This window comes from Falco punctatus (genome assembly GCF_963210335.1).
Source record: "Falco punctatus genome assembly, chromosome: 9".
In the NCBI taxonomy this organism is placed as follows: domain Eukaryota; kingdom Metazoa; phylum Chordata; class Aves; order Falconiformes; family Falconidae; genus Falco; species Falco punctatus.
Genome location: NC_137589.1, coordinates 17,000,561 through 17,144,739, shown reverse-complemented (window position 1 = coordinate 17,144,739; position 144,179 = coordinate 17,000,561). Strand labels below are relative to the sequence as shown.

At 41.5% G+C, this 144,179-nt stretch overlaps 3 protein-coding genes across 7 annotated transcripts in view; 1 reads left to right on the top strand and 2 right to left on the bottom strand.

Moving 5' to 3' along the window:
- Positions 1–47,589: 47,589 nt before the first annotated feature.
- LOC308069805 (solute carrier family 22 member 15-like) lies at positions 47,590–72,202 on the bottom strand. Of its 3 annotated transcripts, XM_080402762.1 has the most exons (12): positions 72,085–72,202; positions 70,480–70,626; positions 66,559–66,691; positions 65,727–65,891; positions 63,984–64,113; positions 62,026–62,247; positions 60,223–60,363; positions 58,381–58,466; positions 54,060–54,168; positions 50,279–50,351; positions 49,615–49,778; positions 47,590–48,586 (listed from the first exon to the last, which is right to left on the bottom strand). In XM_080402762.1, exons 1-12 carry the CDS (start codon positions 72,172–72,174, stop codon positions 48,574–48,576), a joined length of 1,473 nt encoding a protein of 490 aa, XP_080258888.1. In that variant the 5' UTR covers positions 72,175–72,202; the 3' UTR covers positions 47,590–48,573. The 3 variants fall into 3 exon arrangements, with proteins under 3 accessions (XP_080258888.1, XP_080258889.1, XP_080258890.1); XM_080402763.1 differs by lacking the exon at positions 65,727–65,891; XM_080402764.1 differs by lacking the exons at positions 70,480–70,626; positions 72,085–72,202 and adding an exon at positions 68,672–70,468.
- A 2,392-nt stretch (positions 72,203–74,594) lies between these two features.
- Positions 74,595–117,254, bottom strand: REEP3 (receptor accessory protein 3). Of its 2 annotated transcripts, XM_080402773.1 has the most exons (8): positions 117,111–117,193; positions 96,255–96,327; positions 91,733–91,809; positions 91,043–91,163; positions 89,634–89,747; positions 82,085–82,232; positions 79,415–79,566; positions 74,595–78,619 (listed from the first exon to the last, which is right to left on the bottom strand). In XM_080402773.1, exons 1-8 carry the CDS (start codon positions 117,140–117,142, stop codon positions 78,563–78,565), a joined length of 774 nt encoding a protein of 257 aa, XP_080258899.1. In that variant the 5' UTR covers positions 117,143–117,193; the 3' UTR covers positions 74,595–78,562. The 2 variants fall into 2 exon arrangements, with proteins under 2 accessions (XP_080258899.1, XP_080258900.1); XM_080402774.1 differs by lacking the exon at positions 96,255–96,327 and having other exon boundaries at positions 117,111–117,254.
- A 19,215-nt stretch (positions 117,255–136,469) lies between these two features.
- JMJD1C (jumonji domain containing 1C) overlaps positions 136,470–144,179 on the top strand; it is a 165,127-nt gene continuing 157,417 nt past the window's right edge. For both annotated transcript variants that reach the window (XR_013930519.1, XM_080402746.1), the window contains exon 1: positions 136,470–136,766. Coding sequence is in view for 1 of the 2 variants with exons in the window: in XM_080402746.1 (XP_080258872.1) it covers positions 136,620–136,766 (147 nt within the window). In the remaining variant the exon portion in view is untranslated. The remainder of the gene's footprint in view (positions 136,767–144,179) is intronic.

Below are 144,179 nucleotides of genomic sequence, written 5' to 3'. Positions count from 1 at the left end.
AGGGCAAAGACTCATTACTAAGATTGTATATTGCTGGGACCTTGGCGGGAGGAATGTGATAGGCAGTCTGGGCTTTGGCTGGAGTTAAACATGCCCATCAGTGATTCAGATCATTTTGTCCGATAAGCAGTCATGGGTATCTGCTGAAAAGAGACACTGCAGTTTGTGTTTGTTGTGTTGTTTTCAGTACAGTGACCTAACATCAATGCATTGCGGACAGTTAATATATTTAGAGATTTGCAGAATGATTAAATTTAATCTTTTCAATGCCCCAATTCTAGCTAGAAAGGCATGTGTGGGAGCAACCAGCTTTTTCAAAAAATACCATGGATTGTGTTATTAAGGTTTAAGTGCAGATTTTAGTTATTGGAAGTGGATTTATTTTGCTAGAGAAAGGGGGATTTCTCTGCTTGGCTACCAATAGAGTGTGTGCCCTTGAAAGATTAATGTTTGCCTGAGGAATTTTTACATTCCTCAGCTAGAGGCTTTGCTGTCACACCACTGCTTCTGAAGTTCACTCGCCGCAGTCAACTCGAGGGCTTTCAGTACACGGCATGTAGTACAGCTGGTGCCCCCACACTCCCACAAGCTGCACAGGATCCCGGTCTCCATCAAGGTCATCCTCACCCAGCCACCACTGAGCAATGCAACCTGTCTGAGAGTCATGGTGTGTGCTATGGCCCTGCAATATTCCTCCCTGATATCAAGTGTCCCTGTTGAAATTTAGCTGGTGACTAGAGTGGTAAATTATATTACCTGGATAACACTATTGCTAAAACACTAATTAAAAGGACTGTTTATCTTGGGAAAGTAAAATATATTAAAAAAAATATATATACACATACACACACACACATACTACAGCAAAAGTACTAGTGCTGGATGACGAGCACCTGTCTTCTATCTAGGCTTTGTGGAAAAAGTGGACAAATATTTTTAGTTAGCAATTGAGAGAGATCAACCTACCAAGATTGCAATAATTAGCAAGTTCCTAAAAATACTCCAACATGAGTAATAATCCCTAATCGTGTGATCTGAAGGATCTTACGAACCACCTGGTTCAGATGAAGAAACCACGGAGGCTGAGCTAGGCAGCCTACTCAAAGTCACCCAGTAACTGCAGCCTGGTGCTGAATACCCAGGAGGCCGATTTCCTCTGAAGTTTATTGTCTTCTCTATGTTTTCTGCTTGAACACTTAGTTAGCAAAAGGGTATTTACTCCTCACCAGAAACACACATGATTTCTCAGCAACTTGCATCACTGCATGTTTTTACTGTTTATTTCAGTCGTGTAAGTTACAAAAGCCATTGCTCTTGGCAAGTCAATAAAAAAAGCTCCCATAGTTCACAGGTTCAGCCCCCGTGTTTGTCAAATCTATTAGAAGATAGATTCTGTCATTTACAGCACTTTTCATCTTGTGTAGCCCTAAACACCAGCAGCTGGATTGAGATTGCCTTTTCAGAGTTCACAAGGGACTGTTACTGCTGTCAGATCTAAGCAAGACTTAAAAACTATTTCTCAAATCAAGATTTATTGGAGGGCTAGCATCTGGTGACAAATGCTGAAGGAATAACAAAATCCTTTGTATTGTGGCGTTTCTTGACCTGTCTGTTTATTCATGTTCATCTTTCCTCATAACTCAAAAGCACAGCTCCATGCTTCTGATGCACCCTTATGGAAACAAACAGAATGCTTCTGCTGCTTCTGTTTGTCCACATCAAAAAAATCAGCTCATTAAAATAGTAGTGTGGAAGCTGCCAATAACTGCATTCCATTGCTTTCACTGCTTTCCCTATTCAGACTTAACAAATATCTACCAGTTCCACAAAAGGACTGACATGTCTTCCAGGAGTTAAAAGGTAACATACTTCGAAATTTTCTTCATTTTGTATTTAAAAGCTCTGACTTCTGTCATGGGCAGGGACACTATGCAAGAGGGCATAACTACTGCCATTTCAGTGCAACTTCAAAATGTGAGTGAGGGACCCTGGTCTGTCATGCATTCTGGAAGTTTACTGTTGCTAGCAATGTGAGGTTTTGGCTGAATCTTTTCTAGCCCCAGCATGCTGAAAAAAAAACTGCAGGAGAGTCTTTTCTGGCTGCCCTTATTCAGGCAAAATTCCCAGCGCATTTAAGAGGTTTCTGCAAGATTGCATGCTTGGAGTCCAAGAAGTTGAAAAGTAGTTTCCCCTACACACATTCAGACATTTGTGCCTGGTTTCCAGTGGGCAAGAATTTAGCCTAATGGGACACCAGCACCGAGGAACCAGAGCACTGTAGAGGAGTAGTCCTCTGTGTAGCCTACCCTCCTCCTAACAGGACTGCTTGCTACCTTGTCACCTGAGCCACAGCCGGAGCAGCCATTTCCACCCTCCTAGACTCCAATGACTGAATTTAGAAGACAAAGCTAAATCCAATCTTCTCAAACCAGCTAATAGGATTGCTGTGCTCCACCAATCTTGAAGTCCCTCTTGTTCTGTGAATATCTTACTGGGGATAATTCATCAAAATAATACCCTAGATCCAATCACAATTAATTCCTTTGTATAACGCAGGCACATAGTGAAAGCTTCCATTATGTCTGTGTTCTTACATCAATATCAGCCAGAATTGTATCACTGCAGCACTTCAGTTCTGACTAGCGCACTGCTAACTGTGACTCTTAATTGGCTGCAATATTGCTGCTTTCCAGGTTTCCAATTTGTATGGGAATCAAATTTGTATTTGTATCGCTGTGTTAGGCATAATATTCCTCTATCAATCTCTTCAGCGATACAGTCACAGACTCCATTCTGTTACAGATGCAAGTATCACAATATTTTAAAAAACAAACAAACAAACTCCAAACGTTAATCAAAACTGGAATTCCCACCTGTTCTATGTGGACGGCTATCACCCATAATCACATTTCTGTGAGCATCTCCCAGAGTAATTTATTGGCTGGAACCTTCTTAGAAGCAGATAATTCTAAAGTAAGCCACATATAATACTTAAGGAAACAAAACTTATATTGCAACCAGAACCTGATTCAAGAAAATAATATTATTCCCCATCAGGAACTGAAAAGATCTGAGACGTATCAGTAGAAACCAACACAACCTGAATTTTAAAACCTTCTTACAAGTTATTTTCAGGCAACCTATTCCACAAAGACTTGAAGATATATCTAATTTATGCCCCAAAATTAATCCTCTTGTTTTCATGAGATGATATTGTGGCACAAGAGCCCTCTCTTGGGCCAGCATTCCACACAGTTTGCAGGGGGACTCACTGTAAAGCTAAGCACTAGTACAAGTTTTTGCAAAACCAATTCCTCACACTGAGGAATCAGATGTGTGTTTTGAGGCAGCAGAATTATACACTGGACTCCCTGGATGCACGTACACAAAATGCAGTATAAGAAGTTCTCAGTCCTGATCTTTCTGAGAAATAAGCAGATCTCAACTCAGAAGACTGAGATCTGACTGCTTAACTGCATAGTGGTATAAGCAAGTCTTCCTCAACACACTTATAAATCCCTAATAATAAAGGAGTTGAATTATTTGTAGTAATTATTGAGAAATTCATTATGAGCTAGAAAATAAGGGGCCTCATTGGCCCCTACCAGGAAATTTGTCACAGAAAGAAATAAATTCATCAAAAATTATCCCATATGAATTAATCTGGATAGCCCTGGTAAATATATAACCTCTTCCCAATTTTATTAGCTGCTGCCCAGCTCTCGCACACAAAATGCCAGTGATTGCACATGCAATAAATATTAATGGTTCATAAATTAAATAGCATTATTCCTCTTGACATAACACCATTTTGCAAGGCCCCATGGAAAAGGTAAAGGTGGTTTGCTGAGCAAGCTCTGATAGAAGAAAAATATGCCTTTGGTTTTCCTTTTAAAAGCATTTGTCAGGATTTATAGGGTATATCCAGAAGGCAATTAAGGCGACATTTTACAGAAAGCTACCATATGCCCTCAAATAACAAAGAGCAATAAAAAGAAAGTGTGATCTGTGAAAACAATTTGATTTATAGAATTACATTTATAAAATGTAGATACTTTCAGTCTAAACAATTTGTATAGGAAGAGCTTACGTATATAGATAACCCAGACTCTTCATAAGGAGTAAGCTGCATTGTTCGTATTATAGCAGTGCATTGCTAACAAGGCTTCATTTTTGAATGATAAAAGCAAGGTGGGCTCTGTGCCCTCGATTACCACTTCCTAGAAGACATCAGCACCAGAGCATAGACGCAAGAACAAGGCAGTGCACTGGGGTGTCTGCTGCCACACGGGCATTAATACTAAAGGGAATCTCAAGGCTAGCAGCGTAGTAGGCACCCAAGTTGAGCTGCTCTGCTGGAGTTACAAGGAACTTTGCCCACCCCTAGCAGGAAACATAAGAAAAGGTGAAGCAGGAGGGTGAGAAAGGTTGGCATCACCTTCAGGGCAGAAATGAGAGTTAACAGCTTCATAGCCTCATGGGGCAGGCCTGGAAGGGTCTTAAAAAGCGAAGAACGACAGCATATAAAGGCTGAAAGCAAGCCAGTGGAGAGATACAAGAGTGATGAAATGCTTAAATTAACAAGACAAGAAATTAATCTCAGTAGAAGCATTTTAAACAAATATAAATGAAGTGTGAGGGTTCTCCTAGGTAACTCCAAACATGAGGTGATGAAACCTGAGCCAGAATTTTAATTCTGCAGACACAGAGATGATGCTGCTCAGAACAAAATGTCAAAGTAGGATGTGAGAACAAGGGACACACTGAAATAACACTCAAATTGCAGGCTGGGCCATGGCAAAGACACAGTGTGGTCTTGTCTTCAGTGCCTGGGGAAGAAAAAAAAATGAGAGAGAAAGGGACCTTTAGCAAGGAAAGGGCAAAAGACTGAATTTTGTTAAAACTGAATTTCCCCAGAAAGTTGTCCAAAGCACTACAAACTTAGCTTGCATTTGCTCAGTGTGAATAGATCCTTGAATCTGAGTCCACATATGAGACTTCCAGAGACAGCACATCACAGGAAAATAAAGGAAACTTAGTTAGATCTCCAGCAAAGGTCTGTCACTGCTGAAGGTGCTTCTGTTCAGAAATAAGGATAAACTGAAAGTATCTACCATAAGACACCAGAAAGCAGTTCATTAAGCTTCAGGGTGAAAGACAACAGATGGAGCGAGGGTAATGGTCTGAAGGGTGGCTGGTTTATTTTAAGGTATAGAACACTACAGTGAGATCATATTTTCTGTGGAGGAGCCTGAAATTATACTAGTTCAGAAAAAAGGGTATAGAAGGAAGGCTAACTGAGAGGCCCAAGGGACAGGGGAACATATAAAATGTGCTGGTGAGTTTTTTAGTCACTCAAAAAGTAAGTTTAGAGTTGCTAAAGTAAAAAGAACAGACATTTCTGATGGTACAGGTAGACTGGAACTTAGCAATTCAGTCAAGGGAAATGCTGAGGTCTCTGCAACATTCTCTGTTGTCAGGAAGGACCAAACTACATCCCAGTGGAAGGACCAAGCCACCAGCAAGTAAGTTTAATGCAGACAGTTCATAAGCTGTCCATTCCTAATTTGAGATGGGACTTGATCTGGTTTTGAGAAGGCTATGGTTTGAATTAATATGGAGTAATGCCGATGTAGAGATACTGCTTCTTTCTCTCTCTTTAGTACATACGTAATACAGAATGGCATTTGCTTTGTCTCACAAATATTGATTCACTATAGACAAGCTGAGTTGAGGATCAGCACACTTGGGAATGGGTAAGGAAAACCTATTTCTCACCTTGCAGAAACAGAGGGGGACATTAGGTGCAGAAAACAGAGTGACAGAGAACACACAGAGGTATAGAGCTCAAGAACACCTCGTACCCAAGCTGAACTCAAAAACACATGCTCTACACTAGCAGATACTTATGGAGGACACAACACATTTTCCCCATTATTTGAAAGACTTCTGGTTGCTCTGGTGACTGGAGATCAAGGCCTCATCCTTTCCTAGGGTGTTAAAGAGAGGGCCTCAGCTGAGAAAGTATCTTAGGAGACACTAAGAAGGAGAAAGATCTTGTGCATGTATTAGTGCAAAACTGAAGGATATTCACACCTTGATTCTTCATGAAGCTATTTCTTCTGCTCACTCAATTTCTTTATAGCATTTCAGAAACCTCTAGGACTGAAAAAAAAAATACTGCCAGATTTGATTAAGAGAAAAATTAAGTAACCCTAAATGCTAGTTATTTGGACTTTGTTTAGTTTCAGGTACTTGACAGTAAGTAACAAAGCTCTCCTGGGGACTGTTTCTGCAGTTTTACCATGATCCCAAACTGAGCTCCAATGCTGGTACTTTGGCAGTTAATTCCTTTATAAATAGAATATTTCTGTGTGAATTCACCACCTGGGTCAAAACAGTCACATATTCAGCATCCAAAGAATCCCATGTGCCCTGTCACTTTTTATGATCAGCAGAAAATACAATCTCTACATTAAAAGTAAAGGATATAAAAGTGCAGAACACCTGCTTGCTACAACCACAACAACTGCCTGGCTCTGAACTGATGAAATGTGGCAATATTCAGTAATTTATAGAGCAACAAAGACAAAACAGTAGGAGGTTGCACCTTCATGACCAACAAGCCAATAAAACAAAAAAGAGAGGGAATGTGATTTGAGGTAGTCAGACCAAAAGTGGCACAGATATTTCTGCTTCCTGCAGTAAATAAAACATGCTGTGTCAGCTGGGAAAAAAGCACTCCAGCAATGCTGTCCATCTTAAAAGAACAGTAGCAGTGAGGGAAGGTCATCCTCCACAGCTGCAGCGTATTTAATGCGGAGTTTGTTCCTCAGAAGGAGCCAGTACCGAGACAGACAGGGTCCAGCTAGCCACAGGAGCTGCTCCCAACAACAGTCTTGCAGGCAGCTCAAGGGCAGAGCTTGCAGCTGGACTCATGAGAGACAAACTTCAAACGACTATTTCAGAAAATTACAGGAAGTTATTTCCTCATATCACAGCACCATATTTCTAGGCTATGGACTGAAAAAGAAAGAATCAAGTTTTTCTAATGTGTCCATGTTACCCTGGTGATTTCAATGCCTTTACCTCTGCACATGTCCTGCAAATGGAAGCAATTTTTTTTCCCCATACTAAGCATTGCTGTTTTTACATCTAGAAATGCTTTCCATCCCACAGCCAGGAGAAAAGGTAATGACTTCAGGGACTTTCACCAATATACAAAAGCTGGACAACAAGTCACTACCGGTTTTGTTTAAGGATTTCAACACCAGTGCATGCAATTTCAGCATAAAGAAAACACCAATTCATACAGCAAATACCTTATGGTTTCTTGCAGCCAACAGAAGAGAGCTTGAGCCATGTGGCCTGTCCCACCACATCAGCCAGAAAAGTGCTTATTTCTCACAGCCAAGGAATAACAAATCATCAGAGAGCAACAAGCTGGCATCTTAAACTGTCCAGCTTTTCCTGCAGCAGGACCCCACCGCTCTGCACATGGAATGTATTGTCCAAACTACAAAGGGTTCACACATACTAATCTTTACTTTATCTAGCCAGTGATTTGCAGGCAGTGGAAAACAAACAAGCAAACAAATAATGAGATCACAAATTTCCTGAAGCTATGAGAAAAGTAGGTATTGTTTGTATAGTAATTACCCTAGTTCAATTACAGTAAGAATAGTCTTAAAAGAAAAGTTGGTCTCTTTCCTCTAGGGGCAAAAATGAGTAAGAAACTATAATTATCTTCCGTACTTATTTCCATGAGAGTTGAAGTATTTCCTGTAGAGGATGAAAAAGACAGTACTTAGTGTGAAAATAAGACATTTATTTTCAAGAGATATGGGAAATTCTACACACTACACCTCTCAAACCTTCTGTTCATTCCCCCTAATGTTCAATAATTTTTATCTGAAAGTACTACTTCTTCTTAGATAGACTATCAACTGCTCTCCAGTCACATTATTATACACCAGGCGTGTTAATATATACCTGCAGTCATTCTGCTGAGGTCCATGTTCTAAAAGTGGTCTTGATTATTTTTCCATACTATCTTAGTGTAGTTTCACAGATGACACTGATAGTCCCCATTTACACAGTGAGAATAAATCCCTAAGATCATAACACTAGCATTTCGAAACCTGCAGATGACTTTCCAAAGAAATTGCACAAATAAATCACCTGAAAGCAATAACAGTATAGGAAAATTCTACAGCTCTAGACAATGTGCAATCAGCCAACGCACACTGTATATATTCCTTTGCCTTTATCACGTCTGACAAGCCTACAGTTTGAGACTGACAACGGAGACTGCCTGTTCATCAGGAACAGGGCAGAATTTATAGAAATACCTCTTGAAAGGAAGCACTCCAGATGGAGCACCAAATCTCCATGTCAGCTCCAGAGTGGTAATAATTTGTGCTCTATTTTCCTATAAAGCAACCTTTTCTTATAAGAATATTCAAAGAGCTTTTGGAGCCCTGTGTAAATGCTTCAGCTATAGTACTTCAACTAAAATGACATAGTGCAACTATGAGGATAACAAGCACAGATGATTCAGGATGTAGCAAAGCATATAGATGTGTCTTTTGCCTCCAAATTACCATGCTAAAAATTGTTTAGGTCAACTGGATGGCTGCCTAGCAAAATTTGCTGCTGAAAAAGTCCAGTTTCTAATTCAGAGGAGCCAGATTCTGAGCACATGTCCATTGACATGTGATTGAGAAAATATTAACTATAACAGTGAGGGAAATGTCAGGGGTTTATTGAATCCAAGGTACAAGAAATCACTGCCATTGTCAATGGCACAAACCCACCATTTTTACCATTGCTGCCAGCTGTGGGAGTAAAAATTCAGCAGCTCTGCTGAGAGGCCAAGGACTGTGCAGCACTTTTCATATTCACTGCAGTGATACCTCCCACGCGTTATCTATACACCATAAAAGAACTCACAGCTCTAATGTGTGTTATAGTTCCAACTGTTGCAGGCAACTGCTTTCTCAACAGGTGATGCAGAAGTACATCGCTGCTGCTGTATTTCACTGTTGCATCTTTAGGAGGCTATCAGAAGGTCTGTCCTGCCTTTGCATGCCAATACTGCCATGTGTGGGGTCTTCCTGAATCTGGGTCTTTCAGGTAGACTCCACAACTGCAAATGGCAAAAGGGTTTTACCTGGCAACAAATCTACCGCTCACAGCAGTAAGGCAATAGAAACCCATGGAAACCTCTCTCTGCAGAGGAGCTGACTCTTGGGAAACAGCTCAGCGCCCTGGTTATTTCTTTGTGGGGTTCTCCATGGCACAGGTAACAGGTCTTAAATACATGTGGGAGCACAAGCTTTGCCAGAAGCAGTGGCAAGCTGAGAGATGGCAGGGAAGAACACAACTCTGTTAGCTTTGCACCACAAGGACTTTCTGTGGCAAGTCTTTCCCTGCTGCCTTGACAAGAAGCGGCAAGCTCTGCTTTGTCAAACTTGAACAGATGCTGAGAGAAGAATAAATACACATGCTTTGGGTCAAACCCTGAGAACTCACCATAGTAGGAGCAGTACAGGGGAATGAAGTAGTCTGTCAGTAAAGAAAATAGCATACTGGGCAACCCAAAGGACCATTTAAAAAGACCCAAACCCAAACCATTTGCAGACACCCTGCAGGCAAGGTCAGATGGCATTTGCAGGCAGCAGGAAGAAACAGCCTCTGCAGCTGCAACCATTCAAGCAGAGGCAAAGAACCACCCTGGGGGCCACAGCATCACCACTCACATCTACCCACCATGGCCCCTGAGAACAGTTGCCCCAAACACTGTATCTTTATGGCTACTGACAGATGGCAAAGCAGGAAATTATTGGCCTTGGGACCTGAGCTCAGACTGATGCATGAAAAACACCTACAGAAAATCACCTTATACAGCTGGAATTGGAATCAATAACTTATCAAGACTACAGAGAAGAAGGGGAAAAAATCCCAGTTCTCTCTGGCCTGGTGGTTCTGCTTACTAACTAGGGCTATTCTGAAGCAGTCAATATTTTTGCAGAGTGGATGTAATTCATGCACGAGTACAATATGGATTGAGGGTGGCTGAGGAGGAAGGGAGCTAACAGAACAAAACCTGTGACTGGACAGTATTTGGATTTGGAGGAGTTCTAAAGCATCTCCATCAAGTGACACAATTTCTTTCTCTGTGGCAACTCAGAAAAAAAATGGTGGCACAAGGTCACCATTAATTCTACTCCCAAGGGGAAAAAGAAGTGTTGTCATCATCACTGGTAGGTGAGGAGAGACTAGAAAAATATTAAATCCTGCCTTTGTGTGTTGCAATTGTTATTACAGCTTCCCAATATGTCATATGATTTTCATAAACAAGTATTACATGGTGTCTGTTTTTAGAAGAAATTTTCTGGCATGCTTCAAAAGCACAAAATTCACAGAGAATTGTTTTTTAAAGGAGTTAATAGTGTCTAGAAAACTGCTTCATTTACAGTCTAAAGGAAAAACATAAATACCTTATCAACCCTCAAACTGCATGCAATTTGATGTACCAGTATCAAGTTAAAAATGAATAAATCCATGCCTAAAGGAACCAACTCTCACTTTCACTTTAGTTGAGGGTCATTTACGTGAGTTGTGTGTATTTATCCAGATGAGAAGAGTATAATACACAATTGCACGGGAAAAAAAACAATCTATTTTTGTAATTCTATCGAGTTTTCATATTGTCATGCAGACAAATTGGTTCTATATTCCTGAGCCCTACTGCATTATGCCAGGCGAGAAAGGTACATCCCTGCTTCACTAAGTTGTGGGGGAGTAGACTCAGTGGGATGGAAGGGGAAAAAAAAAAAGCCAAACATAAATTGATGAAAACAATCAATTCTTAGCTGAAGTTGTGGGTGGGCTCCAAGATGTTTTGGTAACTCACTTGCACAATATACTGCTGCAACATGTGAAAAAAGAAATGACACGGGAGTACTGCACATACCACGGTTTTAACCTCGTGTAAACCGAGTCACACATTTTGACCACTGTGTTCCTCTGGATGGAGGATGCAGTGAGTGAGCCGGGGTGCCCCATCAAGCCACCAGCAGCAGGCTGACACCCTGGTGGGATGGCAGGCAGCACACCCCCAGGCTCCTCCATGTGCAACCCCCATGACAGCAGCACAGGGAGGTGCCACCCTTCCTCCCCAGCACAAAACTAAGGGGGACACTGCTGAGGCTCTGCACACCCACAGTCTAGCTCAGGTGCCCACTCTTCTCCATGCCTCTCCAATGCCCAAACTGTAGCTGGCAGTGGCCCAGGGCTGGCCCTAGAAGTCCAGCTGCCAGAACAGGCCCTTGGCTCACCCTGCCTCTGCCCACCTAGGGAACTTCCTCCCTATGCAAGCAAATGCATTCACTGAAAATATGAACCCATCTCCCTGCCTGCACTGGATGCTCCAAGTTAGTCCTGGAGAGGTCAAAAAGCCCTCAAAAACCCACCTCCTGCCCAGACATTAACACAGACTCTCTTGTGCACACCCTTTGATAATTTTCTACAGTGAACAGTGGAACATACATTGCAGAATGCAAAGATGAAATAAAAGAAAACAGTATTTCTCTAATGGTGAAAAAGTGGGCAGCCAAAGGCTGTTTTCCCCCATCATTTAATACAGCCTGAAGGAAAACAGTGTCACAGTGTTAGATTACATTTCAACGACAAGATGCACTAGGTGTCCTTGAAGCATGTGTCACCAGCAGTTGCTTTCATTCCATCTCAGCATAGTGGTGGTGCCTGGCTATTTTACATGAAATCACAGCAAGTTTAACCAATGGCAAGTACTGGCTTCTGTGAAGAGCCCGAGAAGCAAGAGGTATATGACAAGAAGAAATTCCTACTAACAGCAACTATGGTGTTAGAAATACATCAGTGGTACACAGAGAAGCCTCATTTTCTAGCATTCAAGTACTTCACAATCGCTAATGTTTTTAACCTCTGCATTCTGGAAGGGTGGAAATACAGGTAAAGGAAGTACCATTTCTCCCATTTTAGAGAGATGCATTCTCCAAATGCATCTACTTGTGTGTAATCGCCATTGAAATTCTTTGCACATTTGGGCCTAAATTGCTCTACAAGGTCATGTCGGGCATGATGGCTTTGCTGCAGTCTTTTCTCAGACCCTAACTCTTCTTTCCTCCGAGAGCCTACCAGCAAGGAAGCAGCTTTTAAGGCAAATCAGAGACCTTCTGACACCCTTATTCATGCAAGGGGCCCCCCTCTCTGCTCAGCTGGACCAGTTAGAAGGAATTTATCTACCTACTAAGTTCAGGTTCAAGGTCCCTTAGCATGTTATTTCTTACATTGTGATAGGCATTTGACTCCACATCCTGAGTATTCAAAGACAGCTAGGTGAATCTGACAACACCAAAATTCACCTCTGAGCTCAGAGCAGTATTATCACACTACTAGGATTCATTCTGGGGACCACTACACATACTGAGAAAAAAAGGGACTATGCAAGAGAGCAGAGCGCTCCCAACCTTCTCATCTCAGTGAACTTCAGCTATTAGCGAAGAGTAGCCCAACACTGACAGAGAGGAAGCAGTACAATAGAAAAGCATGCAAACACAAAACACTGTTCCAGAGTTTCTATGATAGTCTTATTCGGCCCTGTGGAAAATATGCATATCTCTATCACATTGCTAAGCTCGTGAAGTTTTCTTTGACATTTGAAACCTATAACAATCTGACTCAATTTAATACATTATTTCTAAGTATTTCTAAGCACATACATGTGGCACTTCTTTCAAAGTAATTTTCTTCTATTATTATCAGCATAACTTGTTATGTGTGTAACAAAGTCTCTGCATCAGCCCAGTCTAAATCTTACAATAACAGGATTGTAAATTAGGTCTTTCATATCAAATGCATCTTCAGCAGACTCAAGTAAATGAGGAACAAAAGTTTAACACCATCTGAAAACAAGTGCATTTGTCAGCTGCTGTTTTTCAAATGAGCTGCCCAGTACTCTCATTCTTGGAAAAGTAGAGATAGAGCCAGAGAAATTAACTGTATCCCAAGAGCTTAAGACTGAATGCTAAAAACAAACAAACAAACAAACAAACAAACAAAAACTCACTTTGTGTTTCTTCAGATTCAAGAAAGCAGCAGTGAAAATTATTAAAGGCTTGTTTGAGGAAACTTTTTGCCACTGACAATTGCATAGAAGACAGTTCAAAACAGTGAAAATTATTACCGTAATAAAAATGAAGACATATATATGGTGCACTTCGTTAACAACAAAAGTTTGTAATTACACCACCGTTGTTGCTCTTAGCAAATATCAGCTCTAGTCTCACCAAAAGAACTCTTGTTGCTCCCACTGATTTGAACATGGCTACTCACATGAATTTATCTATTTATCTATCCTAAGGTCATATAATTTTGGAAAAACAAACAAAAAAACCCAAACATGGAAGCCCACCCTCCATGTGCAGGATCACAGAGCCAGATCAGAGCCACAGGGCATCCCACTCAGCAGAGCACCTCTGCCCCTGTGCTTCCTGGGCTGCCCCTGAGCCAGCTCAACTTCCCAGCCTTGCTGTGCTCTGTGGCAGCACGCCAGCCTTCAGCAAGTATTGAACAGGACCCAAGTATTCACTATCTTTTGGGTTCAGCTCATCTTCTATAAAATGAAGCTTTTTGTTGTGGGAAATTTTCAGCTGGATCAGGCCTACAAAGTATTACTGCAGAAAAGCCGAGCAACCAAAGGGGAAAAACAACAAAATACCCACACCAGCCAAACCACTATGTATTCAGTGAGAGTACTGCATGTATATACCGTTGCTTCTGGGAGGGGTGCTCGCAGAGAAGCAGAGGAGACAGTCATCCGTGTTTGGCTGCAGGTTCCTCTGTTGTGAGCACCTCACCACATGCAACGTGTGCATAAAAATGCATGGTGTGAAAGGAAAACCTTGCATAACAATGTAGTGGCCTGGCTGATACAGCTTAACGATTGGCCGTGAAACCAAACCAAACAAAAAAAGCCATGCCTGTACTTGAGAAATGCCTGTTTGTCAACTTAATTCTTATCATAGAGTCAGATCAGTCAACTGCAAACACAGTTACAGATCTCTGTAATAAAATATTAATAGTTCTTGTATACTGCTTCCACAAGGTAATGTAGGAAAAAAATGGATGTTGCTTACAGATTTCCACATTTTCTTTTTTGTTACTGCTGAAAGCTTATGTCTGAGAAAGCCAGTTTACTGCAGCATTATTCCTTTTTTTTTCCCGGGCAGTATTTTTCCTTTAAACCTTAGAGAATAATTAAAATTCCTCTCACAGGACAATGGTAAATAAGATTAGGGTATGCATTTCAAATGTAGCATACTAATGGCATTTTTGGACTCCATAATAAATCATCTCTATTCACTGCAAGCAGTAGAGTAAATGGACAAAATCTCTGAAATATAAATACCTACATACAAGTCCCATACTTTCACTCTAACCTTATCTCTGGCTTGCCCAGACACCTTGGTATTGTAGATACAATATTAGCTTTTTTTATACATAACACAACAAACCAGTAATCTCATTAACTGCAAATACTGTAGGAATGCAGCAGGGTGCTGATACGTACAAAACCATTTCAGCCTTTGCCAAGGCCAGTTGTCAGCCATAAGCAGCCAAACGGACATTGCTCTATCTGAATCACTTTATCATTTGATTTTACACTTTCCATTTAGCACTGAACTGATAGAAGGGAAACATTTAAGTGTTCAGTATGAGGACCACTTATTTCAATATACTGAAGCTGCTTTGTTTTTGTACCTAACCTTTGGGTAATCTCATCTCTCCCATAGGTTTCTGACATTTATGTTTGTCCCGAGTAGCTGCAGTTTACCCTACTGCAAACAGTAAGATCATGACCGGGTATTTCCATTATCTGATAGGTTTTCTCTCAGCTTGCTTTTCTTCTTCCTTCCACATAACATTAGCACAAACTATTGCTGTGTTTTCCATTTCCCCTGTGCCATATCACACCGACTTTATTGAAACAACTACAAATTTTGTTTCCTGGTTTGGGGAAAAATCAGTTCTCCTGGTTCAACTTCCAGTTCAGGTAAATCACAGCCTCTGTTAAACCCTGAAGAGCGTGAAATGGCCAGGCCATGCTATACCTGACAAACCCTGCCCTCGTTTGCAAGATATCCTGCTGGTTTTGCACATTAGACATTTCTTGACATTTCTTTTTTCTAGGAAGTCTTTTTGGCTAAACAAGAATAACAAATGAGTTTGTTTTCCAGTTTTCACAACTAGTAGAAATGAAAAAGGGAATAAAAGATTAAGGAATACAGAGGGTGGGTGCATTTATATTTCAGAAAATGGCATAGATAAAATAGAACCTTTTTCTTCCAACAGACATTCCCCAAATCCCCTTTAAGTTTAATTTTCTGCTGTACTTCCCAGATAAGCATTCGATACTATGTGATTTTAGCTCATGCAATCAATGTATATCAGAAAATTGTTATCCTCTAAATGGTATTCTTTCTTTCTTCAGTAACTTCAGGCTAGAGCAGGTACTCCTCACAGGGGTGACAGTTTGGGAGCTTCACAAGGATGAAATGTTTACTATGGGCTTTCGTTACTTCACAGTCTTTACTATTGACTTTCATGTTCCAGTGGCAATGGAAAGGCTGTCACTTTGGGCCCAGCCCTCAGAAGACTTGAGCTTATTTACAGCAGAATGAGTGGGGCATGCCAGCTGATTTGTGCCTTATTTTTGTGTTCATAGGAAGGCTCCTTTTCTGCACCAGAAGCACCACCAGCATCACAACAGCCATCACAGCCCAAAGGCAGGCGCAGACCCCAATGGGGCTGGCATTAGTGCTGGCTCAGCTCCCTAAAGCTAGTGCCAAGTAGGCAGCTGGAAGCTGCGAAGTTCAGTCAGAAATTTTGATGGAAGTTGCCAAAAAGATAACTAAAAGCTGCTGCAGCTTTTCTTACATCAGGGACTCAGAAGTTCCACTTACAGAAAGCTTAGAAGTGAGATCAGCAATTCAGGGAGCTGGAGAATTTGGTAATATGACAGCTGAGTTATTGTGATTGTAACAGCAACACCATCTGAGGCTACAACCACTTCCTAGGTCATCGCAGCTATTCAGGATGTGTCTGGTCTGAAGGATCTTGTTTAGAAATAGCTGTTAACTCTTTTTGGAAAGATTTCTATGGCAAGGCAGCAAAGTTTGTGATGCAATGATATTAACAAAGCTCACTCACACAAAAATCCAGTAACAAATGAGAGAAATAAATGCACACTCATTTCCCAAAGTACAGCATACATTAAGTCCTCCCCTAATGGATGAGCACCAAAGTGGGTGCCTGAATCATTCCAGTGCCTTTCCAGCACAAAGTATGGTTGTATACAGGACTTGGTCACAATTTTCTGTTCAGTACTTGGAAAAAGCAGTGAGCTTCTTTGAAGGGGAGTCAATCCATTAATTAATAATGGGAGACAAACTAAAATATGATAATGTTAAAACAATATGAGAAGGAAGGTGTTACTGTTCACCTAGACACAGGCAGCTTCCACACAAGCACGGAATTAAACACACGAGCAGGCTGGGGTGACAGCCACATAAGTACACCCTCACCCCACTGCCCACTACACTGCACCTCTGGGGGTGTCCCCACCACACAGCCCAAAACACTGTGCCTCCACAGATGCCCACAAATTAGTTCAGACACAGCAAACCCCACAATCTCTTTGTGAGGCAATTCAGCATTTCTTTTTGACCCCAAAACAACCTGACATTATTCTTGAAGCTTTCCAGCTCTCCAGAAGCTTTTTAAAAAGATACACCACAAACAACAAAAAACCCTCCAGATTCCCTCAATCACCCACAGCTTCCCCAGTTTGTAACCCAGCTTTATTCATCATCTAGCTACATACAGCATGTTTTGCCAGCTATAATCCATTTAACTACAAAATATGGGTCCAAGCCACTTCCATTTTTTTCCCCACAGAGGAAAACCTTCTTATTTAACCCACTTCACAGCTTATCCTTCTGACAACATAGCCACACTGCTTATCAGAAGGAGCAGAAAAGACAGGAATGAAAAAAACATAGGCAGAAACAACTCTTTTTAAAAACAAATGCCTGCATTTCAGAAATTTCAAATGTTATCATTCTCTTATTGCAAGGCATCCTGCTCACCTCCTTCTCCATGTAAGTGTGAGCACCAGCAAGGGTACAGGTCTCAGAGGTATTGCACACAGTTCTGCTTTATAGCTGTCGTTTCTGATGAAAATCTGCATGTGTATCCCACTCAAGCAAGGCTGGATCTCTCTCCAGGACTGCCGTCAGTCCGCATAAGGCCTCCACATAAAACAAAAAGAAAAAAAAAAAGAGAGAAAAAAAAAAAAAAAAAAAGAAGAAATGCTGCAGCTCTTTATGTTCATCTGGCTCAGCAATGAACATCTAAATATAAAATGTTTATTGTCACTTAAGGTGAGTTCTGTGTCCCAAGCCAATGCATTGGCATCCTGCAAAGCCAGGCATATATTTGCAGTTGTTGCCATCCAATATTTTGCATTGTCATGAACAAGATTTAGTGGTTACACTCTGTATCTATTACCTATTCAAATTATTCTTCCAGCATGTGAATGAAACACTGGAAGAGGAAGATGAATGCCCATACAAACTGCAGTAAGAAAAGAATTATTCAAATGAACATTGTTCTAACAAAATTTTTAATGGAAATAAGTAGCACCTTGACTCCCAGTGATGTTTCACCCCTCTCTGCTAAGCCCAGAACTGGATGACATTACTCCAAACTTGTTATGCCAGTAAATAAAATATTTCCATCCTTAACATTGTCCTGTTTGAGTCTTGATGTAAATTTTACACATGAAAGTATTTTTAAGAAAATCCTACAAATTGGTTTCTCTGACCTAAACAGCAATAGCAAAAAAAAAAATGGTATCACCAAGCTGATCTTGATAACTTTTTTCCCCATAAAATGCTTTCTGCAAACCAGGCATTCTTCCATATTTATTTCCAAACGTTTCTTCCATCTTTCAGACTTAAGGGAAAGAAATTCAACACTTTCGAGCATGATTCCAAGTGCCATGAAGAATTATTGCTCTGGGGAAGAAAGAGGGCTTTCCAGGACTTTCCCCTCAAATTTTATTTATTTAATTTTTTTAATCTGGTGCCTAGGACATGGACTTCTTTCCATAGACTATTTCTAAAGTGCTTGGGAAAGTCCTATCATCAGGACACTGCAGCAGTGTTCAGATCGTTCTGCACTGGATAGCCAGTATCACCAAAAACTTCCTGAGAATTTTTGAAGAAAAAAATCTCTATTTTGATTTCAAAAGACACCACTGTCAGGAGCAATTAACATTGTCTAATACCTCCTTTTATACCAGGCAATTTAAAGTCCCTGTCACAACTACAAACCAGTCTGTAATTATCTCTCATTTTTCTCATTCTCTTCTCTTGCTTCTGGGAGGGAGACATCCAGCTGTAGCTTTGTAATTTCCCCCTTAGCATGACACCGCATTTCTTTGTTACAGCCAGCTCCGGGAAGTCATTTGGCAGCACAGTTAATGTCCAGCCTGTAAAGGACCAGTCCAAGTCTCCCTGCCAAAAGACACTGTAAGGACATCATGCTGCCATGGTCCGTCCCCACCATACAAGGCAGAAAAACAAGCCAAAAACATTTTACTATTTGGAGTCCCTCTGAAGACAGGGAAGGGGTTCAAAACCCTTCAGAGGGTTCAAAGGGGTGCAAAGTTCATTGTGTGAAGGTGCAGGTACAAAGGGCCCCCACACATGAGGGGACGACAGTCCCTTGGTACAAGCCCTTTGGCACAAATGTCCTTCATAGCACTGGGGTGGAAGGGAACAATCATCAGTCAAGCACATCCCTCTGTGGATCCTTTGAACTGTACCCTGATCCCTCCTATGTATCTGAACTGCTCATCTGGATTTCTGCAGCAGCTGTTTACACCCTACCTTGGCCTCCTCCCAGCCAAGCTCCCCAGCCTTTGCAGGGCTGGCTGGCAGAAAGTGCCACAGGACCTCCTGCCATTTTCCAAAGCAATAATCCCCATAAAATGTAATGGATCCCAGAGGTGTGGAGTGGGGTTGGGAAGATGTAAACAAAACCCAAAGAAACAACAACAACAAACAACAACAAGAACTTGCCAGCATGAACAAGTGAAAAAACATCCTTTGGATTACCAGATCTTCTCTGCCTCCCTTAGCCAGTTCTGACTCTCCAGAACTACCCTAAAACAAACTGAAGAAAAAAAGAAGTGGGGGGGCAGGGGGACCAATATTCAGCCTCTGGTGAATAAGACAGGGAATTAATTATAGGGTAGCAGATCCTTCACAGATGAAGCCTGCCTGCTCTCTGCTCTAATTTTATTGTGCAGCATCTGCCTGCTGCTCCTGGCCTGGCAGTAGCTGCCGCTGTGCTGCTACTGTACCACTACCTGTCATGGGAGAAGGGCGGCAGCCTCTTGCAGGGCTTGGAGGGACAGTCTCACATGTAAGGACAGTAATTCCCTTTCTCAGTTACTAATTGAAGTTGGTATTGCAGTTTTCCTCTCTGACCTCTGGATTCTTGCAGCACGAGCATTACTGTAAGGATCTCACAGCATTGTAATCTGAACATTATGGGGTCTTACTTCCTATAATTTGCTCCCAGGGCAGCCCACTGACAGTCCTCCTGGTGCAGCAAATGCCATATACATCTGTGGTAGCAGATCCCCCCCAAGTGAATGGAGAAGCTGGGGGATGGATCAGCCTGGTTTGGTGAGAGACCCTGCTAAATATCGCTAAGTGCTCCTCCTCCCCCTACCTCTGCTTCTGCCGTTGTGAGCCTGTTCCAGAAAACCTCCAGGCCACAGGGCTCACAAACCCTGGCCCTGGCTGCAGCCCTGTCCCGGGCAGTTGCAGGAACACCTCAGATAAATATGTGTGCACACACGTGCCATCCTCAGGCACTGGGGCCACCAAGGTCCCCAAATGCAGTGGTGCTCCCTCTTGGGTGCTAGGTAAAAGGGTGCTTTAAGGGGATTCCAGCCAGTTTTGCAAAAAGGAAACAGCCTAGAAAATGGCCTAAACATTTATATAAATACCATCAACCATGGAGAAGGGGTGCATAGCTATATACAGAGAGATTTTAATCTTCAACTTTTCCAAAAGATATAAAACACAGAAAACAAAAAACAGCCCAAACAATTAGCTGAGGGGTGAGCTTTCAACTCCTCTGATTTTACAATACCACCTAAAAATAACACGCAACCCCCATACCCTGATGATCATCATGAAGAAAAATTTCATTTATTTTAGATGCCTCCTCAGTACTAAGCTCCAGATAGTTCAGAAACTCAGGTTAAAAATAGATAGAATTCCACTTTTTGTTCTGAAACAAGTGCAATCATTAAACTACTGTTAATAATATGTCATTGGCAAGTAGTTGCCCTCGCAAGACTACCTGACACCTAATCTATTACCATCAGCTTATATTCAGCTACAAATGAAATGCAACAGCATTTAAAGCTGTATAGAGCTCTTTCAGCTGGATAAAAAAGCATGAATGAAAATCACATACAAATTTTCTTTGCTTATCTCTCAGTTTGGCTCATACCTCAAGGTCTGCATACATTTGAGGGAGTGATTTTTACATTCCTACAGTCTTCTCAGAGTTTAAGCTTTAAGTTAACAAGAAAAGATAGATCTCTGATACCAACACTGCAAGATGCCACTGTATCATCAGTGGCATCAACAGTAATGCCATTTTAATCAACGATGTTCCCATTCAAGGAAGCACATTTCTGAACTTCAGCCAAATCATGCAAGAGAAAATTGCATTCATACTCCCTGGTACTGCTGCTTCTCAGTAATCCATTATTGCACTGAAGCAGGTCAAAAACCCTTTCTCAAAGGCATTTCTTCTATCAAATCTTCAGAGGAAGGGCAGAAGGGGCAAAAAGGAGCACAACTCTTCAACCCATAGTCCCACCAAGGGTGCTTTATTCACAAGTAGGGACACTCACTGAGCTCAGGACATCAGTGAAACAGTACAGCAGTGTAAAACACTCCCAGCAGGAAAGCTGCCTTGCCTCCCCTGAAACATGAAGCCAGACCTGCCTAAAGCTGAAAACAAGGCTGTGGAAACTATTTTTTGCAAACCCCAGAGAGTCTCTGCAGAGGGAAAGCTCCTCTCTAGCTGCTGGCACAGGTGCGTACCCGGGACAGAGAGCAGAAATCACAATTTTGCATCTCAGACAGGGACACAAGAAGCCACTCCCTGCCTGTTACTGATATTTAGCACAATGCTGAGATGATGAAGAGTCAGACAATGTCTGAAAGACTGAATCATCTCTGATAATCAGTAAAAGGCTTCACCTGCACCCTAGGACCAACAAGCAGTTGGCAGTGAAAAACTTCATAATCCCGAGCCTTTACCTCCAGTTCAAATATTTCATTTACAAACAGGTAAGCATTCAGTATCTTTGGAAAAGAGGCAATCCACAACCTGAAAGAAATACAGCATGGCTTCTTCTGACTTTTTGTATATTTTATATTTAATACATTCTTATCAGCCTACAATATGTGTATGATTTTGGTTCGGTAATTAGGTTTCTTCTTACAGTTGCACTTGGGAAGGCAATCTTTTCTGGAAGCTGTCTTTTCTGCCATTGAACAATTAAAGGGGTATTTTTGGCAGGACATTTTTCTCTCTTCCATTATCTTGGGTTTTGTTTTGGTTCATTTTTCTTTATATCTAACCTCTTGTTTCCAGGTTTTGCACCCACCTGTATTTGCACTGTGCTCAGTCAACACTAAAGCCCAGATATCCCATCTTTGCAGTCTTAGCGAGCTTTATGGGTTCTGAAAAACATGTAGCTGAATTTCTCACTAGTCTTTCAACAGGACCTTAACCCTCAGCACCTCTAAAAGATTCCTGTGTGCCATGTACACATCAACTGAACAGCACTCCGCAAAGCATTGTTAAATCTTTCAAGTTTCAGAAAGTACATACAAATTTCATACCATATTTGAGAACAGAAAATTAGTTCAGTAGTAGAGACAAAACAGAGAATAACTAGCCATATGACAGGATTGATGGAGGGTTACAGCAGAATACTAATTGCACCAAAGTCAAAATCTCAGTGAAAACAAAGGTAAAGCTCTTTTTGGACTTAGCAAGTGTGTCATCAAAACAGAGTTCTCAAGCCAAGTCTCTAAACCTCAAAAATGCTTTGGGGAAATGCTTGGGGTTTTCCCCCCCTCTGAATGTTGCTTCTTTAACTTGCAATTGTGTCTCATTTTTAGGTTTCCCGTTTACCACAGGCTCACAAGCCTAAGAGATGCTAATGCTCTGACACACTTAGGTTTGCCCTGGAGCTGTGGCATTAGCGCCAAACGCCACAATGCCAGTAAAAAGTCTTGAGAGTTGGCAGAACTAATAAGCAGTGGAGATCCCTTAAATGACCTTTTTCCAGCCACCCTGAACTCCACACAGAGAATGAACCAGGGTTATTGCAGAAGCTTTTGCATTTCTCTCCTAATAGTAGGAGCCATGTTGTATAGGGGAGTTGTTTCCAGGTCTCACAAATTCAGTGTGGTGCTGCAGTGCCATACTCACTTTAAATTCAGGTTCCTTAGGCCACATGCGTAAAATGAAATCACAGCCTCATTTAGAACTAGATACATCTCCGGAACCTCTGGTCCATAAAGAGCTTGAAAACACAGGAAACGTGTACTTGCCAGGTCCCCTAAGTACTTTGGAAAAACTGCATATTACAGTGTGGTCTTTTCTTGTTTGGTTAGGGTTTATTTTAAGAGCACTGCTGTACGTTTGCAAAGGTTTAAGGCCAAAGTACTGTACAGAGCACACAATTTCTTTCTGAAGCAGTAGTCCAGTGTAAAGAACAAGAGAGAAAGCCAAGACTCTGCATTTTGCTGGGTGTGCTGGCAAAGAACTGTGTTCCCAACATAAAATCAATCCCTACATCCTACCTTTAAAGCCACTTCCACTAAGGTCAGTCCAGGGGATTAAAATCTCAGTTAAGGTATGTTCTTACAGCATGAGTTTGCCTCTAAGATGTCCTAGCTAAGCCCATCCTAGGCACCACTCCATACTTATGTAAGCCACTGACTGTTACCTGCTGTGCCCAATGGACATGCCCTGACTCATAAGGGACTTACGCACACACCTGCAGCAAGGAGACTGCCTCAGATCCAGCCACACTCATTTAACTTGACAGCTACATCTTCAGCTCTAGGTAAGTGTTCCTCAGGGCTGGTATTTCAGGCAAGAACAGTTCCTTGGCATGTCTTTACTCTGGAGAAAAGCATTTTTGTTTGGGTTTCTGCTTTCTCATTTTCCAAACACTAATGTACTCTACTTAAAGCTGTTGTTTTTACAATCACATTGTTTACTGCCCATATCCGAATCCTGCAGTTTAGGATTGCTGGGACAAGCCTAGCTGCTGGTGCGTGGCCCTAGAGATGGCATACCCCACAGGGGCACACCTGCTCATCCAGGACACACAGCCCAGGTTCACATGGGCTCATACCACCCATACACACAATTTGTTCCACTCTGTTGCATTCTCCTCAAATTGGTGTAAGTTTAAACAGCTCTAAGATGCTTTTAGCCATCAAATAATAGAGGCTATGAGCTCCTTGCTAGCAACCACAGCAAGAGCTGTGCCTACTACTTGAAGTCAAATTTCTGTCTCCAGCAGGGGTTCCCCAACTTGCTCTGCTCTGCTGCATCCTTTCCAAATAGCTATAAATTCAGGTTATTGTTAAGACACTCAAAGCTTTCAAGTAGCAAATCTGAGCTCTGCTCCTCTCTGACATTCACACCAAGCACCACACAGGAACATGTAAGGCAGTTTACTGCAGGACTTCCCAAAATCACTTTACTCAGGTACCCTAACAAAACCAGGAAGCACAAGAGCAACTTTTACGGTTAGCTTCCTCCAGAGACAAAAGTGCACATGGTGTTTCTAATAATCAAAAGTTGCAAAGGCAACAGTTGCCTGACTCACTGCTCTTTGAAATGGAAGAGATGACTGGAGAGGAGTGCTTGCCCTTACCTGCACTTTAAACAAAGTTGTTACGTGAGCAACTAAATACAGCAGCTGAGTTTATGAGAACTCAGCCCTATCATGTAGAGGTGGCACAGGGATCTGTTCAGGTGTTACAGATTCAATTCACTGACATTCAATCTAGGCCATGAAGCAGCCTGGAAATGGCCTAAAACACACACTTGAGTTCAAACTTAATCTGGATGGACGGGGGAGTTTGTGGTTGGTGCAGATACCTCGTGTATTACTCAAACACTCCTGTGATGCCAGCACTGAGCATGCACATCACACACAACATGGAGGAGAGTAGCCATGCACAGTGTGGGCTGCTTAGACCTAAGCACGGACACCAGAGGGTCACAGAAATCAAGGAAACACAGCAGCCACTTCGCCACAAGCCAGAAGCATAGTCAAACATAGACATGCATGGGAGAAGAGCAGAGCAGGTGATCCTCCCTCCATACTATCAAGCCTACATTAGTACACAGTTTTAGCAAGCCTGATACTGACTTATTGACAATTTTGGATAGCTAACCAGGCACCTTGCTTTACCAGTAAGCAGCCTTCAAAATTCAAAGTGTTTCCCCAAGCAGCCTTCTTTTACCATTTCCTAGCTTTTTTATCATGACTTTGCAATGTCAAAATGTGTTTATATATACTTAAATACATCATATATAAAGTGCAGTAACCGGACCACTTCACTTTTATCCCCAGCGATCCACAGAAAAAGAAACAAGGATTGAGGTGCTTTTTTAAAAAAAAATACATTAACATTGTTCTATTATGCTACAAGAAATAATAAAAAAAAAAACAATACAACACTTATTCCTAATCTTCCATGCAAATCCTTGCCTGATTGCCTGTTGTCTGCATGATCCCAAAGGGAACATAAAAGCAGAGCAGTAAAGAGGACTAGAGAAAGAGCAATGCCGGTGGGATGAGAGAGGGTTTGCCAGGTCATCCTTCACTCATCATACCATTTGCTGATTTTTCAGTTAACAGCTCTTGCCATTGTCCTATTCAAGTTTTTAACCTTTTTTTACCCCTTTGGCTTTTTCAAGCAACCATGGACGTTTCATTGCCTGGGCCCAGCGCTGCACCATCCACAACAGGGCTACTCTGCACCTAGTGGTAGGCTGGAAGGATTTAGGTTTGAACAGCGAAACGCTGCAAAGGCTTTCCTTAAGCACTTGTAGTTCTCAAGGTCTCATTCTCTATGCTACAGCCATCAGCCAGCTGGGAAGCAGTGCCTTATACTCTCCCTCCGCTTTCTCAGCTGTTTTATGTAAGCGGATTAAGAGGATGTAGGAGTGGTTCCTTCCTGGCCCCTATTAAACCCTGACAGAGGAATATTGCAAAGTCTCTGCAGCCTCGCAGCCCCTGGTCTGCCTGTCTGGTTTGTTGTCTGGAAGCCCTTTTGCAGCAGGGAGCCAGCAGCACAGACAGACACAGACTGCAGACTGAGAAATGTGGCTGTCTTCTCCCCTTTGATTCACATTGATCTTTATTTTGCTGCCAGAGACCTGGCAAACTCAATCTCCTGTGTTGCAGCTGCCATCTGCAGGTACCCAAGCTCCTCACTGGGGAACTGCCTCTCTCGGGCGTGGAAATGGTGATGCGTCTCACAGAAAGGCTTTTCCTCCCCTTCCACCTTGCTCACTGTTTTTCTACCTCCCATGTGTTCATCCCTTCTCCCTTCCTGGCTGCTCTACATTCTCCATATGCTCGCACCACCAACATCTATATTCTTCCTCACCTTCACATATGTCCATCTGCCAATACGATAGAGTTGCAGTCTAAGCTTTCAGCTACCACCAAGCATCAGAAATAAATGTAAACCCTCATCCTTCCTTTAGCTCTCACCCACCCTCAACAGCATCAAGGAAACCAGCCACCAATGTTGCCCTCTTTAAATTTTATTGGGATGCTACTACTTAACACGAAACCACCAGGAAAGATCAAAATCCCCTGAATTAACAGGTGATTCCCTCCTGTCCTCAGTGTTTAGAGCCACCTTCAAACCCCATCATTTGTAGCTGCTCCCTAGTGTTGGCATCCCAGTCAGAGTAAAAAGCAGTAATTTCAAGGGGTACTTCACTGGCAGCCTCAAAAGCCTCCAAGACTGTCCCACGCCTGAGGCCAAACAGGAGGGGACACCCAGACATCCAGCTCTCACATCCTGCCTACCCCCTAAACCACTTCCTAATTAAAGATCAATCCCTCTCCCTGTACCAGCATGTTAAAGGTGCAGAGCTCTGTCCTCTCGTTGCCTTCCTTAAGCAGAGCATTTTTTAAATTACCTACCTACCTTTGGAAGTAAAGTGCCTGTTTAACAAGGCACACACACCATGTTATCTTTTATCATCTTGTCAGCAAGCTGAGAGTAAAAACTGCAAAACATGATTCTGTTAGAAGGAAGAGCTCATTGTCAGAGCCAAAAATGTATTCAATTACCTTCTCTCCCTACCATAAAGCCCTACTAATGAAACATGCAGACCCCAAAGGGAAAAGTAGGTTCCTTAGCGTATCATAAAAGCAAACAGGCAAGTACTGGTCTTATTTCACTTCTAACCATCCTCCTTCACAACTGGACACGTTTCATGTGTTTGTTACATGAACCTCCACCTCCCCCTCCCCAAACAAGTGTTGAAGCATGAGACAGTTTACAAACCTGCAGTGACAAATATTCTCATTTTCTGCCTCATCACTGTACCATGCACCTCATGACAGCTCTTCTCGTAATAAATAACTCAGAAACATGGTAGATGGCAATTAAACTCTTATCTCAGTTTGCGTATGGGAGTACCTTTGCTCAACTTCTGGCTTTCAATTATATTAGAGCAAAGACTTTTGTTTTAAGAATTGGCAAAGAATAAAAATTAACACTTTGAAGTGCTTGTTTTTTCAGATGTACCCAAAATATTATCATGACTTGTTTTCAGTCCTTCTGTCCACTGCTTAAAACACATCACTTTAGAGAAGGTAACAGAGCTATTTTGTATTTGTATTAACACCTATTTGTGCAGGTTGGAATTTTCCAGGCTATCAAAAAAATATTTTAACTCTTGAAAACAAAGTTGTGTGATCCTTGATTACCATGAATATTCAACAGAGGCAATGTAAAACCATGCTCAGCAGTAGCGCTGCTGCTTCTACCTTACTCTTTGCATAATTCAAGACTTTCTTCTGATAGCAAATCAAGGCACTGTGTGGGCACCAAAACAAACCTGATATAGCTTGTGAGAGCTAGAAAATCATTACCTAATCTAACAAAACAGCAGGCAATATTCCTCTTCCTCCTCCATTACCTTAAGTATGTAAGGTAAGAGTCATGCTGAACACAACTACCAGGTAAGCAGGGTATTAGAAGAAATGTGCTCTCCCTACCATGTCCCCTGGAGCATCTCATGGATGAGCACTTCTGCTCATCCATATGAGGATCCAGCAGGGTATTAAAAAGAAACAAGGAAAAAAGACAAAACCAGAAAAGATCCCAAAAATCAGCACAGGAAAGGGAGACCAACACAGCTTCAACACCACCCTCACTGAGGGAAACACACCAGCCATATCAACTTGTATGCCTTGCCACTGAACAGGATGCAAGCACCAAGGGGTGGGGGGACTCCCTGATGGGAAAAAGGGAAGGGAGATCAAAGAGGGAAATAAATGAATAAATAAATAAATATATGTTCCCTTAAAACTTCTATGCGGTGCAGAGCTTTCACCTTTCTTTCTCATTTGAACACACGCAAGTAGTCAAATAGCCTCATCCCTGTCAGGAGGTACACACTGTGTGCGTGCTGCATCTCCTTCCTCCTGGGGCTCACCAGCAACTTGGTGAGACACAGGGATGCTGAAACAGATGGATACGACGAGCAGAAGTGCAAATGTCACTATGAACATTTGAATTAAAACTGTAAAGGTGGCATATTAAAGAGTTAAGAGAAATGACATTTTAAAGCAGGTCAAGTTTTGCAAATGGGTGCATTTTTTTTCCATCATCATAACATTCATACACCCACATCTGAATCCTCTAGAAGGCTTCACAGCTCCATGGACGCTGCTCACAAACTGCAGGGAAGCCCTGCAATGATGGGAGCTAACTTCCACCCTCCTGGAGAAGCACTAGCCAAGAGGAAAATTCATTCTTGGATTCCCACACAAGGTCATCAAATCCAGCACAAATAAATGGCCGCCTCATTACAAAAGCCCTGCTGAACCCAGGCTTCCCAGAGTGCAGTACCTCTCACTTCACAGTCCTCACCATGCAAGTCACTGCAGCCACAGCCAGCAGGTGGGCACCAGACAAGTGTCATCGTACATCCACATCAGGTGAGCCAAGCAAAGTCTGAATTAATACTGAGAGAGTTTTAAATAACAATGCTGTACAAAGCTATACTATAGCCAAACCCAACTATGCTGGTTTTTCACCCAGAAACTTCATCTCTCCCTTTGTGAGCATAAGCCAAGTGCAGCTCAGCCCCTAGGTGTAGCTCTCCAGTGATGCCAGGAGCCACCGCTGGAACCTGACCACCTGCACCCACACCCACCATGTCTCCTCTGCTAACGCAGCACCCGCACACAGCAGCTTGTTCACTGAATGTCCCCAGCATAGCTGTTATGACAGGTTTATTCCAGTTTAATATTAAAGCCTAGAAGACTATTTGCATAATTAAACATTGATCTGTTCTCCCTCTCTGCATGTGCCTCTCATTCATGTGAGATACATTAACTCAGTATCTGCCTCAGGACAGAGGTCCTGCAGACATGACGTGGTACCTGTCCCCTATGGAAAATTCTGTCCGTCTTTACAAAAACACACAAAATTTTTAAAACATAAAACCAAGATGAAGGCCAGGGGCATCTTCCTTTCTACACCAGGGAACAAAAGGACATGGGGATTAGCCTCCAGGCTGGCACAAAAAAGGGGATATAATTTTTAGGCTTTGCTACTGCAATGCCCATAATCTTCAGCTGTGGATATTTCCACAAATCAGCATACCCCAGAGTAAGTAACAAAAATAAAAATACCAAGCAAGAGGTATATTACAGAGCTGGTTTTCAAAATGTATTGTAAGCTACTAACAGTGGCCATCACTGAACCCACTCTTTCTTCAAATGGTATTTCAGAAAGTATAATGCTCAAGCAATCTAAAGTATTTTTTTATTATTATTTTTAAGAAACTAGAGGAACCTGCTTGACAAAACAGAAAAGAGACCCTATGACCTGTAACACAAATATTGGGCTACTGCTAGTCAGCATGCTGTCCCACAGCACACTGTCCTTTCTCGGCTAAGTCTCAACAGGAACCTCACGGGGTGAGCAGTTGTTTTGTCCCCTGGAAAAGCAAGACAGCACTAGTCTGGGAAGATAACCAACAGCTCCATGGAAAGGCAACTGATCACAAATGAGATTGCAAAATCACGGGGTAAGCCTATACAGCTTTGCATAGCCAGGGATGGGACAGACATGGACTCTCATCTAAAGAAGAATCAGCCTTAGTTTCTCCTTTGGGAGAGAAATGACACCACTGAAATTAGTGACAGAGCAGTTCCAGCTGCTCCTGGTAAAAGGGAAGAAGCAATTACAGCCCACCACTGATGGTGTAGGGGAAATATTCTAAAAGTAATATTAAGGTTAATATCTGTATGATAGTCCTGTTGCCCAGGCAAAATTTTTGCTTTTGTCACTGTGTTACTAAAGTAATTCAAATGGAGGGACACATGCACAGGATCTGTGCTGAGAGGACTCAGCATTTGATGGAGGGAAATTAATAAAATATATATATATCATACATATGGATGCTCAGGGGAGACAAAACCAAGCAAATCTCCATAACCAAATCAGCTGACAAGGAAAAACTCAGGGGATCACTTGTGGCAACACTGGCATCTGGACAAATTTTTCCATGCCAAAAGAGAGTCATCCCAAAGCTGCCAAAGTTTGCAAATATCCACATCCTCAGAGGGGCATTGCCACCCCACTGTGGCAGCACCTGGCCTCAGCCCAACTGAAAAGCAGCAGCAGTTTTCTCCAGCTGCCTGACCTGCCCAGGTTTCACTCTCACCCATGAGCAAAGAATATTGCCTTTAGAGAACAAGCTGCCCCAAACTGGGGCTGAAGGGGTCCCCAACTGCTTTCCCTACCCTTTGCAGAACAATGTGATGGGAAGAGGACTTCTGCTCATGCCAGGAAGGGGCTGGGACAGCTGCCAGGCAAGGCGGGAGGCTCTCCATGGGAAACTGCAACAGGCAATGCCAGCCATGCCACTTTGGGGAAATTTCCTCAGTGTATGAGATGTAAGTTGGAAATAAGCAATTTCTCTATGTAAACTACATAAAAGCATCCCACAGAATTCATGAAAATACCCGAGCGTGCAAATTAATTGCTTGCACGGGAGGCAACCAGTAGATAAACAGCCAACATTAATATTTTGAGTTCCCATTTCCATCTTCTGCTACCATAAATTATTTTCACATTTAAATAACAAACTTGTATTTAAGCTAATCAGGGTTTAACAGTTGAGACACAATTAAAAAATATCAGGAGAATCATATTTTTGCTGCTAGCACTGATTATTCTATATTTTCAAAAATTGTAATTGGAGGATTTAAACCTTTTTCCCCCTAGCTATCACAGCAGAAAATTGCATTGGGTTTTTTTTTTCTTCTAAAGTCACTTTATCTGAAATTTTTGCTGGGACCTACTAGAATATCTTTTGTCTGCATCAGGTCTTTTACTTTCCTTATAGGAATATATACTGAGATCGTGGCAAGTAGTTGAGGGTTTTGTTCTGCCTAATATTTGTAAAACCCGTTTTACCTTTTGTTTTGGTCCCTTCCTTAAAGGTCAGCAAGCATCACACCTAATCTGACTTGTAATTATGCTGGTAAACGTGGCTGAATAGGTAAATGCCAACACATTTAAGTATATAACATTCAATGCACTGTTTTCTGTTCCTAATGTACTAGATAACAAGAAAAGCAGAACAAGAGCACTTCTCTAGTGCTGATTTGTAAGCCAAGATGAAATGGAATTATTTGTGTGTCTTTCAGCCAGTTGAAAAGGTCCCTTCCTCCACAAAACACTCTGACTACTCCTCCCTGCTCTTATTCAGGAGCTGCAGGACAGAAAAAAACAGCTGTTCTGCATGAGAAAGGAAAGAACCAAAGGTGCAACAGGTCAGCTCATAATGTAATATACCTCACATAGCAGCTTCAAGGGCCCACTTGAATTTTGGCAGCCATCTGTTATATTGATGAGATTACCTGGTGACAGTAAAATTCAAAGGATGCATATTTCAGAAGCTTCCATGGATGGAGAGAGCCAGGCAAGCCAGTGAAGTAACCAGCATCACATCCAGACAGTGTCATGCACAGCCTCGTCCAAGGACAGGCTCACCCCCTCCCAGGGGGGAACAGCAACAAATCCATAAATTTAATGAGTTAAGATAAATAAACCAAGGAGGAACAGAAGAGCATGTATGCAGGGAGCACGATGAGGCTGCAGGGAGTCTCCCCCAGCACCGGCGTGAGGCTGGGCAGGAAATGAGAGCCATCACCAAAACAAAGGGAAAGCCACCGAGAGCTCCAGTTTGGAGGCTATCAGCACGAAAAGCCCTGCTGGCTTCTGTTCATGGGAAAAAGCAACCCCTAGCAAGCATCTTGCCCACTTCCCTCCTCATCCTGCTCAGACACAGCCCTCCTGTTGACAGAGCTGCCACAGCATCTCTGCTAGTCCGGGTTCAAAAATCATATGTTGACTTCTCCATGTTCAGCCTATTCACAGTCTGGTTTTCCCACATCACTCCCGGAATTTCCATAAGGGCCTGCTGTCCCTGGGGTGCCTTCCTCTGTACGTTCATACAGGGCTGGACCGCTGAAGCCCAGGCTGACAGCAGCTACAAGGTTGCATTCCTCATCCAAGCTTCTGCGTACTATTTTCTCAGCAGGAGGGCAGTGGAATATAATTTCCGTACTTTAAAAAAAAATCAGGCAAAAAGCAGACAAACCTAACTTCTTCTGTAATGCTTCTTCACTATCTGTGTCTGTAATCAAAATATAATTTTTCAGCAGCATCTGCATTTCTCCTGTGAGAATGGAGCATAAAAGCAATCCAAAGCCCTAACAAAAGGAACCACGGGTTTCCATGTAAAAACAAATAGCTCTCATCCCACTAAACCCCACAGCTACTGCAAATCACTTGATACAATATTTAATACAAATACCAGACTCCAGTCCCTGACTGAGTCAGGATAAAGAGCTACTTAAAAAAATAACCACCATATATATTGCCCCACACATCAATATTAAGTGAAATGAAATAACAAAAGAAAATCATAATTTTCCAACCACAACTCTTGTCAGAACCCAGCCTAAGAAAATTGTCAGCCAGTACTTGACTAATACTCACATTAATTTTATTGAGCCCACTGAAGACTGCTGTGAGACTGTTAATATACCGCACTACTGCCACATGCCAGGATAGAAATAGCTAAATCAGATCAAGACTGGTACATTGTAAGAAATTAAAATCTCCTGTCAATCTAGGAAAGAACACAATACTTTTCCCCATGAATATATCACATGCACATAGCAGGCAGAGTAGGACCAGAGGTGCATTAACTTCAACTTTAAATAGCCACTTTCTGTGGTATCCTTTGCGTTGGCATGGTACCACCACCCTCCCTGCCACTGCCAACGTTTGCTCAGTACAGATACAGAAACACTGCAAACCCTGATGGGCTCTAAGGGGTGGCCAAACCACAACAAAGGCTACCAGAGTTTGCCACTGGTCCTCAACATCAGCCCACAGACCTATACATGCTATGGAGCCACATTCATAACTTCCTAGATCACTTTCAAAAAGAAGATTGCTGCTTTCAGGGGAGGCTCTGGAAAGCTCCACCCCAACCTGCTTGGGCTGCCCAGGACCTGCTTGGGCTGCCCGGGTCCTGCTCGCCACTGCTGAAGCAGAAGCAGCTGAGGAGAAAACAGTGACCTGCTGCACACCTCACCCAACTCTCATCGCCTGTGGCACCAGCTGCGATAGCGTTTCACATAGCAGTGGCACCTCTCACACTTCGCTCTTTTTCCAGCTGAGTTACACAGTTTGGAATACTTCATAAATACAGACACACTTTGCATTTAATTTACTATATGCAAGAAGTTTTGCCAAAAGGCCGTGTGTTATACAGCATGTCTCCAGGTATGACATTGACTGGGATTCTCCACCAAGAGCTTGGTCACGAGGGAAATAAGCCTTGTTAACCTGTGTGCCAAGACTGGAACTGTGCAATTTCCTATACCATTTCCAAACCTGGTGTATATCAGTTCCCCATGAAGCATCATTAAAACATATTTACACAGTCTCTATTCAGCTACATGTGCACTACATCTGACTTATATTTTGTGCAAAGTATGCACATGCCAAATGTGATATTTACACATTATTTAAGTTTTCACATATCCCTAAGAGCTGAACAAATTAATACTTTGATTAACTTAGCTGTTGTTCATATGCGATTATTTTCCAAAATTAATGCATTATTTAAATTTATTCAATAAAATAGCTTCGGGGGTGTTTCTTCTCTGGGTTGATTATAAGCTCTGAAGATCAAACATTCATAATTTGAGCTGTGTGGCTTTGATTATAATTGTTAAGGTAAATCACAGGACACTCCAGCTCTCCCTGGATTGGACAAGTACAGGCATGCTCCTGCTCACCAGCCAAATTTGGCACTCAGGGCAGGCAACACAACCTTGACATTTGCTTTCATCAGACTTTCAGCCAAATAAATTTAGACAAATGTTTGTGATAAGGGAATAGGAAGTGTTCATGAGTGCAGCTTGAGCTAATTCTCTTTAAACTGCGATTGAATACGTGCACAGAACATCTCTCTCCCTCCTGAGCCACCTCCCCAGGATCCTCCCCAATAGCAGCATACTGACAGTAAAACCCTACACGCGCAGTCTGAGTTTTCCCATTGCTCAAGAACAGTTATTAAAATGCATCTTGTTCTTTGTTTAATTTATAATATGCTCTCTTTTCTACATGCCCTAAATAATTGCTTTTTAATAGGTAATACAGTTCTACATCATACTGTATGTTAGTATTTCCCATCGGGAGGCTGGGACACGCTCTCTAACAGTGCTGGCTCCCGTACAGAGATTCACTCACTGATGCTCCTGCTCTGACCAGGAGCAAGTGTGCAGATATATGGCTTGTAATCAACACGTAGTGCCAAGGAAAAAGCACAAGGGGGAAAACAACACTGGAGTGCTTCATGCCAGGGAAGGGTTTCAAAACATGGATGAGTCCTTCACAGTCCAAACTATCCCTTGTCTTTCTAGTGTACATCTGAAAAACTACCAACAAAAGCAATTAGCTCTAGAGAGGTATTTAATTCCCAGCAATACATGTAAGTACTTTGCTATTGCTTTTTAATTGGAAAACATGCTACCAAGAATGTTTACTGCAGATTTTGAACTGACCCTGCCAGTATCAGAATGAGTCCCTCTGTGATTTTCACTTACTATGGTACAACTTCATCAGTAATAACAATTAGTACTTTTTAAAAACAATCTTCTTTACTCAGCCTTACCTCAGCACTCAGCCTTAGGCATTTTGGTAAGTTTCACCAGCTTATTCATAAGCCAGTGCAGTGCAACTTAAAAAACAAACTCATGCACACCCTAGGATCCCAGTATGTATACAGCACATGGACATGCATCTGTTTATACAGTGAGCTATCTGAACCACAGAAGTCCACCTTTATTTCAGCACATTGTCTCTCTCAAGTTCCCCATGGCATGCAATAAACATAAGTACATTCTTTATTCTGACTGAACCAGAGAAATAAATGTGTGTATCCTAAATGAGAAAGCACTAGATGACAGATAACTCCTAAGTTAAAAATAAATAGAGCATGGGAGACAACAGTCTGTTCAATATTTCTTTGCTAATCCTTGAATTAAGGTCTTCTCAGTAACTAGAAACCAAACTGAGATTGATAACATCTCATGTATTTAAGTTCACAAAGATCTGTTCAAGGTTTTTCTGTGTAACACACGGGACATAGAGCAATACACCCACTTCTTAAATTCAAATGGACAAGATTTTGATTGGGACAAACATAAATAATATACCATTTCAGTTACTTACCCAGTTGGAACACAGTAAATAAAAGCAGGACTCAGTGAGAATTTACAGAACAGTGCCAATGCTGCAAAACAACCACCAGAAACCCACCCCAGGGGAAAGCAGTGCAGGGCATCCCAAAGGGAGCAGGAAGTGTCATTACTGTCATGGAACACATTATACCTAAAAGGAGCTGACAAGTCCTTAAAAATATGGAATTTTGGCTTTAAGAGAAGGTTTCTTGCAGAGATTCAAATTTTTGCCATATGCCAAGCTTCTGTGGAGAAAGGAAATATAATACATTTTTTTCTGTAAAACTTAGCCCCTACTGCCACCTGCAGTTCCCGTAAAATGCAGTCAGTCCCTGATTAAGCGGTTCCATTTCCAAGCAGAAGCTGCTGCACACCCCCGGGTGCCATCTCAAACCAGGCAACAGTAAGGATCCTCTTTTCCACAGTTAATATTTAACTGCTTTGCACTTTTTGAACGAGAGCAGGCTACATCCTGCTCTCACTCACACACACATACACTCCCACCCACCAAAACATACGAAAATGCCACCAAACTCAGCAGGGATACAGCCTAGAGACCTGACAGGTTAAAGCTCTGGCCTTACAGTGTTTGCTGTCCCTTGTGTAAGCAAATTGTGCATATTCACATATGCAAACCCTGATAGCCAACAGCATCTGTGCGCTTCTCAATTTGTTTCTCTGGCCTTACCAGTCTGGCATGAATTTTGGCAGGGCCATTGTCTCTTCTGTTGCACCCCAGGAGCCACATTGTGTTCCTTGTGTCTCTCCCCTGCCAGAGCCAAAGCAATGCCAGCCCCAAACCACCTGTTGCAAACAAACAAATAAATAAAATTCAAAAGAACCAAAAATACTTTAAAAAAATCACTAATATACAGGTAAGTGATCCAGTCATTGCTTCAGGGGAGACAATTTAATATCTAAGTGTGTATATGGGCTCCTGTATGGTACAATTTGCATTTTGATTCACGACCACATACTGGAGAGCACAAGAGGTCCTAGCAGTGGTCAGTACCAGAACCTCTGCTGCTAAACCCCACCACAGTTAAATTTTAGGGCCTACCCACCCACTCTCTCACACGCCTTCCTCAGCAAGGCAGGGGAGAAAACACAGTGAAAAAGCTTGTGGGTCAAGATATAGACAAAGATAAATACAGACAGGGAGATTCCTTACCAGTTACCATCACAGATGAAACAGATTCAATTTGGGAAAAATTAATTTATTTTCTTACCAATTAAATCAGATTTGGATAGTGAAAAACAAAGATAAGTTACTCTCCCTTGCCCCTTCTTCCCCACCTCAGCCTCCTTCCTTCAATCTCAGCTCCTCTGCCTCTCCCTGCTCCTGGCAGTGTTTCCCACACCATCACCTCTGTCCCCCCCCCAAGGTGCCACCTGTGGGCCTGAGGGGCTTAGCGAGGCCTGGCCATGGGCCACCAGAAACAGCCATGCCCAGCCCATGGCAGCCCCCCCCTCTCTTCACAGAGACCACTCAGCCCTCCTGCCACCCCTGGATGCAGGCACCCCATGCATTCCAAAAGGCAAAAAAAGGGAGTAAAGGACACACGTGCAGTCTTCAGATGCTCTCTTGGGCACATGACCACATATCTCATTATTTTAGGAGTAATTACAAAGCAGCGTTGATTGCATGCATAGGCGGCATTATCCCCTTTGAGACACTGAGGGCAAAATCACCCTCTGGCTCAGTGCAGAAGAGGACAAGGCCAAACTGCCTCACAGCCCATTCCTGCTCACCTTCACCACCTTTTTTTTTTTTTTTTTTTTTTCTTCCCATCTCTCCTCTCTCTGCATGGTCAAATCTGTCAATATTCACAACTGAACAAAAACTGTCTCAAGATTCTTTTCATTAACCACATAATTAAAGCAGACAGCAAGGCTTCACAAACCTGCTTGTGCATAAACACCCATTCTATGGCAATTTACTTTGTGTTCTCAAGTAATTTTCTTTCATCTTTTACTTAGCCCTTTCCTCAGTCATTAAGTGGCTTCACTGACGTTTCTTCAAGGTTTTCATGCATTTACTCCAACCTTTTTTTTTTTTTTTCTCATTCTCCCCCATTGTTTTAGCAGGCTGTGGGCAAGCATAATCCACCACTAAGCTGGTCCCAGAAACCTGAAGGCAAACATCTCACCCAGAAGACAGCAGTGAGCGCCAGCATCTGCACCTCACCACCAAAGCTCAGCAAAACAAAGAGGCAGCTTTCCCAGGAGGGAGGAAGGGGACTGCACACTGTAAATGAGCAAGATTAAAAACACTAATCCAGGTGTCACACACAAAGACATCTGCAAGTTATCGTGACTGTGCATCACCCATCAGGTGAAACCACAAGCCAAGAACAGGAAGGAAACCAGAGTGAAGCAGGGGCAGGGATTTCGTTTTGAAAGCACTAAAATGAAGCTCAAAGAGCTCAAGCCTGTTTCAACAGGACCTTCTTCAAAAGCCACATTTTGAGATGTTCCTTTTTTTTCCCTCTATCCCATCACACAGTCTTTTCATGGTTCCATTGCATATAATATGCAATTATGGTTCAGTGGAAAAAAAGCAGAGACCAAAACCACCAGGGACATTTATTAATTATAACTCCAAATAACTGCAGCCTGCCTGTGAAGGCAGCAGCCATGTCCAGAGCAGAGGTGAGGCATTGCTGCCAGCACAGCTGAGCTGCCACCCCAACAGGACAGGACCAGCAACTCAGGGGGATCACAGAGGCCAGACAGGAAGGTCTCCTCTACCTAGAGCAGGCAATTTATTCCAGACTGGAAAAACAGTCTCCCTGGATGGATTTTAAAAATTCCTACACGAAAATGTGGCTGGCTGAGGGAGTGTGTTTGTCTGTGGAGTTTTTAGCACAGAAAAACCCTACAAATGAAAAGCATCTAAACCTGCTACCATACACATACCAATACATTGACATAAATAGAGAACTTCAATATTACTAACATCTACAGCTAATAAGCTAACTAAATGAAAACAACCGCCCTTACATCTCAGCGTGGTAATGGGTCATGGCTCATGCTCAGGCTGAGGACCCACCAGAGATGGAGCCCTCATCCATGTTACTGCCAAAGAAGCAGAAATCACCTGATGTTTTTTTCAAAGCCAGTCAAATTTCCTCATGGCCGTCCCAAAGCCAGACACCACCATCCTTCTCCCTTCCTAGTTCTGCTTGGATGTGGTCAGAGGTGGGCTACAGCACCAGTGGTGGTCCGAAGGACAGAAGGACTTTTACATCCCTTTTCATTTTTCAAGAACAAAGTATCAGTGATAGATTACTTAAGTCATAGGGATTCATTTTGTTTGCCATTGCAGTTCCATTAAAAGTCTATGCATTTTAATGCTCTTCAACAAAGCCTCCAAATTATAGATTCAAATTAATAAGCACAAAGAGAAAACCCACCTTTCTGCCTTATTGCTGCTGTTTCCCCAAACTCGTTCAATTACCTTAAGTTTTTATGTAACAAATGCAAGATGAAGAGACTATCACCGCTCACCATTAGCCTCCTGAAGCATAAATACATTAGCTAATGGCTGTTTGCAAGCTGCAATGGTCAATTAAATATACAGAAAACATCATCTGAGTGACAGTACAGCATCCCATCTTAATCCCATCAAGGCACTGGCAAACAAGCTCATCATAGTTTGCTTCCAGCCCTGCCATCCTCTTAAAATCAGAAAAAACAGGTGAATTTTCCCCAGCCCCTTTGAACTGAAAAGCTAACACTGTTTAGAGCACAAGTGGATTGATTAACTTTCAAGAGCACTTAAGTAAAGACCAGACACTTAGTCAATATGATTTTGCTCTTTCAGCCTTCTTGTCAGAGAGAAGTATAAAACTGCCTTTTAGGCACCGTATAAAATTTTATTTTCATCCTCTTTATTTCATTGTAATTTGTTGCTCTTGAAAAGACAAAGAAAAAAGATTAAATTTTTTAATGCCATTCCCAGATCTTCATGGCTAGTACAGCAACAAGCATGGGGCTACCAGGAGCACATCAGCAGGTGCCAGAGAAGCCCCCGTGCTTCACGCACAGTGCACTGCATGGGCCCCATTGCAGATACTGCAGGTGTCACAGGCAGCCACCCAGACACTTGTCCTGTGCCCAGGCTGACAAAGCCTGCTAGCACTAACCAGAGCTTATCTCAGGGTCGTTTGCCAGCCTGAAGACAGACATTTTCCCTGCAGCCTTTCCGTATGAAATCTTAGTATGTGGCTGTCCCCCAGGGCTGTTACTTTTTTGTTGTTGCTATTTTGGTTTTGCTTAGGGTTACTTGCTAACAACAATATAAACATGCCAGGGGAGCACTAACGATCCTCTTCCCATTTTCCCACTTTCCCCCATAACAGTACTAAGTCTGGGATGACACAGTACCCATCCAGGCACTTTGATCTCCCAGCCATTGCCACATGCATCATTGGTTTCTTTGAGCAACTAACTGTCCCCGGAATAAGTCATTTGAACAGAAACTGTTTCTCTCGCAACCAGTAGGGAAATGGACATGAGCCCAGCAAAGGCAGGGGGCAACAGCAAAGCCTGCTCCACCCAAGGGCCAGCTCTGAATTACCCACAACATGGGAGGAAAGATCCTTTCTGCCCAAACGAGAGGCCTTGCTGGGCTGGATGCTCACCCAGCAAAACCACACTGCTCCTCAATGCTGTGTTTGATAGCCCAGGTGATTGTCTTGAGCAGGACAAGACAATTCAATGCAAAATTCAGTGCAAAATTTCATTTTGAAGCATGACAGGAAAAATAAGGCAAGCTCATTTCACACAGTGCTCTCCTGGTTTAGGAAAACCCTGGACAGTTATAAATCCATTGAAGTTTTAGTACTTCCAGTATATCCTACTGGCACTAGATGACTGCACAAAGATAAATTTCAGTTAGAGAAAGCACTGTTCTCCCTTTCTGGTATATACTTGTGCATACAAAAAGAGAGAACAAAAGTAGACACCTGTGTCAGGTGTGAATGTCAGACTTGAAACAAAAAAAGCATTATTTAAAGTTATTTAGAAGTTATTTATTGATGTTCCTTTGATTTCATTACTAATGATTAGGCTAATGCTCAGTGATGACTAGGGAGGAAAGGGCATGATTTCTTACCCGAGTTGCCTGATACTACTGTGGGTTTCCAGTTGTTGCCTGATACTATTGTAAATTTTCAATTGCATGACTGTGAAATCCTATGCAAAGAGGGACCGAACATAGTCCAGTAGATTCATGTGGGTACCAATGATACACGCAGAAAACATCCTCTGGTAAGAAAGCATCATATTCCCATGAACGCTCAGCCATGCAAGAATTAACTCAATAAAGTTTACCAACAACTCTGTGCTCTGCAAATCTCGTACAGATAGTGATGAGCAAATTCCTTAGGACAGAACTGATGATCATGGTGTGCACATTGCCACTGCAAATACAGATGTTTAAGCAGGAAAGATCTCCTTTCTACAATGTGCAAACCACCTGGTCACTTCAAATTAGAAGGCAGCCTTGACGTAACTGTCTCTGTAACAATCACCTACAGCCAGCATTTGCTTGAATAGTTTCTATTCTAAAGCACAGAAAATACAACCATTTTATTTATTAAATAGGTAACGTTACAGGAAATCCTGAAAAATTGAAGTCACCCGCTGGGTCCTCGGCAAAGGAGATTCAGTGCTTGGGGATGAGACGCCTACTCACAGCCCGGGCTCGCGCTGGCCACTGTGGGCACCCCCAGTCCTGCCCGGTGCCCATGGGTGCTGGGAGAGGTGGCTGCTTCGCCTTTCCCACACGAAGCCATGGCCAGCCCCTCCCACACTAACACCCATCTCCTCAGGGCCTCTTTCTCGACAGTTCAAATTAAATCGAGTCTTAACACAAACCAGAGATGAAAACAGCCCTTATTATGAGCACGGTGCAGTGCACAGCTTTCCTAATAGAAGTATTATCCATAATTAAATGACATGTGTGTCCATCAGGATAAGAATTAAACCTAACGCAAAGGACTACTGCAGAGGCTCTGAACGTGACAAAACTACCAGGCACTAATCAAAAGGACAGTAACTGACAAAGAAACCAAGCCCAAGCACCGAAGACTTAATCCATGCCATGTTTTTTAACTTATGAAGACGGCACAAGCGTTTATGCTACCCTGGGACAACCAACAGCAGAATACCTCAGCCAAGGAAAGCGGGGGAGGCCAGGCCGGGTGACAGGAGCGTCCCTCTCCCGCCCTCACCCGCGCGGTGCCTGCTGGGAGGACGCCCCGCCGCGCTCCGCGGCGCCATCTTGTGGGCAGGCGGCGCAGCTCAAGTAGCGCCGCTGCCGCCGAGGGGCCCCGGCGGGGTGACACACAGGGACGGCGCAGGGGGGACGCGGCCCGCCGGCCTCTGTGGGAGGGCCGGCTGGCCGCAAGAAAGCAAGCAAGGCAAAGAGAGCTTGAAGACGTGTTGTAACTTAGGCACCACAGTAACTGAATTCATCAGTTCTAGTTTACTTCAGAGTACTGGCTTCAAACAGGGCCTTGGCAGGTGCATTGATAAACGCTAGCTGTCAAGGGGATGAGAGCTCTCCCCGTGAATCTGGCCCACGGCCATCAGCTGGTGCTGCACACCTCACGCCTGCTTCTCATCTCATCCTGAGGAGAACTATCTATCCCCCATCTCCAGCAAATCCACCACAGGCTCCTGGACTCCCAGGAGAGCCCTGGGAACCCTTCTCAGAGGCGCTCAGTCCGCCAGCGCACACCCTGCTTCCTCACCACATGCCTCCTCTGAAGCAGGTAGGTGCGAAGGTCGACCTGGAGCACCCGAGGAACACTGATCTTATTGTAACAAAAAACTCTGCTTCTGCTTTAGTAGCAGAAGAATTTAAATGGCAAAGAACCAGCTTTACCAATGCACACAAGACTTACATGTTTCAGTTGCAAATTCTGAGCAGGCTCTGCTCCCCACCACCACCACCCCTTTTTTACAGTTATTAACTGATCTGTTAAGTTCACTATTGCACTACAACTTTTCCACAGTAGATTTCTGGCTTAAAAAAACAGCAAGCTGTCAAAACCTATATACTAACCTACAAGTGTAAGGTAGTCTCTTACCAGAAGCAATTTTTAAAAATCACATAGATCTTGCATGATGCATACCATAAACCCACTACAAGTGTAATTATATATAATTAGTTGCGTGTTTGTAAACCCAACAGTTTAATCATGTTTAATTAACCACACTGTAATTGGAACATTTGATAGTTAAATGTTGTCTTGCTAAACTGATGAACACCTGGAACACACAATTAGTTCCACCACCAATAAATTAACTTTAACTAAAATCTGTCATTAGTAATTATGTTCCTTCCTTCCTGGTAGACCACTAGGATTAAAGATAATAAATAGCCAAATCAGATCCATAGCAATTTGTTAAGACCATGCCTGCAGGAGCTCTCCTGCTGCCAGCTTTACTTTTGTGTGATACATTCTTCAACAGAGATGACTAACTGCTGCATAAGTAATTGGTTTTCCTTGCTATTCCATTTCCAAAACTCATTTTTACCATTGTTGGGTATTTTGGGGTTTTAGATATTTTTGGTTGCATTTTGGTTTGTTGGTTGTGGGGGTTTTGGTGGGGTTGGGTTGGGGTTTTTTTTTTTTGGGGGGGGGGGGCAGGATTTTGATTGGGGAGGTTGTTTTTTGGTTTTATTTTTTTTAATTGGCAGGTCATAGCACAAGTAAAACTGCACCCGCCGAGTGAGTTTCTTTATGCAAGTACTTTGAGCCATTGGCTTACCCATTTCAAGGCGCACAGACACGTAAAAAATGAGAGGCCCTGGAAAAGTGTCCACTCACAGAAATTACTGGAACATTTGCAAAAGAAGATAAACCAGACAATACAAAATATATACCACTAAACTGCAGGGTGTTACCTGTAGGTCAAGCATTCCTATTTGCTGTCATTATACATGATCATTGGTATCTCCAGTGGAACTATGAGACAGCAAATCTAAACCAGTAAGAGGAAACAAACATACTGCATTGACAGACTGCTTAACTGTCGTATCATAGCCTTGATATCAAGAGATGAGGAGGCCTTAAAAAAGAATTAGACATTTGTATGACCAATAGCATACATTATCTTAAGGATTTAATAATGGTTTGAAACAGAAACCTGGTGGGGAGAACTGGGTGTAACATTGCCACCGCTCAGCTTCTTGCAAATGTTCAGAGCCAGCTCTCACAGAATATTGACACCTGACCAACCATGAGATATAGGATGGTGAAAAGAAACAAATTTCTTCCAACCCGGACACATCTGGATTAACTCCATGTTGTATACACAGGTCCTAGCTTCCGTAGGTGTGCCAGCAATATACTGCAGTCTCTTCCTTTGAATATTGGTACAGAGAAATGAGAATTGGGCCCTGCATCACTGTGGATGGGTACAGTAGGGAAAAAAGCACAGAGGAATATAGGAAATTACATGAGTGAGTCTGTGACAAGCAAGAAATGAGGTGATGCAGATGCAGAAGCTCTTTGAAAGAGAGTTAAGAAAACGTGATCACCAGTTTTTGCGGGAAGCTTTCATGACAAGGACACAAATACAGCCAGCTGAATGTTGGCAGTACTGCTCCCTGATAGACAAAAGCCCAGCACAGAAATTTTCAGCCCAGGTGACTGAAGCTGTTGAAAAAGCTAGTCAGCCAGTCTATTCAGCTTTACCTGTCATTAGCACGACTAGGTTGCTATTACATGCGAAGAGGTCACTTAAGCAGTGTTTCACATGCTCCTTTCTTAGTGAAAAGCCATCAGCCTGCACAGCTTCCAGTCTTTGGACCACTGTAGGAACCCACACTGTCAAACCAGTCCAGGCAGAGCCGTGCTGTGTTTTCAAAAGCTATCAAAATTGCTGCAACGTGTTGGTTTTCTGGTTTATTCATCCCAATACCAGCTTGTTTCCTCAACCAGGAGGCCACTCAAAGGAAAAAGAGCGTATCTAGTAAGTACTGTAACTACTTAAGATCAATTTAAAAGCAGCCCAGCATAATTCAGGATCGTGTCACAAGTATGCAGGAGCTGGAAACAGTCTGATTCCCAAATCTCCTCTGTTACTCTTCAGCTGCACTCCCTTTCCCTCACGAACATTTCCAGCTACTGTGGTCAACCACCCTCAGGTGGGCACAAACAGTACTTCCACTGCACATTACAGCCCACACACTTCTTCAGGTTTGGAAGTCTTTGTACAATGAAATTCTGCTACTACAAGAAAAGATCATCCCAGATTTACATATAGTTTACCTGTAGCTGTACATCTGTCTACTATTTTCACAAATTTAACTCTAATGGAATGATTGCATCTATCAAAAATCATCTCTAGGAAATTTTACATCTCCTGTAACAAGTGATACAACAAAAGATGACCTTTCCAATGAACCGCTGATAACTGACTGCAAGGAAAAAATTAGATCTCTTGCATGCTGTAATACAGGATACAGTTATTTGCCTCAAGCAAACTAAAAATTGAATGGCAGAACCAGCTGGTTACAGATGGTAGTGTGAAAAGTTCACCTCCTCCTTTCTCTGCTGCTTAGCTGCAAGAGTATTAGTCAACAAAGCAAAGGATTATTTGTACTTCACTTTGCTCAGATTAAAAAGGATAAATTCTAAAAATGAATCCATTCATTTTTTTAAAAATGAAGCCTTCACTTCAAGCAATAACATACAGTGCTCCAACAAAGGAGGAAAGAGCTTTGATGAAACATCAAATGGGATAATGAAAAAGATCACTGAGATGAGTGTGACATGAATACCGGGCAAAGTTTACTTCCCAGAAAAAAGAACTCAAGCCCTGCCTTTATACCTGACCTGATTTTTAACATGGTGTGGGGGTGTATATCACAGGCTGATGACAAAATAAAACAGAGGGTATTTGTCAGCCAGGAAGATTCAGCTGAACCCCTGTTGTTTCTCCATGCCAAGTCAGCCACAAGGATGGCCTCAGAACAACAAAATGTGAAAGAAAACACAAAAGAAAGCATAACTTGGAGTAGCAATGGAAAAACATTTCTGGGTATTTACAACTGATATTCTTCCTCTGACAAGGGGAAAACTGGGGTGGCTTAAGAAAACCTAACCAAGAACTAAAGAACAAATACTGCCTAATAACAGGGAAATATAGCATTAGAACTTGGTGGTATAAATCAATGTTCAAGCTTTGCCTCTGCTCAGCACTCTTGGCACCTAAGACAGGAAAAAAACCCCCAGCAATCCTTAGAGTAAAATACAGTAAGATTAAACGTAAAACACAGAAAGGAGTGAAAAAACTGAAATCAGTTCAGACTTCCTTTGCAGGCAATCTGTGAGTATCACAGATATATTTAAGGACAGTGCAAAGCAGCCAACTTTTTTTGGTTTTTTTGTTGGGGTTTTTGGGTTGGTTTTGTGTGTTTTTTATCTTGGAGATTTGCAGGTGAAACATGATAATATCCAGAAAGCAGTAGGATTTTCTCAAATGCTTAAGTAATACAACTTCAAATCAGTTTAAAAACAGATAAAGGTAATTTCACACCGAAGTGCTGAAGCACTGAAGATATTGTTGTAACACAGAAACAGATGAATACTGCAGATGCAACATTATAATCAAATTTCTACACACAAATAAAGCACAGGGGAAGAGCCAGAAGTGATATTTAAGGATGGCGATTGTGACCTTGTGTGTATAATTAAGTCACTTAAATTAACTCAGCTCCCTTTGTTCTTTTTACAGAGAAATGGAAGGGAATAGTTAAGTCCTACACTGAGTAAAGAATTTATTAGGGCATTCCTCCCCAAAACTGCCTTGTCTTCATCAAAAATAATGAGAAAGAGCAGCTCTAAGTGAAGAATTTCTAACTCTACAAAGTTAAAAGCTTTAAGGGAAGATACCTCCTCAAAAAATGCAGTTATGTGACCAAAACCAATGCTTTTTCTGACTTGCTATGACATATACGGTAATGAATGACACTGTTTCTTAAGACCTTATAAGATATAATGCATTGATTACATTAGTCCAACTGACAATATTTCTAATAAAGCTGTAAATAATTATTTCTAAACACATAACTGGAAAAACGCTTCTTTCTTCCAAATAGCATCTTTTTACCCAGCAATAACAAAATGCAGCAAGGATATCTAAATAAGTCAAACAAGGTGTTAAACTAATTTGAAAAGATAAGCAAAAATGGAACTCTATGTTTCCATCTGTATTCTCTTCTGGATCTTGGAGACATAGTACCAAACCAGCTTCCACAAAGGCCTATACTCATAAAAAGAGCTACAGGTACCATGAGTCATGCCAGGGCCGCTGAAAAGATCATTAACTACTTTTCAAGACACACGGCTTTCTGGTCATCAATCCACAAAATTACAGAAGCCATCCCAGGCAAAGAATTTATTAATTCCAAATCAAATAAAGCAAAAAGAAGCATGTTCAAAATTTAAATTATCTTTGTTTCCTGTTTTTCACAATGTGGAATAAAAAGCAGAGGAAAAATGCTCTAATACAGCCTGATACATGTGGCAGGAGGCAGAAATAGACCACATAATGGTACCTTTACAATCCTCCTGTTCCAGAGTCTTGTGTCTGCTTTGGAAATACAACTTTATACCATTCTATTTCTTACTAAATTTTATTTCTTGTAATAAAAAAATTGAAGTCAACAGTAACAAAACTTGGTCTTTACCATATCCCTGCTGACCCAATTATCCTTTGAAGAGGTATAATCAGTCACTATGGTTATAAATGTTAATGCAAGGGAAGGCATTAATAGTATTCAGAAAAAAAAACATCACTAATTTAATTCTAATCCTCATGAAAGTTAAACATTAAAAAAATCATGAATAAATGATCAGAAGATGAAAGTTTGCAGCATATTCTATAGGCTGTTTGTCATCAAGCTTCAGCCCCAGAGGTTAAGTAAATGCACATGCAATCCACTGGTATGTCAACATTATCTAAAAGTTGTTCTGATTGCCAGTTGACTTTCACCTCTTGGGGACCTGATCAGGCTGTCTGAAAAGCATGCATGGATACAGCACAGATTTCAGTGAGGCAACCAGGCAGAGCAACCTGTGTGTGCTTATCTCTGCATGCGTGTGTGTACTTATGCACATGTGCATGTTCAGTTGCAGAACTATTATTTAACCACGGAACTTGCTCAAAACATCAGAGGCCTTTCAGTAACCTTTTCATACCAGATGCATTACATTAAGGGCCAAAATCAAAATGATGCAATTATTCTTCAAAAAGCCTGGGTAAACATCCTGGAAAAAGCAGCAATCACAATATAGATGTTAAATAATTTTCTTTTTAATAACAAAATTGTCTTGCCCATCAAAAGGCTGTAATATTTGTGATGGATCTATTCCAATGTAAATACATTAACTGTTAACCAAACACACACACTGCCCCTTGCAAGGAGGAGTTTCCAATTCATAGGTGAAATGTACAGGATTACATATTATTACATGTATTATACAATATATGACTCCTGTTCAATAATTTCTAGTTCCACAAGTACAGCTAGAATTTGATAACCTTTGTCTAAAAGGTTACTCATCCTGTCCTTTAAATGCACCTCTTAAAGACCTGAAAATTTTCCAATATAGTATTATTTTTAAACAGTACATATTTTTTAATGTACAACTGTATTAAAAAATTATTTACTCCACAATAAAATCCATTTATTCCCCTTTCATATCTCCTGTTCAGGTTTCTTATGCTAGACATACTGAGGCAAACAACCCATATAAAAATCTTTGGTCTCTTCACACTGTGAGGTATAGTGTAATTTAGAGGCAAAAAAACCTGAAGAGAAAATTAGCATATACAGGATGCTGTTACTTTTCATGATTACAGCTTGCCTGAATATATAAGGCCATCTAAATTTTAAATTATACACATAACTTCAATTACAACGTTATCGCTTAATCTGAAGCTTGCAATTACATTTTGTAAAATAAATTAATACTTCACTTTAAGACACCGTAGAGAAGTCCAAACATCCAAAGTATGCTTTTCCTAAGTCATTAAATTAATGCACAGATTTGTCACCTCTTTTCTCACAAGCTTTGATCAACTTCTTCCATCTTCTCAATCTGCCTCCGCATAAAACTGTTCAACATGCTACAAACAGCATTATACATGAGTCCTCCAACATTTCCTGTCAGATATATAGAACAAGGCTCTGCCCTTCAACTGGTATAGCACCTTCTCAATGGAGGCTTCATTTTCCACCACAGACAGACATTCTGAAACTTAAGTGTTTTCTTCTAACCGGTTTGCCTGTCAGACAGAAGGAAAATAATTATTGAAAAACAGTTTACATGCCTTATTTTTCTTGTCCTATTTTATAGGCTAATATTAAATTATAAAACCAGAATTTATTGATTTTTTTTAATTTTAAGTGAAACAATATTCAAAAAGCTCAAAAATTATTTTTTTCCATTTCAACTGAATGCAGTTTTACTATGTATTAGGCATAATAATAAAGCATAGTATTGTGTAGTATAATTAAACTGATTAAGTACAATAATTACCAGATAAATAACAAGCTAGCATATCAATAGAAGCCATAAAAGAAACCCATATTCTTTTGTAGCTACACTAAACCTGCTTCGTTCTAAGCTAACAATTCCTTTCTTATAGGAGTTTCACACATACACACAGCTTTATTCTCTCCCCCTCCGTAATTCTTCCAGGAAGCCATTCCTAAATTTAGGGGAACGTACTTCACATTTTCTATTCTACTACCTGTTGAAACAATCAAAACTTTCATTTCCCACTTCAGAAGCTTTATTTAGTGCTACCAACAACAGGAAAACATTTTAAATGCCTCTAACACCCAGGATACTAATGAAGGATAAAACACTTCCTCAGATATATATTAATTTTAGATTATGTTCCCCTACAAAACATGACAAAAAGTCATAATCCAATATATGAAAAATATGCCAAGTTATTTTACTGTAAAAGCACAGTAATCTCGCTGAATGTGTTGTCTCCAGTTATTTTAGACCACCTTTCTAAAATTTGTCTTCCTTTAAGGAAACAAAATAGTATTCATTTACATATGATTTAATACATACAGGTGAAAGCTGTTAGCCTTTACTCATCTTTAAGAGCCAAAGAGTAAATTTAATCTCCACTGAATGAGAAAGATGGCTTTAAAAACTTCATGCACATGTTCGTTCATGCACAATCTAACCAATACGCACTAGATTGTGACTCACGTAAGATAGAGGGGAAAATAAAACAAAGCTACAGTAAAAAAAAAAAAAAAAACCAAACAAACACCAAAACAAAAACATTACTCTGCCTCTTCGTTTTTAAGCACTTGGTATTTGGGACTCTGTACATCTTCAATGCTCTCGGCAATTGGCTTATTTAGTGTTTCTGGCAGAAGGAGAGTCAGGAATCCCGCTGACAGTCCACTGATTCCAAACACCACAAACGGTACAGAAGGACTAAGAGATTTCTAAAATTAAAAATACATAGTAAAAACCCATCATTGTTTCCTGCTCTTAAAATATATAATCCATATGAACTGCAGTCAAAACCAAAAGACTACAACTTTTCACTTTAGCATTTTGTGCTATTATCCATGTACTGGCAGAACAAAGAACCCAAATAAATGTCATTTCACAGAAACAGCTTCATAGGAATACTTCCTTTTACGGGCCTAAAAGAACCCAGATACCGAGGGAGCCTTCGCAGTACTGAATGCATTATATGACAACCATTTCACTAACAGATGAAATATTAACACAATATAGAACTTCAAATTATTTCCAAAAGGGATAAAATACTAGGTATTTTTAAACATCTTGTTCATTAATTCTTGACGTTCAGTGAATGTTACTTTTCATAAAAACATTTTTTTTTTCCCAAGGAATATAGGTGGTAACAAAATCAGCAATGTCTTTTTGAGATAATTCGGTAAATCTGAGTTACATAAAAACTAGAAAATAATCTTACCATAGATGGCACAAATGGAGCCAAAATGCCACCAAATCTGCAAGACATGGAACAGACACCCAAGCCAGCATTTCTGTTTCAAACAAAGGATGAAAGATTTATAGTTTCAGGATACACAAATGAATCATGCATGAACATGTCAAAGGTTTTTAAAGTCCTTCAGCAGTTACTCTGAAGTAACAACTAGCTGCTAGCAAGATAAATCACACCCTCTCAAACCCTAGCAAAACCACCTTGTTGTGCAATCCTTGAGAAAAGTTTTAACAAAAAGAGAGGTTTTCCAGCCTGCCATATGGGGCAATTTCATTGGACATCCCTGTTCTGGATGGAGAATGATTTCAAAATTTGGCAGGATCTTCAGACAGAAGAAAAGGATCTGATCTGAACGCTATCTCCAAGAAATAGCTGCTGCCACAGCAGCCTCTCTTCTGCCACCTCAGGTTGCACAGAGGACAAATCAGTAGTCACCTCCAAAGAGAAAATGTTTGCCAGTGTGAAGCCTGGAAACATTTGGCCAGATGTATCACTAGAGAGGCTGCTGAATTCTGCGCTCACTTCAGTTTTCAGGCAAATTTAAAACAATCTCATCTAGACTGTGACAATCAAAGCATGGGTTAGAACAGCAGGATCCTCTTCAAAGGAAGTTGCAAAAATCCTCAGTTTCTTTCGTTTCCTGATCAAATGCAAAAATCTTCCATCTCTGCGTTGCTCCTAAATATGGTATTTAACAGCCACTTCAGAGACCTGACATGGGCACCAGTCATCTGTGAGACAGCAAGAACTGGCTCATGGTGGCTGCTCTTCTCCCCAAAAAACAAGAGTTGGGGTTATGCAGAACAATGCCATGGTATGCAAGAGGAAAAAAGCGTTATCACCCAAGAACTATTAGTAAGCATCCTTGAGGTGCTGCACTGCCAGTAGCCAACCACCCACAGCTTAACACCTTACCACCCCAGGTTTACCACCATGCTTACTAGGAGACCTACTAAACCTGACTGACTGCATGTGCTCCTACCATCCCACCAAGCACAGCACTGAACTAATGCCAGCCAAAACAGGTCTACAACCAGGGCAATCACATCAGCCTGGGGCTTAGTTCAAGCCAATTAGTCCCGCTGCAGCGACCTGACAAGCGATGCATACCACGTGGCACTCCTCTAGCTGCACTGCTTGCCCAGCTCTGCCTGGTAAGTGGGTTGCAGCCCTGCCCAAATGCAAAAGCTTCTCTGCTCCTGGCACTGGCAGCTCTCAAATTGCACTATGCTCACCAAGGATTGCTGTTCAACAGAAAGAATTATGGAGAGTTCCTTGCAAAGGAAGTCAGAGATCAAAAGGCCAAGTATTTCAAAGAAGTACAAACTTACCTACCGCCACTACCATTATGTGAAAATACAATAGTTTCTCCACAATGAGAATAAGCAAATAAGCTTTCCAAAGCTATCCTAGACAGTCCAATGATCCCACTCTGATTTCACCCATCACACACAAGGATGTTATTATTTTGCAACCATTTTCTCATTAAAAAAACATGACTTTGTTTTTCCATCTATATTACTAGAGCTACGATTACATTTATTTCCCAAAGACAACCTTCCTTTCTGTCCAAAATGCACAGTGGTGATGTTTTCTATTTTTAACTGTTTTGTTCTCCCAGAGATATTTTGAAGACACATCAAAACGGAAAAAAAAGCCCAAAGCACAAACATTTTCTCCAGCTTGCTGCACCTCCCCACTTCTAGCATGAGGTGTATTTGTCATTACAATACCAGTTAACTTAAAATATGCTTAACAGTCCTTATGCTTAAAGTAATAAGTAGGTTTAAATAAGGAGCATTAATACTGAAAACATTTAATTTTTCTGCAAAACATCCAATTGGGGAAACAAAAAATAAAGTTTATGCCACCTCCTCTTCACTGACATCACACGGCAGGCCCCAGCGCTGCTGTCAGCGCCATGCCGGGATCGCTACAAAGCTTTGCAAACGCCACCAGATGGGGATGTTTTGCTTTAAATTCAACACTTGCCCATCACTGCTTTTCCTGTATGAACTGTAATATTTGCAATTAAATTTGACCAGAAAAATATCAAACATTTTAAACGTAGAAATTGTCACACGTGAGGAACTTTCATATGGCTTAATGTTACAATTTGATATATTATTTAAAACGAGTGGTCTAATACAGTTGCTGATTTTTTAAACTGTCTTTATTCTTGCATTTTCTCCACCAGCAGTCTGTATATTTGATGCAAAAAGTTACTGTTTTGCCAGAATATTTGTGCAGATTCTCAAATGAAGCAGCACTTTACTTGGTTTTTTTTTTATTTGAAATCTTCCTAATCACAAACACTTAATTCCAAACACACAGAGACACTACTGTAATTCCTGCTAGGTATAAGCTGTCACATACTTGGCACCGAATGTCAGTGGAACTCAGGAAGACAGTGTAACATGAAAACACACTGAAACAAGCAAAAGCTGGGAAATTAAAGCATTTTCAGATTTAATTCTCTTGTTTCTCAACTCCAGAGAAGCAGAGGGGACAGGAAAACAAAAAGTCAAAAACCATGCACACTAAAAGAAAAAAAAGAAAATAAGGCCTTTATTTGTATTCTTTAAGAATACAAAAGTTTGGGCAGGGAGAACGTAAACAAACCCCCACATCCAATTTCAGTCAGCGCGCTTGGGACTTGCATATTAAACCTAAACCTGTGCCAAGAATCACAAACTTAGTATCTAGAAACAGTCAATCCACCTCCATCCTCACAAGTTCCATTACAAAACCTGCATTCAAAGCCTGGCTTTTATGCCTCTGTAACATATGGTAATTTGTGAACCTCAAAAGAGAAAAAAAAAGCCAATGCAAGGAGTCACACCCTCCCCCTCCCCCCGCCCCCCAATCCCCCAGCATCCTGGAATCAAGTGATGTATGTCACCATCTTAACTACTTCTACAATGCTATAGGACAGATCTACCAGCCAGAATGCCTTCCTACTCCACGTCAGCTTCCAACTTTGCTGCTTTCTCTAAAGAGGCTCAATTTTTGCAGTAGTTTTGTAGTTGCTATTCTTGAGCTCAAATTCTGAACATGTACTTAAGAGTACCATTCAGAAAATCATGTGGAACCAGGACGGGGGTGAGAAGAACAAGCCTGTGTGGTATGTATTCCTATCTCAGGTTTATCTTGGGACAACAGGCGAGAAAGTAACCTCACAAAGAGTTAGTAAGAACTGTGAAAAATAAACCAGGGGTTTATCCCACTTGTTCATTAATTAAATAGTGTAAAGCAAATTACTGTCATAGAGAAACTATTAACATGAGTTACATTATGAATATTTAATTAAATAGCAAAGATGTAGAAAAGCATAATCATATGGGAGATATAGGTATATAAGACTGTAAATAGCCCTTGCTGTACCGTCTCCATTTATTATTAAGTTAGCATACACTTCCATCCCATTGTTACATTTGGTTTTGCACCCTGTAATTTTACTCCCAAAAATCAATAGTAGAAATGAGAAATATGGCACCTACCATTGCAATGTAAGAAGTTGGTCTTCTTATTTTTATTCTGGATTCACACCTAGAGGAAGTTGCCACAAACAGCCTGGGAAAGCACGCTGGTGCAAAACGTGTGACTAACAGAAGAAGCCCTGGCAAGCTGCCTTAATTACAGGAAGAACTCATACTGATATTTCAGGTAAGAATAATTACAGTTAAATATTGAAGCACACTTGTGCATGAAAAGTATTGTCATTTACCCAGAAACTCTGTTAAGTTACCTCAGTACTGTCGGGTATAGTTCAGATGTATAAATATACACGATGTTGAAAGCAGCGCTGACCATCATTTTTCCACACAAAGCTAACAAAGTGGGACTGAGGAGCAGACCTTTCAGGAAAGAAAAAACAAGCTGTGAGCGTACATAGTCCATTTTCTTTCTCTTTTTATCACAATGTTGAAAATATGCAGTCCTTTTTAACAGACTATCACTCAAAAAGAATGTTTCATCCATAGATTTTTTTAACTACAAGCACAAAAGCAATATCTCAGTTCTTCCCAACCATTTTAAGAGCTAGCATAAGAACAGATACATAAAATTATATTTAGGACCAAGAAAACAGGACCTATTTTTTGGAAAAGTATAAAACTTTCACAGCTCTAAATGGAAGGGCTAACGCTTCCAGCTGTAGAGTCAGAATACCTTACCAAGTAACTACATCTTTTGACAAGCACAGACAACATAGCTTCCTTAAATAATTTATTGGATTAAAATCATAGAACTTGATTCACCTCAACAGTTTATTTGTTCCTCAAGAACATCCTGTTGGGACTTAAAATGCAACAACTTTGTAACTGGAAAGAGTAAATCTAATGCAGCCCAGTTTACTAACAGACAGAGTTTAGTTGGCTAAATTGAAGTGCGCATCTTTCAAAGTGCAAAAGAAACCTGGCTTTCGTTATCCTGATTTTGGTTATGTTTGCACCATCCATTTTAATACAAAGATAATTTAATACATTCTCCTAAGCATGAAGAAAGAATGAGTGCTCTGATCAGCTGTATTTCAGGTTCTCTTCCTCAGCACTGAGTTCAGCATGTTTCAGTTTGGATCAGACGATGTTGATTAAATAATGGGAAAGTCTGACTGCTTCTCAATTGCTTTTCTTGTAACTTTGCCCTTGAATATTCTCTGTTCTATTAATCTGATCAAGTCAGATTCTATTTCAACTGAAGCGGAAATTCATTTGTACATAAACTGAAATCCAGAAACTTTATTTAATGTCTTTAAGTATGATGCATTTTTGCCGTTATTTCTGTAGTTGATGCAAAAAAGATGCAGCATTGTCATCCAAGTTTGCCTGTTGCTCAGTAAGAACTGGAATATTGCATACAGTTGCCAGATCAAAAGGTGTGAACCTGGTCCTCAGAGCTGTGCTGGGTGCCATCACAAAGCTGGCACATCCTTTTTCTTCCATCAACCAAACATGAAGTGATGAAGAAGAGATGTGTAATTCTCAAATGTGTTTTAAAACTAGCTGTTTCTCTCCCAGGGAGACTTCAATTGAATACTGCATAGCCATGTATTATAAATGTAGTGTTAGTGCACTTGGGAAGTTTTGGACTTACTATCAAAACAGAAGAAAGAGTCTGTCTAGACAGAGAAATTAGCACTCCAAAGCTCATGAGTGAGTGAATTTAGAGTGCACCGTCTTCTCCAAGTTCCCTCCCTCAGGGGAGGCTGAAGGCTGGCCACGTGGGGAATTATTGCGGGATTAAAAGCACACTGGAAATTCACTGCACATCAGCTTCCTTCTGTAAGTAAGCCCAGACATAGCTGTTATATTTTCCTCAGTCTCGGAGCATATTTTTAGCAATCCTTGCAGAACAATCCACTATTTTCTTTATATCTATAAATTGTAATGCCATTAGCATAAGGAATGCACTTTTCCTTTGGGGATTCTGGTCACCATTTATAGGTCATTTGCTAGGTCCAGCCAAGCAGGTCCACACAGCATCTTTAACACTTCTACTATATTGTCTAACACCCTTTCACCTGGAAGTCCAGTAGCAGTGGTATGCACACAATTCTGCCTGAGACAGTACTGTCAGGGCAACTGTTTCAAACTTTGGTAAAAGGCAAAGTTGTAAGTACTTAGTAAATTCATGTATTTCAGTTTTAATTGATAAGGGATAATCTTCCATTAATTGATCTTTGGATTTTAGAGAAGCAAAATTGGGGGGGGGGGGGGGGGGGGGGGGGCGACACAACGGCATGGGGACGATAAAGATGGTGCTGATGTTTAAGACCACCTAGAACATGAATTAGTCTGTGATTTCATTTTGATGCCATAAACACCATTGGCAGTCTCATTCGCAGTGTCATTATGTAGATTCACCCTCCTGCTGTCATCTTAATGAGCATAAGTTCACTTAAGTGGTACTGAAACTAAAGGAATCTTTACATTTCCTTCAGAAAAAACTATCCACTAAGAAAGGGTCATTCTCAACACAAAAGGAAATACCCAATACTAACAAGAGCTGAGAAAAAACTGATTTAAAGAATTGCAAATTTTCTTTCCTTCTTCAGTGGAAAGCGTATCAACGGAAGTCACAAGAAGTTATTATGTGTTCAGCACAAGCAGATAAATCTGAAAGAGAATTAAAATCTAGTTACCCCCAGGTGAGAAGTCCCCTTTGCTTGCTATAGCATAAAGCTGACACAAAATGCAGTATCTTCATGCTTTACATCAGCTTTTGAAAGAAAAGAGTATTACAGCTCCATTCCCTCTCCACTGCCACTCTCCTTCACCTTCTTCTAATCTGATACTCACATGAATTAATTGATGAGTTTAAGTGATAAGGAAAGAGGGAGCTGAGGGATGTATCAGCTTTTACTTAACACCGAGAGATTTTTAGTCTCACATTCAGCACATGTTTAATAACAGAAATGTTCTTGGCTTATTCCACAGGGCAAATTGCTTGGATCAGATTCTCATTCACAAGTTAGCAGTTATTTAGGAACCAAGTGAAGATTACAGACATGAGAGACAAGTGCCCAATATCTCATTAAAATCTTAAATCCCTTGTAATAAAATAAAGGATTCTTATCAATCGCTCAGAAGAATGCAGACTTAGACAAACGTAGGAAGTGTTCTCCTTAGCAATAGGAGGGTCAGACTAGAGATGCAATAATCCTCATTTCATCCAGAATGACTCATCTTCATCATGCTTGGAGATGATTTTTTTTTCTCCTTAAATGACACAGATCACTCTTGGCCAAGAACCAGCTTTACTCTTACCACAGTGTGAAGCAAGATGTAACAGTGTTAGAAGTCAAGTCAACTGGAAAAGGGAGGTTTCCTGAAATTCACCAACTCTTCAGAAATTAATACCCTATCATGATCAGTCACTACTGCTTTTGTTTCCGTTCGTTTTAAAATATATAAAAAGAACAAAGAGCAAACTTGTTGGAACAAAGGAAGAAACCGTCTCAATAGAAGGAGCAGCAAAACAACTGAGGACTTGAACTAACACAAGCATGGCAAATGGAATTACAATATATTTTATCTGTCTGTTTTTCTTCCTGAGACTTTTCTGAGATCAATTTGAAATGGATGCCAGACAGTATTTATAACTGTTAAGGATAAACACAACCTGTAGAAGGCTACCTTGTAATCACATCACTCGTGCTCCTCAGTCAAAACACTGTGAAGGCTAAAGCACTTCCACTGAAGTGATCCTAAGAAAAATACGAGCAGAGAGCAGCCACTTCTATTTGTTATTGTCATGTAGACTTAAGTTTTCACCAGCTAAAATAAATATTATCAGGGAAAACCTGTATTTGAAATGGAATGAAAAGTGGAAATACAAAACCAAGCATACATGAATGTTACTGACAACGTTAGAAAAACCCACATCTTTTGAGATAAGAAATACACTTGATGATATTCCACCATTACCATGACCTGTCCTCACAACTGCACAGTGCAACAATACACAGCATGAGACAGAGAAAGGCAGCAGGCTTCTTGCAATCCCCATGGCTTCCGTATCGCAATTCTGACCTCCACTTCTAATTTTAAAGTAGAAAATATTTTTTAAAGCTTTTTAGTGGTTTGGGTCTTTTAATGATTAATTTAGCTTCTAGTTCAGGAAAACTTCAGTTCCTCTTCCTATAAATATTGCATGCCACCAAAACAAATGTAAAATTAAGCTTAGCATCTCACACTGTCAAGATCCAGTCAAACTAACATTACACTGCACTGCAGTCTGGCTATTAAATCCAGTACTTTAAGGCAGACTGCTTAATAGTGATAAATGAATGCAGTGTCAGTATTTCAGACAGAATGCAATAGCTGGGTCTGACCTTCAAAGAGCCAGGGACTTGCAGTCAGACAAGCTTAGTCAATTAACAGGGTCAAAGTATGCAGGAAGTTAAAAGCGATATAGACAAGACCCTGACTAGCCCCAGAAGCAGAGAGAGGTATAAACAGACAGGGCTTTAGGCCCTGAAATACTCTGTCACAAAATACTCACTAAATTGTTTTGTCAGCTTTTATCCAAATTAACAAACATCTACTCTAGCAGCAGTACATACTTACCAGCATTTGCTGGTAAAACCATAGTAAATATACAGGCTAATCCTGCAAATACCAGGAAACATGTCATAGTTTTACGTCTTCCAGACCTAAAAGGAAAGAGCACCCAGATAAAAGATGGAAACAAAGTCCTTCAGTATTTTTTTAATTTGTCTGCAAAATACCAACTAAAGTACACAGCAGCATTGCAACAGTTCTAAGTCTATTGTATCTTGGTAAGTGCTTCAAATCTTGCATTATTTTCCTAATTTTGTGTACTGAAGTCCTCCCACAAAATCTTTCCTATTTCTAGCCAAGTTTTGACTTTTAAGCTGTTGAATTTGTAGCCTTGAGAAGAACCCATCTATTTCAGCAACAAGAACTGACAGACTTTTTTCTTCTCTATACTGAGCAAGGCAATGGGCCCTGTCATCAAAAGGGTATTCAGTGCATACACACAAAGATCAAATTAATATTAGTCAAACAAATGTAGTTCTAATGCTTCCTAATCTGTATTTCTCTTCTACAGCTTTGCATAAACATATGCCGTTATGACACACAGTAAAACTTATTTTGTATGCTTTTCTGTCTAATAGTATACACATAGAAATAAGCAAAGGCTGTTTCTACTGCCTGGTGTTTTAAAAGAGAAGATGACAGGACAGAAAATCACCAGCCCATCTCTACATCTGCCATACCTAAATATTTCATAATTATTTGCAAAGGAGCACAAATAACTACACTCTTAGTAACAGTTTGCAGGCATGTAGAAATACTACACGTGCTTGTTACTTCCTTAACTTTCACAGCTACTTCTAACTACTAGCCCATACTTGTAGAACTACGGTTTATCTACAACAAATGTACAATACTTGTTCTTAAAATCTTCTAAATATTTTTGCAACAAAGAATCTATACTTTAAGGATACTGCTCAGTAAAACTGAATGAAAACAGAGCAGCTGGTTTGTCACATTCTGTTTTGCATTAAGCACCTAAAACAACACATATCCTTACTTCAGGAAACCTAAAGCTTGACATTTACCGTTAGCTTGACAAATTACTATGGGGGGAAAAAAACGTAGCAAAGGACTTGGGCGGTTTGTAGTTTAAATGTATGTCCTTGACGTAGGGCTTGGGCGCAGGCTGGGCTAGTTGTTTTGCTTTTTATCTTGACCAAGCTGACAGCTTTTTACTGCCAAAAAACCCAAAAAGTGACATCCTCACCTGACTGAAGAAAATGAGCTTTTTGCCACTGACCTCAGTGAGACCAAAGTATCATTACAAAATACTCAAAACTGAAGGTTGCAGGAAACCCTGAGTAGCTCTGGGCTGCCAGGCTGTCTGGCCTTTGAAAATAAGTACCCACATAAAGCATGGCCTCCAAATACACCGAAAATATGAAAATACAGGGACATCTATCATGCCTTAATGAAAATTGAACAACTCTCACTTCAAAGTTCTGTTTGAAGTGTTTAAGTAAAAATGAGCAATGCTAGAAATTGCTTTCAACTGCAGTTGGTATGCAGTACAAAAATAAGTTGTTCTGAGTAACAGGTGTAAGAGATATATGTTATAGATACTTAACTAGGATACTCATATTCTTTCCATAAAGACCAAACTTTTTAAATAACATTAATCACTGAAAAGCTCATCTCCTGAGTAATTCAAAAGATGAACAAAACTAAAAAAAGAGTTAGAAAATCAGTCCCATTTCCATAGCAACTACAGAAACCCCTGCAGTAAATCCCCAAAGAATCAACACTGTTTAAAAAATCAGAGAAGTATCTTACTAAGAAAAATGCCTTTTTTTTTTTCTAAGCTATCTACAAATATATGCAGAAAACTAGGAAATATTTTTTTCTTACCAGGATTTCTCAATAAAAAACATGCAGAGAGGAAATGCTGGAACTTCTACAAGACCAGAAAGAGCCACATTTAAATACAGATTTCCTCTTAATTCACCAGCATTTAAAGTTAGTCCATAGTACACAAAGCTGCAGGCATACCTAAAAATAACCATAAAAGTTATATTAGTAACACAACTAATCTTTAGGGCTAAGGAAGTATTTAAAAGGTAAATTGGGCTGTGTTATGGATTAGCTATGTTCTAGAAAGAGAACTGTTGACTCCCCCCAAAAGGGAAACAAGGCAAAGTGAGCGGTTCCTATCTAAAGAAAGAAACTTCTTGAAAGAAAACAAGTGCTCATATACATCTACAGCATAACTTTCAGAATTTTCTGTTGGCTTAGGGTTTTTTTCCTAGGTTATTTAGCAAATCTAGTAAGCTTAGCTATAAGCGGCTAATGCTTCACTGTTGCAAAGCAATCCTATGAAAGAAAATTCTATGTACATCCATTGCTTAAGACTAAGTGTCTTCCCCAACCCTAGGGAAGGCTTCCCCAACAAACTATTATCACTTCCCCTGGAAAGAACTAAGCTTCCACACCCCCACCTGACAAAAAACACACTGGGTTGGAAAGGCCCCAGATATTACAAGGACATTTTGCCTGTTCCCCACTATTCTTTTACTGTCCAAGTAGAATCGGGGCCAAGTGATGAGGAAAAGGAAAGTTTTCCCTGATACAGGGAGAAGTATGTCCTCAGTCAGTCACAGGTGAGGGTGATGCCAAAAGCTCCTGAACAACAGCATAAGGGGCTGGGTGACAACTGCTTTGACACCACTCCAACAGCTCCATGCACTGTATCTTAACAGGGTTTGAGATAGAAAAACAGTGCTGCTAGCTCTTCCTCCAGAAAGTAAGAATACCTTTGTGTAATTTCTCATCACCACAATTACTTGTATTAACCTACCAGCAACTTTAAGAGTCTTAAGATGCTTCTGGAAAGGTCCTACTTAGCAAAGATGTTCCTGCCGCTTCTCCCACATTCTGCACATCTCTGCTTAACCCACACATCAAACTAATGACTTTTCTCTTCTATATCCTGACAATCATCTCAAATGACATCAAACTTCAAAGGGAAATCTTGGTTTTGGCATTTTGGAAAAGAGCCATTCCTCCAACAGCTTTTGCAAGCCAATTTGCAACAGCTGCAGCTGTACCAACCAACCAACACCTTCCCTACCCCAGGGGTTCCCTCTTGCACTGCCGTTTATTGCTATTATTATGTTACATCCTCCTGTGCTTTGGGGTGTTTGTTGGGTTTTTTTTCAAGTTGTACCGCTTTTAAAGACAGCACCAAATATAAATCTATGCAATCTGTTCTTTATCTTGTCCACAGTTTTCCTCCACTGAACCTGCATAATGTGCTGCTGGGCTCCAAAGGCTTATTCTTAAACCAGATTTCTACTGTTGTCTAATCAAGGTAGTCCTTTTCTTCCTAAAACTGGTTCAAATACACATCCTTTCAGTAATTTCTGCTTCAGCTTCTCACTTTGCTGAATGTAAATCTTATGTTCTCACCAGATTACTTCTTGGTAGGTTTTGAAGCAGTTTCCTAGTAACACACTGAAAATAAAACCCGACAGCAGTAATAGTGAAACATCAAATTTACAACACATCATTTTAGATTATTATTGTCTGCCATCAACTGATAAACTTAAGATTTAGTTTTTGAGGGCAGAATTTTTAAAATAAAAAGATGAAAAGTTTAACCTTTTCCTCATGTCTGACTCATTCACAGTATCTCGGTGTCTTGTTACTACGTACCAGATGTACATCAGTATGATGGTTCGCCACCGAAGGACTGGGTGTTTTACTAAGTTTAGAATACCAGGTGCTGATTCATCCTTTCTCAAAGCTCCTGTGCTTGGTTTTAATTTTAGATTTAATCTCTCTTTTCCATTACCAAGCGCAATATATTGCAACACATCTTCAGCTTCTGCCATTTTCCCTTGGGAATACAACCATCGTGGTGACTCTGGGAGCATACTAACAGGAAAGAACAGAAAAATCAATAATGACAAATTCATTCCTATGAACACAGTACTAAAGTCAATCTTTCCATTTTGTAAATCAATACTTTAAAAAAAGTGCCAATGCAAAATTCAGAGAAAAACATTCTATTTGCACTGTTCTGCATATTAAATTCCATGTACTCTGATAATACAGTTAAACTTACAGAAGCATTGTTGGAGATGGTTGACAAAGCACTCAGTTATGTTAGAGGAGTTCAAATCTACATCTTGACTTCTGCTGAACTGACTTCTTAGGAAATGCTACACTAGCATTATCCAGGAAACACCTCAAATCCCAATTATCTGAACAGTCCAGACAGTTTTCACAAAGTTTATTTCACACTTCTCCATTATGAGAGGGGCTCTGAGTTGGAGTGAAGAGGAAAGAAACCTTACTGGGGAATTACCCATCAGGCTCCAGCAGCTCGCTGCTGCCCATGTAAGCTTTAGGTCTCTTTTCCCAAGTATAATCAGAATATCCTTGCTTACCACAACTTCAGCTCGTGATTCCTGTTTTTTCCACTTTGTAGCACATGCTCCTGCTTTTATACAAGCCATAAAATAAAGAATGGAGTATCTTTAACTGAACCTTTATTTATTCTGGTACTCCAAACAGAAACATACACCCTACAACAAACTTAACTTTCATTACTTCAGAGGATCCCAGTATATGTAGTATTTGGCGGAATTGTATTTCTATCAGAAACAGAACACCATAAAGGAAAATGTATTATGCAGAACTTCTTTCCTCAGCCCAGAGGTTTGTTTTCCTTGACTACAGGAAAGGGGTGGTGGAATGGTGGTGGTGTATTTTTTGTGTATTCTTTAGCAGAATTCATTTCAAGAGCAGATCTATCTAAAAAGTAATTGAAATTAAAAAAAAAAAAGATAAAAGCTTCTGATTTTTATCTGTGCTGTACGCTAGACACAACCTGTAACAGCGTGTAGACAACCTTCTACACTAATTATTTTATTTCTTCTACAGCTTTAACTAGTGATCAGAAGTATACGAGGTGTGTTACTTGGGATGTTAAAAGAGTATTTTTAACAACACAGGCCAGACAAAGCTAGCACTTTTAATTCCTTGAATATTGATGCATTTCATAATAATTTTTATGGTAATGTCCATGTAGGAATTCTAAATAGGGGTACCCAAGCACATGAGTGCTAGGAATAGACATAAGGGACCTCAAAAAACAGGCAGACACATAGTGTATCATGCTAAAAAGGCAATTCCAAGTGCTCTCACTTATTTCCCTTTGCATGCGTCTCACAGAAAGAAACTCTAAAATCCCTCTAGGATCACTTCCAAAACTTTTCAGGCGCTGAAGCCCTTCCTTGGCAGAAGGCAGTGTTCCTGGCTGATGCTCCAGCTTGCAGCCTCTGGCAGGCCTTCCCTTCCCTGAGCGGATTTGTAATTGAGTTTTATTGGACAGCTGGCACACAGCTGCTCTTTGCAATGCTGGCCACCACAACTGTAACAGCACGCAGGAACACAAGCTTGTCTTCTGGGTAACCCTGACCTTCTGCTTCATTTAAAACAGCTTCTTCCTTCACAGTATGATTTTTTCCTCTTGCTTGGTTCACAAAAGCATACAGAAAAATGTCATCCTTGTTTATACCACTCTCTTGAATGTCATTACAAGAAAAAGTAACTGTTAAATCGCTGAGTATTTTTTCTTATCACTATAATGCACGTGAACCACTTACAAAGAAAGAAGGAGGAAGAAGATTCCTGGAGTATTCGATACCAAGGCAAGGTAGCGCCATTCTCTTACACAGTAACCCAGTAACGCATAAACAGCAATGCCAACTGCAAATGTCAAATTAGTTAATGAACCTGAAAAAATACAAGACCAAAACAGTGACTACAGAAACCACTGGGAAAAGAAAAAAAAAAATCTTAAGCAGAAGCCTGAAATTCCTAGCCTATGATATACCTAAATAAAAGAGCAATTTTGTGAGATATCTTTATGGCATTGTGAACCAGCTGGCTTAATATATTAAGCAAACCCAATGAAGAATACCTTTGTATAATGTGTGTGAGGGGGGGGTGTCACTTTTTCTAAAGGGTGATACATGGGAGGGAGCAAGAAATGAACAGGAAACTACAGACTAAAGAGAAAACATAAGGACAGGAAGAAGAAGTGTTGACAGTGAGTGATTTATTTAGGTCTATTAAAGTAATCTTGAATAGAGGTGGCAGGCTGGAACAGAAATTGGAAGTTATAAAAGTAAAAGGACTGAGTTCAGTACAGAAACAGCTGCAAGCCAGAAGTTTATTACAACAGACTTCCGATAACAAGCATAAATAAAAACGTTAAAAATATGGGGTCAACTTGAACTCCAAAAGCCTAACAGCAAACCCTCTGCAGACTAGCATGGGTCTTGTACTAACCCAGAAATTCTCAGCTATTGCCCACAAAGCCTAGCTCACAGCCAACACCTAAGAGAGCTTCTTTAATACTGCTGAGCTGCATTCAGCAGCTCCCTCTCATCAGGGGGTCTGAAGCAGTTTTTCAGCACCTCTTTCTCAACAGCTGAGCAGAACTAGAATAAAGCACCTAGAGCAAAAGCAGCAGGAAGCAGACTGGCTCTTCGGTCTGTCAGGAGGCTGGCCCTGCAGGGAGAAATGCTGGGGGGAGCAGAAAGAGACAACAGGGCAAGGGGAAGGAGGGGTGGGAGAGAGAGAGGGCATGAGTCAACAAAGTGAACCCAAGAGAAGAAAATTCAGTACTTAAAAAAAAAATAGTGAAAAGCTATAACTACACCACAACTGTCTCATACATCCCCAGAAGTCCAGAGAAGAAATAAGAAAAACAGTGGAATGAGGTAACTGAAGAAATGAGAAAAACATGCTTACAGCCACAGCAAGTCAGCATTTGGACCAAGTTTTTCCCCATGCTGTGCTAGCCAGAAAAGTGTTACAGTCTGAGCTACTCCAGCTTTACAACAGTCTGACGTGCAAGCGTTAAATTTATTTTAAGTCTTGGCGGTGGCATACGAAAAAGGACATTTGAAAATACTGGATGATCAGTACATTCAGCAGTGGAAAAAACACTATCCAGGCACTAAGTCATTTTGTGGTGCAGGGAAGCTTCCAAGAAGACTTCCAAGAATGTCTTCCCAAGAGACCATGCAGCATCGTTCAGAAGTTGGCAGGATCTGCCTAAACATTTTTTTTTTTAAATGTAATGCAGTTGTACAAATTGAGAAATTTTAGGAATCAATGTACCAACTCCAAAAGCTCAGTTTTGTTATTTATCAAACAAACTCAATCCCATGTTCCTTATTCAGGCACTCTTCCCAAAGAAATTAGAACCTGGATGAATAACATCACACTTATTTGACTTATTCTACAGAATGACTTTACTTGGTACAAACATAAAATGTAAGGTATTGATAGAACAACATGTGGCACAGTAATAATAATTAAATATTCCCAAATCCCACCTGTAAATGACCAAAATGATTTTCCTACATATTCTTGTGTTAGGACAAAAGACACAAGAGACATTCCACCATTCACAATTCCAACAAAAAACCGTGAAACTGCAAATGTGTCATAATTCGGAGCTAATGCTGTGACATACCCAAAAATGACATCAAAAAACAGACCTGTAGAGAGAGAATGAAATGTAATTAGTACTTATGGTGCACAGCTTGAACTCAGAAGAAAGGCAGGAACCACATTCAGTTACTCCTGAATGAGCACTCTATAGCACTCTTTTGTCTCTAATCTCTCACACTAGGCTTTCTGAAATCACACCATATGAAAATCACAACCATTTTCAAGTCACACACTTAGAAGTCTGCAATGCCAAAGGCAATGTTTCCTTGAGACAACGTTATTAAACAAAAAGACACTTTGGCTGCAAACACAGCTGGAAAACAAACACCAGGACATGAGTAACCCACTCAAGATGTTTAGGTAAATCATTCTCTCCTACCCCCTCCAAAAAAAAGTGGATTATTTTTATTGGGAACAATATGGTTAGGCAATGTATGGAGTACTGTGCTCCAATAGTGACAGTCATAGCAAAAGCAGGTTATTTTTCCTCTCCCATCGATATTCCAGTGACCACTGTGCCGCTCAGCACACTCTTACTAACCATTTTAGTGCTGCTCCACTCCAAGCAAAGTGTTTATACAGGTCATTGACTTGGTAGCATGACACAGCAGGTGACCCACGGCCAGCCTCCTGGTAGGATGGCCCACAGGCAGAAAAGAGAAGGATGATGTTATCCACATAAAATGCTTAAGAAAAACCTTTTAACAATCTTACCTGAGATATACACTGGTTTCCTGCCCAGTTTATCTGACAAAGGACCAAATGTAATATTTCCGATAAGCAATCCAGCAAAAAATAGGGATGATGCAAGGCTTACTTTGTAGGCTTCTTGTTCGATTAGGTACCACTGTCAAAAAAAAAAAAAAGCATCTCCTTATCGTTAAAAGTATTAACACCAAGCTGCTGCCTTCCTCAAAAAAAATAAAAAATTATCAAAATTCTTGTCTTGCCATTTCCCACTTCTAGCTTTATATCCTATTAAAATTTTGGTCAAATTTTTTGATAGGGAAGCCAACAGTAGTCATATTTTTTTCCTCCTTTTTTCCTCTCTACTGTCTCCTCCCCCCCCCAATTTCATTACATTATAAGCTTTCAACTTGGAAAGTACAATTAGTTGCACCCCAATACCCAGGCTTTAACAAGGCAACTGCAACTTATCTTAAGTTATTAAAACAAGTGAAGTCTAAATTATTAACAGCTTAGCCATTTCCACATTGAACAAGCTTAGCTACTTCAATAAACAGGTAATGAGAATTATTCATTAACAAGAATAACACATTCACTGTTGCAGTACTTAGAGTTAATGCTGTGCAACTATGTTTCCTGAACCATGAGTAATCCTTGGTGCCCTTCCTCATCATACACATGTTAAATTGTTGAAGAGAAGCAGAGAGGGATTATGGAAACATGTCCTTGTTTTATAAAAGCTCTAAGAACTACTTATTAGCTACCCATTGATATTTTCGTATCTTATTGTGCATATAAATTTACCATCAAACAGAAGTTAGAAACAAGTGATGGGTTTCTTTACAAAATAAATTTTCTACCTCATCCAAAAGCTAAACTGAGGCAGCATAATCAAGAATTGTCAGGAAAGAAGAAAATGAACAGACAGTGGGTTGAAATCAGAACGAACCTTCCGCTATTTTCCTGACGGGGGAAGGCACACAGACAGCTTGTGCAGTCCCTCTGCTACAAACAGGGAGAATCAACACTCGCAGAAATGCACTGCTGAGATTACAAACATTGCTGACATCATGAACTTGGGAAAGAATGGCAATCAGAAAATCCTAAGTGGTTTTCCAGGGAAAGAATTTAACTAATTCAGTGCAAAGCTTTACCCAAAGAAATATTTAATCCTTATTTGAGTATTTCAAGTAATTCCCAGTGTATTTACTGGAAAATTTACCTTAAAAAATTGGATGAGCATCATACTGACTTTTTAAACAACATATGCAGTATGTCCTTTGGGGAAAGGAAGAAGGATCCTAATCCCATTTGATTTTTTTAAAGTAGAAGGTTAAAAAAAAAAGAAACACCAAAGGGAAGAGGCCCATGACCAAGATCCAGCACAGCATACTAGGATTTAAGCCCTGAAGTGTCTGCCTTGAATTAATGCAGATCCCCAAAGAATATTAGGAATTTACTGAAACTTAAATCAGAGCAATCTCAAGAAACATATGCTTTTACTCAATCAGAATTCACATACTGGGAAAGTACAGAGAAAACACAGCTCCATCCACCCAGTAACCCACCAATTACCAGTGCTCTACCCACTACCCATCCAGCAGCCCGCAAGACACAGGTTGCAGGAGCAGGACAAGATTCAATGCCTTCACAGGACTCCTTCTTTAGTCCAATGTACCCAGCGTTCCAGCACTTCAGAGTTTTGGGGAATTTTGGATACTCTGGGACAGTAAAACTGCTGTGCAGCAGCAGCATTTGCAGCTGGTTTCTACTATACCCTACTGGGTAGAAGATTCTACCCTATCACTTCGGATAAAGATGTAGCCCCAGAACTTACAGTTTTTTAACTTTGAGTTGATTTCATTAAAGTATTCCTGAGCACGAATCCTCAGGAAACTTCAAGTATAAAAATATCACAGCATGTGCTCTCCAAGGCACAGAGCACTGCTGACAGAAGTCCTTCTTCTCCATCCTAGCACTCCACAGCACACAAATTCCAAACTCCCTGGTCTCATCTGCAGTGTTTCAGGCTCATTCAAGAGAGAAAACAGCTTTTTGCTCCTGGATATGGCTGTAAAAATCAACTTCTGAAAGGTAAAGGACCATTTCCACACCAAATGTAAGACATTTCTGAACTCACCTTCTTAAGCATCGTCACTTGTTAAAGCAGGGGACTGAGCTGAGGCCAGACCAAGACACAATTCTAACAGCTGGATTTTCCATGAACCAGGCCTGAGCTGTTCTTTACAAAATCTTAGTTATGCCAAAGTTAATTATGCCGATCAGTTTTTGAAGCAGAACTTAAGAGCTGCTCTGGAGTTTTGCTGAGCTCCAGAGAAGAACAGTGCCCCTGCCAAACCAGAAGACAACTGAAAATATTTAAGTTTATGCTCCATCACCAAAATAAAGGAGATAAACTTTAAAAAAGCAGCTTCCTCTCCCAGGATAGAACAGGAGAGAAGATTGCTTCTGCAAACTGTGACTTCTGCTGCTTCATGTGCCGCTGGAAGATGCTCATATTTTAACAAGTCTGATATAATAGTGCATGAAGAATGTAACTTTTCAAAGAATGCATCTATCTACTTCAGTTGCACAAAAGGGGTTTGTTAAATATTTGTCAAAATTCACTGCAGCTTGCCAACAAAAACGTTGCCAATTTTGCTATCACAAAACCAGACATCCTCTCAGCTCTAACTCCCCATGACAGTTTGATTTAGTTACTAGACCACTAGCATACAGCAAAATGTGGGCCAGCATCTAAAGATTCCACAAAAGATACTATTAACAATTAAAATAAAACCCCAAAATTTAAAATAAAATTACTAAAATGCATGGGAACATAGATTTGTTTTGATAAGTCTTGAGAATTACTACATATTTTGGAAATTTTAACACTGACTCCTACATTTAAAAACACAGTATTAGTTAAGATCTGATCTGTGATTATAAATTAAGCACTACTCTGTATCACACATCCTGCTGAGAGTCTGAAATTGAAGGGTGATCTTGGAAAACAGGCTAACCAAAAAATCTGTCTCTGACAGAGGTTATGATCCGATATCGCACCATTCCTTCTCACGTCTAGTCACTACATTTTTCCAAGATAAACATTACACAGACACATTTGGGATAATGGGAAGGGAACAAAAACTTTGGCATCGGCTACACCAAGTCCTAACCTGCTGTATTTATACAAGTTGACTGACAACCACTCCAAGAATTCAATCAGCAGAACTCTGACAGTTCACGCTACAAGCCACGCCACCCACGCAGTCTTTTTTCTGGCACTGGCAGCGATGCTGAGGTCACTCACACCGGCCTGAGTGATTACAGCCCAGGGACTAGGGAAAAGCAAATGCAGCCTCTTGTATGGAATTCACAAGGCATAGGATGAAGGGTCAAGCTTCTGTCCCACTCAGCAAACTTCCATCTCTTCCATCTCCCACTCTCAGCACATGTGAAAATACCCAGAGACGTCGTGCATGAGTTTCATTTTCATTCTAGTTTTACAGTTTCAGATGCGTCTTCTGTGAGAAACTAACAGAACTCATGGTAAAGCTTATGCGCCCAGCAGATTGTGCAGGCATGACAAACCGAACCTCTTCTTGGTAGTAAACAGATATTAGGAGGAGCTCATCCTAAATTCCAGGGTTATAAACTGTAGTGACATGATCATTCTTCATTAGTAACAACTTCCTAAAACACTCAAAGGTAAAGAAAACTGAAAACAAATAATATAAAGAAAGTTTAGCCTCAATTAAGGAGTTACAGATTTATACCAGGAAAGCTAAACCAGTAATTTTAGTCATAGACTTTTAGATTTAAAAATAGTAATAAAATGGAAGAGCCAGATGGGTGGGTTCCATTACAGTAAGCCCCGGTCAGCTTTTAGAAGCGCCCCATCCTGCAGAAGAACAAAGAAGCAGTAGGTGCGACAGAAGTACTTGCCTCAGTTACTATAGATGTGAAGTTGTCCGCAAAATGGATACGCTTGGCCAGCTCGGCTCTGCTCGCCGGAATTTCCTCTTGGTCTATATGATAGTCAGGTACAGCTCCCACGAGCACAATAAGCATCGACTGACAAGCCACGTAGATCTTAAAACAAGACACAGTCATTTACCCTAAACAATCCCAAGGAGACCCGGTCAAATACTGTGAGCTGCTCATTAAACTAACGATTCCCCTTTACCCAGCATCAAACACAGAACGCAGTCTACTGCAATTAAATCCCCAGATGTGATCCGGGCAGCTGGGAGCTGCAGGCACCACTCCAGAGAGAACCTTCAGGGAAAGCTTCACCTCCTCCCTGTTGCAAAGTTGTTCAGTTTGTTCTTGCAGCTTTGTAGCCAGGCACAGGGAAGGAACATTGTAAGAATTTCATCAGTTTCATAGCTAAGATCTAATGCTTACACCTAGATAATAATAATTATTATTATTATTACCGCCAAAAAAAATTACATGCAGTACTGAAAGAATACAGCTGGTAGTGATAAGTAAAAAAAAAAAAAAATAAATTCCAAGATATTTGTTAAAGTCTCTGCTAGTTCTCCCCATTGCAGAAAGTGAAACCTTGAGCTGATCATTAGGAAAACTAGAACATGCAGGAATAAAGATGAATTTCATAAAGAAATCCTTATGAGAATATTATTCATCAATATCGACTTCAAGATGTTTTCAATGCCTTCTAGGCTTTGCACGTGATTTTATTTTTTCTAACATAATTATCCTTAAGCATATCCATACGTTAGTGATTTTCAGCACGTTGCCACGGTCGGGAAGGTTTTACATCTCGGCTGGCTGCCGGCAGTGGGCCGGGTGTCCCCGGGCGATGCGTCCCCTGCGGCCGCGCAGGAAGAAGCTACGCGCAACCCACGCGCACCGGCAGCGGCCGGGGGGGGCAGCGCCCGGGGGAGCGCCGCGGGCCGGGGGGCACTGCGCACTGCCGGCCCCCGCCGCCGCCCACGCGGGGGGTCTAAAACCTGCGGCCGCGGCCGGGCTGCCCTTCCTGCCGCTGCCGGGGCGCTCCGCGGAAGGCGAGGGTCGGGCAAGGCGGGCGCAGAAATAAGGAAAACGGGCCGTGGCCTCGGAGAAGCGGGGCAGGCGGGGCCGCGCGGCGGTGGGGAGAGGCCGGGAAAGCAGCTGGCGAAAGGAACGGAACCCACCGGGCCCCCGGCGGTGCCCACCCTCCGCGCCACGCACCGCCCCGAGCCCCGCAGAGCGGCGCACGGACGCGGCACCGGGGGCACCGGGGACAGGTGCCCGAAGGCGGCGAAGCCCCGAGCCCCGTCCCCCGCCGCGGCGCCGCCTCCCGGCGGGGAGCGCGGGGCAGGCGCGGAGCCCCAGCGGGGCGGGCAGCGCCGCACACCCCCGGCCCGCTGCCGGGCGGGGCCGCCGCGGGGGCCGGGACACGCGCCGAAACCGACCGAGGCGGCGCCCGGCGCCGGCAGCGCAGCGGGGGACGCGGAAGCGGGACAGCGCCGGCCGCGGCGGCTCCCCGGGACAACCCGCCGGGCGCCCCCCGCCCCGCCCTGGCGCCCCCGCCGCCCGCCTCACCTGCAGCAGCACCAGGCAGGCGGTGAGGCGCCGCTGCCCGCCGCCGAACTCCCCCGCCGCGCCGAAGGCCTCCTCCAGCCCCAGCGCCATGGCCCGCCCCCCGCCGCCCCGCCCCCCGCCGCCCGCTCCCACCTGCGGCCCCGCCGCCCCCCGGCCGAGACGCGGGGGCGAGGGACGGCCCCGGCCCCGGAGCGGCCCCGGAGCGAGCAGCTGCGGCGCAGGGAGAGCCCGTGGAGCTGAGGGATGCGGCGGGCCACGGAGGAAGCGGCTGCCGGGACAGCGGGGGCGCGCGCGGGGCACGCGGAGCCGGGCTGCGCGGCCCCCGAGGAGCAGAAGGGCTCAGCGGCTGCTCCAGAGCTGCGGCTGAAGGGCAGCAGCTCCCCCTCTTCCACGACCTCGGCGGCGGCAGCAGTGGTTTCCGCCGGGAGTTAGGCTGCTGCCAAGGGGAGGGTCGCTGCGCAGCCCCCCCGCCCGGGGCCGCTAACCGGGCACCCACGGGACAAGCCGGCGCTGCCGGCCCAGTCAGTACGACAAACCGAACTGCCATAACCACTCTCTTCGTCCTCCGGCTTTCATCTCATGCGCAGAGTGCCACCTAAAAGCTCCTGGTCCTGTGGGTAACGCCAAACTCCAGCTCAGCTGGCAACTCTAGGATTAAGAATAGAGACATTAACTATAATTAATCAGGCCAGGGGAAAAGGGCTCTGGCAAAAGCACAGCGAGTGGCCACCTTTAGTGTAATTCCCTCCAGACTTCCCATAACGCCGGTTATGCCGGCGTGTTTCCTAGCATTACATTTAGGGATGCAGCTTTTTTATTACGCTAGCTTTATACAGGGGGCTTGTTTTGCTTTGGGAGGTTGGGGGTGGTGGTACGGGTTTTTTGTTGGTTTTTTGTTTGTTTGTAGGCTTTCTCCCCCGTTAACCATATCAAGAAATTATTTTGGAGGCAGTTAAGGTAGGACAACCTCCCCTTAGTATTCTTACTGAAAGTGGTGGAAGGCCTGGATGGGATGGCAGAGCTCACGGAGCAGGCAGCGAGTGCCATGCAGCACAGTGGGTAGACGTTGCCCAGGAAGAGCCAAGTGAGGGTCAAAGTGCTGCTTACCTTGGAACTGTGACAGCGCGGATAAAAAGGACTTCTGAAATAATTTGAGCTTCCTTATTCATGTAGTCGCCATACATTAGCAGAGAGCAGTGAAATCCTAGGCTCTGTCTGAAGTCCTTATAGACTCTGCTCGAGCTGCTTTCATGATTCCTACCCTAATCCAAGCAGAGTGATCTGTGGTTGAACCCTGGATAAGGCAGGCAGGCGTAAGAAAGGCTCCCGTTCTGTTCCTGAATAGATCTACAGAAAGGATGGAAACAATTTTGGAAGTCTACTGATTTTACAAGATGTGTTAGGTTCCCCCTCATGTTCAATGATGTTTTTCCCATGTTAGTGTGGAAGATACACAATGCTTAAGGTCTCTTAAAAAAAAATTTAAAAAGAGCCCCCAAGAACCTTCACCATCACTCCATCAGTTTCATCTTGTGGCCTAGGACATCTGCACCAGCACCATTTTGGAATCAATCATCCCCAGAGCAGGTCTCACCAGCAGAATGTTACAACAGCAAGAAGACAGCTTTTAGCTCACATCCACAAATGTTCCCGTTAAACATTAGTTGAACAAATCAAGGAGGGGGGTGGGGTGTGTGGAATCGGCGTTGTTTTCTGACATCCACAATTTCTTCAGTAGGTTGGGGTTTTGTACTACATGAACTGTTCTGACATCAGGAACTGCATCACTGCGAGGTCCCTTACAGTCAGTCTGTGCTTCTGGGGATGTATTTTCATAATGCTTACAAGACCATAGCAATAAATAGTAGGTTTAAGTCTTTCTCCTCAATCCAATCAAGAAATTACTTCCCTTTGAGGCAGTAAGTCAGGAAGCCTTGCAAAAAAGGTCCAGAAAACATGGTTATGGAGGGGTTTTGCTAGGGGTGTTAACAGCTTACTTGAAGGGAGGTTTGAAAAAGGGAAAGCCCAAGTTTACCTATGCAGCTCCTTCTCTGGGTTACCAGAAGAATTCTGATGGGGAAATACAAAACAAAATGTTTGCTGGCACAAACAACAGTAAAGCTATATCAATTAAAAAAAAAGGCTACTGTTAGGAGTGGTTTAATTTAAAAAATAAAAAAATCCAACCGTTCCCCAGGAAGCCGTACTCTTTTGGGAGACTAAGCATCTTACTTGGAGTTTACTACAAACTTAGCATCTAATCAAATAGGTAACACTACAGCACTTTCAAGTTGCCTTTAACAAGGCAAGTTTCATTAAGTCTAAATCAGCATTGGGCTCCATGGCAAAACCTCAGTGACAGTTTAATCATACTTTGAACGGTTTTAAAAGTCTCTTCACAATTCAGATTGGTCGTTTCAGCACTGGAATCATTATAATAAATAACAGAATACGGATTACATAGTGACCGGTTTGTTAATCATAATTCAGATAATAAAATATCCACTGCATCCTGCTCAAAGCAGCATTTATTAAAGATATTATCAAGATAAGTCAATGAATAATGAAGCTTTCCCTCCTACAAATATGTAAACAAGTTGACAGCAAGTTATTATTACAATATAAAAATTAAAGCTTACATTGCATTTTTGTAAAGCTACTAACTTCAGTCTCAATGTAGACAGTCTCTGGTCTGTAGCATTTAAAAATACGAGTTCTTGAAAAATGTTACAGTATTGCCTTTGCACATACACGTCTGTAGAAAAATACTTAAAAATACCAACTTTCTATTAATAAAAGCAACACCAAAAATAAAACACATCTTTTGTCATGAACAGCGTGTAAAATGCATCTAGCATTTACTCCACCGCTCCATTTAACCAAATTATCCTCTGTTCATTTTAAAACTCATTATCGTTTGCAAAAAGTGTCTTGGATAATATTCACTTTCTTTCACATAGCAAAGCAATTAGCATTAAGTAGCTAGTATTGGCAATTACCTTGTAATCAGTCTGACCTAAACTTATTTGCAGCTGAGGCCATCAATTGAATCCTCATCTCAAACTGTGTATTTTAACATGTACAGTAGGCTCTTGCTAAGAAATCTGAGTCAGTCCATTTTGGAAAGGCCTGAAACCTTTACACAATGTAACACAAAATACATATTCTCTTTTTAAAGTGCCTTTAACCTCTCTGTAAGTTTTCCTTTAACTACATTAGCGATCCTGTTGGTGGCAGTCAGTCAGTTCTCAGGAAACGCTTTATTCATAAGATGATGTAATTTGACATGTTCTACTCTTTACGTTCCAAAACCAAAAAGAATGTTCAATTTTTATTTTTAATTTTTTTTCCCCAAGAAGTTTACTGGCAAGAGCTAGACAGATCACTTCTGCAGTTGCTAAGGCAAAAAAGTTTAAAAATTCCCCGTACACAAAGTTTAACAAGATTATGCGATATATCAAAACCAAACTCAACTGAATTCAACATGCGGAAAGAAACACGTATTGTTGGGATGAAAGCTAATCACGCCATTGTGCCCTACCAAGCACCAGCTGACCATGAACAGCAAGGCGGGGGGGTGGGAATTAAGATCATACAGTGAACCAGTTTCAGGATAAATTCAAAGAGCAAAATCAAGCTGTCAAGGAAAGAATTTTATGGTTGAATATTAGGCTGAAAAAGCCAGCTAGGACAACACTGGAAGTTTTATCACTTAAGACAGTATCTGAGAGAACACAAGGACATTCATATGGAAAAAGTAATGAATATGAATAACACTGCGAGCTTTCCCAGTTTCATGCATTGCTCAGAAAAAGGAGAATTTATTTAGCCTTTGTCACTGCTTAATTAGCAAGTTAAGTCTGCTGGAAGTTACAGCCTCCAGTACATAGTGGCATGTCGAGCAACTTACTGACCACGAGCGTGGTAGAGCCTAAACTACTCGAATGACTTCTAGCCTTGGAAATGCGAAAAGCACACGACCCCCAAAGCAGGATCTACACGGGCCTGTAACAGGAACTGTAAGTCTGAAAGAAGGGCTTACCCTGCAGGTAATACATGCAGGATTCTGGTTTGTAGGAAGATGACAGTTTTATTGCCGATAAAATAAACATGATGAGTTAAAGCCAAGATGTGGCAGCAAATGCTTGAGGAGGATGCTCAACTGGAGAGTGAGATTTAGAGATTCCACCCAAGGGCCATCTTAGTCTAATTTTCAGAGAGGATGAGACACAGATACAAAAGCCTGTTTCCTCTGACATCTTACATACCTCACAACACAAGCCAGCCTTTCTGTGCGTTCAGGGAAACGGGCGAGAAGCAGAGACATCCCTGGGGCACAAGTGATCAAACAGGCCTGGGGGAGAAGCTGCCTTTCTGACCACTGCCTCCCCCCCCAGACAACAGCTCCCTGTAAAAGCTCGATCCCAAGTTGCAGTTTAGGTTAGAGGATGGGATTTTTGCCCTCTACTCATTTGGGAGGGAGCAGCCTTCCTGTCTTACCGTACGAAACCGCATTTTCCAGGACAGGGACGGAAGCTTTGGCCGTTTAATCACGTATGGACTGTTGCAACTTCTGACTAAAGCATTTAGCTTCCTCGGAGACACTAAAAGCACTGTGCCATCGGTACTGTTATACCTGACCAGGGCTTTGCACTTGGCTTACAAACGCCTACAATAGCAAGGAACGCAATGCCAATACAGACCAGCTGCATTTTTATCCATACAGTTCAAACCCTGGCCCAAAGCCTACGGCAGACTACTTCAAACACCAGTGTACGTTAACAGGTCATTAAGTGCCTAGCAGCAGGACACCTGCTATAGATGTCATATACATACAAGAAAAAGAACTGCAGCAGGCCCAAGGTTTAAGAATACCTTTAGAAGCGCTGCAGTAGACCGTCACACCTGGGGGAAGGTCTAAGGATTGAAGTCCAAGATCCAAGTCTAAGAGGGATCACATGCCATTTTCTCTTCAAGAAAAGTAAAACCATCTCTCCCCATGCCAAGTAATAAAATACTATCTACAGAAAGTGGGTGTTTTCTCCCTAAATCCAGAGTAGAAATACAGTCACAAAGAAAACTAAAACCAGCCTAATTCTCAGAATTGCAGAAAATGGAATCAAAGGGGACTCAAATAGTCATTTTGACAAGTCCCTGCCTTGAATGACATTTCAAAATTAGTCCCTGTGCAAACAGTTATGCCATAGGACTCTAGGTTATAAAATGGCTGACTAAATCAGCTAGACCTTTATAAAAAGCTATTTGTATGTAAATATTTTAGTAATAACTTCAGCAATAGAAGTAGTACACAGCCAATTTTAGAATCTACACATGATATGAAATATACACACATACATGTTCTTTTATACATATATACACACACACACATTCTTAAAGCAATGCAGAGCAAAACCAAACCAGGGCCTGAATAAGCTATCACACATGCCTTTGTGTCGGCATGACTTAAAATACAGAACTGATGGGCTGATCAGATCCCTGAGGTCTATCACTGGTATTACTAACAAGTTTTACTTACCACAATTTTAACCAAAAGTTGACTTAAATCATGTTACATCTCTCTAGGTGAAGGAGAAATAAAGACACAAAACAACAACAAAAAAGAAGAAGACAAGACCAAACCACAGACAAAAAAACCACACAGCCTTGTATACATAGAAAGGCACCTGATAATATAGTTAAGTGTTAGTAGCAATTATCTACAGCATACTTAGTGTACTTAAGTAATCATGATAAATTAAAAAGAGATAATTGAATACAAGAATTGCTGGCATTCAAAAGATAAGTCTAACCTACCTAAGAAGTCACTAAAATGACATGTGCAGCTATAAATCAGTAAGTGTGCAAAACTATACAGTTTTGCATACAGTGCTATGTGTACCCCCTAGTTTGCACCTATTAGTATTATACATGTTTGTTAATCTTGGCAATACGATGCAAGAAGATGGTCTTAAGGATGTACCGTATCAACTTCGTCTTCCCTTCCCCACCATCTACTGTCCTTTTTTAAACTGTACGTTTTTGAATTACACAAAGGCTTTGCACAAACTGTAGTTCAGAAAAATATTTCAAGTATACCTATATTTTCACGTAAACTTGGGGACTATGGGTTCACTTTTCACAAGTTCCAAATACTTACAGCTTCTGCTAATTCAGTTGGAATTGTAATCATTTTGACCTGTTCAGTTCCTCTGAAAAAAAGCTGCTTCCTGTTACTCATTTAACTCCTGTTTAAGAAGTGCTGAAATTCATACTGTAACTTTTCCAGATTTAAGTCTAAACAATAAGCAATTACAGAAAAGCAGAGTAATACTTTATCTGACCATTTAGGTTCATAAAACCAAGTCCTACCATATCTATTCATATATACTCATTATAAGAATCATATACAGATCCTTGACACACCGAATTCAAGTTATTATTATACAGCAGTTTGTCTCGCAGGCATTGTGCAATACACCTAGAAGTAAACAGCAGTTCTCTTCTTTACTCTGTATTTCAGTGATCCATACCGTATCTGAGGGGGAGGAAAAAAAAAAATATAACAACAAAATATAACAACGACTTGAGATCACTTCAGGCAGAAGTATTATTTACCTTTCCACTAATCCAATCTAGTGAGTGTCTTTAAATGTGCTTCAGACACTCCACAGTTTCAGTAAGAGAATCTACCTATGACTGAACGGGATACAGTTTCAAAGAACTGGGCAAGAAGGATAAGTCTCAACAGTTTTCCCAGAATTACCCCAAAACTATTACAAGATTCCACAGAGATTTATCTTTTAAGTATCTTGAAATCTGGTGATGTGCAAATATAAAGCAATTTGATTACTGCACAGAATCTCCGCTTTGTGGGTTACAAGTCAAAGTAGGCCATGTCTATGGGAACTAAAAAATTCTGAATCTTCTTTAATCCATTAAACAGCAGATGTTTAAGTGTGCACAACCATGACACTCAAATGCAGATGACAATACCGCTATCTACACCCCTTTCCATGTCAGCAGTTCCTGGAGTTTGGGCTTGTTAGTGCCAGAATTAGCATTACAAGCACAGAGTCCATTTCATCTCCTCTCCCTTTTTCCTCGCTTAGTTCATTTCATTCAGGTGTTTCCCTTAAACACCACAAATAACAAAAGCTCCAAGCTTGGAGCTTTTCTAATCATATACTTCCTTCTCCATTTAGCCTTCTACAACCCAGCTATCATTGATAACCCCTCTAAAGATTAAGAAAAAAGAAATAAATTTCTGCATTTCTAAAAATGCTAAGGTACACTGTTGAAAAACTCAATACTTAACTAAGATTATACTTGCCTCTTTACGGCCTTTAATAGTTTTCACAGATTTCATACTCTGAGTTCTTCGAAGGCCTCTCTGAGCAATCATTTCATCCTCTGAGTGCGTCCCCTCCATCTCTTCATCTGTTTTATCATCTCCAGGATTTTTTTCCAGTGGAGTTTTGTAACCTTTAAAAACAGTTTTATAAAAATGTTTAATACGACGCACCTATAACTTTTAGATTTCTAAGCAAATCATGAGTTTCATCTTTAACAAACATCCTTTAGAACTGATATATGTATATAATACTATATATACTGACCATAGATAATATGATCAGTCTGCCCGCTGTTTCAAAACAGCTGAACATCTAGTCTGCCAGGAACTTGTTACTTATAGTTCTGCCATCTGCAAATAACAAGCCACTTCATTCCACAGGTTTGTAATGTAGCGGTTCCTCAATGGTCAAAAATTAAACCATCAGTCTGCTACTATCTTCTGCTTTACCCTGAACTGCAAAAACCTCAGTGGTCATCTTGAGAAGCACTTAAAGGTTTTTGGCCACGATCCTCATGGGAGGGTGGTTAGACTAGATGATCCTTAAAGGTCTCTTCCAACCAAAACCATTAAGTGATTCATATGATCTTTCTTCATACTTTCATACCTCTCTGCATATTTAATACCAAATTTCCTTTCAGACAGATACAACGTCAAAATACTATTAGGGCTTGTTTACATCCTGCAGGAACAGGACCAAGATCATTACTGAAGCTCGTCACTAGATGGCGCAAATTGCTTTAAAACACGTCCTGGAAAGCTCCTCGGGGTCCCGAAGCCCTGAATCCCATCATAGATGTATCTTAAAGCCCCCAAAGGGTTCTTTCCCTCCGCCAAGCTCTCCTTTCACAAAGCCATTCCAGAACTTACAAGCTGTAACACTCAGGGACATCTTCTAGACTCCAAACCCATTTTTATTCATGATCAACGTACATTTTATCTTAAGTCAATATCTCATTTAGGCTTAATTAGGTTCTTTTCCTTTGGTCACTTCATTTTTGTCCTGAAATTAGAATTGCACTCCCCTACTCCACAACTACTTAAGGCAAACTTGCCTCCTCAGCCATGCTAGAGGGAAACACGTCTCTGCCTCCAATACAGTTTCAGTTCATCTTTTTCAATATGGAAGATGTGCAGCACACCTATTACTCATCTAGTTTCTGACCAGGGTATTTGCAGTGACAACCACGCTTCCTTATCTCTTATTTGTAACGCCTCTTCTGATGCATCAATACCATATTTGCCTTCTCCACAGCAAGCACTGGCAGCTCAGTCACCCTGTGATCAATGTCCTACAACTAGGTCTTTTCAGCTAATTTGCACAGGAACTCCCAGCTCAGATCACAAGAAGTAACATTCTGCAAGTGCGGTGAAACATTCCTACGTGGTGTTACTAACTCTATCCATGGTTTGTTCTTTTTTAAAATCTCTAACGCTGAAGAAAAATCAAAGAAAACAGAAGAGGCATATACTAGATTTGGGTCCAGGAGCAGAAACAATTAAGTTAAACGAGCTCTTAAGAAAGCATTTTGACATATGAGATTCAATCTCACAATCAGCGGTTATTTACACAGCATAAGCTGTACCTGGGTAATTTAAAAAAAAAAAAAAAAAAAAAAAAAAAAAAAAAACAACAACTGTTTTGAGCATTTTCAAGCTATTTCAGATAGGTAACTACAGCCGTCATACTGAGAAATACCCCCTGCACAACACCTGCAGTGACAGTAACGCAGCTCTTGATGAACTCATGGGCTTTCTCTTGTGGCCAGCACCCCCCATCTTTACACGTGGGATCAATTTGCAGTTCAGCTTAGGGCCGCTCAGGTGGACATTTATTCCTCAGAAACACCATGAGCTACCATGCGATTCCCGGAATTCCTTGCACTCCAGAAGGACCATCACTCCCCAAAAATGGAGAGATGAGAAGTGACAGGCTTAGGTGAAAAGAAATCGACTAAAGCTATTTCTCTTGTGGGAAATACCAACTACTTCACACTGCAGCCTTGCCACTTAACATGGTGCAATTGACAGTCCTCCACTGAAACCTTCCTTCAGGCGTCACAGGCTTAAGAACAAAGCGATGATGATCACAAAATAAGCCTAATTAAAAAATACCTCTTCAAAAACATATATTGGTCACCACGTGCCATCTTTTGAGTGCTGATGTGCATCAGTGTTTTACGACAACTTAATGCCTTCGTTATTCCTATCACCACGTGTAATTTCACATTTTTAACTATCACTACAGACCTATTGAATTTGTTTCCATTAATTTTCTCTTCTTATTTATTTAACTTCCATAAATTTTCATGTTTAACTTCTGTACATTTGTTGCAAACTACTAATCACACATCTTTTTACTTACAATTAACCTTTACTTTGGCAAGGAATTATTGCCGCTAATTGGCAAAGGTAAGAGTAACGAGTATAGTATGACTACAGTGTTAGTGGCTGTAAGAAGAAAATAAGAGAGGACTTCTCAACTATCACAATATACTTTGCTGAAGTCAAGTGTATCTTCCTCTGTTCCAAGTGTACTGGAATTCTTTGTAGCCTTTTCAATTTCTAACTGGGGTAAATGTATTTCTGCATTCCCACTTTTGTCTTTGGTGACTTGTTCTTTTAGCTAGAGAAAAAAAAAATACTTACCTGAAGATTCACTTGCAGAGGCTCTGATTTTCTTTTTTGCATCTGGTAATGCCTGATAGGGTCTCTGTCCTACTGGCTCATCTCCTTGTATAGTAGTCAAATCATGCATACTGAAACTTCTCAGTTTCTCAGTTATCGCACCTTGACTCTGAAACACAAGAACAGCATCTTTGAAAACAAAGCACAGGTTAAACTTTGCTGTTCAAGTCAGTTTAAGATGTTTAAGCCCATGCTTCCTTGTTGCACTACAGAATTCAAACAGAAGCATGCAGTAGATTTATATTTGCTGTAAGTATTGCTTTTACCCAAGCTTAACAGTATATTGCTCCTAGACAAAACAGTTACAGAAAAGGTAGCAGCTTCATTATAAATGTCTCATTTCACTGCTTTAATTTGAACAAATAAAGGCTTTTGGGGTGAGGGGAAGCGTTCAAAAGAAAAAACCAAAAACATAAACAGTCAATTCACTTCAAATGTTATTTCTCTAGCAGTGCTAGGTACCATGACAGTGGGTTTAACACTTCTGTTTTAAAAAAACATGGTTGAAGATAATAAAGGTTTATGCTATTTTATATTTTACCCTCTATAAATTTGAATATACATAAAAAAGGAAAAAGTGTTGAAAACACGCTCTGTAACAGTAACTCAAGTAACTGAGAAACTCGAAGCATTACAAAAAGCTCTAGTTGACAGAAACTTGAAGCCACCGACCAAAGAGGTCCTGCCTGGACTACAGGTTAGCAGGTTCTCTTACTAATGCAGCTTTACTGACACAATACCAACCCAAAAATCTGATGCTACATATAAGAATAGTTGATTACATCTGAACATCAGTATTCCTTCACCGATTGTCTTTTCAACATGGGACATACAGAAAGTTCCCCTTTGGAAAGGAGGGTCATGAAGCAGCTCTTTCACCTTATATCAGATGATGTTATTACTAAAGCACTGAAGATTATATAGCATAAGCAACTAAAAGAACAAGCACATTACTCAATGTCATGTTAAAATAACATTTAATTCTTCCCTCTGGCATATGAGGCAAAAAAATAAGCATTTCACAAGAAGGTTGACAAGCCTGTGCATGAATCCCACTTTAAGCAAGTGTTCAAGATTTTGTGTTGTTCTTACAAATGAACGTTTTCAGTAAAATTCCTCATTTGAGCATTATGTTAGCTAGCAGTAGCAGAAATCTGGGTACAATTCCACACATTTCTCTCTGCAACAGCACCAGCATAAGGCAGTTCTCGCACCACTGGCCACAGCCATTTGTTCCCACTCTGATGGCAACAACTGTTCGCAGATGATAGACCAGCACACTAAATTATTCCACGTTAAAAATAGCCATGTGAAGTGAAGAGACAGTAGAGTGATACTCCTTAAGCTCGCATGGCTACCAAGGCAGAGGGTGGGGGTGGCTGAAACCCAGTATTCATTTTCTAATGACTAGTCATTAGTACAGCATGCAAAACTAAGACAGTGTGCTACACAGGCAAGAAGAACCCATTTTAATTCTACACCACCATTCATACATTGCCACTAAACAGTACTGAAGAAAGAGTTCTTTATGAGAGAAGTTCAAGTCTTTACTTTTCTAGTTCTTCCTACACATGTGCAGGATGACTGACAGTTCCACAACTTGCCCTACTGACAACTACAGCCTGCCTTTGAGTTAAAACGCACTACCAACAGTCTGCGCAAAAACTATTGTAGAAACTCTTAAGTTAGTTTTACTCCCTAAAATGGCTTATTTAAAGCAGGAATTCCTGCCTTTCCACTACTCCTCCTCTTGCACTGCAACACGTTTACACAGTAAACCAAATCAGGAACCAGCTACGCCTCAGAACTTAAGAAACAGCTGCTAGGATGCTAGACGAAAGACCTGGAAAGGCAGGACTGCTTCTTTTGACAAGTAACAGCTTACCTAACTGCTATAACACGTAAGACTGTTGATCAGTCTGTGTCCAGTGCTTGAAGAGATGCAAGAGGACTCGGGTCTCAATCACTGAACACTGATGAAAGCATAAAACTGATCCAGTAGGTTCTTAGGAGAATCCATATAAACTCAGTGCAACTCCACTCACTAAGTGCGGTCAGAATCTACTAATAAAATAGTGACAGCAGCTGGATTTGGGCAGAGGCAGAAGTATAGGAAGACACACTTGCGTAACAGTTGCACAGCGAGTTCATTCATCGTGTGATATACTACAAAAAGACATTTGGAAACTGTACAAGATAATGTAATTAAGAATATAATAATTAACATGCCAAGAAGAATTCACATTACAGCCTGTATTTCCTATTCCACTGTGAAAAGAGGACTAGATCTAAGCTGGGAATATTCAGCCTTACTTTTCAGGGCAGCTTTTAGATACAGAATATTGTTTTTCAAAGGGGAAAAAAAGTCAACTATGTGCCATAAAATAACATTGTGCCCCTAAACAAACTGCACACTTGATGAGGCTCGAGCTCCTGCCGAGTGCTGCCTCATTCAGGGAGGATACGGCTGATTCATACAATGGGCCCTTCATTCCAAAACGACTTGCCAAGATGGAAAGTTTTACTCAAGTTACACACAGCAAATATTAAGAAGTTTGAAAGGATACGTATACAAATAAGAGATGCAGCTCACATGCCTGAGATTCACAGCAGGAATAGGGGCTACACAAGCACTGCTGTACTGCACATACTCGCAGCCACACATTACACCCACCCTATGCAGGTACTCCCTACAGTACTGCCAGACTCCTGCCTGAATGCAGTCTGCATCCCACCCTAGGAAGATCCACTCTAGCCACATCAGCATTGGTTTCTACTTCACACCACTGCACAGCCTAATAGGAGGACAAATTTCAAGGTGTTTTGTGTGGGTTTTTTTCATTATGGGGAAAAAATAATAATAAAAAAATCACTGTGCTCCTATAGCACTTGAGATTTAAGATTCTTTCACCCCCCCAGGCCCAAAAAAAGCAGATAACTGCTTTCTGCCAAAACAAAGTATTCTGTGAGGATCTCTATTACTCTCAGCTCAGGATAAAAGTGTGGCCAAAAATTATTAAATACCCTCCCTACTGCAGGAAAAGTGAGATCAAATACTCTCTGTTGCAGGAAATGTGAGAGTAATCTTCACATTTAGAACATTAATGCATGAAGAGCTTTGCTACCTTGCTGAAAGTTCGGAGAGTGGCTAGCCACACCTTGCGAGCAAGATGTTTGCCCCCCAAACAGAAGGCAGAGCAATACGGTTGCAGGTGGAGCTGAAAGGGGATCTCCTGCCTCTGCTCTCATGTCATGGGTATGGCAGCAGCCGTCACCTCTCCCCAGCCATACACACAGCCCCAAGATGCTGCTTATGAGAAGATCGCAGAGCAGCTGCCACCCCTGCACTGGTGTCCCATTATTTCAACAGTTCCTACCAGTAAGGCAGAAATTCAGCAGGCTGAATCCAGCCTGGAGGCCACCAACTAAATCACACCATGAAAGACAGACACACACATTTACAACCACAATGCAGGCAAAAAAGCACAGAACACAGGGCTCAAATTTCTATATAAATAAACTTCGAGGAGAGATGAACTGTGAAGTTTGTGTTGTCTTAAAATGCAAGTCTTAAAAAATGAGCTTGCTTCCTTATTCAATAGTATTTCCTGAAACATTAAATGCTTTTCAGAGACCACACTCATTACCCATGACCAATCTGAAACACTAATTAAAGTTGTAATAGGTTTCTAAATCCAGGTTTTGATAAATATAGCCTATTTAAAGGACTGCTTTTGAGACTACTCAGGCTCTACTAAGCTATTAGTATGCAGTCTCATCAGCTGACTCTCATATATGAAATGCCATTCTCTATTTTGTTTCTGAGCATGTATTTTTATAGTCTATACACTTGAGCCAGGGAAATTGCTGTAAACAGACATCACACAGTATGCCTGCCTCCGGGACTCTTTTTGTTGTTGCTGTTTAAACTGGGCTTGCACCCCTCAGTGGTTCGGATCACCAATTAAAGCTGCTTGCCTCCATTAGACAAGTTCTCAATGAACTCCACATCCACAAAGCTGCTTGGAGCTTTGTGGCCGGAGAGCTGCAGCGTGCAGCACCCACATTCCCAGCTGTTCTCCCCTTGATCCGATCCTGGCTGACAGCGAATGACTTCTGTTCCCTCTCAACCTGAAGAGGGACTGCTGTCCCATGAATGACCTCTGCAGCATGCCAGGCAGTCCCAGCAGGGAGGAGGGATGAAAGCAATATTGCTGGCAAACTGAGCTGCTCATAGTCACAGTAGCTGTATGCCACTGCTGGCTTTAACGTATGTCCTTCCTCTGCCATGCCCTGAGCAGGAAGAAGGGAAAATCTAGGCAAGGCCGTGAGAACAGTATTCAACCAGCAAAGAGATTCAGGATGACTAAAAGACATGCAGAAACACAGCCCTCAATATATTTGTTATTATTACTATCACCACCAAATAATGCTTTACAAATGAGGTCACACAAATACTGTTCATAAAGGACAGTACGTTTCACAACTTAATTAGCAGCCATCGTGCATGTGTTGATATAGAAACCAGTTCTCTCTAGTAGCTCGAGAAGTCAGGTAGGTGTTAGCAAAATCTGAACATACAGGTAATCAGCATCTCAGAGGATCCAGAAAGCAGATGCATCAAAATACAAGATATACCAGTGGAATTAGTGTTGTGAATATAATGTCCACAAATCTATACACTATTGAGCTGAATAAACTCCAACAACTTTCCTATCAGTAAAGGCATCTTGTTGCTGATTATTTCATACAAAGAAAATTTTTATTAGTAAACTGTAAAAGTCAGCCTAGACCCTATTTGATTTTCTAAGTCTCCTGAAATTAGGATTTCACAAAGTTTTATTTTCTGTCATGTTGATTTAAGTAACACAATTTATTGCTAATGTATGCTATTTAGCAGGTTTTGAAACTCTAAATTTTAGCTTAAATTAAATTTAGCAGGGGCTAACTAGTACCAGCTAAAATTATCCGTATAGAAATGTAAGTTATAAGCCATGACTCCTGCCAATTACATTTCACCTTAACTACAGCAGAGCAGGTTTAAATCTATGTCAAATTTCAGCAGACTGACCTGGCTGGCTGACTGCTCCTGCCTCCCACACACAGCCAGCTAGCCTTTAAATACTAATCCCCTATTCCTGTTTCAGCCCTCCCAGAAAACCACTCTTTCCCACACTTGCTCTTGAAAATATTCCAGAAAGTTCACAAGCAATTTTACCACCCTTCTCAAGTCAGCATAAGCAGACATCGTAGCATCTTTTGCTTGGACACTTCAGTGAAGAGAAGCTTTCTTGGAGTTCCTCTTGCATATAACTTCCCACATTCTAAACTCCTAAAACTCCTAATTTGAGATCCGATATGTCAGAATAAGCATGCCTGCTCCTTAAAGAAAAAACAACAACAACAACAACAACAAAAACCCACAAAACAAAAAGAAAAATTAAGAGTGATGAAAGTGTTTCTCTTTCCCATCATAACTGACCCCACTAATAGGATTCCATTCCTGAAATCCTATAGCATGCTCCACCAGCCCATGCTGAAGGGATCATCTTTTCACCTGCTGGAGGCTGCAGTCAACTTTTGAAAAACAGGGAACAAAAAAATAAAAATTAAACAATCAAAAAATATCAAGAACACATGCATTGTCTCCATTTGCTTGCATGGAGCAGTCATGCTCAGCTTTATAGAATGACAAACCGAATAGCAGTTTAACATGCCAAAATTAAAATTTTTCAGAGAGTCTCCTCTTGCATGTTGTGTAAAAGTCTTGTCTATTTTAGGTCTTTGATATTGTGGTGGTTGTTTTGCCCAAGCATCTCATCTGCACTGGACTAATTCTGTACAAATATCCAGTTATGTTTAACAAGTTGACAAGTAGAGCAGACATCTTGCCAGTCACAGCTGAATAGCAATGAAATCTAAACACAGGCATTTAGGAAAAAGTTATTCATTATTTCAGAAGTGGGAGGAGATATTTCTCTTACTTATTTTATAATATTTCTGTAACACTGTAAGGATTAACACAGAAATATCCACCCTTAGCCAGACATAAGGAAAATGCACTGAGTGTAAGTATCATTACAGGTGCACACTGCAATAAATTCCAATTTGCTGTTTGGCAAAGAACTTCCATTTTAGCATTTGGTATAGTTTTTAATTTTTTTCCCAGAGTACTTTGAGATTTTGTTTGTTGGGTTTGTTTGTGATGGATTTTTTTTTTTAGCAACCTATTTTCACTCGGGATACTTTCATTCCTTTAAAGGTGTACTCTATTTCATTCTAAATTATTTCATGTCTCAAGGCAATACTAAGAGTTTGAATAACAGAAGAAGAACCAGTGATCAAAATGAATCACATTCTCAGTATTTTAGCCTCATTATGTCCATATTTTAAAACAAAAAGTTGTATTTTTTACACTATCACCCACATACATTATTAAAAAGACAGAAAATGAACAAACGAGATATGCATGACTTTTTCCAAACCTTTCTGAGATATATTTGAAAATACAGTGTTTAGAAATGTCTTTGATTTATAAAGCAAGAATTTAACATACAGGCACATAAATTTAATTAAATGCTAGCTGTACCTACTTAACTTTGACAGCCAGGGATCTCTACATTGCTTCCTGTTACCTACTAACAGTGTTCATGTTTTCAGTTCTGTTGCTATGGCCACAGCACTTTCATTTATTCCCATTAAGTAGGTAATACCGATTGCCTTAAAACTGCCATTTAACTAGCACATGCACATCTTTCTTTCCATACTTTTTTTGTGTTTTGGTTTAAGTTACCGTTGGGGAGGATACACATTGCCTAAAGTTATACTCATTTTGGTGGGCCAGAAATTGTTTAGAATCTAACTTATGAGCTTGTATTTAATTTTTCGAGAACTAGAATCCTGTGAAATTCAGCTGAAGGTGATGAGTTTTGCAGAAACTTAATTTAGGGACAACCACAGGTTACTTCATAACGTAATGAAAACTACATGACAAAGCAAGAGTATGCTAAAAAGCGATATGCAAGCATATGCTTAGTGTATTAATTTAATAATTAAATCAACAGATTGCAAACAAGTTAATTGTGTCAAGAGAACTTTTATCTGTGGTAGTAATCTTTCATGCCTTACTTCATATGTGGAGTTACCTCAAGTTGATTGGAGAGTAACAGCAGAAAAGCCAGAAATCCTTTAAATAGTTTGTTTACCAACAAGAAAGCACAACAGAGACAAAAAAGAAACAATGGTCATCTTTACCAAAAGCCTGCTTAGAAAACTGCATGGTATCTTTTGAATTACAGTCAACTGATCCCTATCATCCAAGAAATAACTAGAAGCCACCTTCAAACACACACAGAATGAGGAAGACTAGAGAGCTACAACCTTTAAATTGTGTTCCAGGTTTTCAATGCATTTGCAGAATTAATCTTTTTGTTTAGGAATGGCAAATCATCAGTACAATTACACTGTTCTACAGCAAGGACAAAAGCAATTAACGCAAGCAGAAAGTTACCTTTACAGCTGCTGTCACTGCAGCAGTTGCTGCCAAATTCAATCCTTGTCTTCCAAAATTCACCATGGTCTCATAGCCTCTTTCTTTGGCTTGTACAATGTACTCATCAATCTCCTAAAAGCAAAACACTGACATTTTAGAGCACTGTGCGTTAGAAAATCACATTACCCCACAGTATTATTTTTCCATCAATAAAGGAAGACAGAAGAATTCTTTAAGAAAACATTTAATGGAACAATTACTTTTGCCTTTGTATACTGATGTTTCACTCAATTATACTCTCTCATTTAGAAAAGGATTACAGCTGGTCAAACAAGAAGATAAAATAGATGAGTTTTGTCCGGCTCAGAAACACAGCAAGTTCCTTACAGATAGTAAGCTTAACTTGTCAGACAAAAGTTGTTGAAGAAATAACATGCTTCAGATGAAATCAGAGAGCTCCTTCAAAAGGTAGTAGGCTCACAAAGAACTTCTGAAGCCAGAGCTTTGACATAGTTAAGTACCAGGGACAATACAGTCATGACATTTATCCCCAGCTGTGGTAAATGTCCGAGTTGGAGATAAAGTCTTCAAGGTAGTACACAACAGCTAGCAGACTACGTGGGAAAATCCCTTTAGCTTATGAAGCTGCAAACAGTTTATGGTTCAACCTTCAGAAGGTCAAGATGACCTTACTAGTCATACATGTGGCAAGCATGCCAGGTACCTGTTTTGCCTAACAAAGGCCAAGCCCAGCACTGACTTTTATGAGTGCTATTTTCCATACTGGGAAGGTTTTTTCAGTGGTAGTCTTCACAACTTTGCTGATTGCTCTTTCCACACATCCAAACAGGATACTGAAAAAGAGCTAAGCAGATCTGTGGCCCTGTCGTACTTTGGCTGAAGCTATATATCCTTTAGCTATTTTCTGTTGCAGACTGGTCTTCCCTTAAACCTCAGTAGGAAGGCTCTCCTCTTACCCTGTCAATTTGCACACCAGAAGAGTCAATGTCATTTGTCCTGAGTGTTTTTGTTACTAGGTTATGCTAAAAAAAAGAACAGTTACATGAAGAGCTGTTGCTAAAACTGCACCGCTGCTTTTACACAGAGAATACTGCACATGTTCATTCAGGAGGATGTCAAACTGCATCCCATCCATTCAACTGGGCTCCCCAAAGCACACTAAGTAGACCAGAGAACAGCAAGCTACCTCACGGCAATAAAAAGTAGTGTGTTGTCTGCTCATGCAAGCTTAACAGAACCATATATATGGACAGTCATATGCACTTGCCTCTACTAGTCCAAGTTCGTGCTGTATAGCAAAAGAGCAACACACTGATACGCTTTTATCGTTTATCTAGCAACAATATGCTGAAATACTAACTGTTATTTCCATATTAGGCATTAAAAGTAAGAAGTTTTTTTCTTACCCTTTCTTTAGAAGAAAGAAGTGGATGGAGAAATTTTCTGTAGATTAAACTTGCCCCTCTAGTATATGGGGAAAGAAGCCAAATAACAAAAGCTATCTTCAGTTCATAGTACAGTGGAAACCTACAAGCAAGTTAAAGGTTGCATGAGATCAACAACTGCAGTGAGAAAATGCACAGTAATTAATCATCATGAAAAGATCTCTTAAAAAAACACAATTACATATTAGCATATAGGATTCTTCACATACAATAAGTTATATTAGGCAATTATTAAATGAATTTAAATTAAAACAAATTAAAACAATTAAGACAAGATTAAACAAGTTATAGACCTATGGATTTAATGTTTTTAATTGATTGTACCGTCATTTAAGACATTGAAACAGTTAATATACTTGCTTTGCATTACACATTCCTGCACAGAGAAATTATAGTCCATCCTTTTAAGAGTTCCATTCCTCTATTCAGTTTCTACAGGAAAGGTGGAAGTTTTATAGTCCCTACTTCAAGTGACAGTGTAGAGCAAGCTTGAACACAGATGTTATACGTCACATACACTGCGATCTTTTCCTGAAAAAAAAAAGGCTATCAACAAGCACAGCTTCTTTATAAAAATGAAGGCGCCACAAGTCAAAGAACATCAGGAACAAATATAGTTTCAGCCAAAGTTCATAAAAAGCAAGCTCTTACCAAGAGATTGTTAGGTCAGTTACTGTTTCAGTGACTGTGTAAAGAGCAAACACAATCCAATACATCATCCAGCGAACCTGAAAATTAAAACACCATCTTCAGAAAGAGTTTTTATTTTGCCTTTACACAGAATACACTGTACAGTCAGTTCAGAGCTGTCACAGCAAGACATTCAACAGCATCTCAGTCTGCATCAACCAAGTTTCAAGAGAAATTACATGAAGGTCCCAAGGGTTTTCTGTTCATAAGTAGAACTGGTGGCAGCTGCAACAAGCTGTGTGAAATGGCTGGGTCAACAAGGTCACAGACTCACCTAAGCTGGCTTCACAGATTTGATTCTGCCTCTAGAAAGCTTTAGTGATAAGAAAAAACACTGCAAAGAGTCAGTAGATTATTGTAAGTTATGAAGTGCAATTCCCACTATAGCACTAAAGGGTATTTCACTCTCTTCCACATGTTTATACCACACACAGAGAAATCGGTGTCAGTAAGTCAGGCAGCCCTTGATTTCATTTCATAGCCTATGTTACTCAGCTACACTTTGCAGTTCAGTTCTACATGTGTGCTTAGCATTATGGTATTAAACACTGGGTCAAGGTAGGGAAAAAAAAGCATTTTCATGGAAACTGAATTCTATTCATATACCAGGAACCACAAAATTCTTGTTAATAAAAGAGCTCCCACATAAGCATCTTAATGCTTCGCATTATGTTTACATCTTTATACTTTTTTGTTTTTGAGATTGACAGTATACATCATTGTTTTGAAATCAGAAAATGCTCTTGAAATAAAGGTTTTAGTTCTGTTTTCTAATAGTTAACCACATCACTCATTTTTCTTGAACATTTTTTCAGATTTGGCTGCCTAAACTGATTACATCTTTCAGAATACATATAGAATTAGTTCTTCATTTGTCTTCTGTAAGATACCAGTGGCCAAATGCAATGTATTTCCAAAACATGTCTGTGCAAACCACTACTGGTTATTCATACTAACTGAATGCCCACATGTTCTTTAAATTCCAATGCTATCTATGCTAGAAAAAAAAAAAAAGCCAAACAGTTTATAAAAAAAAAATGAAAGAAAAGAGAAGAAAACCCATCGTAACCAGATGCAGGAACCTCATTTCATCTGTGACTAACAGACTAACTCTCCTGGTATACCCAGAAAGCATTAACCACATTCGTTAGACAGTAGTTCAAGTCCTAAACTCATAGTACCCTCTTTCAAAAGGAGGAACATACATACTTTCCTACAGAGGATGTGGCTCAGATTTAATCTTCACTTTTAAAGCAATCTTTTTTTGGACTTAAATAAGTACTCAAAACTTAATGCCACCCTGCTGCCTATTTCATAGCTGTGCATTATGCTTTAAAACCACCTCCTTTGTCACAACTCGAGACCCATTTATCTTAAATGCTTCTCTACATTTCAATTTGAAAAGAAACTCAGTCATGTGATGACATTCTTCACTTCAATCTCTCAGAGGATTTAGATATTTCAGGCTTGAATAAACTAAGACAAATGTACACAACAGCTGAAGTCGTCTCTGACAGGCCATGTGACATGTAGACTGGTGACCCTCCCATGAACCAGAGTCAATACACAAATAAAAATAAAATTAACATCCACTCTTGCCACATCAACCTAGGCATGACACAATGCAATTTTTAAGATGCCATTTTTTTCCAATATATTTAATCCATGCTATTCATTCTTTAATCAACATAGATTTATCCAATTAGGAACCACGGTAGAAGTAGTTTCTCTTGTGCTGCTAGAAACAGTAAGAAATGCTCTGCAGACAGGCACATGAGATCTGCCAGGAGTCCTGCTGAGGTCTGGGCAAAGATTCTCAAAAACACAAATCAATTCATATTCTAGTACGACTAATGTATTAAATACCAAAAGTATCCTTAACAAATTAATCTGAGCAACTTACAGCGGGTTTCATACCAGAAAAAAAACAAAACAGGAAAAACGGAAGGTCATATTTGACACTGCCCAGAAGACTATCATCTGCTTAACTCTTAAAGATGAAGCTACAGAAGCTCTGATTGAATTTTGCTTTTTAGGTTAAAAGCGTGATTACAGATTTGTTTTGTTGAACTTTTTTTTTCTACCATCCAAGCATTAAGCCCATCTTTGTTGGCTTTGGCTGAAGCACATACTTTCAAGTCAGGATTTTTAAGCTAGGATTTAGGAAGACTGCTCACTCAGCCTTCTAAACTAGATTTTAGATGCTTATTACAAGCACTTTAGTGTAACAGTCAAAAAACTCCTCAAAGATTTTGGTCAACTCCATTAAATCAAGGTAATTACAAGAAGAAATAAATCTCCTCAAAGACACAGATCCTAATTTCTAGAACTAAAGTCCGTAAGTCTTTTAAATTACCCAAGTGAGCAGCAACATTTTTTTTCCCCCTTAAATAATCTATGAACAACTTGCTGCATCATGACCTAAACAGCAAGTCAAGATGTCTCTACTTTTTGTTTGTTTGTTACTGGTGGAAGCAGTGGCCAAGTAAAAAATTTCACTGTTACAAAGCTCTTGCAATATAGAAAACAAAAACAGATGGCTCCTGAGCCACACGTAATCCCGGAAAGGAAGTTGTGCTTGGGCCATAACGTGACCAGCAGCATAGCTGTGTCATTTGGAAGGCTGCAGTTAAACCTACACCCTCTCCACGAACAAAAATTATCTAGCTGAGAAGATGAAAGCTGTGGGTTGTCCCTGAGATCTATCTGGACACTCTACCCAACCAGCAATCATAGAATCACAGAATGATGTGGGTTGGAAGGGACCTTAAGGATCATCTAGCTCCAAGCCCCCTTCCATGGTGGGGACACACCTTCTGCTAGACCAGGTTCCTCAGAGCCCCATCCAACCTGGCCTTGAACACTTCCAGGGCTAGGGCATCAGCTCCTCTGGGCAACTTGTTCCAGTGCCTCACCACCCTCACTGTAAAGAATTTCCTCCTAGTATCTAATTTAAATCTACCCTCTTTTAGTTTAAAACCATTACCATGGAGTGGTAATTCACCGATGAGTTAATGTCATTCCCTGTCACTGAAAAAGTCACTGTGATGGGCCTCATTCATCTCCGCCCCATGAACATTTTGTATGCAACTGCAAGTTCAGGGACTGCTCAAAGACCACAAGTTACTGAAAGGCAGTGTTTTCACAGTAAATGAAAATATGCAGATGAAAAAATATGGTTCCAGGTCCTACTAAAGGTCTTGTGTGGATAGGCATCTCTGATTTCTTGGATTAGAGCTTGAAACTGCTATCCTCTACTTAGTCTGTAGATTCCTTTTGAGGGAGGAGGGAGGAAAAGCAGATTATAAATTATTTGCATTATATAACTTCCTGACAGGGTAAAGTAAGCATGAGACAGAGGAAATTCTTCTCTGATTTTTGTTGATACTTTTTTCTCCCAGAAGCGTAGCTCTGGCAGGCACTAGCCCTATGTGCACAAATAAGCTCTAATCAGCTCGTACACCAAAACCAGAAGAAGTGGACATCGTATTTATACTTCGGAGCCTTGATGGAGCAATCAGACTAAATCTAAGACATACAAGGGGAGGAACAACAGCTACAGCATTCTACCACTACAACCAAGTACGAAGTGGAGACACCACACATCCAGGCAGCAGCATTAGGTCACAGCTAGGGCTGCTGAGTTTAAGTAACAATGGCACTGAGCCTCCTGAGTCAGGCAACCAAGTTAAGAACAAGATTCAGGACAGAATACAGGTTAGCTGCCAAAATCAAGTTAGGCTACCTCTTATAGCAGGGAAGTAACTCAGTGACCAAAGCTCCTCGTGACTGCAGTGGGGTAACATTCTTTTGGTAATCATCATTGCTCACACTGAAAAGTAAATTATTTAACAGACTAATTCGAAACTGCAGTAACTGCAGTAATTGTGTTTTTCTCCATTTTACTCTGTCTGTTCTGCTTCTTTCTCCCTCAACACCTTAACCAAATCTTTCCCTTCGCAGGTCACATTTTTTCTCCTCTTTGAGGAATGATAGATGAACTACAGCTACCCCTTTTTTCTCAGGCAGATTTTGAATGCCCTGTTATGCTCCATACAATGACAATTAAACTGCTGCTACTGTTCAAGTGGTCACTGAGAATTAATTTGTCATTGGTTATACTACAGGTGTTGGCCGAATTAGGAAACCTTTTTTCTACCCCTTGCCCAAAAGTGCATCATTTCAGACACTTTGCTGAAACACAGCCAACACTCTAAGGTTTATGTTTAAAAATCCTCCTAAAAATATCCATATACAGCATGGTGTGCTGGACACATTTCAGCAAAGTCTATGAAAAGCCTGAGAAACCTTAACTTTAGCCCTCCAGACAAAACCACAGGACTACCACTAGATTCACACAGGTGTCATATCTAATACTAAGATAGTCAAATCACGTTTTCATATGATTTACTACACTGCATAATGAAAACTTCACAGTTGTGTGACTGCATTTAATTAGGCAATTAAAAGGAATGTGACTTACATATTCCTTCACATTTTTTGTCTTCACAGCTTTGTATGAGTAATATGCAGGATACAGCATCCCAAACAACAGCCTATTGAAAAATAAAAAGAGCTTTCAGAGTCTGTTATACCATATATGACAAAACAGTGACGACAACACATCATCAGAGCAATGCAGCCAACTTTAAAAAGTCCCGTTCTCTAGCTTGGAGGAAAAAAATAATCACAATATTATAGGTTGCTTGGAGAAAGTTTAGCAATACACAAAAATAGAGCAACATGAACATAAAAGGCTGTAAGGCCTGAAGACAACAAACAGTTTCGTAAGACTGCCTCTAATAGATAAGGTAAAACTAGTAGCTCTTCTGGTTCAGCTACAAGTAAAACCAGTCCTGCAGTCTGTCCATACCAAGACTACTTCCACATTGTAAGTGCTATCACACTTAAAGAGCCTCGAAACAAATACAAGAAGGTAATCAGAATCATCTACTTTTATCAGATTACCAGAAGATTCTTCAAAAGCAATTTTAAGACAAGACAAGTTAAGTAATTTCATCTCTTTTTGCTAGGAACTCTGCAACAGCAACACATGGAAATAGAGGCAAGTGGAATTAAGCTAGTTTTGCTCAGCCTATTTCTACTAAAATTAATCAAAAGTAAGGTGCAGAGCAGTGTGAGAAGATGCCAAGCAATCCATGCTGACAGCAAGATCAGAACAAAGACCTGCTCTAACGCAACTCTGTTACAACACAGTATTTTCTAGTAAAAGTCTTGGCCACAGACTAGTGGAACAGTTCTTCTATGAGATATTGAACAGCAGTAGTTGCCATCTCCTTGACAAAGGCAAGAGCTCCATACTTTTATTTCACCAGCTTGTTACACTTTGCCAAGTCAAGCAATCGCCTGTCCCTAGTTCAAGCTGGCCTAAAGCAGCAATTACAGAAAGTCTGGCTACATCTCTGCAGCATCACTTACAACTTGCTCAGGATGGTTATTTGGGGGAAATTTACACTTGCAGAGTTCCCTTTTCTGCAGATACTCAAAACATGCCTGGATGTGACTCTGTCCAACCTGCTGTAAGTGAACCTGCCTTAGCAGGGGGCTGGACTAGATCTTCAGAGTTCTTCCTTCCAACCCTGACCATTATGTGATTTTTGTATGGCTATCCAGAGATCTTCTAAGAACATTCAGAACTCAATTTAACTTCTTACAGTTAGGGAAGATGCATCACATAGGGTTTTTATTAATAAGAGTCTGCTTGGGACAGATCGGGCATGTAAGATATCAACCCACATGGTTCAAGTTCACCAAAGTAAATAATCAACTAAAATGTAAGGCTTTATAGTTGTGTCAGGTAGCTCTAAATAAGTGGTTCTCCAACAGAGCCACTGCAGAAGACTGCATGAGACTACCAAGCTTTACTTTACTGTTAGACCCAGGAAAGAATTCTAAGAACTTGTAGCCAAATATACTTTTTTTCTTTTTCCCTCTCTTAAGCAACTACTCCAAGAGACTTCGTCTTCTACAAGATGTTATTTGCAAATACTACCACAGAATTTTCCTAGTGTCCAGGACATCAATGTAGGTTTGAATTCAATCTGTTTGATACCCACTATCTTCCAAGCACCACTCCGATACGCAGGCAGAAAGTCTTCTGCTTGGTAGGAAGAAAAATTTAGAGTACTAAAGTTATCTGCAACAGTTATCATATAGTACATAAATCAGGAAGAAAAAAAGCAAGAATTGTTAACAGCAAAGGTGAGATACTTTCTTCAACATCACAGAACCACAAGACACCATGGAGAGAGGGTTTCTCCATCTTTAGTGCAAGACGTGGCTACCTGTGGAAGGAAGCCTGTTGCAGGGGCAAGGGGATACTGGTAGAGGTACTAACACTAAGTGGTAAATGCCACAAGTAAAGGGCGAGGATAAAATTATGGAAGTGTAGTTGCAGAATCCATGTCTGAAAGGGCCTTTGGAAGTCATGTAATCTAATCCCCTGCTCAAGCAAAGGTTTACATCAGAATTGGACCAGGCTACTTAAGGCTTCAGCCAGTCAGGTCTTGGAGATTTCCAAAGACAGACTTCACATTATCTCTGGGTAACCTGTTCCAATGCTCAATGAACCTCCTGGTGCAAAGTTTTCGTGATACACGGTCAGAACCAGAAATTTATGCCCATCATCTCTCTTAACAGAGTAGCAAAGCAAGAGAATGGGCCTGGCTCTCATAACCTCCAAAAAGTTAGGTACTAAGTCCCCCCCTTAAAGCTTGCTCTTTTCTGGCTGAACAAGCCCAGTTTGTGACCACTTTTGTGGCCTCCACTGAACTTTCTCAAGCAAATCAACATCTTCCTTGCACTAAGATGCCCAAAGCCAGATGCAATCAAATGTACAAATCTCACATCTACATCCCCATCCCCTCCTGAATGGGTCCTATGTATTTATTTTCCTCATCACGTAATTTAAAAATTTTAAAACTCAATTAAAAAAAAAACTCAAACACTGAGCCATATATTTTTTTACCTTTAAAGAACAAAGGTGGCTCTAAGAAAAATAATTGGTTTTAACTGAATGTAAGACAATAATAATAATAATAATAATAATAATTACTACCTGATTATAAGTAAAGGTCATAACTAGTTAATCATGTATAGCTCTTTTATAAGATGCAGTCACTTCCCACAACACAAGACTAGATGTGAACAAATATTCCAGGGCATGTTTGTAGTCTTCACACACCTGAGGCCTTTGCTCATACAACAGAGCTGCTAATGGCCCACAGCAGCAGAGGAGCTAAAGGGCACTTCAGGCAGGTCTCCAGGAGGTCAGCTTCCTCTGTAGTGGGAAGGGAAGGGAAGGGGCACTGCAGATGACTTAATATTGATGCGAAAAAGCGTAACTGGTGTACCATAGCACTAGCTTAAAACCTGGATCTAGATGCTCAGAATTTCACAATGCATGCTAAACTGGAGTTAACAGAAGATGGATTCTGAAGCTCTTTTATATGTATAGGCAAGCTGCTGCTCCACTGCAGCAGGGCTTACCTACATGTTTCACATGTTGAAATGCCTTTTGAAAGAGTCCAGACCACTCGAATTCCAGTAGAGCATACTAATCTGTAGAAGCCTCTCCAAATACAGCTCTACTACAATCCAAAAACCTTTCATCCTAAGGCTAAGAAAAGCAAGTCAAAAACCCCTGAATGGTTTTCTTGCCCAACTAGGAGAAAAGTCTGCCAACACAAGTTAAAAACCTCACTTTGCCCAAATAACAGATCTGGAAACAGAAGGAATACCAGACCAAACACCCTTTATTTTGATGAAATTCTGTAGACAAGAGCTCTTCCTCTCATTTTTGTCCCTGTGGAATACCCTGTTCAGTAACCCATCAGCTCTAATGGTTCTCAACTCTACTTGTTCTTCTGGCTGACATTATAGCCATTAAGTACCAGAGGTAACAAAAGCTTTGTTAATCCTAAAAAGTAATACAGACTTTATAAGGGCAGAGATTTACTTGTTCAAATAAAAGATACAAAAGAGGTTCTCGAATATTATAACCACTGCTGTCAAACAGCTCCATAATTATATGCCAGCAGTTACTGGTTGTCATGCACCTCTCCCAAATTCTCAAAAAATATTCCAAAGTTATTTAAATAGACTGCATATGTAAATTTCTTGCTATGAAGCACAGGAGAAACAGTTTGAATCATTCAGTCCACAATTTTTGGTCTATACTTTTCCACTCATTTTACTGTCAAGTAGCACCACTTCTATTAGAAAAATAATCCTATTTTTAAATTTAACAGCAATTTATCTTGTGAATGTGTCATCCTCTAAAATCTGGTAGAAACAACAACAGGGACAGAAAGGAATTTTGAAAGCACTGGTTCAGAAACAATTGATCTTCAAGCAGAAAGCTTATTACAGTAACAGTAAGAAGATTATAAAGCTAAGCTAAAGACAACCTTAAAGGAGAACACTTGCATGAGACAAACACAATAAAAATAACTAATTTTTCCCAACTAGCAAATCTTTATGTTACTCAATACTGGCCCAATCAGGAGTTAAAAGAATCCCTATTTCAGTACTCTTTTCTTTTATACAATTCTTCTAGAAATCACTTTTAAAAACACAGAAGAAACTTAACACTACAATATATCAATACTTATTACTGTTCAATACTGCTGTAACATGGTAGTGTTCAGAAAACTGCCACTTGTTCACTGGAAGCGAGTAGACAGAACTAAAATCAAAAATTTAGTCAGTAATAATAGGAACCAGTACTGTTAAGGTTTTATCTCCTTACAGCCAAAGTTGACATTTTAAGTGTGGCATGATGCTGCTGCCAGCTCTTGGCATCACTACCTCCTTCACACAGGCAAAGTCATCTAATCTTAGCTAAAGCTACCAGGCAATGTGACAGTAGAAAAGCCAACTTGTCACCAGTGCATGTAGCTGAAGGTCAGCAAATTCACTTTACCCTCAATCTATACACGATAGATTAGCATACAGGCAAAAGGGAAATCACTGCAGCTGACTGAAGCAGAAACACACAGGACGAGCAGCAGGGAGCCTGGGTACAATCGTTAACACAGCCACAACAGCCGAGCATTTTCTAGTAGTCTTTCTGTTTGCACTGACACCCCCAAAAATCCCAAAGCTGTTAGCAACACCTGCTGCTACACATTATAAGCACACCCCTCCTCTGGTATGTCTACAATAACCATACTACGTACTTCATGGATGTGCCCAATTATTCCAAGGCTTTTCAAATTTAAAAGCTTGTTATTTTTAAAAGTGCAGTTTTTCACCCTGGATATCGGCACACTCCACTAATATAGTGGTCAAAACCAAAGCCTGTTTCCACAGTTGGGAACTGATTTCAGCTGTGATGTCATTTACTTTATTTTACTAGTAGATAAGGATAAACCTGCTTACCAATGTAATTTTACTTCCAGTTGTATGCTTAGGTATTTCACTTTCTCAGCTGTACTCAGCAACTGATGTAGTGGTACAGCTACTTCCTCTACAAACATTTTGGTCATTTAAAGACAAATGTTCCTCACTAGTAGATTAAAATCAAAAGACAAAGCAAAACAAAAAGTATCAAAAAAGCCTTGAAATCTGAATTAAAAAATGTCTTTGTGTACCCATATAGCAGTATTAAAAGAAACATAACCTACTGCCTGTATTATCATATAATCTACAGTCTTACAGTTTAAATAGCCATAAAGCGCACAACTATTTGAAAAGCTCATTTCTGAAGCAAAGCAAATGGATTTGCATTTGACTGATAACTGAAACATCAGTCACCTGTACACACATTGCTCTGGCACTGAGCATATTTAACCTGGATAGTAAACAACTCGAAAGCTTATGTTTAAAAAAATATAACTAAGACACAAATGAAAGCCATCAAGTCGCTCAAAACGACTACTTGCATCGTGACTCCCAAAACATTAAGCCATCAAACCAACACTGCATTTAAGACTTCAGTCTGTTCCCATCTCCAAAGAATTGCCTGAAGCAAGGAATAGCGTTTGGCACGTCATTCTTTTGTTCCTCTGAAATGCAGAAAGACAAGAGCCACAAGTGTTCCCTAATAGTAAAAGCCATTCAGGAAATTCGTTCAGCAGCAGATACTTTGAAGACAATGCCATTTGCTAGGTTCCCTTAACAAGTTTGATAACAGAGATGACACCCATTTGTCCACCCACTGACAGACTGATGATGATCTTGGCACAGACTGATACAGAGCCAGACATTTGCTAATGTGCCTCTACAGTGGAAATATACACCTACATCCTGAAGGATCACTTGACAGCATTTGGTAGGTTGGAGAGAAAAAGAATCCTCCCCATCTCCACAAAACCATGGAAGCAAATATAAGTAAGTGCTATACTTCCTTACTTTGCAGGTAAAGACTATTATTGGGAAGGGGAACTGGGCATAGGCAGCAAATTATATGACAGGAATGGAAGGTGCCCTATCGTACACACACAAGCTTTTCTAAGAGCTGGTCAGGCACCACCGAAATACTGGAAGTAACACAGATGGCTCCCAGCTCTGTGTGTGGTATGAAAGCCTTAACTGTACTGCAGTATCTATGCAGAAACTAGGTCTGATGTTCTTAGCGTTACTTTGCTTCTACATGAACTATAATTAACATTCCATGTTATGGTTAGCAAGTTCAGTTTAAGCAGTATTTCTTTTGAAGGGAAATTTGCTAATGGAAACTAAATAATGGAATGAAATCTAGTTTGAATAACAATGCTCAAGTCTTTGGCTGGCTGTTCTTGGCTTTAAAAAGGCAGATAGCACCACACTATTTAACAACATGTCCACTGAGGTTTCAATGAGCACACACTGGAAAAGCATAAATTTTTTTGCTTAGATTGTATGCTATTCATATACTTGTAAGCCACTCCCATAAAAATTAAGCAGTTTGGATTTTCTCGGGGGTTTTTTTGGCTATAAAAGTAGTAAGGTTAATCAGTTATGCACTAGGTTAAAAATGCTATGCTCCTCTGTGTGGTACCCTCATACTCAAAGTAAAGCAATAGGAGTATCTCCAAGTACCCTATTCAGTGCAGCGGGGAACCTGCATGTGGTGGCTTGACACAGGCCAGACCCCAAGCGCCCACCAAAGCTGCTCTATCACTCCCCTCCTCAGCTGGACAGAAAATATAAGAAAAGGCTCATAGGTCAAGGACAGGAAGATCACTCAGCAATTACTACCGTGGGCAAAACAGACTCAGCTTGAAGAAATTAATTTATTACCAATCAAATCAGAGTAGGGTAATGAGAAATAAAACCAAATCTTAGAACACCTTCCCCTGACCTCTCCCTTCTTCCCAGGCTTACCTTCACTCCCAAGTTCTCTACCTCCTCCCCACCAGCGGTGCAGGGGTATGGGCAATGGGGTTTCAGTCAGTTCATCACATGCTATCTCTGCCGCTCCTTCCTCCTCGGGGGGTAAGGCTCCTCATACTCTTCCCCTGCTCCTCTGTGGGGTCCCTCCCACAGGAGATATTTCCCCATGGATTTCTCCGATACAGGTCCCACAGGCTGCAGTTCTTCATTAACTGCTCCAGCGTGGGTCCCTTTCACGGGGTACAGTCCTTCAGGAACAGCCTGTTCCAGCATGGGTCCTCAGTGGGGTCACAAGCCCGGCCAGCAACCCTCTCCAGCCTGGGCTCCTCTCTCCACAGGACCACAGGTCCTGCCAGGAGCTGCTCCAGCACAGACTGCCCACGGGGTCACAGCCTCCTTCGGACACCACCTGCTCTGGTGTGGGGGTCCTCCACGGGTTGCAGGTGGAAATGTGCTCCACCATCAACCCCCACAGGCTCAGGAGCACAGCCTGCCTTACTGTGGGCTTCTCCACGAGCTGCAGAAGAATCTCTGGCACCTGGAGCACTTTCTCCCCTCCTTCCTCACTGACCTTGGTATCTGCAAGGGTCATTGCTCTCACATATTCTCAGTCCTCCCTCCAGCTGCAATTGCACAGTCATCATCCCCTTGTTAAACACATTATCCCAGAGGCACTGCCACCATTGCAGATTAGCTTGGCCTTGGTCAATGGCAGGTCTGTCTTGGAGCTGGCTGACACTGGCTCCATTGGACATGGAGGATCCTTCTGGCATCTTCTCACGGAAGCCATCCCTGTAGCCCCCCCACTACCAAAACCTTGCCACACAAACCCAATACACTGCAATTAAATGGAAAAAGCATGACCCTCGGTCATGCCCACCAAAACCCCCGGAGACTTACAACTGGGTAGTAAGTTCTAGACTAAGCCAGCTATCTTCCTAGGTTTTTACACATGTAGACAAATTAAAGCTCACCCTGGCATTTTTGTCCTGAATGTTTTTGAAAAGCACTACACTAAATAGAGTCTTGCACTCCAGCACCTGACAGGATTTAGTTCCATTTTGCTACCAGACAACATTCAGAGATACAACGCTAACCATAATCTACACTGAAAGGCTACGTATTTGAGTAACTACAAAGAATACATTTGGACTAAAAAGCTAGTCTGTTACAAGGACAGGGGAACATGAGGATAAGCTCCTGAACCTCACACCAAACTACATTCTGCTTTTTCTTCCACCCCCCGGCCTTGGGCAACGAGCAGGGGAAATCACATAAATCCTATTAAGAAAACATGTCTGCTAACAGTAGCAAACCTTAAACTCTGCAACTTCTTTAGCAGATTAGTTACCAAAAGGCAAGAATGCGACCAGAAACAGGTCTGTTAAAATCTTCACAGCATTCATATATATAGAATATACCCAAAAGCCATAGAAAAAAGTCTTAACAGTTAAAGAATATATCCAGAAGCACTAACAGATCTGAATAAAGCACATTCTTGAGCCAAGCAAGAAGGCTGTTAACTTTCCAACCTAGATAGATGGAATTCTCCAAAGCACCTGCCAGATTTTTCCTAAGCACAACATAACCAAAAGTAATGCAATTACTCAAGCAGTCAAATATCACCTTAAAGTTTTAAGAGGAAAGGTGACCTCCCTACAAATCCCACTAGAAAGTGGGACTTTGATGTGTCAGGCACATTTATTAAATAAGTCCCAAGTATAATAATTGCAACAGTCTGATAGGAGACAATTAAGCCTTTCTTCCAATGCAGAGCTGCAGGCTCCAATCCACATATCCTATCTACTCGTGTCCATGGGGTACACTCTGTTGACTTACCCCAAAATAGGGAACCTTTTGCCAGATATTCTTCCAGTTCTCAACATGGAAGCAGCACTGCCTGAAGCTTAAAAGAAGTCTAAAAAGAGCACACCAAATAATGAGAAAAAACTATCTTCTGTAAGGCATGCTCTGTATTGAAATCCATGCAGAAGTACTGAAGACATTATGGGCAAGATACATCAGTAAGATTAACTGCTTATTCACATAGGCTTACCAGGTTTCTCTCAGAGAAAACAAGGTTTAGATGCCAAGAAAACAGTCAAGCCTTTAACCCATTTTTTTTTCTGAAGAGCAATTTCTTTGAGTACAAAATGAGGATTTTCCTTTCCTGCCATTACCCTAACCAAAATTCACCTACAAATGCACCCTCCTAAGAATTCCCATTTGGTTTCCACATATGCTCAAAAAGAGTTGAAAGCACTGGAAACCTTCATACCATTTTCTACATTGCCTGTTACTCATTCTACTTGCTACTACAAAACCCTATATAACACAATAAAGATCAGAGAGAAGTCTTAATTAACAATTTACTTGATACCTGAATACACATTAGATGTGCTACCTCCTTCAGCAAGAATTAACCTTGAATTTCCAACTCACAGCCTACAGACAGCTTGCAGCCTGTTAGGCCAGATCCATCAGCTGGCAATACACCCCAAACACAAGCCCCTTGGAGTCCCACTTTCCCAGCAACGAACCTATTGCATGTGTGTCCTAACAGCCCTCTCTCAGGGGCCTGCAGCGTCTGGAACAAGGTACTGCTAAAAAACAACCCCCAAGCAAAATCCAGGCTACCCTCTCTAACAAGTCAGCCTGAGGCAGTCTTTCACATGGGCAAGCTACGTCAGTGCTCTAACAGAACAGCTCTCCCTGTCAGTCCTCGGAGTTGACAGGGCATTACTGGCACACAAACCCTGTGAAACAACTTGCCTCTTGTTCACATGTAGATCACGCACAGTACAGAAGTACTTGTGGAGAAGCTATTGCATATCAATTTCGCTGGAAGAATCTACGCCAGTGTCTGGATATGGTGTCCAAAACTTGTGTCCAGGACTGAACAACTTTTCTTGTGCTGCTGGATAGCCTAAGCATATTTTAATAGAAAGGCAGAAGCCTGGAAAGACCATCACCATGTCATAAGAAAAAAACAAAGGTCAAACTACCAGCTCTCAAAGCCTGTTCAAAACATACAGTCAAAAGACTACTGTGTAGTACAGAAAATTCCAAAAAGCTAGTACTAGAAAGCAAAGTGAAAAAGATAGTAGGAATAGAAATTTTTATAAAATTCTTAGTGACTTCTCTGAGTGCCTACCTATTCACTGCTTTATTTTAACATACGTGTTTGATCACTAATGTAATAACACCCTGACTATCCCACACTATTTCCTGTTTACAGGCTTACTAAGCTCAACCACGTGTGCAGAGCAGTCAGCAGGTGAGCTCATAACTTCCAAGCACCCACACTGAAGAACTGAAACAAGATGCATCTGTAATATTTACACATGATAAAAACCAAGACGGACGGCCTTCCATAAAGAGTAACCCTTATTAGAGAACTTGATCTTTCACCTAGCCCTTACCTCAAGCTCAATAGCAACATGTCATCCCTGCTAGAGATGTATTAATTTCCAAAGCTGCTCACACTCAACTTAAACCTCAAATAAGTTATCTTCCTTCAACTCTAACTTAAATAGTCCCTAATTTCACCTGTTGCTAGGACTGTTCACCAGTTTGGAAGCAAAGTATTTGCGGCCTCACAGCAGCCAACTGCAGCATCAGACAAGAAGCACAACCAACCACTGAGACCTAGCCAACAACTAGGAATGACTGTGTCTACTTCTCACACAGCTCTTAAAAGAGCCTGGCATGACTTTGAACAAAGAAAAAGTGTCCTTGTACTAAATCATGCTTGTCTTTTAATGATCAGCAACAACCAACAGCTGGATTAAAGATGTCAGTTAGAAGAGACCAACTGACTAATTTGTTATTTTCCTTTTTTTTAAAAAAAGGTCAAACCAACTCTAGTCTTCAGCAGGTATTTTCTATTTTTATCTAGTACATACATGAATAAGCTTACTCCATGGAATGGGTAAGCAAGAACACAAAACCACAATTATTTTTGAAGTTTAAAGATGAAAGTTGATACCTACATAGATGTTGAAAGAAACTGTTGCATAAACTCTAACAGGATAAACTCTGTTTAGGTAATTATGCTTTAAAAGAGTTCACATTATAAAAGGTGACTGACAGAGAAACACATTCATGAGCTTCCTTGTTTTTGAAAAAGTTCTTTACACCTACTGCTCTCAGAGGTACTACAGCCTACAGTTTTCATGAGCAATATGGTCCTCTCAATCTAGGATATTTCTGATCTGCATTGTTAGCGATGTCTTTTAGGAGCTTAAGTGCTGAACAAGATTAACATGAACATTACAAATTCAACAATGAGGTGTTTAAAGCTCATGACAAAGTTAAAGTTACATATGCATGATACTTAGTTTTTAGCTTTGATAAACCGAAGTAAAAAATTACCACCTCTCTTACCTACTTAGTACTCTTGGCTTTGTGTCTGGTGTCTTCAAAATAATTTTGGAAGCTCCTACAATTTTTCAATTAGGTCTTAGTTTCTGTATAAGAACATGAAGTCCTTCATATCAAGGATATTCCAGAAGAGACCTTGCAAACACCTTCCATTTTAATCTATCTGGTACAATAAAAAAATTGTTCATTACAATAACTCATGTTAACTCATGTAAAGCCAGCAGTCACCTCTTTTCAAACGTTTGTCTGCTCTGTGCTACAGTAAATTTTGAAACAAGCAAAAATAGATGGGTTCAAGGAGCTAAAGCTAGAGTAAAAGACTAAAGCAGATAGTATTCTCTCAGTACTGCCAACTCCTGAATGTTTTAAACCATGTTTAACAAAGAACCCAACCCTGGAAGAAATGTTGTCAAAAACATGAACACCATTATCTCCAGAATAAAACCCACCCCCCCCAAACAAAATACATTCTCATTACAGCAACAGTACTTAATGTTTAAAGTAGCCTCACTCATTAATGTATCTAAGTCCCAAAGCAAGATAACTCAGTATTTTAAGTGGCAGTGATCTCTTCCACTGACAGGAAAAAAATTTTTGGTTGTCTGAAAGGATCCAAGGCCAGCTTTTTCTCTGTTACTGCTGACTTGTGCATATTTACCCTAAGTTATATCATCTTCAATCAGGCTATGGAGGCCATGATGATAAGCCCATAAATAATTGCACACTATATACATCCAATCCTCAACTGCATGTGATGGGGAGAAATTCTCTGTATTAAAGTGTTCAAGCATATTTTCTCTATGAAAGTTCAGTAATCTAATATTTCGAACACGATTCTCAATATTAGAGGAAAACCAGTTTATATTCTCTCAAGTTAAGACTATAAAGCTGTGCTCATTCTCAACCATTTTTAGAATCTAAAGCTTTCTTCAGCTTTGGAAAGTGGCTTTAAAGTTTCCCCATCCTGGCCTCTACCATCACGTAATAGTCTAGACACATCCCCTCTACTACCTCAGAGTACCATATAGTTAACAAAAAATGGATTTCCGCTGGGATTCTGACCTTGTCACCTTTGCTTTTTCACCCTACATTGGTCTGCTAGAAACTCTGGAAAATCTCACAATCTAAAATCCACACTCAAGCCACTGCTTGCTGCTCTAAGACAGCATCCTCTCCGAACATTTTTGGAGCACCATCAACATTAAAATAACTGGCTATAGGAAACTAGCATTTAAAATAGGAGTGGCCTCAACTAAGAATTACTTCTGCTTGTTCCAAGGAAACCCACATTTTATTTTTGAGCCATTTGCAAGTGGAAGACACCACACTGCATGTAACTATACATTCATCATACGGGTTGCATTTTTTTAAGTGGAAAAAAAGGTGTCCAATACTGCTACAGGCCACACTATGTGGAATATTAATCTGGCTGGCTGATTTTAGAAAGAAAAGTGAAGTTCATAACCCAGAAAGCTCCTACTTATTCGTTACACATCCTAGAACCTAAGGGTGTTGTTGCAGATCAGCCTCAAGGGTCCTGCCTCTCCCAAGAAAATGCTACAAAAAGACAAGAATCAGAACAAAGAAAAAATGCAACCAAATGCCACCAACTCTTGAAGTAAAAAATTAGGTTTTATTACCTCTTCCCCAGCCAGCTGTTTTTTTTTGCTTTTGACCACCAGAAGTTATTTACATCTCAATTTTTGCCTTAAGGTCCCTGATTTCCAAACAATTCTGTTAATCTTATGACACAGAAAAATATTCCTGAAGCCTCTTAGAGCATTCAAAAAGCAAACTTCCCCATTGTACACAGAAAAAGGCTTCTTTATGAAATTTGTATTTGGCAAATACTGTTATGATAACATCTGGACTTGCCACTCCAAAGTATACATGTTCCCTCAATTATAACCAGTGCTTAGAGAACTCTGAATATGCTAATAAGACACCAAGTCAAGAACTGACAACATGCAGAACCTCTACTATTCATGCAGTTGTATTAGTAACTTCACCTTCATGTTCAAAAGTACCATGCTAAAAGACACCTTCATTTTCTCCTTTCTGAACCCAAATCATTTATTGCTTTTTCTTGAGACTTGTGCATTCATAAAGCAGTTTGAGGGATAGGTTTTGTTCTTAAAAGCAGGTAATTCACACTATGCTAATTAACCAAAGGTTCATTTTTGAGAGAAGAATTCTGTTAACACAAATGTGCTTGATTGGTAATAGGTAAACAGGCTAAAAACCCAGAAGATACAGAGGGTATATGTGTGTCACTTCAGAAAGGTCATTTGCCAAATGCAAATGAAAAGGTCGTTTGCCTAATTCACATCGTCCTCTTTACACAATGTAAAATCCATTTTGTCTCACACATACAAAGTTAACTTTTATTCAAGAAAAACTACCACTTAAAGTTCTATATGTAGAATAGTAGAACCAACACCGCTTATATTGCATATATGGCAAACTAACGACTGCCAAAGCAGTCATTTAAAACATGTATTTTATGTTTTCTGTGGATATATTGTCTTCCAAGTAAACTTTAAGCTGTTCACTGCTGAAAAATGTGAATAGGTCAGCTTCTTCTCTGGCTTCTAAAATGGTCTAATAGTAAATACACCTCAACTGAGTAACACTAGACATGCTTTTAGACATAAGGGAAACCATGTGTTCTAGAACAGAGTCTGAGTCTGGAAAAAAAGATTAGCAGAAAAGAGTGAAAATAAAAGCACAAAGCCAAAGAATTTTTTTTTTAACATTATGGTTTAAGGTAATGTTACTATACTATCAAAACTATTGAGATACCTCTAAGCTAGTGACCATTCCCCTCACTTTCCATGTAACATCAGTGAGTTACAAAACGAGGTGTGGGGAGGAAATAACAAAACCAGACAGGGGTAGGAAGGCACAAGCACAAACTGTTTTCTGATTTTCCCCTTCAAGCACTACAAGTTCCAACAGCTTTATTAGCAGAAGTAAAGCGTTATGTCAGACATCTCACTTCAGGAAAAATTCTGCTTTACGAATCCTTGCATTTAAATTCTGGGTTACAGGCTGTTGAAAGAAACTGCACTTAGTTTTCAACATCAAATGCAAGTTCCAACCATCTCCAGGATACGTAAGCAATATTTCAGAGATGATAAACACAGGGAAAACATTCATCTAGTTAAACTCACTTCCACGTCAATGCTTGCAGACTAGCTATAAAACAGCAGAAACAGAAGTAACACCCTATTATTTTGTCAGTGATAAACTGAACTGGAAAGTAACAGTGATGGCTGACAAAAGGCTCCATGCAGAGTCAGCCACTACGGGGTGGTTTATTTCCCCCTATGTCCGAAAGCATCTCATCAGATCAGTTATTCAGTGCCACCAAAGCCAGTCATGTTTAAAGTCAGACTGGTAAGCAAAAAAACTGCAATAATCTTTCCTACCTGGACTCTATATACCTCATCTCATTTGTCCAGTAGTAAATTGCTGCAATCTAGTTTGGCAGGTCTTTAAAATTGAAAATATTCGCAACAGAGAGATCATAATGTTTTCAGCTGTAAAACTGTAATATTTTCTTCTCTAAATACGTAATACTTTCACATAATAATACAGGTTTTGACATTCCAAAATTTTAAAAGCAGAATAAAAAGGATCAGCAAGCTTAGAGAAAGTTTCTTCACACATGAAGCACCAGTACAGGGCTTTTTGCCAGACATGTTTTTACATACATCTTTTAATACTTTCTCATCAAGGATTAAAAGTATTGAGCCAAAGCTACACTAAAAAAAAAATAAAATATCAGAATTTGGCTTGGGATCCTCCTCAGCATTATATGAGCTTACATAGAAAATAACCAGGAAAGACAAGCTGTTCCATCTAGGTTGCAGAGATGCTCAAGAGCCTAAAATATGCTCGGTCGAAGCAGGCATTCGTTTGTGGAACATGCAAGAGTAGAGGTTGTTTGTTTTTATTAGAAACATCCTTTTGTGCCAGACCATGCAGTTCTTGGTATTTCTTTATCTACATTGCACAGGACACAGATGTGGATTTGAGCACGTTTACAAAACGGAGTACATGCCAAGATCATTAAGTAAGAACATCAGACTCCACAGTATGCCTCTAGTTCAACTCCATCTGCTTTGAGCACGCATTAGTCCACTTCCCTGCCACAGGCCATGAACACCGACCACACATGCTCTGCATCTACACAATCCCACAAACACAGGAGAGAAAAAAGCAGCTAGACTGCATAGCAAACACTGATTTAAGGCAGTGGAGACACTTCAACAATTTGTCAGAGCTAGTCATTTTGCATTGCACTAACTTACAGAATAGGTATTACAAGTAAAGTTTAGTGAGCAGACACTTTATGCTGTACATATTAGGATTGCCTAACTGAGAAGCTGAACTATCAGAAGTGCTCTGATGGTTTCATTGCTCAATTATGTAAATGACTTCAAACTTTCGCACAGACAATACACTTAATGCCTAGACTTACATATGCTTACACATTTCAACCTATAAAATTTAAGACCCTTTAAAAAAATCTGACACCTTGTTTGATTAGAACAGCTGCACTGTTATTACTAGAAGTAGTTTCAGCACAGGAAAGAGTAAGCAGCAATGTGCAAGTGAAGAACTTCGTCTGAGAGCATGCTTTAACTAGCCTGTTACTATGCTGATACAAAAACAACACTAGTTTTGTCCTACAACTTTTCAGTCTCAGCATAGCACTTACCTAGCAACTACAGGACAGCAGCACAAGCTAGCACAGTTCAGTGCAACTAATAAAAGATTAACCTCTTTCAAGCATGCTAATTTTAATTTGGGTTGACAGAACAACTAGACTTGCCCTGTGGCCACACAACTTTTGGCCCCTGTGGAAAGTGGAGAATGAGGAGAAGGTGAAGGGCAGGACGGCCCCTGCCAACATCAGGCCAGTGAGATCTGTTTAAGCATAGCATGAAGTGCTAAGGATAACTGATATGTGGTGACTGAATCTTTGCAGTTCTGTGGCGAGACAGCACATCTCTCCATCTCAATCGCTCACACTATGACAGCAACTCCTTTTTCCCCACAGGTGCAGCAACAATTTATAGGCCTTTAAACTGGGAGGATACCGGAAGGTATTCAGCATCCTTCTTCATACTTCAGCTGGAACCATCCTGCCAGAAGAGCAGGCTACAAACAGTCAAAGAACCTCTCCCACAAATGGCCCTTCTGACTTGAAGGTTAGGCTGTATATAGCTATTCCTTCCTCACAGCATGTGGTGGTATCATTACTTAATTCCATCTGATGAATTATGGTTGTTTCAAGACAACACTTTTGACAGCTTGTTGATGAGCAAACAAGAGGGTAAATATTTTTTTACTTATTGCTTTTCATTAAAAAATTTGTATTCCAGGAGCAAGACACAATCCAGGTTTACAGTCAAAGCACACAGAGTTACATAAAATACCACCACCACACTAAGCCAGGTATTTCTGATGACAATCCAAATACAGAAGCTATGGGTTCAGCCACCCATCCTCAGATGCCTAGTAATTCTCAAGCCAGCTGGATATCTGAAACGCCAAACAACAACAATAGTATAAAAAAAATAGAGTAAGAGAATGCCTTGGAAACTACCGTGAAAGAAACAGCTCCAATCTGTAAGGTAGCAACAGCTGAAATATTACTACCTACCTTCAGGTCACCACCTGCATGCCCCAAACAGTCTTCGTCCTGCTTAATATAGTTACATTTATAATCTAACATCAGAATGCTTTTACTTGCATCTTTTGCTCCTTGCAAGGCTCCAAAATGGAAGTGGGGAAGGCACAAGTTACAAGTACAAGCAGGCATTCTAAGTACAAGCAGACAGAAAAGTAACCACTAGTACCCAAGACAACTACATCCTCCTGTGGACCACACCAACTCTTCCTTCCAACAGTCATGACTGCTGACCAACTGTACTGGAAACAAAACATGTACTTAAACATGAGGGTACAGAGAGCGTTGCAAAGCAACACAGATGGGGGAACTTCCATTTTAAGTGAGGAGGGGAAAAAAGTTAACAGATTACAGCAGACAGTCTGCTTTAACAGATTGCAAGAACAAAATGGCCATCTACTTTGTATTTAGGATGCTTCACATCTTTGCTTGGCACAAGAGCACAGTCTGATCTCATCCATACCAGGCTGTGACTGACAAGTACTCAGCATGTTTACTATTAAATACTGTCTCAGCAACTGATGTGTATACAATTGCTCAGACCTTACCAATGAGAAGAATGAGCAATCAAAACAGACTAAAAGTCAGGCACGAGCTCTATTAGAAGTTAACAAGACAGGCAGCCACAAATTTAAAAAGCTGTTCCCACCATTAAAGGCCAAGAACTTGACAAGGCGTACCACTTCTTGAAGTTTTCTGAGACTCTGAAATAAATTACTATCTTGTTGGTTTTGGAAGTGAAAAAAGGAAAAAATCTGCAGTAATCATTCTGAAAACTGTTGCAATAGCTAGTGTGTTTTAGAATTAATAACAAGCTATACTTACTACAGCAGCACCCCATAGACAAATTAAAAGACGTCTTAATTATGTGTTTCAAGTCTTCTGCTTCTTCACAGCAAGGAGAGGACATGCAATTAAAACAAGGTATTTCACATGTTTAGATGCCTAAGTATAACAGCATTTATAGAGCAAAGAGAAAAGATTTCATTAAAATTAACTTTTGCCAAAGATTATTACGTGGAGCAAAGAATTTGAACCACTCCCTCTTGCCTGTGCATGACTCTTCGAGACAATTCACATGCAATTAAGAATTCTAATTCTCTACTAGCTCAATTCTCTAGTTCCTTAAAGCTTTGACCAACCTATTCTAGTGGAGCTGATTAACCCCAAATTGCCAGTTCTCAAACTGAATCAGAAGTCAGTTTCCTTGAGACACGCGTGTCAGAACAAGCCCTCCATGTCAAAAGTCAGCAGAGGGCACTGCGACACACCTGCAAATTAATACATTGCTGGTCTTTTGGCCCTGAAAAATATAGGTCAGTCAGGAGACTATTCTGCTGCATCCAAAACAACAGCTGCTCCTTCCAATCACTAGTCAAGACAACAGGGTTTCTTGCACTTGCTACAGACATCCGTAGCTCTCATATACAACAGAAAGTCACCACACCAAAATTAAAACGCTACATGAATACGAGAACCTCAGGCCTCAGCAGCTACATAGCAGGTAAAAATATTTCCATCCTTCTTATAGCATTTAAGGAAAACGTAGTCCACGCCTCCCGACACACACACCTCATGACACACAAGTCAGAGAAACAAAGCCACTGGAACAGGTATGTCTGGAAAGCAACCAGGAAGAAAAGCAGATCAAATAAATAGAGGAAGATAGCATAATGAACACAGAGGAGAAAAAAAAAAAAGAAAAAAAAAAAAAAAGAGTACAAGGAGGACAGTCTCAAGACCACCGAAATAAAGACTTCATGTCACACCACATGTACTTCTGTGCTACTTCTCACCTTCCTCTTCCATGTAAATTTTGCTCTATTAACCAAAATTAAACAATAGTCTCAAAGCTGTCCAAGTTCTCATTGAACACTTTCCCCTTCCTGGGAAGCTGAACACTGGCAAGCTAGTTAAGTCCCACAGCTACGAAACAAGGACACAAGAAGGTGGAAAGGATTTATAAATAATATTAAGGACTCCCTTTTTAGCAAAAATAATTAGGGCACACAAATTAGTGACCAATGGCAACCAGAAAACCAAACCACACAGAACTGCACAACACATTGTCCTTTATTGCTTCTTGCAATAAATCTGCGGATAGCAGTAACTATTCTCTACATTCTCCATGCTATTGGTTAAGCCCATAGAGGACTTCATCTTCAAAATGAAAATACAACCCCTTTCAGGGAAAAAACAACTTCACAAGAATCTGCTCATTAGAAACTAAGGTGCTTATTATCACTGATACTATCCTTTCAACAAACACGGTCTTAGTTGTTGTTAAAATGTTTCTGGTTAATGATTTCAGGTAGCAAAGTAAAATACCCTCAAAAGCTACGTTTGATGTAGCCTCTTGCCTGTAGTGCTGTGTACTGCCCATGGGAAGATCACACCGACAAAGTGCATGAACAGCAATTCTTCCCACAGTCTCTCTCTTCCAAACCAACATCATCCTTTGCCAACAGCAGAACACAATCCTCTACTTTGCAAATTTCAATTATCTGATAAGTCTCTGGGAGGGCAGGGAAAGGGAGAAGGGCTGCTACTTATCTAGGTGACTAGATCACAGCAGGAAAACGTACAGGATAGTATGAGGAAACTTCCTGACAGCAAATAAAGTTTTCAGATTAAATTGCATGAGACAGCTTAAGGGGGATGTTTGTCACCAACAAAACAAGGAAATCCTCTTACACCCTGCTTCGGGTCACACACTCCTGGTACATACTTTGCACAAATTCAGATGTTGTCGGACTGCTTTGTGAGCAGATTCACCTCATTTGCCCAGCAAAAAGTCACACACAGCAAATCTCTGCTCAAGTGACCCAATAAGCACTGGGGGCCCCACAGTCACAGAGCTTCTCAGCAAGGAGCACGAGGAAGGCTCAGCTGCTTAAATATTACTCAACACTGGTAAGGGAATATTATTCAAATGAGGAAAATAACCCATCAGTTTCACAGAAGAGCAGTACAAGGCCTAAGGAAAAGATCAGAGGGTGTGCTGCAGTCTACTCCTTCTCAGATAGAACTTTGACAACACGTCAAATGACACATCTCACCTAAGAAAGTTTTCCCCTTTGGTTGCCAAAACCTCAGCTTTATGAAGAGCAGTACGCTGTAAGGCTGCCAGGCCCTCCATCAGCCGACGACCCATACCCACCACAGACCCCCGCCTCCCAAGCATCCTCCTCGCTCTGCCACAATTAAAAAGAAAAAGTTACCAAACGCATTTGACAGGTTAATTTGGATCAATTTACAGTCAAGACTCAGAAATTACGTGTGACAGGCACCAGCGGCCTGAGCCTCTGGGCTCTACGGCCCTGGGAAGCCGGCAGCGGGAGGCACTCGGTGCGAGCGGGGCCGCCCTGCGCGCACCAGGGCCCGGTGCCGGTTCTCAGCGCCAGGGCCCCCGAGGTACCCGCCTGCCCGGTGCCGGTTCTGCAGGCGGGTCTGGCAGCGCCAGGGCCCCCGAGGTACCCGCCTGCCCGGTGCCGGTTCTGCAGGCGGGTCTGGCAGCGCCAGGGCCCGCCGAGGCACCCGCCAGCTCAGCCGCTGCCAGGCGAGTGTCGCCCTCGGGCAGCACCGCAGCCTGGCTACCCCGCTGCTGGCGGGGCCGGGCCGGGGGGAATGCGTTCCGAACTAATTACACTGCTAAAAGCGCAGGGGGGTGTTTTGGCACAGCACTTCTAAGGCCTGGGTTGCATGCGGCACCTCGGTCCCCACCGCCCGCCCGCCCGCCGGGCACCCCGCTGAGGCGATGGGGGGGGGGGGGGGGAGAAGGGGCACCACCTCCCTTCCACTGCCCCCCGCCCAGCCCCACCGGGGGAAGCCCCGGGCCCGCCCAACGCCCCGGGCGACCAGCAGCTCCCCGCCCCACCGAGGGCCGGCGCTGCCCACTCCCCCCATCCCAGCACTCACACGACGGCCCGCGAAATCATCCAGGAGACCATCGCGGCAGCCGCGGCGGCGGCGCGTTCCCTCAGCCAGCCCGGGCCCCAATGGCCGCGGCCCCGCCTCCGCCCGCCCATTGGCTCGGCTGCCGCGCATGCGCGCTGGCGGCGGAGGGGGCCCGGCGGGTCGCTTACCCCGGCGGCGTGGCCGCGTCCCTCAGGGCTCGCTCCGGTGCCGGGCGGACCCGGGGACAGGGTGCGCTGGCGGGGGCTGCGGGCGGGGCCCGCGCCCTGGGTCCCTCCACCGCCGCCCAGTCTGCTTTTGGGCTGACGCGCGAAGACAGCCCGTCAGGCCGGCGCACCAAGAAGGCGGGAACCGATACAATTAATTAATCAAGAACGCCATGAGGCACCCCTGCCCCCCTTGCCGTCTCTTCCCTTCACAGCACAGTGACCAGCTCTTGCGAGAACGGCAGGTTGGGGCACTCACCCCTTGCTATGTCCCCTACCTGCGTACGCTCAGTTTGCTGTAGGCCTGGCAGAACATTCCCCTCACAACATCAACGCTGGCCACGCTGTCCCGAGGTGGCTCGCATGCTGCAGGACCCAGTGCACCCAGCACTGGGGCAGCTTGACAGGGCCCGACAGAGGTGAGGTGCCTCACCTGGCTGGCAGGGGCTGAAGCCCTCCCGGCAGAGCCAGGCTGGGAGGCCAGCTGCCTCCCCAGGGCCCCAGCACCCCTCTGAGCCGCCATAGGAAGGTGCTTCTCCTCCATACTGGTTTACAAGCACTCAGGGCCAAAGGCCGCCTCAAGTCGCATCCTTGTGTGGGCCACACAGGCTGCTGCACACTGTCAATCCAAAACTGCAGGTGGGCAGGCAGATACGCATGGGAACCATTAGTGCCTGTGTGCGGTTACCTTTGTTCCTTCCCAAACACGTTATCAGCTGCTGCCCAAGGCAGGACACTGGGCAAGGCAGACCGCAGCAGGACCCAGTCCAGATACTTTCTACAGGCTCATGGTCTGGCAGGTGGAGACATGCAGGAGCAGCTGACTACTCCCTGATACCTTAGCTAACCCATCGCAATCCATCTCTGCATACCAGCTTCACACTTTGTGCGGAACTGTTTGTACACAGAAAAGGACAATACTTTGCCAAAACAGACTGCTTCATCTTTTCTCAGAAGAAGGGTCTGTAGAAAGCTCTGCCCATGCCATCTCTGGAAAAATTCAACTTCACTTTACCAATAAATATGACAGAGCAATACCTGGAGCAGTAGATGCTGATGCTATTGAACATGCCACTCAGCAGTTAAGGCAGAGAGGAAAGAGGTTACTGTTTTCAGCACTGTTCCTGCTCACTCCCACGGTGAATGACATGCCAAGGTCAACATGACAATCTGTAGCAAAAATTAGTTATTCAACATGTCTTAAAGTGAGGATAGTAAGTATTTTTCCTGCCTGCCATATAGTGAGAGGAAATGGCTTAATCTTTGTAAGCTATTGTCTTATTCAGATGAGAGTTGCAAGGTGAGTACAAGATGGTTTCTGTTCTACACGGAAGCACCAGAATTCCTCACCACCTTGAACCAGTAAAACCTAGCTACAGGCATCTTCACTCCTCTGCAGCCTTCAAACACAACATGTGCAGTCAAAAGGCTAAAAGGGACTTAGGAAAGAAAGAAAATGGTAAATAAGCATGGAATATTTTAACAGTGACAGTGTTTTAAAACTGTCACTGTAGTTGTGTGCTGTGAAATCTGAAGCCTGAAATGGGAAAGTATACCATGATGTAAAAACGAAGTTTATTTTTACCATGCAGGGATTTGAGTCTTGAAAATACTATTTGCCATCTTGAGCCTTTCCTTATCTTGACCTCTGCAGCGGGTAACCGATGCAGGAAGAGGTAGAAAGGAATTTGTTTGTGGGCAGTTTAAAGTACACCACTCATCAATCTTACTTTTGAAACAGGCCTAACCTGAATGCATTCTTCCTTGCATTCAATGAAAGGAGAAATCTGAACCCCTACTTAGATGCCCCTTGAATAACAAACCTTTCCAGTGGCAGACTGTACAAAGTAAGCTTGCACAGCAACGCATTAAAAATATAAATTACTTTGGAGAGGTTACATTTTAGGTTCCAGTTCTGTCAGCTCCTGCTCAGAGGCAGATCCTGTGCAGATCCATAACACTCCAGTGAAGTCTGTAGCATTCCAGCCCATCTAGAGTAAACTGCAAGATGAGAGCTATAGTTTATAGCATATTAAATAAGTATACAATGGATCTCTTTACTGCAAGCAGTTGTGTGTTTGATACTATCTCAGAGAACCATTCCAGAAAAAGACTGATACTGTTTTTTACTGTCCGAGACAGTGTATACATTAATTCCATAGTACCATATTTTATTTCATATGGAGTATATTTAAGAGGAAAAAATAGTCTTTATTTTTTATAAAGACATCTATTTTTCTTGTGTTTGTTACCATAGCAACATTACCTCTGGTGGAGAGCTAAATTTACATTTAAAGAGGCATTTTTTAAAAGGTAAAGGCAGATGGCATCTAACAGTAATTTATCTTGCTAAGAAGATTACACTTTCATAGAATGTTTTGAGACTTAATTCAGTGCAAGAAGGTGGGTGATGTTTGCTGGGCCCTCAGCAGACAGGCACAAGGATGCCACATGGACTTCCCTGTATTCCAGTTCACAGAACGGTAAACCACACTCCTGCACAGCAGAAACAGTGAGGAGCATGGCAATTAAATCTATGCCATGTACTTATTCAGACCTGGGGTGCCTTACTCATATGTCTATTTTTATTTAAGAAAGAGACTGACACCTATCTTACTATAGGATATTTTGATCCCCCCAAAAAACCCACTTAATATAGTTAAAAATTGCTTTAAATAGTTTTAACAGTATTTGAAAAAAATTCACTTGAAAAAGTCACCTGCCCACAATTTTCTTTGAGCTTCTTTGTATATATACATTGTATAATACCAAACATTAATGTTTAACTTTCACCTCCTTTACAGGTAAACAAACATTTTTCCTACTTTGCAGCTGTGAAAACAGCAACTGAGAAACATTTAGGAAAATACTAACGGGTTTCCAACAGAGCTATTGACTCCAGCTGTGGGATTTGGTCCCCTGCAGGATCCCCCTTGCACTAGTCCCCCTAGTGCTCATTCACTAGGGGAATGAGCTCCACAAAGACAGCACCGCTTTCACACAGCTCCCAGAAATCCACATTTGTTAATCATGGTGCTGGATTTTCCTTAACATGGGTGGTTTATACGAATATATTCTAAATTAGTCTTAAATATAGACCAATTTGAAATTTCACCAAAAAATAGTGCTTTCTTTCAATCACTGAATAATAGAGATTTGTAATTTTGGAGCTAGAATATGGAACCGATATCTGTTTATTTGTTGAAACAATGGAATACAGAATGGGTGGAGGTAACTATTTCTTCGCATACTCTAAGCTGGTGTGATTCCCATAACAGATTATTGATTAATATGGTTGAAATTTGTTGTTTATGCTACCTTCTAATAATTAACTTTTTGTGTATCTTTCCTATGCATGAAGTGACAGCAAAGGTAGGCTCTGATCACTAGATAAACAGCCCAGTAGTTCTACTGCCTTAACAGGATATCCCCCGAGAGTGATGTTGGGCAATACTGCAGGCATTTTATGAAATCAAAGCAGCTGAAGTTTTTTGTGTAAAATTCTGGACATGCCACTTCTTGCTCACATGTGTGTTCCAGCCTCCCAGTGCAGCATCTTGCTGGGAAACATGGCAAAGCCAGTCAGTGTCCAACACAGCTGTGTCTTAAGCAATTTTTTTTCCCCAATATGGAGATAGACAGTATACCAACAGGCCATAAGCTTATTTTTTCAGAAATATATTCATGTGAAATGTTAACATTTCCAATGTGGAGCATTTAAATTAATAAAAAGAGGAAAAGAAAAAGTTTCAAGTTGGTTATTTCTGCATTTTGTTTATTTTAATCTGATTGGTTTAACCACTGTTGTCCTCACAATTTTATTGCAGTCTGACATTCCTTTTAAAGCTTTTGCTTCTATATTAATAAATAAAATCCTTAGGTGCTTAATTTCTTCCCGTGTTAGCGAATGTACCCAAATGCAAAGCCTGAAAACTCAAACAGCAACAGGAATGTGATGTTAAATTCGTGGTTGGCCATTTTGTGAAGTCAGTTTACTGACTTTTGTGGTCCTGACAATTACAGTTTATATTGACTTTTAAGCAATACAGAATTTGGAGTTAAAAAAAAAGGCATCTAGCTGGGGTTTTAAGATGACTGAACTGCATAATAGAGGTAAACCTTTGCGAGCAGAGAAGGTAACAAATGCAAGAACAGGCCGAGAGATTTTTTTAATTTTTTTTTTTCAAGACTACAAAAGAATGAGGTCTAACACTGTTAATTCAGTGAGTTATAGGTCACAGAAAGCAGATAAGGTCAAGACAGAGCACTGAGAGAAATCCAGAACAGCCCTGTCAATACAAAGCCAAAGCACTTTCATCACTCCAGCACTAGCCTGTTTTGACTACAGCATAATAGAATAGAACCAGGCAATTCAGACAGAATCCAATCAATCTGATTAACAGTACAAATATTAAAAGGGTACTCTGCTGACTTTTTTTTTTTTTAAGAAAATTGTGCTGTGAGAAGGCTTATCACACAACTGTTGATTGGTTGTATCAATTTTTAAAGACTGTTTGCAATGGATTAAATGCCTCTGGCTCCTTGTTTCTTAGCAGAAACATAAGAGCACCCCTTAGGATTCCACACCCCCCACCTCACCCCCCCCTTAAGGGAAACATGATCTGAAAAGGAAGGGGAAAGTTCAGAATTGCTCCATCTGAGACTTGTTCTCCTGGCAGCAGTCTTATGTCCATCCTACCTTATTGCTTCCATTTGGGGTTGAAAACACATGAGATGCAGCCCTGCAAGGGCAAGCAGAGGCAACAGAGAAGCAAATTTCCAGATCACCAAGAGTGCCCAAGAGACTCTTGCAAAGCAGCAGTACTTTACCTGTTGCTCCCCTACTTCTCTGTATTGATAGGCTACAGACAGAAAGGTTTTTGACCTATATTGCACACAGACCTGCAGACGTTACTCTGTATATAAGTGTAACCACAGACCAGGGTTACACACCCATGCCTCTCAGCAGGGCAGTCCACTGGACAATTTTGTATAGTTATTTTCCCCCTGTTCCCAAGTAGAGTAGCATTAAAGCTGTTAACTTGTTTAAAAGCTGCAGCTGAATGTTACAGTAAATATATGCCTCTCTCATGAGAGCAAACCCATTTAAAATGATGGGCTACACATACTCCGGCATCTGATGTTCTATCCTCTCTCTGGGTTTTGAGATCTATATACAGAGACACAGGCCAAAGCCATATTTTTTCTTCCTGTCTGGGTAGTATCTATATTCTATAGGGATACTATATTTTTATATTCCATCACTACTTGTGATGCATCAAATTTAATAATTATAGCAGTCTGCTGGAGTTTGTTTTTTTTTTTAAACACACTTTCTGCTTTTGATGTTTCTGATTACTATGGAAAGCTTACGCTATTTTATAGTCTGCTGACTAAGCTCATATGCACACCAGCTGTATTTTATCAGGGAACAATGTTTGCTTTTTGAACTGGCTGATAGATTTCACTTAAAATGAAGAGGAGATACATGTTCTTTGGCAATACTTAGAACCTTGTTCAGCACAATATCCATTTGCAGAAAGTCATAGCCTCCAGCTAAATGGTGCACCAGCCCATGGCTACCAGCCCAAAAGGGGGGAGGAAAAAAAATTATCTTTTATTTGAAGTGCTTTTTGGTTCTATCTGCTGCATAACAAAAGCAGGATTACACCATGTCATTTGGACAGGTGTCTTGTCCTACCTGTTCCTGAAGTCTTCCAACAGAGATTACACACCTTTTCTTAGCTATGTTTACTAGTCCTTCATTATCATACTAGGAAGCTTTTCCTTTTATCAAAATTAAGTTAAGGGGTATTCAGGAGTTATCACAACCCCTCGAAGCATGGAAGGAAAATTATTTCATTTCCTTTTGCAGCAACTTGAAAAACTGAAATCAGTACTTAAGCTATTACATATTCCCTTGAAGAAACAACCCAAATTCCTTATGGCACAGTTTTTAGACATTTAGATTACCTTTATTACCTCTGACTCCATTGAAATGCATACCCCAAACACACACAGCTCCAGAAGACCCTAATTAGTACCAAGAGCTGAAGGACTACATTATACACAATCCAGCAAGTCGAAAGGCTGCCAGCAAAGGACACTGGGCTATCAGGTTTCCCTTTCCTTCTCTCCCACCCTTCCAGGGCAGCACAGCACAGTTAGCTGGGAGAGCTGCTCAGCGGGGGATTGCTGCTCTAAGTCAGGATAGCAATTCCTATGTACAACCAAGAGTCAGTCTTCAGCCAGCTGACTTCACCATGCCTTCTTTGTTCATCCTAAGGCAGGTCTAAGTAAAAAAATGCATTTGCTGGCCAGTAGTTAAGGAAGCTGTTTTATTACACAATATCCCGATTTATTTTTTCTTGGAGAAATGCTTTCTTTTTCTCCCAAGACCTGTCCTCTCTCTGCATTCTTCCCTAAATTGGGGAAGAGGTCTTTTTATAGATTTTAAAACTGGAAGGGAGCATTAAATCATTTCATATGACAAACCCAAGACACAGAAATGATTCATTCATGCGTTGTGTCAGATAACCTTTGCTTACTAGAAGCTGCCAACAAAGGGTATTGATTTGAAGGCATCAGAACATTGATTTTTTTTTTTTATAATTTCCATCAGTAAATTGTTCTTCTTTATAGGAAACTAGGCACATGGTTTTCAACTTGGAATTTGCCTTTAGTTTCTAGTCATTGGTTCTTGCTGTGCTCTAAGTGATAAAGAGCTCTTTCTTACTCATCTCTCCACAAGGACTTATGTGTTTAAGTCACCTTTCAATCTCTTCACAAATTAAACCGCAAGCTTCTTTAAATGACTTTTGTTTTCTAGTCCCTAAATGTTTTAAGGTACATTTCTAGCCTAACCCAAATTTTTTCCAGCACTTGCATATACTGAATATTGTAACCAGATTTCCGTTAACTATATGACTGAGTGGCATAAGATAATAAATCTGCCAGTTATGTTTTATTCTCATTAAAGGTAACAAAATATTATCCTTTTAGCCACCTCATCTTACCGGGTGCTCACATTCAGTTGTTTGTCCTCTTTGATCCAGGCATCTTTCTTGCATGCTACTTCTCAATACCCCAGCTACTGGTCTGAAGGGTTTGTTGGTATTCTCTGTTCTTGAAGGGCCCACCTCTCTTTAACACAGCAACGTTTACTTTGCTTTAAAGAGCCCAGGTTAATAAACACTTACACAAGGATGCTGGTCTCCCTCACTGGAAGATAAAGGCTTTAGCACAGGGCTCCTCAGCAATCTTCAGCCACCTAGGGAAGGGTGGAGCTGGGATGGACACAAAAGCATGGCTGGATAGGAGCACCCTTGTATCCTTGCTCCTGCAAAGGACTCAGCAGCTGATGCTGTGCAGGCTGACTGAGGATGTCCTCCCTTCCCCCCCACCCCCATCTCCAACAAAGCTTCCCAGGCTTGTCCTTGGGTCTGAAATCAAAGTTTCAGGTTTCTGTGATATATAGCACAACTACATAGAGTGCACAGATAGCTCAACATCAATAGGATCATCAGCCTTTATACTGTATCACACTTTCAATTTACAAAACATCTATAGGCAACGTTCATTTCCACCCTGCAGGTAACAAATACTTGCTTCTTACTGTACAGGTGACTAAGGTCAGCACTGAAGAAAAAGGTTGTATGACAGACTTTTTTTGTCTTCCTTCTTGTTTAGTGTTGCTTAAACTAGCAGATAGGCACAGCAAAACATTTCTGTTGGTCCACAGGCCCCATACTGTAAAATGGAAACCATTCGTTTCTGCCTCAAAAAGATCTTTCCCATCTTCTGTGGCAAGGAAGTCACCCTTTAGTCCTTGCCTCTGTTTTTTTCAACAGGACATTACCAGCTAACAGGGTACATTTCTGTGTAGTCTTGTATCCTTAGAATACAAGTGCAAGCTGTTTAAGACATTAGCAATAATTGTCAAAGTCTTGAAGCCTCTCTGGGGAGCAGGAGGCGGCTTGCACAGGAATTTTGTGCACTGCTGGAAATCCCTACCAGAGTGTGTTACTCTGTATTCTCATCAGGAGGCATTCTGAAGATGCACCTCGTACTAGGAACTCTGCCACTTTCCCTTTCCAAACAGCCTTTTAGTTCTTAGGAAAGTTGACTCTGAGAAATGGAGCACAGACAGTCTTTCAGCCTGTCTAGACATTCTGGATGCCGAATGTTTAATGTCCTTGTACAACATAGCTGGACTATGGCAGTGGAAAGTGATGAAGACAGGAAAAACAATAGGCAGAACTTCTGGTTTAACAGGCATAAATACACCGCTGCTGTAGCTGCTCTGAGCTGGTAGCCTGCATGAGGCTAGGGAACAATTATCTACATTATATCAAGGAAGCTCTGTCTAGACAAATCAAAACTTCTTCCCACAAAAGTTTACTCTTTTTTGCATACCCCTTGTCTCCCAGAGGTTGCTACAAAGAACTGTTAGGCATCAAAAACTGACACTGAAAGGCACTGTCCTGCAAGGTAAAGATAACAATCAGGAGTGTGTTTGTTACAGCTTCCTTTCCCACCATATTTGTGTATGGACACAGTTCTTCCACGTGCCCTTTTTTCACTCTCCCACATTTTGGAAAGCAATCCACCAAGATACATGAAACCAGAAGTAACGGGGGGGGGGGGGGGGGGGGGGATGGGCAGGGGCCAGGGACGACTAAAGCCGAGCAACCAAAAACCAAAACTAAAATGCAAGCGAAAACTCAGGAACCTCAGCAGCTGATCTCTGAATTACTTCAGACCACTAACTCCACAGGTGACGGATGCTCAACAATTAAATGTGTGATCAGCTGAATTAAAAGACATGAAGATAACTTTATGGTTTTGAATAAACTGTCAAGTTTACATGGTTGACCCACTGGGTTCTCAGATAAAAATCAAGTACTCCAGTTCCATCTTTTAGCATAGAAGTCACCTTGTAACTAATGCAAATGCTGGAAGCAAGACATTAATATCTTCCCTCATGTTATTTCCTTGCAGATGGGTTGCATCGCATCTGTAAGCGCCACTAAGATCTCCCATATCAATTACTTCAGTCTTCAATTGGATTAGCAGTTACCACCAGATGTTTGCTTTCAGACCCTTTTTTGTATGAAAAAGCACACTTAAACAGGAAACAGAAGTGTTAAATTGCTGGGACGTAACTTAGAGGGTTCAAAGCAGGCTAAGACTTAAGAAAACTGGAGTCAGCATGAGACTCTGAGGTGGTGCTTGTTATAACCATTTCCTTGAACTTCTATTTCCTCCTTCGGTTGTCAGTAATTTCAAACAAGACAGTGGATTTGCATTACATTTGGGCATGCAAGAGACCCAAATTACAGGTTTAATAAGAGCCATTTGAGTCCTCTTCCTGTAAAGGGAACAACACTCCCTAGTCCAGGACATCAGTGCAGTCACACAGGCTGGCTCACCACCCACCTTGGACCTTGACCTTTCTGAATCATCTCAAATAAAGCTCTGTGCAGTGATCTAAAGTCTGCTTCAGGTAAATAACATCACCAGGATTACAAAGCCAGCAGAAATTACTCGCTGGCCTTTTCTGAAGTCCAGGCTACGTGTAGTGCTTTTAGATATAGACTGGCTTGGGTTGGGACGTTTCTGCACACTGTATTCTCTCATTGCTGTTACGATTGCAACTCAGTGTCATCTTTCTTTAGATGTGGTCAAATGGTGACTATTCCCATATAGTTGCTGCTGCAACTCAGTAATACCAGAACAAAGTTCTCTGCATTTTGATCAAAGAGGAATAGATGACAGGGAGGGGAAAAATAGAGGACCAAGATCCAAAGATTTATCTTCAATTACTTTTCTTCCTTTTGCTTCCCTTCATCTACTTCTAATAACAGAACTAACAAATATTTTGGCCTACTATTCTTAAAAGCACAATCAGTATCTAAATAGAGAAAGGGTGGCACAGTGCTCCCTCTGGCACTCATTAGGTTCTTTGATTTAGGACTTGATAGCAAGAGCAAGCCCACCTTCAGACCACTTACTGGAAGGACGTTCATCTCCTGCAGACCTCTGCAGTCTCTGTTCAGGTCTGTCCCCTGCATGCAGCCACCTGCACACACCTTACTAAAATTTCTTCAGCAAGTGTTGTATTATGACCATTTTTTAATATTAAAAGTCTGCACATCCTAAAGCAAATTGTTCCTTTGGATTCCCGCCTATCATCCTGCAAAGTAGTATGGGACAGGACCAATAAGTCCCTGTATAGATACGCATTTGAAGAGACTGATTTCTTAGAATTAATAGAAACTTCAGGTCCAGAAGTCATACACAACAGGAAAACAATGATACAAAGAAGTGTGACGGAGCATCAGTTACACTGGCAACAGCATCAATGCAGAGGTACCCGCAACTACTGAGGACTGAGCACATCTTTCTCTGCTAATCCTTCTTTCCAACAATGATTTTTTCTAATTCAGACATATTTAGTGTCAGTGATGCTTCAGCTACAGAGTACGCTCTTTCCTAAATTTTAGACTTTTATCTGTAATTAAGACTTACCTCAGTGAGAGAGGGGTAACTCCCTGGTTTGTACACAAGGGCAGCAGGTCTGTGCTTGCACCCCCAGAGCAAATTTGCTGGAGACAAGAGAGCTATCTGCTGGCTAGACTTCAGCAAACTAGATGAGGAGAGGCAGTTTCTGCTTCTACCTTTTCCAGTCCAGTGTCACAAGCACTACAGGAGCACAAGGCACAACCTGAGCAGCAGTGAGGATGCAAACATAGTGAGCAGGTAGCACTGCTGGGATGGGAACCCAAGGAAGATAACTTGGGAAGGTAGATCTGGGCAGAGAATCAGATGCCTTTGGCACCACAAGATAAATAATGTATGTATAATATAGACTTGATAATAATCAAGGTGTTATTAATACAATTAAGAGTGGTTGCTGGAATCTTTTTTGAAACTGGAGTAAAGAAGGAGCCCCCCTCTTCCCAGTGACAGCACAAGAGGCAATGAGCACAAATGGAAATACGGGAAATCCCAATTAAACTTAAGAAAGGAGTTTTTCCACTGCAGTGTTGAATACTGGAACAGGTTGCCTAGAGAGACTTAAGTCTCCAGCCTTGGAGATATTCAGAACTTGACTGGACATGGCTCTGGGGCAGCCTGCTGTAGGTGGCCCTGCTCTGAGCAAGGGGGCCAGACTAGATAATCTCCAGAGATGTCTTCCAACCTCAACTAGTCCGTGTTTTGTGACTGAGACAATCTCTTCATTCAGTTAAATGACACAGCAACAATAAAACACAACCTTCTTAAGTCCAAGAAGATGAGCAAGTCCCTTATCTCTCTGCTTATGTATGTCTGTGCCTTTTCAGATTGTCATTGTAAGATGTAATGTTTCATTACAGTTCTTGCAATAAGGGCAGACTTAAATCAATTCCCTTTCCAGGACCAATTTTGAACGTAGCCTGAACAAATGTTACAGACCCTGGAACACTCCTAACAAGAACAGAAAATTAATCAAAGAAAGTTACTGGCTCAGTAGAAGATTTGTGATAGTTTTAATTGGGATAACAGCGCCAGGAAAAATAAGAAAGTCCTGTTGCTTGATCAGCATGGAATCAGTAACATCATTTGTTTACTTCCTGTGCCATACAATACTATAAAATATTAAGACAATCCTTACCAAAGAGGTAAATATTGTTAAATAATAGCTATTACTGAATTGCGAGACACAATTAATGCTCATTTGTTAGCCTTTCCCAACACAGAAACTCAACAAGACAGGCAGCTGAAATACAAGAAACCTGTTTATTGGGTTTAATCCAATTTGGAGCCAATTTGCTGGCAAAAGGAAACAACTACCATCACACAAAAACAGCCATCAGAGAAGTTTGTTAAAGGGTAGTTACCACATGTGGTAGCTACTGTTTTAGACAAAGCTGATATCAAACAATTATACTCAATAATATAAAAATATGGGGAAGTACTACAGTTACATTAAGAAAATGCAAAGGAATTTGTATAGCAGAGTAGTAAGAGAGTGAGGCCAAGACAAACAGAAATAAGTTGAGGACAAAGGATATTACAGAGCCTTATGAAAGGAGATGTTAGCTAAACACTTTTTGTAAGTGATCATGAACTTTTTTTTCTATCTCAGTTTCAGAAGGACCCAACCACCTTTCTGGGTTTTGTGTTTGTTTTTTTCCTTTTTTCCAGGCAAGGAAGTAGCCACAAGTAACCTAGTCAAGTCATCTTCCCCTACCTAGTGCTAGTTCAACAACACCTAAACTCAGCTGTTTATCACATCGACTTTAGATCTTTTCTAAACTCCAAAGCTTCCCGCTAGCTTTTTATTGTGTAGCTGCAGACTAAACCACTTCCTTATCACAACCATCACCTGTTTTACTTGTGTCAGCATAAGTAACACCATCACTCAAGTGATTTCAGTCTAAAGCCCCTGCTTCTGAAGGGGCCACAAACACAGCAAAATTCATACAGAAACTGTAGTAGGCAGTAAGTTGCCTGAATGGCAACACCAACACAGCTCTTATTAGTGCTTTTTTAAAAAATACTTAAAAAGCTTTGAGATAAATACTGAGAAACATATACCGAGTACTAATAAAACTTCTGCCTCCTAAATTAGAGTTGTTAAAGGTTCTCACAGCACCCCACGCATAATGGATTGAAGCACTTGGAAAAAAAGAGTCTGGCTAGATATAGTTGCCCTTGTTTCCTTTTACCTTTACTACACAATTAACCAGTGATCTCCAATAAGAATAAGAATCCTGATTTGGCTGCCAGTTAATTCAAAGAAGATCTATAAGCTTATTTCAGTGCTGAATATATCCTATTATTTTCATCAGTAACAGCACCTACTCATGAAGCAATCTCCTTAAACACCTTTCATCCAACACAAAAAAGTTCTTATACAAGATTCTAGGAGACTTTAGCACATCTTGAAATTAAAATAAAAGTCTGCCATAGAAGTAATAGCTGTCTTTTCAGGGTTGTTGTTGGGTTTTTTTTTTTCTTTTTTGCTGTTGTCCATCTACTAACCTTAGAAACCTACTAATCATAAAAGCACAGTAGGAACAATAGCCAAACATTTATTATCAGGTAAAAATAAATAAAAATACTCACACACTAGAAAGTCCACAAAGTTGGTCTCCAGGAAGCTATAGAAGAAAAGCATACATTTCTATATACCTGACTATAGTGCTACTTAATGAGCTGCCAACAGTAACAAAGCACTTACTGGCCCTTATACAGCTTAGGTGTGAGTGGAAGGAAGCACCGCTGGAGGTAAAGGCTCCTGGGAAGGTGATTAATTCCTTTTTAAGTACGATTGGTTTCAGGTTTTACATGTAAGTGATTGATAGGAGAAAGGAGCATCGTTGCTAGGAGCAAATGGGCTAAAGGCAGGCCTTTCTCAGGAGGAACATCAGCACTACTGAGGCTGCTCAGGCTCTGCATATGCCCCATCTCTTCTGGTGTTTTGCTTTGTAGGCTGATCCCCTCATTTAAGCAAAAATTTGTTCTCAGTTCTGGTGCTTTATTCCAAGGTGTTACAGAATGTATTGTTCCAGGAGAGCTCTGTTAGGGGCTGACAGATGCACCTAAAGCTCAGTCTGATTCCTGAGAAATACCAAAGCCTCAAGCTGGCGTCAGCAGCTCACTGAAAGGTACGGAAGAAACTTGAATGGAACTCTAATCTTATTAGGTTGCCCACAAAAACATTACACTGCTGCAGCCTGTGCATCTTTTTCCCTTGCTCTCTAATGCTTGTGCCTATGCTGAGTGACCATCAGCCAACTAGGAAATGGCATCTTCCATCTGTGGCTTGAAGAAAAGGAGAATGTTTTCCTCCAAGAAAACTCAAAGAGCTTGGATTAGTTGGAGACTGTCTGATAAGGCCAAAGCAGGGCCCAGAAATTTCACCTGAGGAGTTAAGCCTGTAGGTACTCAGGGAAAGGTGGACACTCAGAGACAGCCTTGTTATGTCTATTCCCCACTGTCTGCTTTTTATCTCTGTAAGGGTGTGAACCCGGCAGGCATGTAAGAAGCTGTTTGGTACCAAGTGTAGTGCTGGTCTAACAGTCCTCTGCCCTCAGGCTGCAGTTAAATACTTAGTGCAGAAAGCAGTGGCGGCTGTTACAGGTGGTGCCACCCTCACCTGGAGGGAGGTGGCCTGCCCTGCGGCAGAGGACAAGGGGTCAGTGCATCTCAGTAGCTCTAGGGCTCAAATCCCAGCGCTCAGCAGAAGCAGCCCCTGCAGCTGGGTTGGGCTGAGCTGGCTGTGACTGCATTGCAAGCAGATGTGGGGTGTTCGTGAGCTTTGCTTTGCTGGCTCATGTTAAGGCAATGGTAAGTGTTTGAGGGTGACAAGAAGAAAGTGGGGAATATGAATGGGTTAGTATCTTAAGATGTCAGCAAGCTTCTGAGGAAGGGAATGTATTGAAGGTCATATTTATTTAATTTGTTCAGCCATGTTTTGATGATACCTCATTAACTGGAGCAGAAAGCATTGTTGGAATCAGAGAGTGTTGTTGAGTATTTATCTGTTCTAGGCTACAAATTGACTGTGAAACATCATGTGGAGGTTCAGTAGTGCTCCTTACTGTTGTCAGTGTTGATGGAGTGGCACCCTGTGAACTACACTGTTTTCTAGTGCAGATATGGCTGGAGCGACTCGCAAATGCAATAAACTTAAATCTTCCTCCTTTGTGTGCTGCAGCAACAGCCCGGGTGGTATCGAGGAAGTCCTAAAGGCAATACCTGAGCACGGTGGGGTGCTGCATTCACCTGCAGTGTAAATATAGCAGTAAATTTGCAGTCTTTTTACAAGTGAGAAAGCCAAGACACAGGAAAAGATCAGGGGTGGTCAGCTGACAGTTCCAGATGGAGTTGTGGCTGTAGGCAGTCAGTGATGTAAATGATAGTAAATCACCATATAGGATGTTAGTGGTAGAGCTGCGGAGGTAATCCCATGAACCACAACCCTTACAGTCATGCACGTTTGCACCCCTAGGTGTTTAATGCAGCCTGCATTAAATAGCTGTCTTTAAATAATTGCATTTTCCCACTGTCCCTGTGTCCCATTTGGTGCTCAAGGACTGCCTTACCACTCAAATAATTATGTTTTCAAGGAAGATGTTTTTGGTAGAATGCATTAATAAAAGCCCTTGGACTCTATGTAGAAATTGAGGTGAGATAGCGGTAAAACAAAAGTTAGATTTGTGTGATGTGTGAGGAAACCCTTGTTTTCTCTTGGCTATGAATTTTCAAGTTAGGAAACTTTAAACCAAGTGATGCAAGTTTCTAGTAAATATAGATTCTTTATTTTAGGGTGCTGAACCCTGGAAAACATCAAATGTGACTTTCCAGATTTCTGAGGAATTACAAATTCAGAAGAAACTGATGTTTGCTGTCTCCCAAGGAAAGGTAGAATAGATCTGGAAGTGTACAGTAGAGAATTTTAGGAAGAGCTGGTTCAATATTAACTCTGCTTAGGAGCTGTGACAGCGACAAGTCATTTTGCCTTCCACTCTCAATTTTCCTTCCTGCAAAGTGGAAATAATCACTTCTAAATGCAGTATTTATCTGTATGAAGAAGGTGCAATTTCTGCCTGTAGTGGCTGTGCTGCATTTCAAACTGAAAGTTAGAAATAGCTCTCAGTAAAGATCTTAATTTTGCAACTGACCAATGTGTACGCTTTCAGGGAAGTGGGACTGAAAATACTTGGGGGAAAAAACCCCTTTATTTAGCAATCTGTGATCCAAAGGATACTGTTAATACACTATATGCATGTCAGCCTTTTCAGGTGATTAAATGCCCAGCTGAAGTGGGGTATGTAGCCATAGAAGCCATTTGTTTAAGATATAAACAGCACCATCAATATTTTTTTCAATTACAGCAAAAGATGGAATATGCAGTGATTTTTGAAATCATGGAAATAGCTTTTTGCTTGAAGGGATAGAAAACTGAGTCTTGTTTCCTCCACCTTCCTATTCACATGCCTTTGTGGTAGGACCTGGTTGCCTCTTTCAGGTGGGTTCAGGTGGTTAACCTTGGTTTGATGTGCAATTTGGGTGAGAGGTGGGATGGACCAAGCAGGTCATATCTAGCGTCAGTGTTGGTTTTCCTTTGTTAGGATGGCTGAACATTTTTACTTTGCCTGTAAATCTTGGTGACTGCTGAGTCACCGTATTTACTGACAAAGCTGCAGTGGGGGAGTTTGCCCACAGGCTGTTTCCCAAGAAGAACCATTCCTCCCTGGGCCTTAACCTAGAGGCATTTTGCTTTGGCTTTTTTTCTGGACTTCTCCAGCCTGAAAGTGTCAGGTGTGTTTTGTTGTTGCCCATGGGCACCCAGCTCTGAGTGTTGCTCCTGAGCTTCAAGAGGATGATTCCTCTAGCCTTCTCAGAGTAATCTGTGAGAAATGGCTTCCTTACACCACTTTCTTCAGAAGATGAATCAATTCATACCATCCCTAATCCTTTCAATCCTGTGAATTTTATAACTTTGAATTTTCAGTTCAAGTATTGCATAATATTTATCAAGGAAATAGAGGAGGTGTTGCTTTGAAAGGGGAATTAATATATTAGTTTGACACCTGCAAAGGCTTCTGAGAAAGGAAGAAGTCCTGCTGAAGTGTGATACAACACAGATTGTCCAAAAGTTAGTCTTTAGGCTATCTTCAGGCCTTGGCCACAGCACCGTTACTTGATGTTCTGTTGCAGCTGGAGGCTCCGAGTTGACTTATCCACATCCTGAGCATTTAGTGATCTCCCAGTTTCCAGTGCTTTGCAGAGAAACAAGGAGAGAAGGAGGAAGCAAAGAAGAAATGAGTAAGCAAACAGAGGCCAAGAAAATAAGTTGCTGAAGGTGGAAGACATGTTCAGTAACCTGTGCGTCTCTTGTATGCTGATGCACCTGAATGTAGTCATTTTGACTGTCCTAAAGCACATACGGGTGACAAACGCTGTTCAACTGAAAGAGAAAAGAGCTGTAACAAAGGGTGGCCAGGGGGTGAGGCTGCCCTGCTGATATGCCAGGGCTCTTCCTTAAGCTCTCTTCTGGTCGACGTGACAAACAGTTTGAGCAGCGCTGTGCTGGGTGGTGTGGTGGGGAGCTGGGCAAAGGTCCTCCCTTTCTCACTTGGCATGTGGGAACTGACAGCTGACCGTGGGAATTTACACCTAAATGTTGGTGTTACTTGATCTTACTGATACTTTCAGGTGATAACAACTACAAAATGATACAGCAGCGTTGAACAATAGCGTTTAGTGAATTCTAATCTAACTAAAACACAAAATGACAGCACTTTGTGATAATGAATTTTTGGAACAAATTAAAAATAGTCGAATCTTAATATATTGGTATTCTGTGAAAAATTCTCAAGTTCAGTCTGTTAGAATCACGTAACTCAGCTTTTTTGGGCATATTTTATCTTTTCTTGCACACTAATGTAATCTAAGTGTATAATTCAGTATAATCTCAAATTACTCTGGCTAAACAAGAGGGAATCTAATGAAACTATAGAGTTTTGCTATGATTAATATTTGTTTGGTTGTCCTTGTAACTTGCTTCTTTTTATACCCTTTATGAATAACTGCTCAGTACTTGCATAATTTATGCTCATTCTGCAAGGCTGGGGGACTTTTTTGTTGGCTGTATCATTACCTTGAAATGTGGCTTGAAGATCTCACTTAGCTCGAGTGCACTGTGGTTTCTTCTACACAGCTTCTAAGCAGCACACCTCCACGTATCCCTAGCCTACTGCCACTGGGGTGCCAGGGAGCTATAGGCACTAGGTTCTAGATGTTAGGTATTGTAAGTTAATACTGTGAACAAACTTGTCATGGTGAATGATGAGTCTTTTTTTTTTTTTTTTTTCTTTCTGTTAATTAACTTCTCCTGTACCAGAAGTTATTTGTTCCACTGAAATATATGGGAATGTGCCAAGCTGGCACTCCTGATTTATTGCTTTTGCCTCATAATCTATTTTTCAAAAATGCACTATTCAAATTTGCTTTCTAGTGCTAGATGAGAGATCATTAACCTGCTCTCTTGAGAGCAAGCGTACCAGTGAGGAAAGGTAGAAGCTTACCAAAGCTACACCTCTAGACAGCGTGAAGGGAAACCTCTTAATACGCAAACATGGCATTACTACAGCATGGCTACGGGCTGCATGGAAAAAACAATAAACTGGCAGCAACTGCTGCAGTTCTGTATACGTGCTCCAACCCACCCCTTGGGTGCTGCAGCCCAGGCTCTGGGTCGGGGCACATGCTCTGCGCCCCCCACCCCCACCCCGGCCCGTTCCCTGCCCTGCGGCGGTGGCGGGGAACGTTTCCCGGGGCTGGCGCGCTGCCGCCGGACCGCCGTGGGGTGGGCGAGAGGCACCTGGCGGTCCCCCGGCGCTCCGTGGCCGCTTGCGGCAGGGGCGGTCGGGTGGCCTTTGTCTGGCTGCGGGGAAGCTGGCCCGGGGGCGAGGGCACCGCGGACGGCAGAGCCGGTGCTGGCTGGGCCGGGCTGCGGAGGTGTCGCCGCCCGAGCTCCCGCCGGGCCGCGGCGGTGGGCGGCCGCTCGCTCGACCGAAGGGGGATGCCCAAAGCGGCCGTGTCCCAAACCCCGCCGCAGGGCCGGAGTCGGGGCGCGGGGTGTGTGTGAGGGTGCCGGTGCCCGCTCACCGCGGAGCCGCCCGCCCGCAGGCGGTGAGGCGGGGGCCCGGCCGGCAGGTGAGGGCCGCGCTCTGCCGCCGCGGGGCCGGGCAGGGGGGTGGTGGCTCGGGGCTGCCCCGGCAGGAGGTGACCTCCGCGAGGGGGCTGCCGCTCTGCGGCGCCGGCGCCCCCGCGCACGCCTGGGGGGGTCCCGCCCCGACGGCGGCGGGGAGGGGGTAGTCCCCGTGCCGCCCCAGCCCGGGTGCCGGTGCCGACGCGGCCGGACTCTTTGCCGCGCGGCGGCGGCGGCCGCTCGCCCCCTCCCCGCGCGCTGCCTGGCGGAGGGAGACGGCGCGTGGTGCCGGTCTCCATGGCAGTGGGCTGCGTGGGCGGAGTGGTCGGGGCCGCAGCGCGGCGGTGAGCGAGCGCGCGAGGGAGGGAGGGCGCGCGCGCCCCCGGCCCTCCCCCGCCCCTCGGTGTTTGTGTCAGGCTGCTGGCGGCAGCGGCGGCGGAGCGGCCCCGCGGCGCCGGCCCGGCCGAGGGGCGCCGACCCAGCCCGCCGCTGAGGCGAAGAGCCCCGCGCCTGCCCCCGCTCCGCGCCGCTCCCGCCATGGGCGGCCCGTAGGGGAGCGGGCTCGGCGGCTGGTGCGGTGCCTGCGCGGCGGCGGCCATGGCGGTGGAGACGCGGCCGGAGCTGGTGGGGAAGCGGTTCCTGTGCGTCGGCGGCGGCGGCGAGGAGCCGCCGGACAGCGGGCGCTGGCGGGCCGGGGTCATCCGCGCCGTCTCCCAGCGGGACTCCCACAGCCCCGACCTGGCGGTAAGCGCCGCGTCCCGGGCCGGGCCGGGGGGGCTGCGGCGGGGCTGAGGCGGCGGCGCGGGGCCTGCGGCGGGGGGCGGCGGGGCGCCCCGGGCGGGCCCGGCGTGACACAGCCCTTCGCTGGGGGGCGGCGGGCGCGGGGGCAAGCGCGTGTGGTGTCAGCGCCGGGCCGGCGGGGCCGGCTGACGTGGAGCCGCCGCCGGGGGTCGGGGCCGGGGCGAGGCGCGCTTCCCGTCCGTGTGTGCGGCCGCCGTGCGGGGGGACGGAGGCGGCGGCCCCCATGGTGCCCGTGGCGCGGCCGCGGCTCCCGGCCGTGCGGCTGCCGTGGCGGTGGGAGGGGGCGAGTACCTGGCCTGGCCGCCGCGGGGAACCGGCCCGCTGTGAAGCGGCGGAGCTCGGGCGGGGGGCGGGTGCGTCGGCTCCAGGGGAATGCAGAAACTGCCGTCGTGCAGCGCTGCCCGACCGAGTCCAACGTGCTGGACGCGGTAGCGAACGCTGTTCTTAGAAGAATGTCATTGTTGCTCTTCCTTTTATGTCCGCTGTCACTGTTTTCCTAAGGGGTGTAGGAATGTGTGCGGTGGAGGTTAGCGAAGGAGCCAGGATGTGTTCTGTTGTGCTTAGGCACACTCTCGCTGGGGGGGGGAGACACGACCAGGATTTCCTTGGGTTAGTGTTCTGAATGCATAATCTGTAAAATGGAGTTTTATTGTGCTCCATGGGCTCGGTCGTTATTTCTGTTCTGAATTCTGTGGTCGAGTGAGTGCAGCGTTACCTCTGTGGTTGCCCCTTTCCGTGTTTTTATGTCACTCGGTGCTTCTGAAAGCACATTTAAAAATATCACGACTATGTAAATGGACATTACGTAGGCTGGAAAAAGGAATCACCGAGCTGCGCTGGGCAATCCATATTGCTGCTGCTAAGGGGGAGGCATTCGCAGCCGAACGCAGGTCGGGGTGGAATGGTGCCTTTTTTATAAACTCATCAAGCGAACAATTGCCTGATTGTAGAGATTTTTGATTCCTTGGTGTGAGAAGTGTGATTCACAAAGTCAGGAATTCATGTTTTCATATATCCCAGGCTCTAAGCTTTGTTTTGAAAACAGAATGTACATGACACTTGAAATGCCACTTTTTCTACTATATTGTAGGTGTGTCGTGTCCGTCCCCCCCCATCCCCCCCCCCCCCCCGTCCCCCCCGTTATAATTCAAGTAGCATGCTGTTCATGCCCTTCTATATTAAGTGGCCTGTGTTTTCAGCCTTTGGTTATATGTAAGAATCATCTAGGATGCTTTATTTTTAGAACTTATTTTGGATGTTATTCTTGCAGGGTGGTATTCTCTAGAATCTATATACAATTATGGAAACACTGAGTAAGGTTTAAGGAGATGTTTACTACCATTTACAAGTCAGAGCCATAATTTGTAAACTCTGTGGTCAGAGCTGACATAAAGAGAGAAAGGGTGCTAAACCGAGGCATTTCAGGGGCTGTATCCATTATGTTAAATGGATAGTGTATGCTGCCTATAGTAAGTACTTGCTTCTCTTCCTAACTTTGGTATCTGAGCATTTTTTTCTTCAGGCACTCTTTCATTACAATTCTTGGTAATTTAAGGAAGAGTTGTCATGTTATAGCTGGTTTCTGAGGCAGGATGACTAAGGGTATGCTTACATGCCGTAGTGGAGCACCATTTGGATAGATCTAAACTACCTGAGAAGCAGGATGGATGCTCCAGCCTGCACTCAAAGCCTGGGTGCAGTGCAGTGTTAATGTGGCTGTATTCCTTCTGGTATTCAAGCTAGCTGCGCAGCACTGCATTATGCTATGTAGATACACTCGTAGTCGTCTAGGAATGCTGGAAGTCTGGGAAGGTTTTGGAAATACTATCTAGGTCTAAAGAGTCCCAGACTAGTACTTAACTATTGGAGCATCATTGCCCCCTTCTAAGTGGAGTATTTTGTCTTCATGTTACCTGTTCGCTGTCCCCAAGGCACAAACAAGTATAAATCACAAAGGGAGCGGGTAGAGGAGGAAATTACAAGGTTTCTGTTGGCAACAGGTAGTTTCTGTGGGTTGGCCCCTCTTTTTGCATTTGTAATGAACATTAATCTCTCCTTAGTGGATGTTTGCTAACATGAGTATCCTCTTCCCCTACCCCCAGTGAAGGACAAGGACATTTTTCTGTTAGCTCTGGTTCCATGTGTGCTATCCTAGATGGAGTGAGTGCTGCTTTTATCCTTCTGTGGCTTTTGTTTTGAGGTGGCCATCCCTGTGAATAGCTCCAGACCCTTCTGCTACTCGTCAGTGGAGTGAAATGGTAACCCTTGCTGACAGCTTCATTGCTGCCCACAGGGTGCAGCATAAAAATCTTAAAATTGACTTTTTGTCAATTTTGTGTCATCCTGGTCCCTCTGGGTGGGATGGACACTGTAGGAACAGAGAAGACTCCCTTAGCCACAGGAGGGGAGGAGGGCAGCAGGGGGCATTTTTCAAGATGCTTTGCAAACGACTGGAACTGAGTTACTTTTTGGAAGGAAATATCATTTACATTGGCTCTGTGTCTTTTCTTCCTTAATAAGTGTGAAGCTGCCAGTCAGTTTCAACCAGTTTAAGAATGGGGAGAGGTCTGAAAAAGGTTACCTTCCCCCAGTCTGTGAAAGGTGACATCTGAGTGGATGTGAGAGCCCTCCTCCCAAAAACCCATAAAGGCAAGGAGGTCATGGCATTTTGTGCGCTCCTCCTGGAAGAAGAGGCGCTCTCCAGCTGGCCGCCAGCATGCACTGAGTTCAAACCAGCTACAGCATATGCTGCTTCTTGCTTAGAACCTCATAGAGAAAGGTAGGTGATGGGGGATGGAGCTGATGGTATGTGAAGGTGGGTTTAAGGGTGTGAGAAAGAGCTGAGCGTTAACAAAAGCATGAGAGCAAGCGCAAGTGTTTGGATATGGGAATATATGGACAAATGGAGAGTTTTATGAGGTGAAGGATCTTAGGGAGACATGGGCAAGCTTAGAGGCAACTGATGTAATTAATGTTAAGAGGCCACAGGGCTTGTAGGAGCAAATCTGCAGGAAGCAGAGCTTCATTAGCTTTGCTGTAAACAAAACTACTCATTAGATCAGGAACTCCAGACCTGAAGGCTGGACTAGCTGCTCTGCTGGTCAGAAGGCCAATGAAGACTCCAGTTTTCATGTGCTGTGAAGTTTGTTTCGTGATTTTATTTTGGTAACTAAATTGTTTAATACTTTCATAGTTGAAATTACTGTCGTGGTCAAGAAACCATAGAAAATAACTGGGTTATCCAGTATTTTCTTCCTGGTAGGTCTCTCCTATTCCATGAAAGTATGTTAAATGACTCTTCTCTTATACTTTTCATGCTTGCAACATAACTGATATGTAGTCTCTGTTTTTTCATAAAATGGATATTTTTTTTTTTCAACAAAGAAAAAGAGCAGTATCAAAGTGCCTTTTCTCCCACTATTTTATGGCGATTTTGCTTTCCTTAGCTTTGCTATTAGTTTACCACTACCACTAGTGGCAGTTATGGTGAGAACAACTGATGCTGGTTGCGAGTGCTGTTGGTCTTTTGGAACATGAATGCTCTTGCTATTATATGCAGATCCTTCTTGTGTTCGTCTTAGTCATTCTGTAATGTTTACAGATGTTTAAAAACACCTGTACAGGCACAGTGCATATACAATGTATAAAATTTATTCCAGGAGGTTTCTTGATTATTTTCATGGTCTGAGTCACAACTTGATAGTTAGACCTCTTGATCTTTCGTTCTTGAACGTTTCTGTTGCATGAAAAGCATTTACTTCAAAATACAAGTGAAAAAAATATATTCATATACATACATATTTATTTGCATGTGTATGTTTCAGTAGTCATTGAGAGAATCCATAACTGTTCTTCTGTTTAAGTAACAGAAGGTGTTTTTGGAGAAAGCTGGGAACTCTTTATTTTTTTGTTACTGCTGACTGCCTGGAAAAAGCCTGTGTGCTGCTCTGATCACAGTGATAACTGGGCAAATAAAGAAATGGCCAGGAGGAAAAAGGTGGAGTCAATGCCATGTAATCTCTCTGGTCTTTGCTGTCCTGTAAGAATTGCTTTCTGGGCCACAGGTTACAAAATGCCTATTTAATTAATCATTACTGACAAGATTTGACATGGTGACGACAGAGGTGTTTTTCTAATATTGTGCTTAAAAAGTGATTATTTAGATGAGTACATTTTTCAAAATGTAAATCCAATTTTTGAAGTATCTCACCAGAAGTGCTTCAGAGCTCTGTGACTTGTCATGGTCCAGCAGTTGTATATTGCACATAGTCATATGTTCAGCCATATATTTTCTCCACTTAAGAGAAAATGGAAATAAGCTTTTAAACGTGTAGTGTGCAACCCTCAATAAGAAGTATAGTTAGAACTGTGCATAGGGAAATACATTGTGGCACAAATCACCTTGTTAGATACCCTTCATGGAAACCTAAATACTAGTGATAATTTGAAGTAGTTGTTTGATTTTTATTTACAGTAAAATTAATAAGATACAGTGGGGGAAACAATACATTAGTAGTTTTCGTAAATTGTATTTTTTTTCAGTATCTCATCTTTTTGGTAATTGTCAAACAAGGAATTGTTAAAAAGTCTGGTAAAACCATTTGAAGAGAATAGCGGCAAACTTTGCATGTCAATTTTAACTGAATTTGCCCTTGCTTAACAGTAAAATGAAAGTTTGCAAAATGTAATGGAAACTTATCACCACTGTATTACAGATATCAATTATTTCAAATTATTTTCATGTTAATTTGAAAATAAAAAGATATTTTGGAGAAGTACTCTATGCTGATAGTTTCTCACTAAAATATGAGATTAAATTTGCCTCCGCTGTGTGTGTAGCTGCTCTTACCCAGTCTTTTCATGACTTGTGATTCTTATAGTTTTCCTGCTTCTGCATTCCCGAAACTTTCTGAAAGTGATATGGCACAGAATTGCACTTATGTAGGTTACGTTTGTGTTCTGCCATATACTGATTTTTAGTGTAGTGTTTTGCATGTTGTCCTCTGTTTTCCTTTCACTAAGCTAATGAGTAAGGAGAAACTGAATCTATTAATTTTTTTAACACGTTTGAGTTAATCTGTTTTAAAATGAAATGGCTTTTTTCGTGTGTCATTTTAGAAGTACATGCTCTGCAGCTTGGGCTTTTTAACCTTCAAATAAAATGCGGGAAAAACTTCAGTAAAAATATTGTATAAAGTAAATAAAGAAATATGCTTTACATGAGTTGTGCGTAGCTTGTTGGTGGTTAATAGAATTTAAAAATACTACATGTTTCTGTACTAGCATCAGGGTTAAAGATGGAGAGCAAGTTGTTGGTGAGGAGCCTGTCATGTTATTTACTCCAGCTATTGGAGATGATGCTAAAAAACATGCCAGAGTGTATCATATCACTGCTGCCTCTGGTTCCAGACAAGGAATGTTGTTGTAGGATGCATGTTGTGTGTGTGTTGAAGTTGATTTGAAAGGAGTGGGAGAAGGTCAAAATGCAATAGGGATTTAGACAATTTGCAGTTGTTGCTACTGTTTTGTACCAGTATTGAAGCCCACAAGTCTTGTAAGTTTTGGTACGTATCGGCTGGGCAATCTTTTCTTGGCTCAGCACTAAAGAAAACTTCCTATTTCCTTTCTGTGTTTCTAGTAGGATTGAGCTTGTCATCCTGTGCCTGTGAATGTCACCTCATCTGTCTTCCAGAGTTAGTTCAGTTAGTGTTCAGGAAGGAGTATCTCTTTCATAGTGGTTTGACAAAAAGATCAAACACAGGAGTGTTCCTATGGAATTGACTGCCAGGATTCAGTGCTTTATATCCTGCCCTTCCCTCCTCTTTGCTTTTGTACCAATAGAAACCTGGATATAGTGTAGATCAACAAGTAAATTTACTTAACACTGATGGATTTTGAGGAAAGATTATTTCCATGTCAAGATTGAAACCAAATTTTGGGTGTCCCGAGCTAGAGATTAATCAGTTTATTAATTTGCTGCATAGTTGCAAAGTATGCAGCAGTGAATGAAATATAGAAAAAGGAAGGTTTGATACTGTACATAAATCTTTCAGAGGGCTTTAAGAAAGATATGTCAGGCATTTTCTTAATCAGAAAAGCATTCACTTTTGCCTTTTATTTACCATGCATACAAATAATGTATTATTCCACATTTGCATTACATCAAATTACTCTTGTTCCAGAAGTGTCTTAAAAAAACAGGGTATAGTCATTGTAAAGTTTTAAAGAATGAGTAGTCATTTTATAAGAAGCTATTCTTACTGTGCACATACCAAGATCTCCAAACCTGCTTGAGAATGGCAGAGCTGTTCTTTAATGTCAGATTGAGCAAATTGTAGAAGCGGTACTTTTAAAATTTGGCCCAAAATAGTCTCAACCTTCTGATCCTACTATCAGTGAATCGTAGAAATGCTGAGTTCCATCGGTGATTTTGAATTTGCTGGGATCAGGCTTGACCTTCCCTTCCAATAGGACTCAGTAAGCTGCTTCTGCTTTTGCTGGAGGAAAGTAACTATTGATCATGCAAGAAGTTTACCTGAGGGTGGCAGTTAGGTGGTTGTCTCGGAAAAGGCTCTGCTGTGATGTGCTGTTATTGCCCACTTTGATGCTTTGGATGCAGATGTTCAGTGTTGCTGCAGGGATGGTTTCCCTCCTAGCCCTACTAGGGTAGGGACTGAGGCCGGCTCTGCTTCTTTCTAACCAGCTTGTTTGTAGAAGCTGGTGGAGAATTCTAAGTTACATCAATGCTGTGTTGCTTTATTATATTATTGACCCATCCAGAAAGTTACTGTTGTTAGTTGATGTTATTCCCATGTTCCACTGAGTTTGATGTTCTAAGACAGAATGAACTAAAAGAACTAAAGGGATTTTGCTGTGTTTTGTGTTCTGGTCAATTATAAAGAAATATTATTATTCTAGTTTTGCTTTAAACAGCTGTTATCACTTAATTCTGAATTAAGTGGAGTGGAGCAACATAATCTGCCCATGATGAAGTTGCCTCCATGTATACACAGAAACTGGGTTTGAGCTAATTCACGTACTCTGTTCAGAGCTTCATGGGCACAGAAGATGCTGAGTAAGTGTTAAGGCTTTTAGCTTGACCCTCCCATGGCAACATTTTTGGAAGTTTTGGAGACTGTGGTTCCACAGACATTTCTCTTGGTGGCACTGCTGGCTTAATTTTTTTAACCCTGAGCAGTTTCCTGATCCATTCACTGTATGGCACATCAGGCGGTTGTACTGAGTCTGAGGAGGTGGTATGGGATCAGTCAGAGGCAAGTGGTTGAGGGTAGGAGCAGCTTGATCTGGCACAGTTTCCAGGAGAAATTTCTGTGGACCATGGCCTGAATGAAGTAG

Excerpts from the sequence above, each read along its gene's own strand:
- LOC308069805 (XM_080402762.1), bottom strand. The coding sequence starts at position 72,174 with ATGGCGCTGGGGCTGGAGGAGGCCTTCGGCGCGGCGGGGGAGTTCGGC. Across the intron at positions 62,248-63,983 it reads TTCTTCCTCCTTCTTTCTTT|TATGCTCCCAGAGTCACCAC; the intron begins GTAAGTGGTTCA and ends CTTTCCTGTTAG. Across the intron at positions 58,467-60,222 it reads TTTTTTATTGAGAAATCCTG|GTCTGGAAGACGTAAAACTA; the intron begins GTAAGAAAAAAA and ends CTTTCCTTTTAG.
- REEP3 (XM_080402774.1), bottom strand. The coding sequence starts at position 117,239 with ATGCGCGGCAGCCGAGCCAATGGGCGGGCGGAGGCGGGGCCGCGGCCA. Across the intron at positions 91,810-117,110 it reads ATGATTTCGCGGGCCGTCGT|GTTCGCTGGATGATGTATTG; the intron begins GTGAGTGCTGGG and ends TTTAATTTTCAG. Across the intron at positions 89,748-91,042 it reads TTCTTTCTTCTAAAGAAAGG|GAGATTGATGAGTACATTGT; the intron begins GTAAGAAAAAAA and ends TTTTGCTTTTAG.